The sequence below is a fragment of the Procambarus clarkii genome, chromosome 2, assembly GCF_040958095.1.
Source record: "Procambarus clarkii isolate CNS0578487 chromosome 2, FALCON_Pclarkii_2.0, whole genome shotgun sequence".
In the NCBI taxonomy this organism is placed as follows: domain Eukaryota; kingdom Metazoa; phylum Arthropoda; class Malacostraca; order Decapoda; family Cambaridae; genus Procambarus; species Procambarus clarkii.
The window spans coordinates 38,580,106-38,724,284 of NC_091151.1; the positions used below are offsets into that span (position 1 = coordinate 38,580,106).

General features: G+C 44.5%; 5 protein-coding genes across 8 annotated transcripts in view; 1 reads left to right on the top strand and 4 right to left on the bottom strand.

The window, feature by feature from the left end:
* The window catches only part of TTLL15 (tubulin tyrosine ligase-like 15), a 71,815-nt gene extending 43,250 nt beyond the window's left edge, over positions 1 to 28,565 (bottom strand). Inside the window, exons 1-2 of the mRNA XM_069324560.1 lie at positions 28,363 to 28,565; positions 9,899 to 10,063 (exon numbers count right to left, since the gene is read on the bottom strand). The gene's annotated coding sequence lies outside the window, so the exon portion shown is untranslated. The remainder of the gene's footprint in view (positions 1 to 9,898; positions 10,064 to 28,362) is intronic.
* Positions 28,566 to 47,976: 19,411 nt separating this feature from the next.
* Positions 47,977 to 105,511, top strand: LOC123762244 (transcription factor E2F5). Of its 2 annotated transcripts, none has more exons than XM_045748638.2 (12): positions 47,977 to 48,071; positions 62,931 to 62,996; positions 73,480 to 73,665; positions 75,813 to 75,957; positions 78,617 to 78,664; positions 78,905 to 79,026; positions 80,772 to 80,878; positions 82,639 to 82,730; positions 82,840 to 83,003; positions 86,400 to 86,633; positions 87,654 to 87,855; positions 103,116 to 105,511. In XM_045748638.2, the coding sequence occupies exons 3-12, from the start codon at positions 73,492 to 73,494 to the stop codon at positions 103,259 to 103,261; spliced, it is 1,434 nt and encodes a 477-aa protein (XP_045604594.1). In that variant the 5' UTR covers positions 47,977 to 48,071; positions 62,931 to 62,996; positions 73,480 to 73,491; the 3' UTR covers positions 103,262 to 105,511. The 2 variants fall into 2 exon arrangements, with proteins under 2 accessions (XP_045604594.1, XP_045604595.1); XM_045748639.2 differs by having other exon boundaries at positions 48,009 to 48,334.
* Positions 49,137 to 54,111, bottom strand: LOC123762398 (collagen alpha-1(III) chain-like). The gene is made up of 2 exons (XM_069327172.1): positions 53,380 to 54,111; positions 49,137 to 50,216 (listed from the first exon to the last, which is right to left on the bottom strand). The coding sequence occupies exons 1-2, from the start codon at positions 54,109 to 54,111 to the stop codon at positions 49,137 to 49,139; spliced, it is 1,812 nt and encodes a 603-aa protein (XP_069183273.1).
* Positions 58,048 to 59,112, bottom strand: LOC123762397 (S-antigen protein-like). Its single transcript, XM_045748910.2, has one exon. The coding sequence runs from the start codon at positions 59,110 to 59,112 to the stop codon at positions 58,048 to 58,050; it is 1,065 nt and encodes a 354-aa protein (XP_045604866.2).
* Positions 105,512 to 107,059: 1,548 nt separating the features above from the next.
* Positions 107,060 to 143,267, bottom strand: LOC123762242 (uncharacterized). 3 transcript variants are annotated; one of them, XM_045748636.2, is made up of 8 exons: positions 143,107 to 143,267; positions 123,299 to 123,429; positions 122,501 to 123,000; positions 122,121 to 122,280; positions 121,715 to 121,987; positions 119,622 to 119,734; positions 108,930 to 112,320; positions 107,060 to 108,550 (listed from the first exon to the last, which is right to left on the bottom strand). In XM_045748636.2, the coding sequence occupies exons 2-7, from the start codon at positions 123,417 to 123,419 to the stop codon at positions 111,610 to 111,612; spliced, it is 1,878 nt and encodes a 625-aa protein (XP_045604592.2). In that variant the 5' UTR covers positions 123,420 to 123,429; positions 143,107 to 143,267; the 3' UTR covers positions 107,060 to 108,550; positions 108,930 to 111,609. The 3 variants fall into 3 exon arrangements, with proteins under 3 accessions (XP_045604592.2, XP_045604590.2, XP_045604591.2); XM_045748634.2 differs by having other exon boundaries at positions 121,709 to 121,987; XM_045748635.2 differs by lacking the exon at positions 143,107 to 143,267 and adding an exon at positions 132,172 to 132,334 and having other exon boundaries at positions 121,709 to 121,987.
* Positions 143,268 to 144,179: the final 912 nt, after the last annotated feature.

The following is a 144,179-nucleotide window of genomic DNA, read 5'->3' on the forward strand; positions in this document are numbered from 1 at the left end:
GGGGATTCGTGTGTAGTTCACAGCGGCCCCAGGAGGCAGGTGGCCTCCACATGTACACATGTACAAGTCCATATAATTGTCTTCGGCACCCCTAGCGTTGGTGCTAACATGTATGTTCTCTCGTTACCTTAAAATATATAAACATCCTGTCTCTATAATCTTCGATACCCTTGTGTATGTTGTATGTGTCTTCCTTCTCCCCTTCTATTTTTTTCCTTTCTTCCGGTGCCATTAGATTCAGGTCTCCCCAAGTATATCACCGTTGCTCAGTCACTAAATTTGGGGACTAATCTTTTAAGAAACCCCTAACCTCCTTGAATCATTGTTTTGTGCTTTTTGAGGCGAGGCTCTATACTGGTAGGAGCGTTGATCGGACAGGTATTGTACACAGCGTTTTAAAATCATCCATGTTTTGGTGCATCAAGGCTGTCCTGCCGTTGTCCAGCTTAGTTATGTTGCTAATGTAATTCTACTGTTGTTGTTGTTGAAGATTAAGCCACCAGAGCCGGTCGGCCGAGCGGACAGCACGCTGGACTTGTGATCCTGTGGTCCTGGGTTCGATCCCAGGCGCCGGCGAGAAACAATGAGCAGAGTTTCTTTCACCCTATGCCCCTGTTACCTAGCAGTAAAATAGGTACCTGGGTGTTAGTCAGCTGTCACGGGCTGCTTCCTGGGGGTGGAGGCCTGGTCGAGGACCGGGCCGCGGGGACACTAAAAGCCCCGAAATCATCTCAAGAAGATAACCACAAGAGGTAGCACGGACATGAATATCCCGTAAGTGGTAGATGTTTAGAGTGAATGTGATCTTTGGTGGTGTAACATCTTGAAGTGTGTCTGGGTGTCAGTAATTCTACTAAAGTATGCCTCCGGAAATAGGTTGAGTGCTGTCAGCCCCCAGACCGTTCTCCCTCACTGACCGTCTTAAGTTTCTCCCCTTCATTAGGTACTGTTCCTGTGGCCTCAATACACCTGCTCTCGTCCCCATGACCCTGCACTTGTCTCCATTGACGTCCCAGAGGTTAGCATATCGAGCTGGAACACTGAACACCCAGAGTTAAAAAATCAATTTTTTTTATATAGGTGGGTACGAGAATGGACGTTTCTGACCCTTGTTAGCAGGCTTACAGCTTTCTCAATCCATAGCTCATGGTAAGCCTTACACGCTACAAGATAATCCCTAGAACACGACCCGGTTAACAATGAGGTCCCCAACTAATGAAGTAGTCTAGATTAAAATTCCCAATCAGCTTGTCACAAATCCAACTAGTTCACAGAAATTCAAATACAAAATATTTATATTTTCACTACTGGCAAATACGTTGGACATTTGAGTTACAAGTGAATACCTTGCCTCTCTCTGGGGCTCAGGCACAACGCAGGTCCAGCTAAGCCCAAACACAGGCTGAAACACTTCCAAAGGCACAAAAACAACTTACTATATGAGTGACCGAACATTCCAAAAATAAACATTGAATGTATATGTAAACATGAGGATTTTGACAAAATACTAACACCACAATTATCGTCTTCGTTACCACGTTCTTAACTTCCAGGCAGCAGGAAGGTGAAGGCTCAGGTGCGTTCCACCACCACCCTCTATAGATTTAGGAAAGACTTGGGTAAATACTGGTTCGGTAACAGGGTTGTTGATTTGTGGAACCAATTACCGCGTAACGTGGTGGAGGTGGGGTCCCTTGATTGTTTCAAACGTGGTTTGGACATGTATATGAGTGGGATTGGGTGGTTATAAATAGGAGCTGCCTCGTATGGGCCAACATGCCTTCTGCAGTTACCTTTGTTCTTATGGTCTTAAGATGAAGAGACGACGACGTTTCGGTCCGTCCTGGACCATTATCAAGTCGATCAAGACAATCGACTTAATTGTCTTGATCGACAAGACTTTCTGTACTATTAATTTTATAGTCCGGAAAAAATAAAGCTGAAAACCGAACTAAAATATTCTTAGGCCCAGTATAGGACATATAAGTAATATATTACGTCTAAGATAGTGTATATTAGGCCTGGGATTGCTAGAAGAGGTTAGATCTCATTTATGTTCCTGTTAAAAAAAATAAAAAGTTTCTAGTTTGTCCAAATGCGCTATAATACAAAAGTCAACTTTCTAGTGGTCCATCACTACATACCGTCAACAAAACAGTTACAACAAGTACTTTCGTTTTAGGAGGATGTCTGTCAAGCCCGGGGGTTGTACCGCCCCGTCCACCCCACCTCCCTCTTCTGCACATTCTCCGGCCATTTAAACTCATCAACAGCTTCCTGCACTCACGGGAGACATATCCCGTCACGCAGGGTGCAGTCGCACCTCCACAGTTCTCCAGTATCATCTATTGATACTGGAAATGGCTCAAAAGGGCCACCACTTATGGGCTATTCATGCCCAAGCCACCTTTTGGGTGGCTTAATCTTCTCTCTTCTTTCTTTCTTTCTTTCTTTCTTTCTTTCTTTCTTTCTTTCTCTCTTTCTCTCTTTCTCTCTTTCTCTCTTTCTCTCTTTCTCTCTTTCTCTCTTTCTCTCTTTCTCTCTTTCTCTCTTTCTCTCTTTCTCTCTTTCTCTCTTTCTCTCTTTCTCTCTTTCTCTCTTTCTCTCTTTCTCTCTTTCTCTCTCTCTCTCTTTCTCTCTCTCTCTCTCTCTCTCTCTCTCTCTCTCTCTCTCTCTCTCTCTCTCTCTCTCTCTCTCTCTCTCTCTCTCTCTCTCTCTTCCTGCACTCTGCCACTCGCCCGCAGTTCATCCACACATCATAACATTCTCATCTCCCCGCTGCTGCTCTACTTTCACCTGTCTTCACAAGGTTTCCTCTACAACATACAGCTGTATACCCACTGTGTGAGACGGTCTACATACACCGCTCCAGTGCCAGTAAGTCCACTACGGGCTCACCATAGCCCGTGCTACTTGCCCCGCTCCTGTGCCAGGTAAGTTACGGGCTCACCATAGCCCGTGCTACTTGGAACTTGTTCCGAGTAACTTAATCTATAACAACAACGGTCTACATACGTTATTACAGCCGCGCTCCTGTGCCAGTAAGTCCACTACGGGCTCACCATAGCCCGTGCTACTTGCCCCGCTCCTGTGCCAGGTAAGTTACGGGCTCACCATAGCCCGTGCTACTTGGAACTTGTTCCGAGTAACTTAATCTATAACAACAACGGTCTACATACGTTATTACAGCCGCGCTCCTGTGCCAGTAAGTCCACTACGGGCTCACCATAGCCCGTGCTACTTGCCCCGCTCCTGTGCCAGGTAAGTTACGGGCTCACCATAGCCCGTGCTACTTGGAACTTGTTCCGAGTAACTTAATCTATAACAACAACGGTCTACATACGTTATTACAGCCGCGCTCCTGTGCCAGGTAAGTCCACTACGGGCTCACCATAACCCGTGCTACTTGCCCCGCTCCTGTGCCAGGTAAGTCCACTACGGGCTCACCATAACCCGTGCTACTTGCCCCGCTCCTGTGCCAGGTAAGTCCACTACGGGCTCACCATAACCCGTGCTACTTGGAACTTTTTGTTCCCAGTAGCTGAATCTTAACCACCAACAACAAACGGGCTACAACATACACCTGTATAACCACACTACAAGACGGGCGCCATCATCTCCATACATCAAATGAGATCAACTTTAATACATTTGCGTACGCAGAGTTCAATTTTATTTTTTTTTACCTTGCTGCCTCATAACCTTTGTTTAGATAAATGTTGGGTTAGGTTAGATTATTATGGTTATATTTGTAGACATTGATGGAGAAGGAGCGACTTGATGTGAAACCCCAATTGAACAGCCACACCCTTGGCGCACTCTTGCAATAATACCAAACCTGTCACTGACCTGTTCAGTTTGCCTCATGGAACTGTTCCAGCTCCTCCGCTGTGGTACAAGCGAAAATGTCAAAACGGTCATCACAAATAAAACGCAATCAAATCACGCAATACAAAACCTATATAAAAGATTTCAACGCTTTGCGTAATAGTGGCTTCATATATTGTGTAACTCCTGCCCCTACAATTTGTTCATTACTCTTTGATCTTTGTACACACACACACATGCTTTTGAATAAAGCTGTATTTTATTATATTTAGGGGTAATCATGTCGGAAGACCTTACTTTTTTTACTTACTTTACTTACTTAAGACCTTACTACTTTTATAGATCACAATAAAGTAGCTCTCACACCTGCAAGAGGAACCTTACACACATGAGATGCCAGACCAATAATGATATTTTTGTAAGACGCTAGTGCTCTTTAGGGTGTAATATTGGCTCACACTAACAGCCCAATTCAGAGCTTGATAAACTTCTAACCTGGTGAACGTGTAAAGATATTTTACTGCCAGAATCCACTCAATAAGACACCTAAATTATTGGTACTGCTTAATTTTTAAAAAACTGTATTCCCTAGAACAGAGGTGAAGAGATACATAATAATTTACACTGGGAAAATATAAGGAGGAACTGGTTCCAAATTGGCACCTAGAAATAACACCACATGAGACCAAGAGGCATGGCAAGAAGTGCAGAATACCCCCGTTGAAAAGAAGAGGTGCAATAGGTACTCAGAGAGAACTCTCAACATCAGAGGCCCGAGACTGTTCAACACGCTTCTACTACACATACGGGGCATAACTGGCCGACCCCTCACGGTGTTCAAGAGAACTAGATAAGCACCTCCAAAGGATACCAACAGGAGGCCTGGTCAGAGACCGGACCGCAGGGGCATTGACATCCGGAATCAATGCAAGGTAGGCAAGGGGGTGTCCAATAGTCAACATTTCACATAATTATAATCTACGTGCGTTAGATTATACTATGTGCACTATCATTTGTTTTAAGTACGATCATCTGATCATGTAAATATTCAATTACATGTACACATGCACACCTGTTAAGCTAGTGCGCGAGCCCGTACTTAACACCTGTGTACATGTATTAAAGCGAGCGAGCAAGCGAGCACACACACACACACACACACACACACACACACACACACACACACACACACACACACACACACACACACACACAGGCCTCGTAGCCTGGTGGATAAAGGGGCCTCGTAGCCTGGTGGATAAAGGGGCCTCGTAGCCTGGTGGATAGCGCGCAGGATTCGTAATTCTGTGGCGCGGGTTCGATTCCCGCACGAGGCAAAAACAAATGGGCAAAGTTTCTTTCACCCTGAATGCCCCTGTTACCTAGCAGTAAATAGGTACCTGGGAGTTAGTCAGCTGTCACGGGCTGCTTCCTTGGGTGTGTGTGTGTGTGTGTGTGTGTGTGTGGTGTGGAAAAAAAAAAAAAAAAAAAAAAAAAAAAAAAAAAAAAAAAAGTAGTTAGTAAACAGTTGATTGACAGTTGAGAGGCGGGCCGAAAGAGCAAAGCTCAACCCCCGTAAAAACACAATTAGTAAACACACACACACACAGTGTCCCGTCTGCTGGGAAGACGGGACACCACGAGCACAGCGCTCATCCTTCAACTACACCCAGGTAATTACACACATATCTGGGAGTAGACATAACCCTAAATCTGATGCCAGAATTACACGACCTGATAATGGTCCAGGACGGACCGAAACGCCGTTGGTTTTTCATTTTCAGATGTGTAGGTTGGGTATTAATTAATATAACTGATGCCAGAAGCCCACTGTAGCCTAATGGCCGACGCCCATGTATCCTTCAATAACTTGGAAAAGGGGCCCTATATACCTTTACCTGAAAAAGAACTAGGATAAAGGTCCAAAGATATACAACGAGACTCGTTCCTGGGCTGAAGGGATTGAGCTATGAGGAAAGACCCAGAGAACTGGAGGAAAGAAGAGATAGGAGGGACATCATGATAACATACAAGATTCTAAGGGAAATTGACAGAGACAACAGAATTGCCTAGAGCTAGGAACAGCAAACAGGGGGTCATATGGATGGAAACTAGACACAAATGAGTCACAAGAGACAGCAGAAAATAAAATTCAGTGTTAGAGCTGTCAATAAGTTGAATAGATTAGACGTTGAAGTCGACGAATCTAATCCAATTCACAATTTTAAATGTAAATATGAAAAAAGTGATAAATGAGTCATTTGTCTAAGTCTAAGACCTACAGAAGGTGGGTCTAGGAGCTTAGCTCGATCCTGCAAGCATATCTAGACGCAGGCACGAATAGACGAGTACGTACACATACACACACACATTCTCACTCACTACTCACATTGTCTCACCCATTCACAGTCATCGATATAGGCACTGGGTAGAGCAGGCAGGAAAAGGAAGGAGCCTTGCCGTCGATTAGACCATTATCAAGCATTCAACCCTAATCCACAATCCACACACCAACGACGTGGAATCACTTGATTGAGAGCTAGTTAGACATACATATGAATAAGTTTGGTTGAATATAAATAGGAACTGCCACATAGGCCAATAGGCCTTCTGCAGTTTCCTTAATTCTTGTGTTATTTTCTAATGAGCCTCATTAATGCTGCTTATCAACTTTCAATTCAGCCCCCCCCCCCCCCAAAAAAAGGCCTCCCCTACCCTTTCTCCTGTCATTGCAACCTGGCCTACAAAAATGCGTCGCTTTTCGCTCGTATGCGTTCCATAAAGCCAAAAAATTGTACTAGAAAATTGAAGCGGCTGGCGAAAGTGACGTATTGTCCCGTTTACTGTTTTGGGTTCTCTGGCAGGTTAGGAGAGGGCACTTTAAATTGACCGTTTTCTTGACGCTGGGAAACCTTAGGAGGACGGACTAGTCTAGTTACTGGCCACAACACATTCTTGTACACCCGCCCACAACTCACTTGTACACCCGCCCACAACTCACTTGTACACCCGCCCACAACTCACTTGTACACCCGCCCACAACTCACTTGTACACCCGCCCACAACTCACTTGTACACCCGCCCACAACTCACTTGTACACCCGCCCACAACTCACTTGTACACCCGCCCACAACTCACTTGTACACCCGCCCACAACTCACTTGTACACCCGCCCACAACTCACTTGTACACCCGCCCACAACTCGCTTATACACCCGCCCAGAACTCGCTTTACACCCGCCCACAACTCGCTTTACACCCGCCCACAACTCGCTTTACACCCGCCCACAACTCGCTTATACACCCGCCCACAACTCACTTGTACACCCGCCCACAACTCACTTATACACCCGCCCACAACTCGCTTATACACCCGCCCACAACTCACGTACACCCCACACTAGCGAGACGGCCCCAACACCTCTCCACCTTTACCGTTCCAGGTGTCCTACCTGTAAAAGGATGAGGACGCGGCCTCGACCATATCCACCAACCAGTCATTCTAGCTTCACCTTGCTGCTCTCCCCCCCCCTCCCCCCACACACACACACCTGGCGCCCGCCTGCCTCCCTGCCTCATACTCTCTCTTTTATACAGGTGAGTACACGAGTAAACGACTCATTAGGTGGCTGAGCAGCCCGTCCTCCTAAGGTTTTCCAGCGTCAATAAAACAACCAGTGTAAAGTGTCCTCTCCTAACCTACCAGAGGACCTAAAACAGAAAACGGGACAGTACGTCACTTCGGCGAGCGGCTTCCGTTTTCAATTACAACAATTTTTGGCCTTAGTATGTTGTTGTTTTCAGATTTAACTACTCAGAACGAAGTGTCCATGTAGCACGGGCTATGGTGAGCCCGTAATTGAATTCGGTTATTCGCGATAACCTTGTTTCTGTGATATAAGTGTGGCCTTAGTAACGCATACGAACGAAATGCGACGTTCTTTGAAAGAGGACAGGTTGGGCTGAGAGCTTTCCCTTCCCATAGCCCATGTTAAGCCTCACCCTACTAGTTTTCCCTGGAATACGACCCGCTAATTGGTTTTACTACCAGGTAACCAATTACTTCTGCGTGAATATGGGCGAAGAGTTATGGAATGGTTCCCAGTCAATCCTCCCCCGGTTTTGTAACGGGGCGAGTGTGAGTATCATGTGTTCGGTGTGTAGTGTGTTATCTAATTACCATTAGTGTAGTTACAGCACGAGACTTACGCTCGTGTACTCACCTACTTGTGCTTGCGGGGGTTGAGCTCTGGCTCTTTGGTCATATGTGTGTGTGTGGGTGTGTGGGTGTGTGTGTGTGTGTGTGTGTGTGTGTGTGTGTGTGTGTGTGTGTGTGTGTGTTCACCAAGTTGTGCTTGCGGGGGATGAGCTCTGCTCTTTCGGCCCGCCTCTCAACTGTTTCTACTACTACTATTTTTTTTCCCACACCACACACACCCCAGGAAGCAGCCTGTGACAGCTGACTAACTCCCAGATACCTATTTACTGCTAGGTAACAGGGGCATCGGGTGAAAGAAACTCTGCCCATCGTTTCTCGCCGGCGCCCGGAATCGAACCCGGGACCACAGGATCCCGTGCCAGTGTGCTGTCCGCTCGGCCACCGGCTCCCTGAGGTGTGTGTGTGAGTGAGTGAGTTTCAGCTTATAATAATAAAACATACTGACATGTACAACGCATGGTATAGGGGCAGATTTTTATTCAGGAGGTTCTCAACACTTTATTGGTCCAAGCTTTTGGGCTCGACATACTAATTTCCTTCTCTTCAAAACTCTCCAACGCTAACACGTCTATTGTGCTATTCATTGGCTTCCAGGAAATATTCGTTAAGGAAGTCGAAGTTCTATATATTGCTGTGTGGCGACAACAGGACGAAGGTAACCGAAAATAAATGGTTACAAAATGAGGCAACAGGAGGATTCGAAGTTACGCGCTGAGTACTCTCAAACACACGCCTTAAGACCACGTTAGTGTGATTTCTTTGTGCATTTGAAGAGCAGCGTTGGAGGTGGAACTCGATCCTGAACCACAGCTAAAGTGCATGGAGGGGGCAATGTGTGAAACCCAGACTGGGCTTTAGTGGAAGCTTCAGGCTTCTTAAGAGGATTCAATTGAATCCCAAGTTGCATTGCTATTGACCATGTGATGAAGTGGTCCTAGACGTGTGCTTGGCAGTGCCTAGTGTTCGAATCCTCCGACTGACTGGTAACTGCCGTCCAATTTCAATAGTATTTCTGCTTTAAGAGCGTATGTAACTACTTTTTACGATTCTAAACAATGACAAAATAACGTGTCAAGAGAGGGCCTATTGTCTGGGAACGATGTTGCCGAAGAACAGGACAAAACCTCGAGGTGTTCTCCCAGGTCGATGGGAATCATTGCCAGTTCGACATGAACTAATTGGGTGCAAATCCTTACCAGGTCGATGGGAGTTATTACCAGATCTGCGTGAATCACTATAGGTCGGTGAGAATCATTGTGAGGTTACTGCGTCGTTATCAGGTCATTACCAGGTCACTGCATCGTTAACAGGTCATTACCAGGTCACTGCATCGTTAACAGTTCGCTAATTGCGTCGTTAACAAGACCTGGCAGTGACCAGGTCACTGCGTCATAGCCAGATTCCTGGCCGGAGTGCATGTTTCAAGCAACTTGAGCCGGGCGGGAAAGCTCTGACCGGAGTCAATTGGAAACTGCAGGACCGCACACGGCATAAAACGACGCCCCTTGCCGGTGGTGTTGTAAACACGACGCCCCTTGCCGGTGGTGTTGTAAACACGACGCCCCTTGCCGGTGGTGTTGTAAACACGACGCCCCTTGCCGGTGGTGTTGTAAAGACGCCGCCTCTTGCCGGTGGTGTTGTAAACACGCCGCCCCTTGCCGGTGGTGTTGTAAACATGCCGCCCCTTGCCGGTGGTGTTGTAAACACGCCGCCCCTTGCCGGTGTGTTGTAAACACGCCGCCCCTTATCCAGGTGTTCCCATAGGCTGTTAGAGGGCACAAGCACGACAAACTATCTTCACAAGCTCCACACGCTAGTCCACGGAGGACAAAATCGCTGTGGACAATTACCTTATGGTTAGTCCAGTCACTGCCACGGGACTAGGCTGGTCCCTTGGGCGACGCCTGATGCTGTGGTGTGGATGGAAGTGGCTGGCGTGGATAGAGGTGGATGCTGGTGGCTGGTGTGGAGGGCCGGGGTGGAGAGGAGACACATCTGGCCGCAGGTACTAGGCCCTGGAGAGAAAGAGAGAGAGAACAAAAGGAGTATTCGCAATATAATAAAAATACATATTCATATATGGTAAATAGTTTTACATAATCTATTTTGGCAACAAGTAATTAAGTTAATTTATTTAAAGCTGTATTCCAAAAACATGTTACATGCGATGCCATGTACACATGTGGTGCAGGTGTCGGAAAATCCGACACCATTTAATATTACATACAGGCAGATAATATTGCTGCCATTGTATACACAAGTTAACCCATAGACAATGTAGCTTGTAGGTGGAATTTACCGTCTATAGAAAACGGGATATCATTACCACATACTATTATAATTCACCACCTATTATGATGGGAATTATTCTTAAATACATTAGTCTTTGGACTTTACCATCATAAAAACATCTCATATAAATTAACTTAATTATCAATATTAAAGTAGAGTAAATGTGACCCTTCTATCACTTTCTGTCATCTGGACAATGTAAGCCAGGCGTCAGGGTGAGGGAGGGGCGGCCATTGTTTATATTAGACCAGAGGCACACGGGAGCAAATACGGCTCCTGTTAATTTTACTTGGACGAAGTGTTATGGAAACCAAAGGTGTACCATTATCACACGCTGTCAACAAATTCAAGTTAAGTGTTCTTTCCGAAACCCGTTTATCTTTCATTTATGGCCATTAATGTCATTATATAGGATGACCCGGTTAGAGCACGATATAGCCTCAAACTAAAGGTAATTAGCCCAGGTCTTCATTGTTCCATGTACAGTGTTTCTCTGATATACTTGTCATATATAGGATTCTGGCTTCACAGTTAGCGCCCTTTTGACAGGTCAAGACGAGGAAGCATGCTTTGTGCATCAGTTACCAGGGTGATGGAAGCTACCTCAAAGAGGGAAAATGTGGTGTCTACACCCTAGTTATACCTGGTGGACTAAAGCCTGCTGTACTATAAGATAAGGAACCTCTTCAATGTTTAATTATGTGTAGTTAATACTGTAGTTTGATTGGCTGCATATATATTCAATTAATATAAACCCCCCCTAATGTGTAGAGGATCGATTTGTGAGATTATGAGATTATTGCAGAAATACAGTCCACTTATCATTATACAAATTGCTATCGAAGTATATAAATTAATGTAAATATAAATTCTATATATATTCATATAAATTAAATAAATATAAATCTCACAGGTCGGTTCCCACAGCAGGAGTACATGGGAACTATAAGTACAGGAGTACAAGGGACTCAATAGGTAAAGGAAGTTCAATAAGTACAGGGGTTACATGACACAGGAGGTCCAATGGGTACGTCGGGTGCGGTGCGACTAGTGAGTACTGGGTACTTAACGAACACAAAGTACTTCGTGGGTACAAGAGTGTTGTGTAATGAGTACACGGTGTTTAGCCTATTGCGCCTTAGTGCTTATTACCACTCTTAAAGTCGAACTAACAGCTCTTGTAACATCTAGAACAATATCCTGTAGGATTGACACTTTTATTAGCTTAGAATTAGGATGGTTTAGGGGCTTATGTGCAAGAGCCAATCAGAGAGGAGCCAGCAATTCACCCCGGGAGCTGGGATTGGCTCACGTGGACAAAGGGATTCAATCTATAGAGCTCCAGGAATCTTTGCGGACAATTGTGCCGACTGTCACTGCAAAGTGGAGGAATCCTTTTCGCATTGTGTAAGTCATTGAAAACTGCGTTATCATATAATCTCATTTTGTTTCATCTTTCTTTTTGTAATATTTATTTCATTCCATTCTTTATTTAGGCTCCGTCTCACGTATATCTAACACATCAACCTTAAAATCTTTCACCAGTTCCAGCATTTATTTACCTAACTTTCCACTCAGTCATACGAGCTGGCCTTTGTTTTGGGGAGTCTGGCCAGGCGTGAGCCACTGATCTGAGACCAGGCTTGTCTTTGTGGCAGGGGCTGTGTGCCTCATTGTTCCACCTGGCGGTGTGGCCGCCTCATTGTTCCACCTGGCGGTGTGGCCGCCTCATTGTTCCACCTGGCGGTGTGGCCGCCTCATTGTTCCACCTGGCGGTGTGGCCGCCACATTGTTCCACCTGGCGGTGTGGCCGCCACATTGTTCCACCTGGCGGTGTGGCCGCCTCATTGTTCCACCTGGTGGTGTGGCCGACACATTGTTCCACCTGGCGGTGTGGCCGACACATTGTTCCACCTGGCGGTGTGGCCGACACATTGTTCCACCTGGCGGTGTGGCCGACACATTGTTCCACCTGGCGGTGTGGCCGCCACATTGTTCCACCTGGCGGTGTGGCCGCCACATTGTTCCACCTGGCGGTGTGGCCGCCACATTGTTCCACCTGGCGGTGTGGCCGCCTCATTGTTCCACCTGGCGGTGTGGCCGCCTCATTGTTCCACCTGGCGGTGTGGCCGCCTCATTGTTCCACCTGGCGGTGTGGCCGCCTCATTGTTCCACCTGGTGGTGTGGCCGCCACATTGTTCCACGTGAAGGTTCTATCGACACATCCATACGCCAAACAGATCAAGGAGTGGAACATGCACAAGGGGTCGTAATGATAACAGAATATCATAAGAAAAATTTGACGTAATCAGTATAGGAGTGTAATGAGTACAGAGGGTGCATATTAATGTATATTGTGTTGTAATAAATAATTTAACACGTACGTTGGTTGTAATGAGCATAAGGAATGTGATGAAATCGTGGAATTCAGAGACAGCACTATCAATGGAGTCCAAGAAATGTGTAAGTACTTCATTCATAATGATGTACTGCCAGGAATCTTTACCAAGTATCCAAGATTTGTATACTGTAGGTGCAGCCTGCACATGACTGTAAAGCTGCCGCCCAGTTGGGTGGGTGTGGAGCACATGACTGTAAAGCTGCCGCCCAGTTGGGTGGGTGTGGAGCAAGACTAGTAACTGTTTGACTCATCATACATGTAAAGTGCCTTGTATAGTGACTGTTGTGAGCCTCTTGTTGAATGAATCACTTGTGATATAAAAAGATTATTGATATGTATATGTATTTGTGTCTATGGATATATATATATATATATATATATATATATATATATATATATATATATATATATATATATATATATATATATATATATTAGTCATGTGGCACCAACAGCCACATAGCTGGCTTTCAAACATGGCTAGGCCATAATAGACAAAGCACCATCTAGCTGCGTGTGCCCCCCCCCCCCCCCCCGGAGTCACAACACCAAGGGCCAGTGAGCGCCACGGTAATACATGGGAAGGAGGAAGTGTCCCGCGTCTTGAGAGAGAGAGAGTGGACAATGGAACAACAAAACACAACAAATAGCGAGACAAATCACGGAGACGATAAAAACCTACAACTGCGGAAAATGCAGTGCACAAATAGAGCAGTAAAATGAAAGCAGAATAGAATTAACTCAAGTCCCGGATGTAGTGAAAGTTAATTATGAAAATAGCGGGTAAGTACATGGAATAAAAGGAAAATAAAAAAATAAACAATGAAAATAGTTTTGTTTTTTTTTAGCTTTTCTAGCTACTTTAACTGTGATAATGAGAGAAAGGTCGAACGCGCGCGCATGTGCGTCACATTTTGACGTATATTCTAAGACCAAAAACTATCGTACCAGAGAATGGCAGCGGCTCGCGAAATGGACATAATGAAAGTGAAGGAAAGACCCCAATGTATGTATAAAAGATCTCTGAGCGCTATCCACTCAGCAATGAACCCTTATCCCTCTGTGTGTGGGGGTTGAGCTTCGGCTCTTTGGTCCCGCCTCTCAACCGTCAATCTACTGGTGTACAGATTCCTGAACTTGTCGAGCTCAATCATATCTACGTTTGAAACTGTGTATGGAGTCAGCCTCCACTACATCACTGCCTAATGCATTCCATTTACTACGTATATTATATATATATATATATATATATATATATATATATATATATATATATATATATATATATATATATATATATGTGTGTGTGTGTGTGTGTGTGTGTGTATTCATCTAGTTATGCTTGCGGGGGTTGAGCTCTGCTCTTTCGGCCCGCCTCTCAACTGTTACCAACTACCTCCCCCCCCCCCCATACACACACACACAGGAAGCAGCTCCGTAACAGCTGACTAACTCCCAGGTACCTATTTACTGCTAGGTACCAGGGGCATCAGGGTGAGGGAAACTTTGCCCATTTGTTTCTGCCTGGTCCGGGAATCGAACCCGGGCCACAGAATTACGAGCTGTCCACTCAGCTACCAGACCATTGATGATATATATATATATCATCAATGGCAGTTATAAATGTACAACAATTTATGGATGCAGACTACTTAGTAAATTAAACAGCGGAAGCTGAGTCAGGTTACAGTTTTACAGGAAGTTATGACTGAGCACAAGAGGAGTCAATGTCCTCGCAACAACAGTTACACCACGAGAAAACTTAGGTAAATAAAAAAACACCCACAAAATATCTGACCATTACAAAGACTTGCACTCCGGTAAACATATGCGACAGTTAACACACACGACGGTACAAACAACGGTAAAATCACCTAGTAAATCATAAAATCACGTACACATAATTTCATCCAAATTACATTTGAGAAAGTAGAGCGTATTAGCAGTTGTTGTGAGTGAGCATATGGTTGTACACTACTCGTACAGAATATCTACTACATAACTTTCTCCTCCCTACGGGTACGTCAAGTCTCCTCACTCGTACGATGCTTCCTGCCGTTCCCTCCCCATTACAAGAGAACTTGGATCAAGTCAAATCAAGACCTCCAGTCGCAATGGAATTTTTATTTGTATTATTTTTTTGTAATTATAGCAAAGATTAAACCAAATTCTCTTTTACCAGAGAAGGTGGCCTGACAGCTGAGTGAACAGCGCTTCGGATTCGTAGTCCTGAGGTTCCGGGTTCGATCCCCGGTGGAGCCGGAAACAAATGGGAGAGTTTCTTTCACCCTGATGCCTCTGTTACCTAGCAGTAATGAGGTAAATGGGAGTTAGACAGCTGCTACGGGCTGCTTCCAGATGTGTAAGGCCTCTCAACAGAGGCCTGGTCGAGAACTGGGCCGCGGTGACGCTAAGCCCCGAAATCATCTCAAGATATACCAGCTCCTGTTTCTTAACGATTCATCAATCAGCCGGTGGAAAGACTCTAGGCTATATATACATGCCACATTATATATATATATATATTATATATATATATATATATATATATATATATATATATATATATATATATATATATACATATATAATGATTATATATATATATATCATTATATATAATGTCATACACATTTGAAGGTGTTGGTGGTCCCGCTAGCTCTTCTCGGCGCCCATCACACTTGAGACATTCCATCGTGTATTGCTCTGGCAGTATTCCAGTGTTGCCCGAAGGTGCGGCAAACACTGGTTTTTGTACAGTGACACAAGCCACCTGCACTCAAATGTTACTTCCAGGCAACCACTTGGGCTGGACGGTAGAGCGACGGTCTAGCTTTATGCAGGTCGGCGTTTAATCCCCCGACCATCCAAGTGGTTGGGCGCCATTCCTTCCCCCACCGTCCCATCCCCAAATACTTATACTGTATATACTGTATATACTAATACTATATACAGAGACGTTAGAAAGAATTTTTTCAGCGTCAGAGTAGTTAATAAATGGAATGCACTAGGAAGTGATGTGGTGGAGGCTGACTCCATACACAGTTTCAAATGTAGATATGATAGAGCCCAGTAGGCTCAGGAATCTGTACACCAGTTGATTGACAGTTGAGAGGCGGGACCAAAGAGCCAAAGCTCAACCCCCGCAAGCACAATTAGGTGAGTACAATTAGGTGAGTACTGGCCCCTTCCCAGCGCTACATAGTCGTAATGGCTTGGCGCTTTCTCCTAATGGTCCCCCCTGCCCCCTTCCAGCCTTATTCCCACGCAATAAAATCGATATAACAGCGTTAGACACCGCAACAACTATCAAACAACCAGCAATCACATCGTAAACTAACCGCAGCGCGCCACCACCTGCGGAGGTGGTTACAAGGGCCAGCTGCTGGACCCCCGCGAGCAGCACTCTTGACACCTCGCGCCCGTTAATGGGGTCATTAACACACACTACCGTAACCCCCATACACCATCTCCCTGATAACACACCAACACACATAAACGTAAATATTCTGTAATGTAAATAACGTTATTAAATTACGCCTCTTAACGTCAATATGGTTTTGCTGGATACATGTTTGTCGTGAAAAGATTCGGCAATCGTAAGCCTAGCGTGAGTGATACGCCAGACTGGATTATTTCAAGCCGAAGTTTGACGTGCGTGACAAACATCACGCTGATGGCATATGCACTGTTGCAAATACCCATACTAGACTGCAAGCTCTACTGGCTTCACTCGTTGCTAAAATCATTGAATGTGCGCTTGTTGTCTCTATAACTAAATCCAGTTATCCTAAATCCTAACATAACTTCTGGTGTTGCTCTATGTATGCGCGCGCGTGTATATTATTATTATTATTATTATTATAATATATATATATATATATTATATATATATATATATATATATATATATATATATATATATATATATATATATATATATATATATATATATATAATGTCGTACCTAGTAGCCAGAACGCACTTCTCAGCCTGCTATTCAAGGCCCGATTTGCCTAATAAGCCAAGTTTTCATGAATTAATTGTTTTTCGACAACCTAACCTACCTAACCTAACCTAACCTACCTTTTTCGGATACCTAACCTAACCTATAAAGATAGGTTAGGTTAGGTAGTGTTGGTTAGGTTCGGTCATATATCTACGTTAATTTTAACTCCAATAAAAAAAAAATAGCATCATACATAATGAAATGGGTAGCTTTATCATTTCATAAGAAAAAAATTAGAGAAAATATATTAATTCAGGAAAACTTGGGTTATTAGGCAAATCGGGCCTTGCATAGTAGGCCGAGAAGTGTGTTCTGGCTACTAGGTACGACATATATATATATATATATATATATATATATATATATATATATATATATATATATATTCATCCAACGACTGTGTACTGCGTTATAAATGTATAATATATATATATATATATATATATATATATATATATATATATATATATATATATATATATATATATATATATACAGTATATATACACACTGCATGAGGTAAAATGCTGAGTTTAGTAGCCCATAATAGTCATTCTTTGGCCGGTCTTTAAACACAAGCACCAGCTAGCTCAGGATGCTTGAGAGAAGTGAAAGCAGAAATTGTCTAAGACCCGCGTCTCAGGAGACACCTGTTGGACCAGGTGCCCCCCGCCGCCACCCCCCCCCCCCCTCCCCGCCACCTTCACCCGACTTGGACTGACTTTGCAACACTGTAAAACTCACACCAACATTTTCTGACCCATTGTTATTATATGTCATGTGTTTTTAAATAAATGAGTAAATAAATAAGTAAATATAATTCATACGGCCGCCACCACTCGTGTCTCGACTCAAAAGTTATCGTACACCCAGGCCGCCGACACTCGCACAAAACGAGAACTCCTCACAAGCAACGATATGGCTCCATAGTTCAATGAATTGGTGGCGTGAAAGGCTCCTTTGTAGGTGTTTGAAGGCGGGTTGGTTATGCCCCAAGAGCTCTTTTCAAGCCTCGGACGACAACCGAGCCGGCCGACCACACGCCTCCACGTTCCTAAAAGCACTTGGCATCTAAGCTCATAACGGAAATTTAACGATTTTTTCCCCCATTTAAAACTACCATACAATCCACGGAATACCAATATACTAAAAAGGAAATCTGGCCATGTCTGTTCGGAAGTGCCTGTAAATGATTCTAAAATGCCAATAATAATAATAAAGACATCACGTTAATGTGATTTCTCTGTGCAATAATAATAATAATTAATAAATCATTGAGGCAGGCCACCCGGACGCTGTCAACACCAAGGCTTGTCGGGACCGGCTAGTGACTCCCTTCTCCAATAGAACGTCGCATTTTGACGTATAAACCTCCCTAGGGCCAAAAACAGATGTACTAAAAATCATAACAGCTCGCGAAAATTGCCGTGGGCTGACAGAGGGGGGGGAGGGAATTAACAGAGGAAAGCGCCATGCCATTACGACTATATAGCACTTGGAAGGGACCGGGATAAGGATTTGAGATGAGACGGGGGGGGGGGGAAGGAATGGTACCCAACCACTTGGACGGTCGGAGATTGAACGCCGACCTGCATGAAGGGAGACCGTCGCTCTACCGTCCTGTAAAAGTGGCGTGGGCTGACAGACTGAACTACTGCAGGCCGGCAGACTCTGAGCTAATGCACTCTGGGCTCTGAGACTGAGCTACGAGGGGGCCTCGTAGCCTGGTGGATAGCGCGCAGGACTCGTAATTCTGTGGCGCGGGTTCGATTCCCGCACGAGGCAGAAACAAATGGTCAAAGTTTCTTTCACCCTGAATGCCCCTGTTACCTAGCAGTAAATAGGTACCTGGGAGTTAGTCAGCTGTCACGGGCTGCTTCCTGGGGGTGGAGGCCTGGTCGAGGACCGGGCCGCGGGGACACTAAAGCCCCGAAATCATCTCAAGATAACCTCAAGATGCAGACTAGCGGAAGCTACCGCTCACCAGCGGTGATTATCGTACACAGTACCTGTATAACACCCCCCCCCCCCCTCAGTTACGTAACAGTAAATGGCGTTTTTAAATTTCAAAATGTTTAGAAATCATTAAGTTGTGTTCGGATTCCTTATACAAATATCTTCGTGCTATCGTTTTACATATATCAGCTATACTAAATAACATTTGTATAAAGATAATTCGATCCCCCCCCCCTTAATATTTACCAAAAATCCTTTGTGAACATTAATACACATTTACAAAATAAATACACATTTATGTGTATATATATTATTATACACATTTACGAAAAAAAAGACTGAACGGAAAAAATAGAGTGAATCGGCATTTTTTTTTTTTAATGGAGAATACACTCACCGTGCTTGGTGGGTCATTACTGGGGTATTTAGGTGGCGTGACGAGAGACATGATGACCCAACCTGGGCTCCCGGGTCAATACTGGGGCGGGGGAGGCGGGCCACTATAGCTGACACGCACTAAACACTCATTTACACGCGTCCCACTCTGACAATTTGGCCGGTGAGTGGCAGCTCACCGTGTACCGCCTCGCCCGCACCGGACCGCACCACAATGGTCCGCATTGTACCTCGGTGCACAGTATCGCATTGCATAATATTGCACAGCGCTGCACGTCACAATATTACATTGTACCAAAGGGCATTACACCACACGGTACCACGCTCAGGTACACTGTACCACAACACTGCACCACACGGTACCACGCTCAGGTACACTGTACCACAACACTGCACCACACGGTACCACGCTCAGGTACACTGTACCACAACACTGCACCACACGGTACCACGCTCAGGTACACTGTACCACAACACTGCACCACACGGTACCACGCTCAGGTACACTGTACCACAACACTGCACCACACGGTACCACGCTCAGGTACACTGTACCACAACACTGCACCACACGGTACCACGCTCAGGTACACTGTACCACAACACTGCACCACACGGCAACAAATTGCAGCACGCCACACCGCCCTAAACTGCGCCACACTCCGCCTCCCCATAACGGACATCACTGCCGCAAAATCCTGCATGTTGTTGTTGTTATAGATTCAGCTACTCGGAACAAGTTCCAAGTAGCACTGGCTATGGTGAGCCCGTAACTTACCCCCTGCCACAGGAGCGGGGCAAGTAGCATGGGCTATGGTGAGCCAGTAGTGGACTTACCTGGCACAGGAGCGGTGCTCCACTATGGTCTCGAAATCTTGTACGCACTGTTTAAATAACTATTCCTACTGTTAGCTAATACCCCCTTCCCCCCGTTCCATCCCAAATCCTTATCCTGACCCCTTCCAAGTGCTATATAGTCGAATTGACTTGGCGCTTTCCCTTGATATTCCCTCCCTCCCTCCCTAGACAAAATTAAATCGTTCTAAAATTAGAAGCAGGTAATTTGAATAAAAAATTTATGTAAAAATAAGAAATCATTCATATTGCCTCTACAAACAGTTTATTTTGAATTACGACTAAATCAAATGTTATTTACATCATGCTGGATAACCTTATATAACAAGCATACTAAGAACAGTGAGCGTACAGAACGACAAACTGTGAGAGATCCGTAAGAGCCTCTCAGCTCAAGGATCTGACCTTGAGCGGCCAAGCGATGACTGTAGCCTAGCTCAGTGGTGCTAGGATCTCCTGCCCAAGAATATTATGTTACATTGTCACTAGGTTCAGGCTAGTTCTTGTCACAATATGTAACTGTACACACACACACACACACACACACACACACACACACACACACACACACACACACACACACACACACACACACACACACACACACACACCTGTTGATTGACGGTTGAGAGGCGGGACCAAAGAGGGAAGGAATCATCAGGGGAAAGCGCTAAGCCAGTACGACTATATAGCACTGGGAAGGGGTCCGGATAAAGATTTGGGATGGGACGGGGGGAAAGAATGGTGCTCAACCACTTGGACGGTCGGGGATCGAACGCCAAAGAGCCGAAGCTCAACCCCCATAAGCACAACTAGGTGTGGAGGAGTATCCGGCGGTGCCCGGGACAGTCTGTCTCTCCCCCCCACCCCTAATATAGGTTATATTAGGCCTAATATAACCTATAATATAGGTTATATTAGGCCTATGTTCAGGATTGTGTCCTCACTGTTTCCACGGAGAGACATTTTTAGGCTTAACTTGACAAGAGAAAACAATCGGTGTAGGATAACATGAGAGTTTTACTGTCAGTGTTACTTAACATGAATCTTGGTTCCCTTTTGTCTTTATTTTAAACATCTATATATTTTTTATTTTAGATTTCTAATAATTATGACTCCAAGATTCTTTTAACATTTTTAATTTTAATTAATAGTAAAGTACTAGAATAGTTAAAACAATGTTTAAAACAAAGAAAACAAAGGGTGGCTCTAATGGGTGTGACTGGGGGAACGTGGTGAGTGGGGTACTTCAAGGCGCCATCATGGAGCCAACCATTTTGTCATATACATCAATGACATAGATGACAAAATTATAAACCACATTATCAAAGTTCCAGATGACACTAAGATCTATGGTAAAGTAGGAAGAGATCTACATGAACAAATCCACAAGGGCCGTGACGAGGATCCTAGTCACGGCTCTTGTGGATTTGTTCATTTGATGCATCACGTTAGTGTGCTCTCTGTGTGTGTGATCTACATGAACTCCACATATGGTCGCAAGACAGGTAAAGCCTTTTTAATACTGACAAATGCAAGACAGTGCATAACTACCCATTCAACACGACCATGTAGCAGACCCATAAAGAAAAGGGTCCTACGACCAGAAGCCACCAAGGAAAGGAGGAAAATGTATATGTTTATCTCTCAGAATGTTCGGTAATACGTTTATTGCTTGTGATGTGTGTCTATGTATGTATTAACACGATGTACTGAACGGGTTGAGAATAGCTTGAGCTACCGCATCCCTTTGTGTGTATTTTACCTCAATAAACTTATTTCAATTTCAATTTCAGAAGCCACCAGGACAGACTTGGGGAGTCCAACTCCCTGAGTCTGCTCAAACAGGTAAGCCACTGAAAGTTGCACAAGTGGGAGCTGCAGTAACAACAAAAAAAAGGTCAACCAAACCCTAGGAATAGTCAAACGAACCTCTGACTTCAAGAAAAAGAAAGTGGTTATTCAACTGGAGAAATCTCTGGGCCCCCATTTGGACTGGTTGATACCTGGTTGATACCTGGTTGATGGGGTTCTGGGAGTTCTTCTACTCCCCAAGCCCGGCCCGAGGCCAGGCTCGACTTGTGAGTTAGTATCTGTATCCAAGCATGGAGACCTCGTCCTTAGAAAGAGACATCTGCTTTGGAGAAAGTACAATGCAATAATTCCCCCCAATAACAAGTTGACTGTCATGCAGCAACGGTTGGGGGCCACAGGAATAACATTATAAACCAGACATGACAGGGCGGATCTGGTAGCAACTTTTAACATACTGAACAAGTTGGAGGATATTAACCCAGACCCCCTACTTTAAAAGGTCACATGTAACACAAACAAGGAGCAACAGCTTCAAGCTCAACAAGCCACAACGTAGGATAGAAAATAGGAGATAGGTTTTTCACCCATGGGATTGTAAAGCTATTGTAAACAAAATTCTCAGGTAAAAATGGAGGCACGTTTGACAAGCCGCTAGCTTCCTGTCCCTGTCGTGGTCACTACAAAAATGGTGGCTCTCAGATAAATGTGGTTATTTAGGGCATATCTGCTCAGTCTCTCTTCGTTTCCCTCAGCTTAGATCTTACCAAGAGCTAAGATACACTTGGCTACTGTATCTGCCAAGTTGCAATATATTTTTAATTTACGTCATCCCTGCAGTGTTGGTGTATGTGTCAACCCGTCACCCGTCCTGTTACTGTCATCGGTGAATTTACTAATTACTCTTCATCTGTGTCCACTGTCCATGTGGTTTGGCACCATTCCTTACCCCCGTCCCATCCCTAATTCATATGGTGATCCCTTCCAAATGCTAAATAGTCCTAATGGCTTGGCGCTTCCCCTGATAAGTCCCTCCCTCCCTCCCTCCTCTCTTCGTCTATGTGAATAAATTATATTTTTAGGTATATAGTGAAGAGAGGCTCTAGGACGGAGCCAGGAAACACTCCACATCCAACTATTGAATGTGAATGGTCTTGACCGTAGGTATGGGAAGGGGTCCGGGCAGGTGGGCCACCAGGAATAAAGGTTGGACATGGGACAGAGAGAGGGACGGGGGTAAAGGTGGGACGGGTGAAGGTGGGAGGGGGGGATGGGAAGCGGGGGATAAAACGAAAGCGGCTTGACCACTTTGGGTTTGTAGCATTTTTTGGTTGCATCGAAATTGTGTTAGTCATTTACTCTGACTTTCCTCCATTTATGCTAATCATGTGTCTCTTGTATTTACGGTATATGTAGCCATGACGTGTGAGAGTTTACCAGTGTAATTACCTAAGTGTAGTTACAGGATGAGAGCTACGCTCGTGGTGTCCCGTCTTCCCAGCACTCTTTGTCATATATCGCTTTGAAACTACTGACGGTCTTGGCCTCCACCACCTTCTCACCTAACTTGTTCCAACCGTCTGTGTGTACACTTCACAGTGTTCCTGGACATCCTGGGATAAGTACTCCCTCTAGTGCCCGTAATAACGAGGTCCGTACAACCGCACTAACCCACCATTCAGCTGACCTTTAGCTCGTCAAGCCCACCAATTTCCAACGGGCTCCTGCACGGGGAGAGTCGAACCCAGAGGAAGAAGGCTCGGTCGCCCATCAGGACCAGATGGCCGCATCTCTAGGGATGAGACACTGTTGGTCTGCCTGGCGGACCTGGACGAAGGGTTCCCGCGCGCCATATTCACCCGCCCTTCGCGGTTGCTGAGGCATGCAACACCTCTCCAGGAAGGGACAACACCTGATTTCATGGTGCCTTCAGCGGGTTGTTGCTCAACTGTCAGCTGTTGCACTGCAATCAGGTGTAGTTTGTGTGTTGCCAACACCTGTGTTTTGGATTTCCAAGGCTTTCATTTTCTAAATTTTCATAGGCAGTTCCAAAGGTTGTCAGCAGGTCCTCCAGACTTTAACACCAGGAAGTGAGTAATTCCAGCCAGCGAGCGCCGCCATCTTCAACACCAGCGGCCTCGTGGTGTTAAGACTCGGGCCTGGTGTTAGGGGGGGTGTCTGGGCCTGGTGTTAGGAGGGGGTGGTGTCTGGGCCTGGTGTTAGGAGGGGGTGGTGTCTGGGCCTGGTGTTAGGAGGGGGTGGTGTCTGGGCCTGGTGTTAGGAGGGGGTGGTGTCTGGGCCTGGTGTTAGGAGGGGGTGGTGTCTGGGCCTGGTGTTAGGAGGGGGTGGTGTCTGGGCCTGGTAGGGAGTGTCAGGACCCGGTAGGGAGTGTCAGGACCCGGTAGGGGGGTGTCAGGACCCGGTAGGGGGGTGTCAGGACCCGGTAGGGGGGTGTCAGGACCCGGTAGGGGGGTGTCAGGACCCGGTAGGGGGGTGTCAGGACCCGGTAGGGGGGTGTCAGGACCCGGTAGGGGGGTGTCAGGACCCGGTAGGGGGGTGTCAGGACCCGGTAGGGGGGTGTCAGGACCCGGTAGGGGGGTGTCAGGACCCGGTAGGGGGGTGTCAGGACCCGGTAGGGGGGTGGCAGGGTGCCGGTAGGGGGGTGTCAGGGTGCCGGTAGGGGGGTGTCAGGGTGCCGGTAGGGGGGTGTCAGGGTGCCGGTAGGGGGGTGTCAGGGTGCCGGTAGGGGGGTGTCAGGGTGCCGGTAGGGGGGTGTCAGGGTGCCGGTAGGGGGGTGTCAGGGTGCCGGTAGGGGGTGTCAGGGTGCCGGTAGGGGGGTGTCAGGGTGCCGGTAGGGGGGTGTCAGGGTGCCGGTAGGGGGGTGTCAGGGTGCCGGTAGGGGGGTGTCAGGGTGCCGGTAGGGGGGTGTCAGGGTGCCGGTAGGGGGTGTCAGGGTGCCGGTAGGGGGGTGTCAGGGTGCCGGTAGGGGGGTGTCAGGGTGCCGGTAGGGGGGTGTCAGGGTGCCGGTAGGGGGGTGTCAGGGTGCCGGTAGGGGGGTGTCAGGGTGCCGGTAGGGGGGTGTCAGGGTGCCGGTAGGGGGGTGTCAGGGTGCCGGTAGGGGGGTGTCAGGGTGCCGGTAGGGGGGTGTCAGGGTGCCGGTAGGGGGGTGTCAGGGTGCCGGTAGGGGGGTGTCAGGGTGCCGGTAGGGGGGTGTCAGGGTGCCGGTAGGGGGGTGTCAGGGTGCCGGTAGGGGGGTGTCAGGGTGCCGGTAGGGGGGTGTCAGGGTGCCGGTAGGGGGGTGTCAGGGTGCCGGTAGGGGGGTGTCAGGGTGCCGGTAGGGGGGTGTCAGGGTGCCGGTAGGGGGGTGTCAGGGTGCCGGTAGGGGGGTGTCAGGGTGCCGGTAGGGGGGTGTCAGGGTGCCGGTAGGCGGGTGTCAGGGTGCCGGTAGGCGGGTGTCAGGGTGCCGGTAGGCGGGTGTCAGGGTGCCGGTAGGCGGGTGTCAGGGTGCCGGTAGGCGGGTGTCAGGGTGCCGGTAGGCGGGTGTCAGGGTGCCGGTAGGCGGGTGTCAGGGTGCCGGTAGGCGGGTGTCAGGGTGCCGGTAGGCGGGTGTCAGGGTGCCGGTAGGGGGGTGTCAGGGTGCCGGTAGGGGGGTGTCAGGGTGCCGGTAGGGGGGTGTCAGGGTGCCGGTAGGGGGGTGTCAGGGTGCCGGTAGGGGGGTGTCAGGGTGCCGGTAGGGGGGTGTCAGGGTGCCGGTAGGGGGGTGTCAGGACCCGGTAGGGGGGTGTCAGGACCCGGTAGGGGGGTGTCAGGACCCGGTAGGGGGGTGTCAGGACCCGCTAGGGGGGTGTCAGGACCCGCTAGGGGGGTGTCAGGGTGCCGGTAGGGGGGTGTCAGGGTGCCGGTAGGGGGGTGTCAGGACCCGCTAGGGGGGGGTGTCAGGACCCGCTAGGGGGGGTGTCAGGACCCGCTAGGGGGGGTGTCAGGACCCGCTAGGGGGGTGTCAGGACCCGCTAGGGGGGTGTCAGGACCCGCTAGGGGGGTGTCAGGACCCGCTAGGGGGGTGTCAGGACCCGCTAGGGGGGTGTCAGGACCCGCTAGGGGGGTGTCAGGACCCGCTAGGGGGGTGTCAGGACCCGCTAGGGGGGTGTCAGGACCCGCTAGGGGGGTGTCAGGACCCGCTAGGGGGGTGTCAGGACCCGCTAGGGGGGTGTCAGGACCCGCTAGGGGGGTGTCAGGACCCGCTAGGGGGGTGTCAGGACCCGCTAGGGGGGTGTCAGGACCCGCTAGGGGGGTGTCAGGACCCGCTAGGGGGGTGTCAGGACCCGCTAGGGGGGTGTCAGGACCCGCTAGGGGGGGTGTCAGGACCCGCTAGGGGGGGTGTCAGGACCCGCTAGGGGGGTGTCAGGACCCGCTAGGGGGGTGTCAGGACCCGCTAGGGGGGTGTCAGGACCCGCTAGGGGGGTGTCAGGACCCGCTAGGGGGGTGTCAGGACCCGCTAGGGGGGTGTCAGGACCCGCTAGGGGGGTGTCAGGACCCGCTAGGGGGGTGTCAGGACCCGCTAGGGGGGTGTCAGGACCCGCTAGGGGGGTGTCAGGACCCGCTAGGGGGGTGTCAGGACCCGCTAGGGGGGTGTCAGGACCCGCTAGGGGGGTGTCAGGACCCGCTAGGGGGGTGTCAGGACCCGCTAGGGGGGTGTCAGGACCCGCTAGGGGGGTGTCAGGACCCGCTAGGGGGGTGTCAGGACCCGCTAGGGGGGTGTCAGGACCCGCTAGGGGGGTGTCAGGACCCGCTAGGGGGGTGTCAGGACCCGCTAGGGGGGTGTCAGGACCCGCTAGGGGGGTGTCAGGACCCGCTAGGGGGGTGTCAGGACCCGCTAGGGGGGTGTCAGGACCCGCTAGGGGGGTGTCAGGACCCGCTAGGGGGGTGTCAGGACCCGCTAGGGGGGGTGTCAGGACCCGCTAGGGGGGGTGTCAGGACCCGCTAGGGGGGGTGTCAGGACCCGCTAGGGGGGGTGTCAGGACCCGCTAGGGGGGTGTCAGGACCCGCTAGGGGGGTGTCAGGACCCGCTAGGGGGGTGTCAGGACCCGCTAGGGGGGTGTCAGGACCCGCTAGGGGGGTGTCAGGACCCGCTAGGGGGGTGTCAGGACCCGCTAGGGGGGTGTCAGGACCCGCTAGGGGGGTGTCAGGACCCGCTAGGGGGGTGTCAGGACCCGCTAGGGGGGTGTCAGGACCCGCTAGGGGGGTGTCAGGACCCGCTAGGGGGGTGTCAGGACCCGCTAGGGGGGTGTCAGGACCCGCTAGGGGGGTGTCAGGACCCGCTAGGGGGGTGTCAGGACCCGCTAGGGGGGTGTCAGGACCCGCTAGGGGGGTGTCAGGACCCGCTAGGGGGGTGTCAGGACCCGCTAGGGGGGTGTCAGGACCCGCTAGGGGGGTGTCAGGACCCGCTAGGGGGGTGTCAGGACCCGCTAGGGGGGTGTCAGGACCCGCTAGGGGGGTGTCAGGACCCGCTAGGGGGGTGTCAGGACCCGCTAGGGGGGTGTCAGGACCCGCTAGGGGGGTGTCAGGACCCGCTAGGGGGGTGTCAGGACCCGCTAGGGGGGTGTCAGGACCCGCTAGGGGGGTGTCAGGACCCGCTAGGGGGGTGTCAGGACCCGCTAGGGGGGTGTCAGGACCCGCTAGGGGGGTGTCAGGACCCGCTAGGGGGGTGTCAGGACCCGCTAGGGGGGTGTCAGGACCCGCTAGGGGGGTGTCAGGACCCGCTAGGGGGGTGTCAGGACCCGCTAGGGGGGTGTCAGGACCCGCTAGGGGGGTGTCAGGACCCGCTAGGGGGGTGTCAGGACCCGCTAGGGGGGTGTCAGGACCCGCTAGGGGGGTGTCAGGACCCGCTAGGGGGGTGTCAGGACCCGCTAGGGGGGTGTCAGGACCCGCTAGGGGGGTGTCAGGACCCGCTAGGGGGGTGTCAGGACCCGCTAGGGGGGTGTCAGGACCCGCTAGGGGGGTGTCAGGACCCGCTAGGGGGGTGTCAGGACCCGCTAGGGGGGTGTCAGGACCCGCTAGGGGGGTGTCAGGACCCGCTAGGGGGGTGTCAGGACCCGCTAGGGGGGTGTCAGGACCCGCTAGGGGGGTGTCAGGACCCGGTAGGGGGGTGTCAGGACCCGGTAGGGGGGTGTCAGGACCCGGTAGGGGGTGTCAGGACCCGCTAGGGGGGTGTCAGGACCCGGTAGGGGGTGTCAGGACCCGCTAGGGGGGTGTCAGGACCCGGTAGGGGGGTGTCAGGACCCGGTAGGGGGTGTCAGGACCCGCTAGGGGGGGTGTCAGGACCCGGTAGGGGGGAGGAGGGTGGTGGAGCCCAGAGAGACACAAGGCTGTCTAACCAGTTTGCTGGGAACCACATTCTTTGCCCTATATTCACTAAAACCTACCCTCCCCCCACTTGGTATTTAAATATACCTCGTATAAACTCCGCCATTATTGTCGCCATCTTTAAAATACCTCATGTTGTCACGCCATTTAAAAAAAAGCGTTCGCTAAAAATGAAGCATATAAATTATACAAAGGAAATGTTGTTCCCCATCAATATTGATTTCACTCACCTCGGGGGTATGAAGGGCTGGTGTAGCAAGGATCCTTAGCAACATCTACGGTCACATGTTGCAGGATTTGGGGAATATACGAACAATGCGAGCTGGTTATCACATGAGGGAAACGAATTGAGGGGCCGACACCCGCCAGAGACACTCACACGACCGTCACTCGCATGGCGCTGCCGCCTCCTCCCACCCACAACACTGCACTTGTCGTACCGCACAACAATTCTTCGCTGCGTTCGTAACTGGAGAAAGTCGAAAGTGATTCATAACAAAAAAAAATCAAGAAACATCAAACTATATCATCTTATGTACGCTAATTTTATAATCATTAAGTACTAATAACTTCTTAAATCGTTATATAAAAACTAATGAGGCTTGTCTTACGGCTGGACGTGGAGAAATATCAACACCGTGAGCATTAATGAGGAAGAAAAAATGCCAGGGTAAAAAAAGCCTTAAAGCACATTGTTGTAAAGGTTGTTCTAGTGACGCAGCGCGGGACTAGGAGCAGCGGCCAGCCAGGTACTGCAGGGATAATGAATGAATACACGGCCCACATTCCCTTAATGGGGAGAGAATTGTTATTAATGAGGTTACTGGTGACGATACTATTACACACACACACATTATATATATATATATATATATATATATATATATATATATATATATATATATATATATATATATATATATATATATATATATATATATATATATATATATATATATATATATATATATATATATATATATATATATTATTAAATATGACCGAAAAAACGAATTTTTCGGTCATATTTAATAATATATGTCTACAGGAAAGACTGCTACCAAAATATACTAATATATATATATATATATATATATATATATATATATATATATATATATATATATATATATATATATATATATAATTTTCTCAAACACTGAATTTACCTTAGGGGCTACTCATGCCCGTGCCACCCCCTTCAGAAATCAATCTCGAAAATCTTCGAGCTTGATTTTAAAATTTGAGAGTTTTTGGCATTTACTGCTTCGGCGGGTAGGCGGTTCCTGCGGGTGAAAAGGCATCTGTTTCAGTCCCACATTGTGGATTGTTGAACTTAAAGCCGTTGCTCCTTGTTTGTGTTACAGCTGACCTTTTGGAGACATTGTCTGGATCAGCATCCTCCAGAGTGTTCAGTATGTGACAATTTTCGATGATTTTTGATTGTTGCCGCCACAAGCGGCTAGTTTATTGTGCACCCCATACTTATCCTGTGAGCGGTAGCGCAAAAAGCATTGCAGAGGGGCACAAAAGGTCTTTATCAGACCTCATGTTTCGATGAGATCCGCTCTGTTCTGTCTGGCTTGCAGCGTTGTTAGCCCTGTGGCCCTCAACCGTTCCTGGTATGACAATCGTCTTAGTTGTCGAATGATTTCTGGTGTCCAGTGTTGATCTTTCTCCAGAGCAGCTATGGCTTCCTCAAGATGTGGTCTCCATCACTATAAACAATAACCCAAGCGTGGGCGCACCGGAGAATTATACAGTTTGATATTACTGTATTTCAAGTAATCCGTGCACCAATGATAACAAAATCTTATGCATTTCATTTGCAAATAAAGACCTAGACGTAAGTTTTTTTGTTATATCAAACGATACAAAGGGTTAAAGATACTTAAGCTTACCATCATGTATTGACCACTGACATTACAACGTTTTCTGTCAACAGTGACTAGTACTGATGGGAAATATATGAATAAATAAACGTAAATACTTTAAGACATGGTAACATAGCACCCATGAGGGTGAGAGTTAACACCTGCACAATGTTATTGTTTGGTTCAAGATTAGTGCTTTCTGCTGATAATTATCTTATCTGGTGGCATAATGGCTCACTGAGACGTCGCAGAGAAACGCGAAAGTGCTGTGTGCAGTACTTTATGTGTAGATAAAGACTGTGTATGATACCTTATGTGTAGATAAAGACTGTGTATGATACCTTATGTGTAGATAAAGACTGTGTACGATACTTTATGTGTTGATAAAAACTGAGTACGGTACTTTATGTGTAGATAAAGATTGTACGATACTTTATGTGTAGATAAAGACTGTACGATACTTTATGTGTAGATAAAGACTGTGTACGATACTTTATGTGTAGATAAAGATTGTGTACGATACTTTATGTGTAGATAAAGATTGTGTACGATACTTTATGTGTAGATAAAGATTGTGTACGATACTTTATGTGTAGATAAAGACTGTGTACAGTACTTTATGTGTAGATAAAGACTGTGTACAGCACTTTATGTGTAGATAAAGATTGTGTACGATACTTTATGTGTAGATAAAGACTGTGTACAGTACTTTATGTGTAGATAAAGACTGTGTACGATACTTTATGTGTAGATAAAGACTGTGTACGATACTTTATGTGTAGATAAAGATTGTGTACGATACTTTATGTGTAGATAAAGACTGTGTACAGTACTTTATGTGTAGATAAAGACTGTGTACGATACTTTATGTGTAGATAAAGACTGTGTACGATACTTTATGTGTAGATAAAGATTGTGTACGATACTTTATGTGTAGATAAAGACTGTGTACAGTACTTTATGTGTAGATAAAGACTGTGTACGATACTTTATGTGTAGATAAAGACTGTGTACGATACTTTATGTGTAGATAAAGATTGTGTACGATACTTTATGTGTAGATAAAGATTGTGTAATGGGCTCACCGGATAACCCGTCCTCACGAATTGCGTCTTAACGCATAACTCCCCAAAGGTCAAAAAAGTTATGAACTAAATAGCATAACGGCTCGCGAAATTGATGTGACGTCCCGTTTTCTATTCGCGGGTCGTCGGTTAGGTTAGGTTAGGTTCGGACAATTTAGTACATCAGTTTAGTGACGTTGTGAATGTTGGAGAGGACGGGTTGTAAACAAGCGTTAGAGAGAGAAAAATGGCAGGGCGGAGAGTCCTAGCAAGCGCTGGCATGAACCCAAGTCGGCCCCACCGTCACAAGATTTCCTTGCACCTCATGCATGTTTTGTTCAACTCGCGGTAAATAAATACCCAGGAGTTAGGCAAATGCAAAAAGTTATAACTCCGCTCCAGTGCCAGGTAAGTCCACTACGGGCTCGCCATAGCCCGTGCTACTTGCCGCTTCTGTGCTAGGTAAGTCCACTACGGGCTCGCCATAGCCTGTGATACTTGCCGCTCCTGTGCCAGGTAAGTCTCACCATAGCTACTTGCCGCTTCTGTGCCAGGTAAGTCCACTACGGGCTCACCATAGCCTGTGCTACTTGCCGCTTCTGTGCCAGGTAAGTCCACTACGGGCTCACCATAGCCTGTGCTACTTGCCGCTTCTGTGCTAGGTAAGTTCACTACGGGCTCACCATAGCCTGTGATACTTGCCGCTCCTGTGCCAGGTAAGTTCACTACGGGCTCGCCATAGCCTGTGATACTTGCCGCTCCTGTGCCAGGTAAGTCCACTACGGGCTCACCATAGCCTGTGCTACTTGCCGCTTCTGTGCCAGGTAAGTCCACTACGGGCTCACCATAGCCCGTGCTACTTGCCGCTCCAGTGCCAGGTAAGTCCACTATGGGCTCGCCATAGCCTGTGCTACTTGCCGCTCCTGTGCCAGGTAAGTTCACTACGGGCTCGCCATAGCCCGTGATACTTGCCGCTCCTGTGCCAGGTAAGTCCACTACGGGCTCGCCATAGCCCGTGATACTTGCCGCTCCTGTGCCAGGTAAGTCCACTACGGACTCACCATAGCCCGTGCTACTTGCCGCTTCTGTGCCAGGTAAGTCCACTACGGGCTCGCCATGGCCCGTGCTACTTGCCGCTCCTGTGCTAGGTAAGTCCACTACGGGCTCACCATAGCCTGTGCTACTTGCCGCTCCTGTGCCAGGTAAGTCCACTACGGGCTCGCCATAGCCCGTGCTACTTGCCGCTCCTGTGCCAGGTACGTTCACTACGGACTCGCCATAGCCCGTGATACTTGCCGCTCCTGTGCCAGGTAAGTCCACTACGGGCTCGCCATAGCCCGTGCTACTTGCCGCTCCTGTGCCAGGTACGTTCACTACGGACTCGCCATAGCCCGTGATACTTGCCGCTCCTGTGCCAGGTAAGTCCACTACGGGCTCGCCATAGCCCGTGCTACTTGCCGCTCCTGTGCCAGGTACGTTCACTACGGACTCGCCATAGCCCGTGATACTTGCCGCTCCTGTGCCAGGTAAGTCCACTACGGGCTCGCCATAGCCTGTGCTACTTGAAACTTTCTGTTCCGAGTAGCTGAATCTTAATCAAGTCCTTGCGACTATATTGCACTGGGAAGGGGTCAGGATAAGGATTTTGGGATGAGACGGTGGGGCAAGGAATGGCGTCCAACTATTTGGACGGTCGGGAATTGAACACCGACCTGCATGAAGCGAGACCGTCGCTCTACCGTCCAGCCCAAGGGGGGAAACAATTTTTATTTAATGAAATTCATTTTTGAAGAATATAGGTTAGGTAATTCATCTGCCAAAAATGATAGGACCTATAACTGCTATGGAAGAATTATACATGGACTATTATAACAAAAAAATAGTATTGAATATAGAAATAGTATTCACGTTTTAGTATTGAATTGTATAGAACATAGCAAAAAGTGAACCAAGACTAACCATAAACTTTATCTAGGCCTAAACAATCAACCCAAGGCCTAACATAGTCAATCTCAGGCCCTATTTTAATAATTAATGCATATTTATGCACTCTACTAGGCCTAAGGGAAGTTACTTTGGTTGCTGGCTTCTTTCCCACTCCCTCTGTAACAATAATAGTACAAAACGTGTATATATATTGTCAAAAATACTTAATTTGTACTACCATCCAAAGTAATAGTTTTACCTTACTCATCCCTTCCTCACACACTCACTACCCGCTCCCTCACACACTCACTACCCCCTCCCTCACACACTCACTACCCGCTCCCTCACACACTCACTACCCCCACCCTCACACACTCACTACCCGCTCCCTCACACACTCACTACCCGCTCCCTCACACACTCACTACCCCCTCCCTCACACACTCACTGCCCGCTCCCTCACACACTCACTGCCCGCTCCCTCACACACTCACTACCCGCTCCCTCACACACTCACTGCCCGCTCCCTCACACTCACTGCCCGCTCCCTCACACACTCACTGCCCGCTCCCTCACACACTCACTACCCGCTCCCTCACACACTCACTACCCGCTCCCTCACACACTCACTGCCCCCTCCCTCACACAATCACTGCCCGCTCCCTCACACACTCACTGCCCGCTCCCTCACACACTCACTACCCCCTCCCTCACACACTCACTGCCCCCTCCCTCACACACTCACTGCCCCCTCCCTCACACACTCACTACCCGCTCCCTCACACACTCACTACCCCCTCCCTCACACACTCACTGCCCGCTCCCTCACACACTCACTGCCCGCTCCCTCACACACTCACTACCCGCTCCCTCACACACTCACTACCCGCTCCCTCACACACTCACTGCCCGCTCCCTCACACACTCACTACCCCCTCCCTCACACACTCACTGCCCGCTCCCTCACACACTCACTGCCCGCTCCCTCACACACTCACTGCCCGCTCCCTCACACACTCACTGCCCGCTCCCTCACACACTCACTGCCCGCTCCCTCACACACTCACTGCCCGCTCCCTCACACACTCACTGCCCGCTCCCTCACACACTCACTGCCCGCTCCCTCACACACTCACTGCCCGCTCCCTCACACACTCACTACCCGCTCCCTCACACACTCACTACCCGCTCCCTCACACACTCACTGCCCGCTGCCTCACACACTCACTGCCCGCTCCCTCACACACTCACTGCCCGCTCCCTCACACACTCACTGCCCGCTCCCTCACACACTACCCACTCCCTCACACACTGCCCGCTCCCTCACACACACACTACCCGCTCCCTCACACACTCACTGCCCGCTCCCTCACACACTCACTGCCCGCTCCCTCACACACTCACTACCCGCTCCCTCACACACTCACTACCCGCTCCCTCACACACTCACTACCCGCTCCCTCACACACTCACTGTCCCCTCCTTCACACACTCACTGCCCGCTCCCTCACACACTCACTACCCCCTCCCTCACACACTCACTGCCCCCTCCTTCACACACTCACTGCCCGCTCCCTCACACACTCACTACCCCCTCCCTCACACACTCACTGCCCGCTCCCTCACACACTCACTACCCGCTCCCTCACACACTCACTACCCGCTCCCTCACACACTCACTACCCGCTCCCTCACACACTCACTACCCGCTCCCTCACACACTACCCGCTCCCTCACACACTCACTACCCCCTCCCTCACACACTCACTACCCCCTCCCTCACACACTCACTGCCCGCTCCCTCACACACTACCCCCTCCCTCACACACTCACTATCCCCTCCCTCACACACTCACTACCCCCTCCCTCACACACTCACTGCCCCCTCCCTCACACACTCACTGCCCCCTCCCTCACACACACACTACCCGCTCCCTCACACACTCACTACCCCCTCCCTCACACACTCACTGCCCGCTCCCTCACACACTGACAAAGGGTGTCTACCATAACCAACATTCGTCCAACATGGCCAGACGTCCCAGTACTTCTCCCCTCAATCAAGGCGTTTATTGACGTTTGTTCTCGACATGTCACTATGACATTTAGTGAGCCAGCCAGAGGCTCGGGGCCCGCGCAGGACTATCCCTGCCTAAATATCCACAAGTGGCGTTGGTTCGACGTTGAATTACCGCCGTTGACGTTGGTTCGACGTTGAATTACCGTCGTTGACGTTGGTTCGACGTTGAATTACCGCCGTTGACGTTGGTTCGACGTTGAATTACCGCCGTTGACGTTGAATTACCGCCGTTGACGTTGAATTACCGCCGTTGACGTTGAATTACCGCCGTTGACGTTGGTTCGACGTTGAATTACCGCCGTTGACGTTAGTTCGACGTTGAATTACCGTCGTTGACGTTGGTTCGACGTTGAATTACCGCCGTTGACGTTGGTTCGACGTTGAATTACCGTCGTTGACGTTGGTTCGACGTTGAATTACCGCCGTTGACGTTGGTTCGACGTTGAATTACCGTCGTTGACGTTGGTTCGACGTTGAATTACCGCCGTTGACGTTGACTCGACGTTGAATTACCGTCGTTGACGTTGGTTCGACGTTGAATTACCGCCGTTGACGTTGGTTCGACGTTGAATTACCGCCGTTGACGTTGGTTCGACGTTGAATGGGCGTTGCTCCTGGCTAGTGTTCCCCGCGGAGGTCTCAACTTCAATTGCCAAATTTCTCTTCCCACAACAGCCTTGAGAGACTACCGGGCGGTGGCTGGTGTAGTGTCCAAGAGCCTTGTACAGTGGCGCGCTGCTCACTTAATGACCTTTTCATGTGCTTCAGAGCCTTTAGGGATACAGTATACATGTGATGAGGTATACATGTGATGTTATATATATATATATATCATAGAAAATAACATTTCATTCACTTGGACCATCGGGGCCTTGAACCACAGACAACGCAGGAAGCTTTACACTTCGCGGTTCGAAGTGTCGAACAGAAGCAGTTCGCAGTGTCTCCGAAATCCTTCCTTATTGTGGGGGTGCTGTTGACTCAGTGGGTAGAAAGCTGTGGGGCTGCTGTTTGTCGTCTGGTCTGGGGTTCAAGGCTCCGATGGTCTGGTGGGCGCTTATAACAGGATATCAGCTGGCAACAGGACGCCATCGTTGGTTGTCATGGTGACTATGACTCAATTCCAGGAAGAATATGCACACACGGTGAAATGTATTTTCCTTGACAATGTGATGGTCCGCTTAACAGTTCGTAGCTCTTGTAGTTCATGCCAAGATGCCTCAGCTTACACTAAAATGGCGGTGATCTCCATTTTATACACAAGACGTAAACGCTATAAAGCTTTTAGAATTAATGAACTCAAATAAACTATTTAAATTTTAAATCTTCTGCATAAATATAGTGTGTATATATATATATATATATATATATATATATATATATATATATATATATATATATATATATATATATATATATATATATATGTATATAATTTATTGCTAGGTGAAAAGAGGCATTAGTTAAATGCAAACGCGCCCAACCATTTCTGTCTCGGCCGGAAATCGAACCCGGGATTTCCGATTGTGAGTCGAGAACGAAGTCAACTATACCAAGAGACCCTACCCTACATGTTGTTAGTTGTTCATCACACTTCGTCTCTAAGAAACAAACATTCCTCAATTATTCTTTCTTTAATATGGACCAGCAAATTTTGGATAAAGGTAGGATGTCTCCCAACATGAGAGATTCAACGGAATAGTTACATTGTTGATTGAACAATAGGGTCTAAAATCTTTTACAGTGTACAGTTTACAGTTTCACATTCAAGAGTGTAGTGTTCATGTGAATACTACAACCCTGTAAACACGGTTTGTCACGGTGTTTACAGGGGAAAAGTGAAAAAAAAAATTATTTTTAAGCTACATCTCTTAAGAATCCACCCCTGCCCTATGTGGTAGTGAACAGTAGAAAGTTGCACTTACAAATCCGTAAATTTAACATGTGTAATATCATGATACAGTAGGTTGCAACCTCCTGAAATATGCTGAAATTGCAATTTTGACCCAGTGAATATAAACAGCATTCCCACAGTAATAAATCCCAATTGAATTCGACTAGGCAAAAATTACCAATTAATTTTGCCAATGAGGATGTTAACAATAACAAACATCACGACAGAACACAGGAATAACAACCTTCCCTCCTCCTCGCACGTTAGCAAGGCAACAAGGCATGAATCGTGTGAAATAAACGACTCCGATCTCTGTAATTATGTCATTAAAGGTGTACTAAGCGTTGCCCAAACACCATTATTACACAGGAGGTACACTCTGCACACAGTACACTGCTGCAGGCTGGTGAGGTACTGCGTACCAATACCCCCGTCAACTCCACACCTTCGCCCTTCCCGTAAATAATAATAATAATAATTAAATAACCATGACAATAAATATCATAACTACGATTATCTGACTTTTTAACGGTGTGGATAACGCCTCCCGGTATCCTCTGTCTATCTGTTTCCTCTGCTAATATTCTCATTTGTGGCGACACACAGACAGGTGGCGGCGCCCAGTACCTAACCTAACCTGCTTGTACAACGGTACTTCGCACCAAATAGTTATTATAAGTACCATCATTTCAGGAGGCCGGGTTGCAGGCTGCCAACATAGGCCCTATTATCCTGTGTCGCAGCCTGACCCAGCATTTATGTAGCAGTTATTTGGGCTAACTTACAAACTTACATTTTTAAACTTAAGTTAGACTAACTTACTAACTTAATACTTACAAACCTCTACATCTTTTCTCGGCTTTGTTTGCATTTATTTAACAGTTTAAGAGCACCCAAACTTTCCAATGAAATAATTGTATTGTTGTTTTAGACAGCCTCCCGGTGCTTCAGAGCCTATAAACTCTTTAATAAATGTAACTAAAGCCTCCAAGGTCTGAGAAAAGATGTAGAGGTTTGTAAGTAATTGCGTAGCTGCTTGATAAATCCTTGCGCAGGTTGCGACACAGAGGCGAATAGGGTCCCTGACGACCCAAGTTCAAGTTCAAGTATGTTTATTGAGACAAGGAAAAATACATTCCAAAGTGATAGAGTAGCTTAGGCTATTTCTACCCCCCCCCCCTCCTTTACTTCAAGTCCCTCAAGAGGCGTACAAATTCAATGAGTACAAGTACGCAGATCACAATACAAGAATCCCATTTAACATTGCAGGTTAATATAGTGAGCACCGTATATAAGTGTTACACTCTTGGGGCAAAATTCTTGTAGCTCCTAAGTATACTGTCTATCATACCATTATCACACATCCAAACAATTTGATGTGGTACACTACTTATTTCCTTATTTCTACAGTTATCTATAAGTTGACACTCTAATACATAATGGTCTAAGGTGTGGGCGTGCGGCATGTTACATAATTTACACTCCTTATATTTTTCACTGACATCAACACCGTATTGCCAGATATATTTGTATCCTAATCTTAATCTCATGTAAATTGAATCCTTCCAAGTAGACTTTCCTCTACCATAGGTGAAGGACGAATTTGTATTTATTATTGAAAAATTCTTAAGTGTGTTACTACTATCCACCATTGCCATTCTCTTTACCATTTCTTCACCCTCTTGGATCATCTTGATTCTTGTTTTTATTTGTTTCAAGGTTATCTGACATACAACATCAATAAGAGTTTTTTTCCGTGGCTCTCTTCACTATCTCATTGACTACCTCATTCAATAGTATTCCCACATGTGAAGGGATCCACATGAATTTTACTTTATACCCATTTGACGACCCAATATTAGTAGCCTACAACCCCGGCCTTCTGAAATGATGGTACTTATAATACCTATTTGGTCTGAGGTAACAATATGTAGTGATGGACCACCAGTCAACCACTCTGTGTACTATTCATTTTATTAGGTCTGGAAAAAATAAAGCTGAAAATTACTTAAACATTCCTAGGCCTAGTATAGCACTGTATTAGGCTAAAGATAGCATGTATTAGGCTCAGAATTGCTAGGAGAGGTTACGTTAGGTTTGGTCCCATATTGGTACTTTTTATCAAGTAGTTACACTAAGTACTTTAATTTTAAGAGGATGGGGGTGTGGTACTCTCTACACCTCATAATAATCACATAATACAACATATTATTAAGTACCACATAATAACGGAATCAGTATTCCTACCCTCCATATAATACATTCTTCTGTATTGTGGGTCCACAATACACAAGTATTGTGTACTGATTGTGTACAGTATTGTGTACTGATTGTTAGTTTTAACTAGAAATGGTGTTTCTTGAATATTTTTGTTGGAATTATGAGCTGAGCTGGCGATGGAGAACATGGATAGAGTCTTCCGGGTTCTCCTAAACTCATTCACGTACAAGTACATTTATTGAGACAATAAAATACATCTCAAAGGGATAGAGTAGCTTTGGTGCTATGCGCCGCCAGCAGTGCGCAGTGGCCTTCTCTGCCTCGTGCATACTTATGATAAGTGTTCTCTCTCTCTCTCTCTCTGAATACTGAGAGAGAAAAAAATGAATGAAAAGTACTACACATACAGTATGTATCTTGACGTTATCTTGAGATGATTTCGGGGCTTTAGTGTCCCCGCGGCCCGGTCCTCGACCAGGCCTCCACCCCCAGGAAGCAGCCCGTGACAGCTGACTAACACCCAGGTACCTATTTTACTTTTTTTTAGGATTATAAGTCCAGTGTGCTGTCCGCTCGGCCGACCGGCTCCCATCGAGTTCAATGAACAAATCGAGTTCATAAGACAAAACAAGAAGAGAGAGAGAGAGAGAGAGAGAGAGAGAGAGAGAGAGAGAGAGAGAGAGAGAGAGAGAGAGAGAGAGAGAGAGAGAGAGAGAGAGAGAGGGGGGGAGAGGGAGAGAAAGAGAGAGCGGGAGAGAGAGAGAGAGTGAGAGAGAGAGAGAGAGAGAGAGAGAGAGAGAGAGAGAGAGAGAGAGAGAGAGAGAGAGAGAGAGAGAGAGAGAGAGAGAGAGAGAGAGAGAGAGAGAGAGAGAGAGGGGGAGGGGAGCAGGTAGCCATGCTAGGAAGTGTCAACAAGATCGATCCTCCACTTCTCTGCACTAGATCCCCATCACTTATTGATGAGTGTACCATGATGGTAGTGGTGATGGTAGTGATGGTGGTGGAGATGATAGTGGTGGTGATGGTGGTGGAGATGATAGTGGCAGTGATGGTGGTGGAGATGATAGTGGCAGTGATGGTGATGGTAGTGATGATTCTGGAGGTGATAGTGGTGGTGATGGTAGTGATGGTGCTGGAGATGATAGTGGTGGTGATGGTAGGTGATGGTGGTGGGGATGGTAGTAATGCTGATGGTGTTGGAGATGGTGAAGATGATGATGGAGTGATTGTTAGTGTGAGGTCATTGTTAGTGTGGAGGCATTATTAGTGTGGAATGATCATTAAAGTGACTGTTAGTGTGGGGGTGATTGTGTGGAATGATCATTAAAGTGACTGTTAGTGTGGGGGTGATTGTGTGGAATGAGTCTCGGGTGTATAATGATGGTTCACGAGGAATGAATGAATGTATGTATAGTGATTTTTACTGAGTGTGAATTAAATGTACTGATACACTGTTAGTGGGGTGTACAGTACTTTAGTCCGAGTGTGGAGTGACTGTGAGTGTGGAGTGACTGTGAGTGTGGAGTGACTGTGAGTGTGGAGTGACTGTGAGTGTGAAGTGACTGTTGGTGTGGAGTGACTGTGAGTGTGGAGTGACTGTGAGTGTGGAGTGACTGTGAGTGTGGAGTGACTGTGAGTGTGGAGTGACTGTGAGTGTGAAGTGACTGTTGGTGTGGAGTGACTGTGAGTGTGGAGTGACTGTGAGTGTGGAGTGACTGTGAGTGTGGAGTGACTGTGAGTGTGGAGTGACTGTGAGTGTGAAGTGACTGTTGGTGTGGAGTGACTGTGAGTGTGAAGTGACTGTGAGTGTAAAGTGACTGTGAGTATGGAGTGACTGTGAGTGTGGAGTGACTGTGAGTGTGGAGTGACTGTGAGTGTGGAGTGACTGTGAGTGTGAAGTGACTGTTGGTGTGGAGTGACTGTGAGTGTGGAGTGACTGTGAGTGTGAAGTGACTGTTGGTGTGGGGTGTGGAATGACCATAGACTGTTCTCTACCACGGACCTGACCTGATGACTGAGAACAAGAGAGGCTTTTTCACCCACAGGGTTATAAACCCGAGGAACCGCCTACCCGCCGAAGGCGTAAATGCCAAAACTCTGTTAGGGCTTAAAATACAGCTGGAAAAGATCATCAGGGGCAAATTGGGGGGGGGGGACCTTTGACAATCCGCCGGCTTCCTGTCCTCATCGAGGCCACTAGTATTAGGGCCTATTAGAATGCACCTAGGTGAATAGGTGCATCAGGCGATAGGAAACTTGCCCAACCATTTCTGCTCCGTTCGGGATTCGAACCAGGAATTCTCATTTATCTGAACCCAGAGGGTAAGAATTCAGAGTGCGACACATGGTGTATCCGACACACTGTGTATCCGACACATTGTGTATCCGGCACATGGTGTATCCGACACATGGTGTATCCGACACATGGTGTATCCGACACATGGTGTATCCGACACATTGTGTATCCGACACATGGTGTATCCGACACATGGTGTATCCGACACATTGTGTATCCGACACATGGTGTATCCGACACATTGTGTATCCGACACATGGTGTATCCGACACATGGTGTATCCGACACATTGTTTATCCGACACATTGTGTATCCGACACATGGTGTATCCGACACATGCTGTATCCGACACATGCTGTATCCGACACATGCTGTATCCGACACATGGTGTATCCGACACATGCTGTATCCGACACATGCTGTATCCGACACATTGTGTATCCGACACATGCTGTATCCGACACATGCTGTATCCGACACATGCTGTATCCGACACATGCTGTATCCGACACATGCTGTATCCGACACATGCTGTATCCGACACATGCTGTATCCGACACATTGTGTATCCGACACATGCTGTATCCGACATGAAAGTTTTGGGAACGCTGCCAGACACGTCTGTGTCCCAGGCGTGCGTGTGTGTGTGTGTGTGTGTGTGTGTGTGTGTGTGTGTGTGTGTGTGTGTGTGTGTGTGTGTGTGTGTGTGTGTGTGTGTGTGTGTGTGTGTGTGTGTGTTCTCACCTATTTGTGCTTGAGCTCTGGCTCTTTGGTCCTGCCTCTCAACTGTCAATCAACTGGTGTACAGATTCCTGAGCCTATTGGGCTCTATCATATCTACATTTGAAACTGTGTATGGAGTCAGCCTCCACCACATCACTTCCAAGTGCATTCCATTTATTAACTACTCTGACACTGAAAAAAATCTTTCTAACGTCTCTGTGGCTCATCTGGGTACTAAGTTTCCACCTGTGTCCCCTTGTTCGTGTTCCACCCGTGCTGAAGAGTTTGTCTTTGTCCACCCTGTCAATTCCTCTGAGAATTTTGTAGGTGGTTATCATGTCTCCGCTTACTCTTCTGTTTTCCAGGGACGTGAGGTTCAGCTCCTTTAGTCTTTCCTCGTATCTCATTCCTCTCAGTTCCGGGACGAGTCTGGTAGCATACCGCTGAATCTTCTCTAACTTTGTCTTGTGTAAGGTATGGTACTCCATAGTAACTAGGTAACTAGGTATGGACTCCAGGCTGGAGCTGCATATCCCAGGATTAGTCTTACATAAATAGTATACAGGGTCCTGAACGATTCCTTACACAAGTTTCTAAAGGCAGTTCTTATGTTGGCCAGTATAGCATATGCCGCTGATGCTATCCTTGTGATGTGGGCCTCTGGGGACAGGTTCGGTGTGATATCAACCCCCAGATCTTTCCTTCTATTTGACTCTTGTAGGATTTCACCTCCCAGATGGTACCTTGTGTTCAGCCTCCTGCTCTCTTCGCCTAATTTCATTACCTTACACTTTCCTGAGTTGAACTTTAGCAGCCATTTTCTAGACCACTCCTCCAGTTTGTCCAGGTCATCCTGTAGTCTCTGTCTATCTTCATCTGTCTTGATTCTTCTCATAATTTTTGCATCATCAGCAAACATTGAGAGGAACGAGTCTATGCCCTCCGGAAGATCGTTTACATATATTAGAAACAGGATGGGTCCAAGTACTGAGCCCTGTAGGACTACGCTGGTGACATCTCGCCATTCTGATGTCTCCCCCCTCACCGTTATTCGCTGTTTCCTGTTGCTTAAGTACTCCCTTATCCACTGGAGCATCTTCCCTTTTACTCCTGCCTGTTGCTCCAACTTTTTTAACAGCATTTTATGGGGTACTGTGTCAAAGGCTTTCTGGCAGTCCAGGAAAATGCAGTCGGCCCTCCCTTCTCTTTCCTGCCTAATTTGTGTTGCCTGGTCATAGAATTCTATTAAACCTGTGAGGCACGATTTACCATCTCTGAACCCATGCTGGTGGTGTGTTATAAAGTTATTTCCCTCCAGATGCTCTACGAACCTTTTCCTCACGATCTTCTCCATCACCTTGCATAGTATACAAGTTAGGGAAACTGGCCTGTAGTGCAGTGCCTCTTGCCTGTCACCCTTCTTGTATATTGTGACTACGTTAGCTGTCTTCCAACTTTCTGGTAAGTCTCCTGTTTCCAGTGACCTGTTATACACCATAGAGAGTGGCACACTTAGTGCTTCTGCACCTTCCTTGAGTATCCATGGTGACATTCTGTCAAGCCCAACAGCCTTTGTCACATCCAGCTCCAGCAAACACCTTTTGACCTCATCACTGGTGAGGTCAAATTCCTCCAAGGCTGCTTGGTTTGCCGCCTCCTCATTTAGTGCAGGGGCCTCTCCTTGTTCTATTGTGAAGATCTCCTGGAATATCTTGTTGAGTTCTTCACACTCCTCCTTGTCATTCTCTGTGTATCTGTTCTTCCATTTTTTTCAATTTCATCACTTGTTCCTTCACTGCTGTTTTCCTCCTGATGTGGCTGTGGAGCAGCTTTGGGTGGGTCTTGGCTTTTCTCACTGTCATTTTCATACTGTCTCTCTGCTTCCCTCCTCACTCTGAGGTACTCATTTCTGGCCCTCTGGTATCTCTCCCGGCTCTCTGGTGTTCTGTTATTTCTGTAGTTTCTCCATGTTCTTTTACTCAGTTGCTTCGCTACCTTACATTCCTGGTTGAACCATGGGAGCCGGTCGGCCGAGCGGACAGCACGCTGGACTTGTGATCCTGTGGTCCTGGGTTCGATCCCAGGCGCCGGCGAGAAACAATGGGCAGAGTTTCTTTCACCCTATGTCCCTGTTACCTAGCAGTAAAATAGGTACCTGGGTGTTAGTCAGCTGTCACGGGATGCTTCCTGGGGGTGGAGGCCTGGTCGAGGACCGGGCCGCGGGGACACTAAAAAAGCCCCGAAATCATCTCAAGATAACCTCAAGATGGGTTTTTCTGTTGTTTTTCGTTTTTCTCCTTTTGGACGGGGATAAACCTATCTGCAGCTTCCTGGCACTTCTGGGTGACAAAATCCATCATGACCTGCACATTCTTGTCTCGAAGTTCTGTTTCCCATGGTATTTCCCTGAGGAAGTTCCTCATCTCGTCATATTTTCCTCTTCGGTAATTTAGTCTTTTCCCTCCGATCCCATTCTTGGATAGGTTATCCTTACCTCCACCAAGTATTCAAAAGTCAGTACACTGTGGTCACTCATTCCTATGGGGACTTCAACTTTGACTTCCCTTATTTCTGACTCATTCAGGGTGAATATCAAGTCGAGTCTAGATGGTTCATCATTGCCTCTCACTCTTATGGGTTCCTTGACATGCTGGCATGCTGACATGTAGAGTGATCATGTTGGTGTGGAGTGATCATGCAGGTGTGGAGTGATCATGCAGGTGTGGAGTGATCATGCAGGTGTGGAGTGATCCTGTTAGTGTGGAGTGATCATGCAGGTGTGGAGTGATCCTGCAGGTGTGGAGTGATCCTGCAGGTGTGGAGTGATCATGCAGGTGTGGAGTGATCCTGTTGGTGTGGAGTGATCATGCAGGTGTGGAGTGATCATGCAGGTATGGAGTGATCCTGCAGGTGTAGAGTGATCATGCAGGTGTGGAGTGATCATGCAGGTGTGGAGTGATCCTGTTGGTGAGGAGTGATCATGCAGGTGTGGAGTGATCCTGTTGGTGTGGAGTGATCATATTGGTGTGGAGTGATAATGCAGGTGTGGAGTGATCCTGTTGGTGTGGAGTGATCATGCAGGTGTGGAGTGATCATGCATGTGTGGAGAGATCCTGTTTGTGTGGAGTGATCATGCAGGTGTGGAGTGATCCTGCAGGTGCGGAGTGATCCTGCAGGTGTGGAGTGATCCTGCAAGTGTGGTGTGATCTTTCAGGTGTGGAGGGATCATGCATGTGTGGAGGGATCCTGTTGGTGTGGAGTGATCATGCAGGTGTGGAGTGATCCTGTTGGTGTGGAGTGATCATGCAGGTGTGGAGTGATCCTGTTGGTGTCGAGTGATCAAGCAGGTGAGGAGTGATCCTGATGGTATGGAGTGATCATGCAGGTGTGGAGTGATCATGCAGGTGTGGAGTGATCCTGCTGGTGTGGAGTGATCATGCAGGTGTGGAGTGATCATGCAGGTGTGGAGTGATCATGCAGGTGTGGAGTGATCATGCAGGTGTGGAGTGATCATGCAGGTGTGGGTTGATCATGCAGGTGTGGAGTGATCCTGTTGGTGTGGAGTGATCATGCAGGTGTGGAGTGATCATGCAGGTGTGGAGAGATCCTGTTTGTGTGGAGTGATCATGCAGGTGTGGAGTGATCCTGCAGGTGCGGAGTGATCCTGCAGGTGTGGAGTGATCCTGCAAGTGTGGTGTGATCTTTCAGGTGTGGAGGGATCATGCATGTGTGGAGGGATCCTGTTGGTGTGGAGTGATCATGCAGGTGTGGAGTGATCATGCAGGTGTGGAGTGATCCTGTTGGTGTGGAGTGATCATGCAGATGTGGAGTGATCATGCAGGAGTGGAGTGATCCTGCAAGTGTGGAGTGATCATGCAGGTGTGGAGTGATCATGCAGGTGTGGAGTGATCCTGTTGGTGTGGAGTGATCATGCAGGTGTGGAGTGATCATGCAGGTGTGGAGTGATCATGCAGGCGTGGAGTGATCATGCAGGTATGGAGTGATCATGCAGGTGTGGACGTTTCTTGTACGACTCGGGCGTTGTGGCAGTGTTGATATTATAGCTGATAGTGAAATGTGGCCTTGATTCACAGGCAGCTCTGGTGGGCTAATACGCCACGTTCCCAGAGGAGTGAGAAGTGGCAGCATAAGTGCACTCACTCTGGCTTGCTGGAGGAGAGTTGCCCCGAGTGGTGTCCCTACTGGTCGATATATAGGCTATGTGTACCTTATGGGTCAAGCCTGAAGCCATACAGAGATGAACGGGTGCTCCATCCCGCCTGAAATAGTGTGCTAGCTAGCCATAGTGGTGTGGAGTGGCCCACCCATGATCTTTTCCGTTCGAATCTATTTGAAACTAGGATATTAGAGGTAGGGAACGGACGGCTAGATTCAGTTATGGCGATGCTCCTCTCCCTCCCTCGGTTCCTCTCCCTTCCCCCTCCCACGGTTCCTCTCACTCCCCCTCCCACCCTTCCTCTCCCTCCCCCTCCCTTCTCCAACCACGTGTCTCCGCCCTCTCTTATCTAACAGCTGATCAATGCCGCATATCCTGTCTGCCGATGTACTCTTTAAAGCATACAAAAAATTTAAAGGTACAATACTGCACCAGCCTTTAAGTGCATTGCAGTTCAATGAAATTATGCTCCAGGACTACCACCTAACATGCTTAGGCCTATCCCATCCAGGCCCCGGGAAAGACCACATTCCTCAGGACGGCATTATATTTTGCCCTTTGTTTTCGCCAAAGGCCAAAGTAGAACGCTTCCTCCCGGGCTCGTAGGCTGCTTAATAAATACTTAAGGTAGTTCCGCCATGGAAGCTAGCACAAGCTAAAGTGCCTGAACGTCATGTACTAACTTTGAAACTTGGGAACTTTCCTCTCAGAAAATTCTGACGAAACATGTTACAGAGAGCAATAGAATATCATTTTGATTTTTTTTAACAAAACCCTGATCGGAGTTTAGTTCTAAGTTACTTAATGTATATCAGATTGCATAATATAAGGGCAGTAGTACCGCCTGAACCGTTACCAGGGTGGACGTTGATGGTGGTAACATCCAGGTTATCATCTTTGTCGCCATTATGCCGTAGGAAAAGCTGCCATAACCAACTACCTTAGCCGGCTGGTTAACTGGTGGCCAGGTGGTGGGCCCATGGAGGCCCACGGGGGCCCAGTGGGACTGTGAAATACATGTGGGTTGCCGTTGACCCACGGCTCAGGGGTGGCAGAAGGATGGTCGGGACTGGGCCTGGCAAATCCCCCCACCAGCTGGGCCATTTAACTCTACACACTTCGACCTTATGGCACTCCAGCCCCGAAAGAAGCATAATGATAAAAACTCTCCTTTAATAAACACAAACATAATTTAAAAACGCTATAATAATATCAAAGAATTACTAATTATATCCTCATAGTGTTACGTTTAAAAACTCGAAGGAATACGTTAATTCACACTAAAATATAAGCCAAACAAATGTCATTACGCTCTGCAAAGGATCCTCTCTTTGTTTACCAAAATACCGTGGCTTTAAATCGACGCTGAGGGCATCTGGCGGCAGCTAGTTTAAAATTTGGACTTTTTGTTTATATACATATTTTAATAAACCCGTGTATGTCAATACAACAAATTAACTCAAGACGTGAAGCGTCAGAATATATTTCACAAAAGACTGCCTTAGGTAAAGAGAAGATGCCGTAGGAGAAGAGTTATTAGAAGATAAGAGTGTAAACGCTCGCTGAGTGGGACTGGCGGGAAATTCGTATGGCATCGGGATTGGAGTTTGGCGCCAGTTATTGTTCACTGGCGGACTGGTGGTCGGCGGGGAGAGTGGCGCTGCGTATTTCGCCTCTCGAGTGGAGTAAGTGTCCTTTTGTCGGGTTCTGGGCTGGTGTATGAGCTGGTAGGATGTGGATGTGTGTTGCGTGAGGCGGTGAAGGGTGTGGGTGGCGAGATGAAGGGAGGGCGAGGTGCGGAAGTGGTGGAAACAGTTTTGGCGGGCTGGCGGCCATCACAGCGCCAGCATGGGTGACGCGCGGGAGTTTGGCCCCTCGGTTCATCCTGATTTTCTTCCCTCTGGGCAAGCTTCTGGCGGTGTTTGGGTAGTGGGCGAGAAGATAAGAGGTAAGTGAAGGTGAATATCGCAGTAGTGGTTGGGAAAGTGGATGCTGGGGTGGCGAAAGTGGACACAGCGTTGCCGCCTCTAGGTCGTAGTGGTGGTGGTAGCAGTGAAGTTTGTGTTACGGGGGGTTGACCTGACCCCTAGCCCCACATGCCTTGCTCTGAGGTCACCACCTCGCCCATGCCCCCCCACCTGCGCTGCCTGGCCCCGGGGGCACCAGGGGACCATACATTTGGCCGGTTTGGCCGAGGTAGGGAGTGGCGGGGAGGGTTATTGAGGTGGTCCCCCTCGTGGCCAAGTGTGGTGGTGGTGGTGGGTTGTGGCCGCGGGAAGGCCGTCTGCCTCGCCCTCGTACACATGTAAACCATCTTTGGACCACAACCTGACCTGAGCTGAGCGCCTACAGCCACCAGTACCATCTGAACACCAGCAACGGGCGGTGGAAATACCCTGAAGATAAAGACGAATATTCATTTGGGGGGGTTAGTGCACCTTAGATTATGGGGAGGGGGAGGGGGGTGACAGGTTGTTTTTTTTAGGGGGTAAGAAGAGGGCAAGGTAATGTAACTTGTGTATCGATTACAAAGCATGCTTGTAATATTTTAAACATTTGAGGCACTTATCAGTAATGGGGTCGATGTGTAAATGTGGGTTTGGAGGCATCGACATAACTGCTACAATAGATGGGGGGGTTGTGGTGTTGACCACAACACACTGAAGATCCTGTATGCTAACCTCTTGAAGGACTCGTTTACCTGCAGGTTCCCTTAGGTGTAGTCATTTAAAGAGTTAAGCTTCCTTAAGTCATCTCTCTTTATCCAGGCACACTTTTGCTCTATTTGGCTTATTGTCCCATTTGGCTGTAGGTTCACTTGACCCATTTGTTTCTGGGTTCTGCCCTTGACCCATTTGTTTCTGGGTTCTGCCCTTGACCCATTTGTTTCTGGGTTCTGCCCTTGACCCATTTGTTTCTGGGTTCTGCCCTTGACCCATTTGTTTCTGGGTTCTGCCCTTGACCCATTTGTTTCTGGGTTCTGCCCTTGACCCATTTGTTTCTGGGTTCTGCCCTTGACCCATTTGTTTCTGGGTTCTGCCCTTGACCCATTTGTTTCTGGGTTCTGCCCTTGACCCATTTGTTTCTGGGTTCTGCCCTTGACCCATTTGTTTCTGGGTTCTGCCCTTGACCCATTTGTTTCTGGGTTCTGCCCTTGACCCATTTGCTTCTGGGTTCTGCCCTTGACCCATTTGCTTCTGGGTTCTGCCCTTGACCCATTTGCTTCTGGGTTCTGCCCTTGACCCATTTGCTTCTGGGTTCTGCCCTTGACCCATTTGCTTCTGGGTTCTGCCCTTGACCCATTTGCTTCTGGGTTCTGCCCTTGACCCATTTGCTTCTGGGTTCTGCCCTTGACCCCATTTGCTTCTGGGTTCTGCCATTGACCCCATTTGCTTCTGGGTTCTGCCCTTGACCCATTTGTTTCTGGGTTCTGCCATTTGACCCCATTTGTTTCTGGGTTCTGCCATTGACCCCATTTGTTTCTGGGTTCTGCCATTGGCCCATTTGTTTCTGGGTTCTGCCATTGGCCCATTTGTTTCTGGGTTCTGCCATTGGCCCATTTGTTTCTGGGTTCTGCTATTGGCCCATTTGTTTCTGGGTTCTGCCATTGGCTCATTTGTTTCTGGTTTCTGCCATTGGCCCATTTGTTTCTGGGTTCTGCCATTGGCCCATTTGTTTCTGGGTTTTTCCCTTGACCCCATTTGTTTCTGGGTTTTTCCCTTGACCCCATTTGTTTCTGGGTTCTTCCCTTGACCCCATTTGTTTTTGGGTTCTTCCCTTGACCCCATTTGTTTCTGGGTTCTGCCATTAACCCCATTTGTTTCTGGGTTCTGCCATTAACCCCATTTGTTTCTGGGTTCTGCCATTAACCCCATTTGTTTCTGGGTTCTGCCATTAACCCCATTTGTTTCTGGGTTCTGCCATTAACCCCATTTGTTTCTGGGTTCTGCCATTGACCCATTTGTTTCTGGGTTCTTCCCTTGACCCCATTTGTTTCTGGGTTCTGCCATAGACCCCATTTGTTACTGGGTTCTTCCCTTGACCCCATTTGTTTCTGGGTTCTTCCCTTGACCCCATTTGTTTCTGGGTTCTTCCCTTGACCCCATTTGTTTCTGGGTTCTTCCCTTGACCCCATTTGTTTCTGGGTTCTTCCCTTGACCCCATTTGTTTCTGGGTTCTTCCCTTGACCCCATTTGTTTCTGGGTTCTTCCCTTGACCCTATTTGTTTCTGGGTTCTTCCCTTGACCCTATTTGTTTCTGGGTTCTTCCCTTGACCCCATTTGTTTCTGGGTTCTTCCCTTGACCCTATTTGTTTCTGGGTTCTTCCCTTGACCCCATTTGTTTCTGGGTTCTTCCCTTGACCCCATTTGTTTCTGGGTTCTGCCATTGACCCATTTGTTTCTGGGTTCTGCCATTGACCCATTTGTTTCTGGGTTCTGCTCTTGACCCATTTGATTTGGGTTCTGCCATTGACCCATTTACCTCTGGGTACTTATCCCCCTTGACCCATTTGCCTCTGGTCACTGCCCCCTTGTCCCATTCACCTCTGGTCACTGCCCCCTTGGTCCATTTGCCTCTGGGTACTTTCCCCCTTGGTCCATTTGCCTCTGGGTACTTTCCCCCTTGGTCCATTTGCCTCTGGGTACTTTCCCCCTTGGTCCATTTGCCTCTGGGTACTTTCCCCCTTCGTCCATTTGCCTCTGGGTACTTTCCCCCTTGGTCCATTTGCCTCTGGGTACTTTCCCGCTTGGTCCATTTGCCTCTGGGTACTTTCCCCCTTGGTCCATTTGCCTCTGGGTACTTTCCCCCTTGGTCCATTTGCCTCTGGGTACTTTCCCCCTTGGTCCATTTGCCTCTGGGTACTTTCCCCCTTGGTCCGTTTGCCTCTGGGTACTTTCCCCCTTGGCCCGTTTGCCTCTGGGTACTTTCCCCCTTGGCCCGTTTGCCTCTGGGTACTTTCCCCCTTGGCCCGTTTGCCTCTGGGTACTTCCCCCCTTGGCCCGTTTGCCTCTGGGTACTTTCCCCCTTGGCCCGTTTGCCTCTGGGTACTTTCCCCCTTGGCCCGTTTGCCTCTGGGTACTTTCCCCCTTGGCCCGTTTGCATCTGGGTACTTACCCCTTGGCCCGTTTGCCTCTGGGTACATACCCCTTGGCCCATTTGCCTCTGGTGACTGCCCCCTTGGCCCATTTGCCTCTGGTGACTGCCCCCTTGGCCCATTTGCCTCTGGTGACTGCCCCCCTCGGCCCATTTGCCTCTGGTGACTGCCCCCCTCGGCCCATTTGCCTCTGGTGACTGCCCCCTTGGCCCATTTGCCTCTGGTGACTGCCCCCTTGGCCCATTTGCCTCTGGTGACTGCCCCCTTGGCCCATTTGCCTCTGGTGACTGCCCCCTTGGCCCATTTGCCTCTGGTGACTGCCCCCTTGGCCCATTTGCCTCTGGTGACTGCCCCCTTGGCCCATTTGCCTCTGGTGACTGCCCCCTTGGCCCATTTGCCTCTGGTGACTGCCCCCTTGGCCCATTTGCCTCTGGTGACTGCCCCCTTGGCCCATTTGCCTCTGGTGACTGCCCCCTTGGCCCATTTGCCTCTGGTGACTGCCCCCTTGGCCCATTTGCCTCTGGTGACTGCCCCCTTGGCCCATTTGCCTCTGGTGACTGCCCCCTTGGCCCATTTGCCTCTGGTGACTGCCCCCTTGGCCCATTTGCCTCTGGTGACTGCCCCCTCGGCCCATTTGCCTCTGGTGACTGCCCCCTCGGCCCATTTGCCTCTGGTGACTGCCCCCTCGGCCCATTTGCCTCTGGTGACTGCCCCCTCGGCCCATTTGCCTCTGGTGACTGCCCCCTCGGCCCATTTGCCTCTGGTGACTGCCCCCTCGGCCCATTTGCCTCTGGTGACTGCCCCCTGGGCCCATTTGCCTCTGGTGACTGCCCCCTGGGCCCATTTGCCTCTGGTGACTGCCCCCTCGGCCCATTTGCCTCTGGTGACTGCGCCCCTCGGCCCATTTGCCTCTGGTGACTGCGCCCCTCGGCCCATTTGCCTCTGACTGCGCCCCTCGGCCCATTTGCCTCTGGTGACTGCGCCCCTCGGCCCATTTGCCTCTGGTGACTGCGCCCCTCGGCCCATTTGCCTCTGGTGACTGCGCCCCTCGGCCCATTTGCCTCTGGTGACTGCCCCCCTCGGCCCATTTGCCTCTGGTGACTGCCCCCCTCGGCCCATTTGCCTCTGGTGACTGCCCCCCTCGGCCCATTTGCGTCTGGTGACTGCCCCCCTCGGCCCATTTGCCTCTGGTGACTGCGCCCCTCGGCCCATTTGCCTCTGGTGACTGCGCCCCTCGGCCCATTTGCCTCTGGTGACTGCCCCCCTCGGCCCATTTGCCTCTGGTGACTGCCCCCCTCGGCCCATTTGCCTCTGGTGACTGCCCCCCTCGGCCCATTTGCCTCTGGTGACTGCCCCCCTCGGCCCATTTGCGTCTGGTGACTGCCCCCCTCGGCCCATTTGCCTCTGGTGACTGCCCCCCTCGGCCCATTTGCCTCTGGTGACTGCCCCCCTCGGCCCATTTGCCTCTGGTGACTGCCCCCCTCGGCCCATTTGCCTCTGGTGACTGCCCCCCTCGGCCCATTTGCCTCTGGTGACTGCCCCCCTCGGCCCATTTGCCTCTGGTGACTGCCCCCCTCGGCCCATTTGCCTCTGGTGACTGCCCCCCTCGGCCCATTTGCCTCTGGTGACTGCCCCCCTCGGCCCATTTGCCTCTGGTGACTGCCCCCCTCGGCCCATTTGCCTCTGGTGACTGCCCCCCTCGGCCCATTTGCCTCTGGTGACTGCCCCCCTCGGCCCATTTGCCTCTGGTGACTGCCCCCCTCGGCCCATTTGCCTCTGGTGACTGCCCCCCTCGGCCCATTTGCCTCTGGTGACTGCCCCCCTCGGCCCATTTGCCTCTGGTGACTGCCCCCCTCGGCCCATTTGCCTCTGGTGACTGCCCCCCTCGCCCCATTTGCCTCTGGTGACTGCCCCCCTCGGCCCATTTGCCTCTGGTGACTGCCCCCCTCGGCCCATTTGCCTCTGGTGACTGCCCCCTCGGCCCATTTGGCCCTGGGCGCTGCCGCCCCCTTTGACCCGTTTGGCCCTGGGCGCTGCCGCCCCCTTTGACCCTGGGCGCTGCCGCCCCCTTTGACCCTGGGCGCTGCCGCCCCCTTTGACCCGTTTGGCCCTGGGCGCTGCCGCCCCCTTTGACCCTGGGCGCTGCCGCCCCCTTTGACCCTGGGCGCTGCCGCCCCCTTTGACCCTGGGCGCTGCCGCCCCCTTTGACCCTGGGCGCTGCCGCCCCCTTTGACCCTGGGCGCTGCCGCCCCCTTTGACCCTGGGCGCTGCCGCCCCCTTTGACCCTGGGCGCTGCCGCCCCCTTTGACCCTGGGCGCTGCCGCCCCCTTTGACCCTGGGCGCTGCCGCCCCCTTTGACCCTGGGCGCTGCCGCCCCCTTTGACCCTGGGCGCTGCCCCCCCCTTTGGCTCTGGGCGCTGCCGCCCCTTTGACCCTGGGCGCTGCCGCCCCCTTTGGCCCTGGGCGCTGCCGCCCCCTTTGGCCCTGGGCGCTGCCGCCCCCTTTGGCCCTGGGCGCTGCCGCCCCCTTTGGCCCTGGGCGCTGCCGCCCCCTTTGGCCCTGGGCGCTGCCGCCCCCTTTGACCCCTTTGACCCCTTTGGCCCTGGGCGCTGCCGCCCCCTTTGACCCATTTGGCCCTGGGCACTGCCCCTTTGGCCTTGTTTACTCGGGTACTCCCATCTGACTGGTATGACCCCCTTTGACCCTATTGGCTGGAGAACTCAAGCGTGACCCATGTGGATGTGGGTACTCTGTACTCTTGACCCATTTGGCTCTGGGTGCTCTGTACCCTGGACCCATTTGGTCCTTGGCCCCATTTAACCCTGGGTGATCTGTACTTTGGACAGGTCTAATTTGGCCCTGGGCTGTTTTTCTCCTCTAGACCCATTTGACCCTTTGGCTTTTATTCCTGTACCCATTTAGGTTCCTTCTTGAGGTGATCTTGATGATTTCGGGGCCTAGCGTCCCCGCGGCCCGGTCCTCGACCAGGCCTCCTTTTTTTTTTTTTTTACATCCCCCCAGGAAGCAGCCAGTAGCAGCAGTCTTAACTCCCAGGTACCTATTTACTGCTACCTTGAGGTGATTTTGGGGCTCTGTGACCCCACTACCCGGTTGTCGACCAGGCCTCCTCGTTGCTGGACTGGTCAACCAGGCTGTTGGACGCGGCTGCTCGCAGCCTGGCATTCAAGGTACAGCGTGGTTGATCAGGTATCCTTTGGAGGCGCTTATCCAGTTCTCTCTTGAACACTGTGAGAGGTCGGCCAGTTATGCCCCTTACGTGCAGGGGAAGCGTGTTGAACAGTCTTGGGCCTCTGATGTTGATAGTTCTCTTGAGTCCCTGTTGCACCTCTGCTCTTCAATGGGGTATTCTGCACATCCTGCCATGCCTTCTGGTCTCATGTGGTGCTGTGTTGTCTCAGGTGTTGTGCTAGTTAACAGGGACATCAGGGTGAAAGACACTGCCCAATTTTGTTTCCGCCTCCACTGGAATCAAACTCGAACCCTCAGGACTACGAATCCAAAGCACTGTCCACTCAACTGTCAGGCCCCAAGAGGGTCCCCTTCTTCCCTTAAGACCCTCTTGGGTCCCCTAGGGGTCCTTTCTTCCCTGTGGATCCTCTAGGGGTCCCCTGGGAGGTCTTCTTCCCCGTGGATCCTCTAGGGTCCCCTGGGAGGTCTTCTTCCCTATGGATCCTCTTGGGTCCCCAGGGAGGACCTTTCTAACCTGTAGACCCTCTAGGGTCCTCTAGGAGGTTCTTTCTTCCCTGTGGATCCTCGAGGGTCCCCTGGGAGGACCTTTCTAACCTGTAGACCCTCTAGGGTTCCATGGGAGGACCTTTCTTCCCTTAAGATCCTCTTGGGTCCCCTGGCAGGTCCTTCTCTGTGGATCCTCTTGGGTCCCCTGGAGGGGGGTTCGTTTCTTCCTTCTGGGTCTCCTGTGGGTCCTTTGTTCCCTCTGGACACATTTAGCCCCAGCACCCTCCCACATTCCCATTAGGATCTAAAGACTTATCTGTACAGTACCTTATTCATCAAGGCCTAGACGTCTGCCAGGAAGGGCCTTTAACTTCTGACTCCTAGATGGCTCATTTTACTCTGGGCTTTTTTTTTATCCCTTCCTAGGCCTCCTTGATCCCCCCCTAGGCCTCCTTGATCCCCCTAGGCCTCCTTGATCCCCACCTAGGCCTCCTTGATCCCCACCTAGGCCTCCTTGATCTCCACCTAGGCCTCCTTGATCCCCACCTAGGCCTCCTTGATCCCCCCTAGGCCTCCTTGATCCCCACCTAGGCCTCCTTGATCCCCACCTAGGCCTCCTTGATCCCCCCTAGGCCTCCTTGATCCCCCCCTAGGCCTCCTTGATCCCCCCCTAGGCCTCCTTGATCCCCCCCTAGGCCTCCTTGATCCCCCCCTAGGCCTCCTTGATCCCCCCCTAGGCCTCCTTGATCCCCCCCTAGGCCTCCTTGATCCCCCCTAGGCCTCCTTGATCCCCCCCTAGGCCTCCTTGATCCCCCCCTAGGCCTCCTTGATCCCCCCCTAGGCCTCCTTGATCCCCCCTAGGCCTCCTTGATCCCCCCCTAGGCCTCCTTGATCCCCCCTAGGCCTCCTTGATCCCCCCCTAGGCCTCCTTGATCCCCCCTAGGCCTCCTTGATCCCCCCCTAGGCCTCCTTGATCCCCCCTAGGCCTCCTTGATCCCCCCCTAGGCCTCCTTGATCCCCCCCTAGGCCTCCTTGATCCCCCCCTAGGCCTCCTTGATTCCCCCCTAGGCCTCCTTGATTCCCCCCTAGGCCTCCTTGATTCCCCCCTAGGCCTCCTTGATCCCCCCCTAGGCCTCCTTGATCCCCCCCTAGGCCTCCTTGATCCCCCCTAGGCCTCCTTGATCCCCCCTAGGCCTCCTTGATCCCCCTAGGCCTCCTTGATCCCCCTAGGCCTCCTTGATCCCCTTAGGCCTCCTTGATCCCCCCCTAGGCCGCCTTGATCCCCCCCTAGGCCGCCTTGATCCCCCCCTAGGCCGCCTTGATCCCCCCCTAGGCCGCCTTGATCCCCCCCTGGGCCGCCTTGATCCTCCCCTAGGCCGCCTTGATCCCCCCCTAGGCCTCCTTGATCCCCCCCTAGGCCTCCTTGATCCCCCCCTAGGCCTCCTTGATCCCCCCTAGGCCTCCTTGATCCCCCCTAGGCCTCCTTGATCCCCCCTAGGCCTCCTTGATCCCCCCTTAGGCCTCCTTGATCCCCCCTTAGGCCTCCTTGATCCCCCCCTAGGCCTCCTTGATCCCCCCCTAGGCCTTCCTCGATCCCCCCTAGGCCTTCCTCGATCCCCCCTAGGCCTTCCTCGATCCCCCCTAGGCCTCCTCGATCCCTCCCTACCTAGACCTCCTCGATCCCCCCACTTAGGCCTCCTGGATTGCCCCCCCTCCACCTAGGCCTCCTGGATCTCCTCCCCCCCCCACCTAGGCCTCCTGGATCTCCTCCCCCCACCTAGGCCTCCTGGATCTCCTCCCCACCCACCTAGGCTCCTGGATCTCTCCCCCCACACCTAGGCCTCCCGGATCTCTCTCCCCCACCCACTCCTAGGCCTCACGGATCTCTCCCCCCCCCCAACCCACACCTAGGCCTCCTGGATCTCTCCCCCCCCCCACCCACACCTAGGCCTCCTGGATCTCTCCCCCCCCCCACCCACACCTAGGCCTCCTGGATCTCTCCCCCCCCACCCACACCTAGGCCTCCTGGATCTCTCCCCCCCCCACCCACACCTAGGCCTCCTGGATCTCTCCCCCCCCCCACCCACACCTAGGCCTCCTGGATCTCTCCCCCCCCACCCACACCTAGGCCTCCTGGATCTCTCCCCCCCACCCACACCTAGGCCTCCTGGATCTCTCCCCACCTAGGCCTCCTGGATCTCCCCCCACCTAGGCCTCCTGGATCTCCCCCCCCCCCACCTAGGCCTCCTGGATCTCCCCCCCCCCACCTAGGCCTCCTGGATCTCCCCCCCCCCACCTAGGCCTCCTGGATCTCCCCCCCACCTAGGCCTCCTAGATCTCCCCCCCCCACCTAGGCCTCCTGGATTTCCCCCCCCCCCACCTAGGCCTCCTGGATCTCCCCCCCACCTAGGCCTTCTGGATTTCCCCCCCCCCCCACCTAGGCCTCTTTGATCCCCCACCTAGGCTTCCATGACCCCCCCTAGGCTTCCTTGCTACCCTAGCACCATATTTATGCCCGAAATGCTTTGCGTAATAGTGGCTTTAGGCATTGTATGTACTGGCTCTACCTATAAGTCAACCAATCTTTGTAAAAATTTCTTGTATGTATGTACCTTACCTAAATAAACATTTTATTTTTTTTATTTTTTATTATTTCCTTGACTAGACCCCAGTAATAATGTGTGTAGTCAGCCTTTGGACCCTGGGGTACCCGTCACATGGAATGAGAGCAGACAACTTGAAACGCGAACTCATTTATCTTTGATTCCCTGTACAGGGTATAACTACTGGACCCCTTTGATTCAGTAGTCTCTTGTACCCTTGAACCACTACCTTGATCAATATCTTGACCCCTCCCCTGGCCCTAGCCATTAATTAATGGGACCTAATATATAGTGGATAAATGGCGTATCTGTATCCACTAGATCCTTAGTGCCATTGTGATATACCTTAGAGCCCCTGGATTCCCTGGCCCTCTGGGCCCCCTGGATTCCCTGGCCCTCTGGGCCCCCTGGGTTCCCTGGCCCTCTGGGCCCCCTGGATTCCCTGGCCCTCTGGGCCCCCTGGATTCCCTGGCCCTCTGGGCCCCTTGGATTCCCTGACCCTCTGGGCCCCCTGGATTCCCTGGCCCTCTGGGCCCCCTGGATTCCCTGGCCCTCTGGGCCCCCTGGATTCCCTGGCCCTCTGGGCCCCCTGGATTCCCTGGCCCTCTGGGCCCCCTGGATTCCCTGGCCCTCTGGGCCCCCTGGATTCCCTGGCCCTCTGGGCCCCCTGGATTCCCTGGCCCTCTGGGCCCCCTGGATTCCCTGGCCCTCTGGGCCCCCTGGATTCCCTGGCCCTCTGGGCCCCCTGGATTCCCTGGCCCTCTGGGCCCCCTGGATTCCCTGGCCCTCTGGGCCCCCTGGATTCCCTGGCCCTCTGGGCCCCCTGGATTCCCTGGCCCTCTGGGCCCCCTGGATTCCCTGGCCCTCTGGGCCCCCTGGATTCCCTGGCCCTCTGGGCCCCCTGGATTTCCTGGCCCTCTGGGCCCTCTGGGCCCCCTGGATTCCCTGGCCCTCTGGGCCCCCTGGATTTCCTGGCCCTCTGGGCCCCCTGGATTCCCTGACCCTCTGGGCCCCCTGGATTCCCTGGCCCTCTGGGCCCCCTGGATTCCCTGGCCCTCTGGACCCCCTGGATTTCCTGGCCCTCTGGGCCCCCTGGATTCCCTGGCCCTCTGGGCCCCCTGGATTCCCTGGCCCTCTGGGCCCCCTGGATTTCCTGGCCCTCTGGGCCCCCTGGATTCCCTGGCCCTCTGGGCCCCCTGGATTCCCTGGCCCTCTGGGCCCCCTGGATTTCCTGGCCCTCTGGGCCCCCTGGATTTCCTGGCCCTCTGGGCCCCCTGGATTTCCTGGCCCTCTGGGCCCCCTGGATTCCCTGACCCTCTCTGAGTCCTCCATGGGTCTGCTGGTTCTCGCCCCCCCCCCCCTGTGTTTGCTGGCTCTCTGCCCCCCCCCCCCCCTTTTGTCTGCTGGCACCTTACTGGGTCTCCTGGGTCCAGTGGCCCTCTAAGCCCATTGGGTCCACTGGCTCTCTGGGCCCCCTGAGTCAGCTGGCCAGAAAGAGCATCGTCATGTTAACTCAAACACCCAACGTGTGGATGGAATTCAATCCCAAGTCGTAAATGAAATGACAGATGCACTATGCCTACCACTGAAACACCTTTTCAGAAAATCTCGAGAGCAAGTGATAATTCCCCTGGATTGGAAATGTCCAAATGTTGAAATATCTAAATCACGTCACACAGCACCGCTCCTGTGCCAGATAAGTCCACTACGGGCTCACCATAGCCCGTGCTACTTGCCCTGCTCCAGTGCAGGTAAGCTACGGGCTCACCATAGCCTGTGCTACTTGGAACTTGTTCCAAGTAGCACAAGTAACTTGGAACACAAGTAGTTCTTGGAACACAAGTACAAGTTCCAAGTAACTTGGAACTTGTTCCAAGTAGCTGAATCGATAACAACCACCACCACCAAATGGTGCCCCCCTATCTTCAAAAAAAAGGCAGAGAGCTCAACATATAACTACTGTCCTATCAGCTTGACTTCATACATCTGCTAGCTCACGGAGAGAATCCCATGGGAGGGAATAATTTACCGTCTCGGTGAATAAACTATACAATCAATTCCTATAGGTTTGTTAAATAGATCCTGCTTTGCAAAGTTGCTTATGCTTTTGGAAACTAACCAGCTATTCAAATGACTTCCAATAGATGTATATACTGTACTGTACATGGACTTTGCTAAAACTTTTGATGCAGTACCCAATGAGACTAACATTGGATATTATAGGCACATGGAATAAATGGTGGAATACTAGAATGAATAAAACATTGGTTAAAACAAAGAAAGCAAAGGGGGTGTCCTAAACAAATGTATCCCACTTGAGAAATGTGATGAGTGGGGTACAAGGGTCCATTTTGGGATGTCAAGTGAAAATGAGATCGAGGCCTTAAAAAAATCTACATAAACTCCTTGAAAGGTCAGAAGACTGGCAAATGCTTTTTAATATCAGAAAATGCAAGAAATTGCATGTGGGATAAATTTAACATCACCTTGCAGCAGTGATGAAGAAAATGTCCTTGGAATCAGAATCTATCACAATGGAAGTTGTACAAGAAGTGGAAGCTGCAGGAAAATTTGCAAACCTAACCCTAGGAATAATAAAGCAAAACATTTGACTGAAAAGAAGGCAGTTATTCATCTCTATAAATCTCTGGTGCTTCACTTCAATTATTGTAGTGAAAAATCTCACTTCAATTGTATCCAAGCAAGAGACCTTGCCTTTGAAAAGACGTGGCTGCACCAGAGAAAGTTCAACACTGGGCAACGAAATTCATTCAAGAACTAAATCACTCATAGCAGGAATGGTTAAAGGTCACAGGGGTTAATGGTCACTGCAAACAGGACGTGACAGAGCTGATCTCATCAAATCTTTTGGAGGATACTGAACAATTTGGAGGGTACTGACCCAGACAGCTTCAAAAGGCCAGATGTAACAAACGAGGAGTAATGGTTTTAAGTGCAACAAGCCACAATGTAGGACAAAAAACAAGTGACTTTTATCCATAGGGTTATAAACCTATTGAACTGCGTACCAGCCATAGTTGTAAATGCCAAAATACAGCTGAATTTTAAAATTCAGCTCGATGAAATCATCAGGACAAATGGGGGGGGGGGGACCTCTGACAAGCTTTCGGCTAACTTTCCTCATACAGGCCTCAGGAAAATTCAGAAACTTGCACGAAATGCTTTAATATCACTGGTTTGTACTCGCCTATTTGGGCTTGCAGGGTTTGAGTTTTGGCTCCTTGGGTCCTGCCTTTCAGTCAATCAACTGATGTTCAGGCTCCTGAGCCTATTGGGTTCTTATGATATCTACATTTGAAACTTTGTATGGAGTCTTCCTCCACTAGATCAATGCCTACTACATTCCATTTAACTACTGACATGATAAATGTTCTGACTCATTTGGATACTCGGTTCCCACATGTGTATATATCACGTGTTAAATAGTGTCCCCTTTTAAATATTGGGAGTCCAGTACATTTGTTCCTCATGTAAATTCAGAATCTTGCATGGAATGCATGTTATTGTGTCTGGTCTTTAGCTTTGTGCTTCATGTCCTCTTAAAAAAAAATTTAAAAATTTAAAAATTAAAAATTGTCCTTCCCAGATCACTTGTAGCTATCCAGTCTCTAATTTAATGTTGAACACTATCGTTAATAGGTAACACAAGATCTCTGCAGCGTCCGTCAGTAACCATGGTGATGCATGGGTCTGCTTGTACTGCCTTTGCTATGTCCAGTTCCTACAGGTGTCCTTTTACGTCCTGTACAGTAATGTCAATTCTATCTAGTTTCTGGTAATTTATTTTCCAATTTGGGTATCAATCTGGTTCCAGTTTGGAACCACTCGTCAAGTTCTTTACACAGTTCAGTTGTCTTTCTCCAAGCGTGTTCCTTCCTATTCCCGCAACCTGATCACATGGTCTCAGACAATTGTTTTCTCCATGTATGGCTGTGCAATACTGTACACTGAAGGAAGAAATTTGTCACCTTCATTTACAACTTCAGTGGAAATAACAGATCCTTGTGGCCACCACCACCACCCCCTACAATACCACTTACGACACCAGTATATCAATGGGCCTCGTAGCCTGGTGGATAGCGCGCAGGACTCGTAATTCTGTGGCGCGGGTTCGATTCCCTCACGAGGCAGAAACAAATGGGCAAAGTTTCTTTCACCCTGAATGCCCCTGTTACCTAGCAGTAAATAGGTACCTGGGAGTTAGTCAGCTGTCACGGGCTGCTTCCTGGGGGTGGAGGCCTGGTCGAGGACCGGGCCGCAGGGACACTAAAAAGCCCCGAAATCATCTCAAGATAACCTCAAGATAAGATGGCCTTATTTTGTTGCAAGATGGCATTTGATTCTTGATAATCAAAGTACACATAGTTGGATACTACCTTTTCCGTACCTATATGACTGTTTATTCTTATAGCACTTCAAAGTGCCATAGACCTGTAATCATATTCATTTAGTGCTCTGTAGTGGTTGTGAAAGTACACTCCTTGTCCTCCCTCGTTATTGGTCTGGATCTGGAGAGGATTTCAGGAGTTGTACTCCTTCAGCCTGACCTGGGGGCCAGGCTTGTCTTGTGATAACTTGGTCCCACGGGCACAAAAGATGAGGGAGGGAGGGGGGGAACCTGCTTGGAGCAGCCCGAAGGTCCACATATCCACTACAACCCGGTTAGTCCAGGACTGCAGAAACATACCTAATTGCTTCTTGAAGTTCACCTCTGTTTACAATTGCTCATTTGTAGCATTTGCTGTAGTAGTAAGTACATGTATCGGTAAAGTTGTGAATTAGCTCATGGCTTTACTTTGAAGTGGCAAGAAGTAAAGAATGTTTGTTACTGATGTAGTTTATATAAGAACAGTTACAGCAAAAATTTTAATAACAGTAAGGCAAGTGACCAAGAGGCAAGGATATTGGCTAGCAAGAAAAATTAATAATAGTCGGTGTTGGGGAGGACAGGCAGCCAGCTAACATGCATCCATGTTAGTTATATCGAGGTTCCCCTCAGGGGGAAATTACTGACCCTCCCCAAGATGCAACCCCCACAAAAAGCTAATTGCTGACTAACTTAATACAAATTATTCTTAGTTTATGGCATGCAAGAAAACTGTATTAACGTGTTTTTCTTGTCTTTTCAGTGTGAGGGACATTTGTGGTGCTAAAGTTGCCCAGGAGTGGGCAGTAGTTCACCTATTTAAAAATAGGTAAGTTTACAAGTGTGTGTAATTACAGGACAAGTTATGCTCATGGCATCCCATTTTACCATTCATTGACTTCTCACTCGTATTGTTCAGACTTGTTCCAACTGTTTGGACTTGATCCAACTGCAACTGCTTGCAAAATAGAATATTATATTGATGACCTTGTGTCTCTGAAGTTGTAAGTTAAAAAAAATCTTGTTTATTTTGTTGAGTGATGTTACTATTTTGTATTATTTTGCATGCACTGGTTGCACCATTGTCTTGATTGTTGCTGTTTTTTGTATACAATTTTCTTCAGACAATTAATTACATTACCCCTCTAAATTTAGATTCTTGGTAAATACAGTATGCAATATTAGTAATATCTGGAGACTACCAACTCCTCCTCCTTGTCCTTTTCCTCACCCCTTCCTCCTCGTCCTTTTCCTTGGCCCCCCCCCCCTCCACCTCCTTGCATTTTTCCTCATCTCCTTGTTTCCTCATTCCCCCCCCCCCCCCTTTGTCTTTTCCTCACCCTCCTGTCTTCTCCCTTTTATTCGTTTTCTCTTCATATCTTCTCAATTTACTCCCTCCTTTTCATCCCCTCCCTCTGTTTTAAGTGACTGATATTGGCATGTTTGCAAAACAATGGTGGTGTTATCAGCAATAGTTACATAACAGGAACATAGGAATTTTTTTTTTATTAAACCAAATTGTGGTTGCAGTGGAAGGGATCCATTGGTCCTGAAAGTATGCTTGATTGTACATCCAGTTGTAATTTGTTGAATGGTTTAAGAATATTTTCTGAAGTTAGCGATGCTTTGAGAAGCCCTTGCCTGGAATTGCATTTCCGGCATGTCTGCCATGCTTAGGAAATTATATCGAAGGTGCTTCTCTGATCTTGGGAATTCCCCTTAGTGTTTTGCCCCCTGACCAACCAGCAGACAGTCCTATCTAATCTGGTATCCTGTTCTCTACCCATTGGACTACTACTCTACCACAGACCTATTTTGAATAATTCACAAAGCACATATTTAATACCTTACTGGCATCCTATGTAAGGAGTACAGTATTAGAAATTACTGTATATTGAACAGATTAATGTGTGTAATCACACATTACTGCAATCTCAGAAATATGGATGGATGGATGGATGTTGAAACCTGGAAACAGTTACCTAAACAAATTAAAAGGGAATAGTAATTTGTTGGACAAAATTTGTCAAACTGAATAAAATTAGAATCATTTTAGCAAAATCATTTGGATTAAGGTAAATAAAGCTACTGAAACCCTCATAATAGGAATTTTATATAGGCCACCTAACTGGGATTAAAGTGTAAGATAGGTATATCTTGGTGGAATTCTTTTAGAGCAACTAGGTTTGATGTTTATGCTGTATGGGGTTTAAATTTGAGATAAACTGGACAAATCAGATAGGAAATGCTTATCCAGGTGAGATTTTATGAAGTTTAAACCTTGTTTCTTGATTTGGTCCAAATAGGAAAAATAATGTATTATACAGTAGTTTTGCAAACAGATGGTAATAAATATTAAAATTAGAGAGCACGCTCTAGAAAATTGTCATTAAGAAATACTGTATGGTTTAACAGGGTAAGTGCACGTAAGTCATACTCTGACTCAGAGTAAATACTCATACTCTGCCAAAGTAAAACAGAAACGAGTAACACTTAGTGGGCCAGCCAGAGGCTTTGTGGCCCGTGCAGGAATATCCCTGCAAAGATAAGAAAAACCCACATGGAGGAATTGTACACAGGAAAACTGTTATGGCCCTAAAGACTTTTTGCTGAGCTAGTTGCAACAAATTAAAATTGTTAGAAACAGGCTGTTTATGTAAAGGTTAAAGTATGAACAAAAAGACCCCGAAGAGGCCTGACAGCCGAGTGGACAGCTCTTTGCATTCGTAGTCCTGATGTTCCAGGTTCGATCCCTGGTGGAGGTGGAAACAAATGGGCAGTTTCTCTTTCACCCTGATGCCCCCTGTTACCTAGCAGTAAATAGTTACCTGGGAGTTAGACAGCTGCTATGGGCTGCTTCCTAGGGGGTGTAATTACCTAAGTGTAGGTACAGGATGAGAGCTACGCTCGTGGTGTCCCGTTTACCCAGCACTCTCATATGACGCTTTGAAGCTACTGACGGTTTTGGCCTCCCACCTTCTCACTTAACTTGTTTCAACCGTCGACCACTCAGTTTACAAAAAAAAAAGGCCATACTTGGATCATGGGTGGAACTCTGGACTGCGAGGCCATGGAGGACGCTCTAAAAAAACATTTATTACTTGAACAGTCAAAAAAGCTGACTGTGGGCTGTGGTTGGAACTCCAGTCTGTGAGGCTGCTGAGGACGCTCCCACAGCCAGGCTACGATGGCTTCTTGATGCTCATGTAACAAATGCTCATATGTAACAAAAAGGAGGCCTGGTAGAGGACCGGGCCACGGGGACGCTATGCCCTGAAATCATCTCAAGATAACCTCAAGACGAGAGATTTTAATAGATCTACTGTACTTAGATATATTTTTAATTATATAGAGCTGCTGTTCTGCTCTCATTTCCAGTATGTCACATAATAACCTTTTTCACAAGCTTAATGCCTGATTAAAGAAGAAATATTTTGCTTTGTTTATAAAGTTTTCTTAAATGTAAAACTTTCATATTTTGCTTTTGCAATGTTTGAAATATTTTTCAATGCAAAGTTTGTCACTGCCTTTGATATAATGATTGTGATCATACTACAGCTGTTGATTAATAAGCACACACAAGATGGTGAGAATCCAGGAAATTTAACACAATGAAGACAGGATTGCCACTCTTCAACCTATAGTGCAGTTCATGTACCCTATGTATGGTAGAAGGGAGAGGGAGGTATGATTGCCTTTAAACTAAATCACTATTCTACAGTTTAGTCCTATTTTATTCATGTACAAATTCATACAAATGCGCATCTGATTTATTATAAATCATAATGTGCAGACAATGAGACAATGTGGCTCAAGATATGATCAATTTACACATCAGAAATTGAAGAAATGGCAATGTTTCAGTCCGCCCTGGACTATTATCAAGCCGTGTGAAAAATGTAAGAGGAAAGAAAAGGACTGGCAAATAAAATGTATGAGAGTGAGGTGAGGAGCAGGTAAAGAGAGAGAGAATCTTTCACATGGTTTGATAATGGTCCAGGCTGTACCGAAATGTTGTCATTTCTTCACTTTGATGGGCGGTTTGGTCATCATTAAATCATAATGTGTTTTTCACAGTTTAAGAGAGTTTCAAACTTGGAACATGTAGGTTGAAGTATATCTTAAAGTAAATATGAAGTATATCATATATCTGCTTTAACCATTAAAGTCAGTGGGGAAGTGATTTTTGTTTTCCAAAATATTTAATTACTGAACTCTCTTTGATGAATGCTTCTCAATAATTATATTTTGTCTATGCCTCTCGAAACCCTCCCCAGGTATGTGTATTCATTTTAATCTGAGTTTTGATCATGGAGCTACGTTTTTGAAAAAAAAAATGGTTTAAGGGTAATGTTTTCTTGCATACTGTACTGTTTTTATTAGCTGGAGTATGGGCTTTGTTATTTGTTAATATTTTAATTTTAACCTTTAGGATAATCAGGTAGGAAAAATGCAAGATATTAAGAGCAACATTTTACTGTAAATGTGCTCAATCAATGGACAACAGATCATATCCGCAAGCGAGGACAGGTGCCAAATACTGTAAACAGTCCAGTGCAATCGTACTATATTGTAAATCTTTTAAATTTGATTTAAACCTGATATACTATGTCCATTTTCACCTCAAATGGAAAAAGGCAAAGCCTGCATTTTAAGTGCATTTTTTTTTGTGCGTGAAATTGAAATGAACCCTAAAGTGTTTTTTAAAATGCCCAATAGCTTTTCCAAAGCACCAACTGTTTCTCAATGTTTTCATCTACAAAAATCTTTAAAAATGCAGTCATCCATATTAATACCCAAAATGCAGCTGTTAAAAAAAAATCGCCTTGTCTGTTTGAGGGGGGGGGGTGGGGAAAATAAGGAAAATATGAAACATTACACGATTATCTAGGTCAGGTGATCGTATGGTGTGAGGAAGGCAGGTGGTAGGGTCATCAATGGATGTCACGGTGAGATCGCCAACTTCAATTTGGGATGGATTTTTGTTCCTTGCTTCACTTGTTAGCGTACACAAGGCAATGTTTGTCTAATAAAATTTATATGCATATAGGCCCTCAGTTTTGTTGAAGACAGAAAGCCTGTGTGTGTAATTATACAAGTGTAATTACAGGATGAGAACTACACTCGTGGTGCCCCATCTTCCCAGTACTGTCATTTAACACTGAAGCTGCTGACAGTTCTGGCCTTCACCCCTTCTCAATCTCTCGTTTAACTTGTTCCAACTGTCTACCACTGTTTTCAAGTTGTAATTTTTACAATTTTACAATTTTTTAAATTGTTGTAATTTTTACTGTGTAAATTTGGGACCTGGCCCTCCAGTATTATCCATGTACACTATATTATTTGATACCCCTTTCGTCTCCTTTCTAAAGAGTGTTATGTTTAGAGCTTTGAGACGATTCCTCACCTCGCTGGTAATGGACTGGAAAATCTCGTAATCATCATACCATATCCTGGATCATTCTAGAGGAGAGTTCAGCAAATTAAATTTTAATAATAAACAGATTAAATGGGAACTAATAAGCAAAGACCACACAAATAAGCTAGGAAGAGCAGCTAAATGATGCAAACTTAAATCAATGCTTCAAAAAAGGCTTAAAATAGTTTGTATGTAGCTCTGGAAATATACTAAAGACATACCAATAAGAAAAGTATTCAAATTTAAATGAGAATAAAGTGGAATAACTAGAATGTCCATCCCTATACCAAGAACAAAAAGGAAGGGCATGTTGACCAAACCACACTAGAAAGTGAAGGGACGACGACGTTTCGGTCCATCCTGGACCATTCTCAAGTCGATTGTGGGGAAAATATGGAAAAGAAATATTTCTTTTATATATATAAAAAAAAAAGAAATAAATGGAGTCACGTTATTGTGACTCTACGTGTGCAGGAGGGGTATATAGAGAAATAAAAACGATTGTGCTAAAGCTATGCGACTCATTAAAGGTAGGAGAGGCAAAGAAAGCAAAAGGCAATCAGTGAAATAGAGGAATCCAAAATACTTTTTCTTCTATGCAAAATCTAGAACAAAAACTGTCTAGCATTGGGCTCACTAAGATGATGTAACTTCAGTTATAAAAAAAAAAAGTGAAACATTGAGGATACAGTACAATTGTTTTCAGTGAACCCCTAAACACATTGAAGATCGATAACCTAAACAAATTCTTCATGAATGTGATAACATTAAACCAAATAACTGTATATCGCATGTCACTAACCCCACCAGACTTTGAAGTGGCCATAGACGACATGCACTCTGCACCAGGCTCCGAATCCTGGAATTCCATATTCGTCAAGAATTGTAAAAATCCGTCACCTGGCTTTAACTTTATTTGGAAATGAAGCCTAAATACTGGTTTTATCCCTAATGCACTTAAAATAGCAGCGATAGCAACATTCCATAAAGGAGGAAATAAAATAGCCCTCCAGACAACAGCCTGTTGGACCAAAGTATCACAAGTCGAGTCTGGCCTCAGGCTAAGCTCAGCGAGTAGAACTCCTCCCGAAACCCTCTCCAGGTATGCTCTAGGCAAGCCAAAATTATAGACCCATAGCACAAACATCACACGTAAAATTCTTTTAAGAGTGCTGAGAAGCAAGATCACAAAACATGTGGAACCAGTGTGTACTAATCGTGAACAACACTGGTTTAAAACAGGGTGCTCCTTCCTCTCACAATTGCTAGATCACTATGTTATGGCCATAACTGCCATGGAAGACACAAAATGCTGACACACATTTTCTGAAAAGCTTTTGAAAAGTCTGACCATAGTGTTACTGCATACTGTGCTCAAAAGGATTCATTGGCAAAGTAGGATGATGGATCTTTACAATGGGCCAAATGCTTTCACAGTTATTGATGGCACGTGATGAAGCAGTGCCACCTGATATACTATGTCCATTGCCAATACCATCAAAACATTGCTATTATCAGAATCAAGGTCACTAAACCCTGAATATGAATACAAAAGAATGTGAAAAATAATTTTTCACATGTTCATTTTCTAAAAAGACATCAGTGTGTAGATGTACCAAACTGCGGCTGTCGTGCACTCCATCAAACTCGCTGATATTTGAACCTTAGACAGTCATCATTGCTGTTTGTGGTATTGTCACCCATATTGAAAAATAATTGCATTTGTTTTTCTGTTGTACCCTTTGCTCAGAAGTGGTTCCTAGTAGGTTGAATTTTTGTACCCTCCTGCAGATCCTTATGTTGCAGCAACAGCATAATGATCAGTGTATGATGATCTTTGCATTGTACTGTTATTTTACTACATTGGACTGGTATAATAGTGTCTACATTTCCCCTCTTGTAAGCTTTGCAGCTTCATTTGCAATGTCATTTCCCCTGGTATTCCTACATGACTTGGCACTCAGTTGATAAAGCATTCAATGACCATGGCATTTGAGTGTATTAATACTCTCAACATGTGTGGTCTGTATTAATGCTTTAACATTTGAAGTCAGATGAATGTTGCACACGTGTTCTTGTTACAAGGTTGCTATGCCAGTTCTTGAATCCATATGTATAATGTGTGTGTTCAGCAAGAGCATGTTCAAAGTCTTGAATGGGAAGCATCTGTAAAATTGAGGGGGTCTGTAGTACAGTTTGGTTTGTTCTCGACTCTTGATCGGGAATCTCGAGTTTGAATCCTAGGCTGTACTGTATAGAAATTGTTTGGCATATTTCTTATTTAATGCAACTGTTCACCTATAAGTAAATAGTTACTTAGGAGTTCATCAACTGATGTGGGGGTTGCATCCTTGGGAGGGTCAAGTATTCCACTTTGGGGAATCTTAAGGCGAGTGTTTTAGCACTGCACCACGGGGACTGCTAAAAGGAGTCCCCGTGACTCCAGGATATACTGGAGCGATGATGCTTAATTCCAGTCAAGATGGCACCTAGAGTTTACATCTCCCAGGTAAAAAATTCCAAAAATTCTTAATTCAACCGTTGTTGTCGAGGACTTGTCCTGACTTGAGTGTAGGTGTCCAGACACAGGCACCACCTGGCTCACCTGTCAACAGGTCCTCACCTACGACAACTAGCCTTCCTCTTACATCCAGGAGGTGGAGGCTAAAACTGTCTATAGTTTCAAAGTATTATATGACAGTGCTGGGAAGACAGAACACCATGAACATAACTCCCATTCTGTAACTACACTTGGGTAATTACCACAGTAATTAACCACAGTAACAGTACCCATCCCTTGGGGATGGTTACCACAGTAACCATCCCTTGGCTTCAGACCGCCCTTCAGGTTCCACAAGTCAGGACGAATGCCACAGTCATCCTCTTCTTGCTTACAGCACTTGACTCGGTCACAGTTCACTCCTGTTTTTTCAACAATACACTAGAAATGTACTCTCCTAAGCAGCAGTGAATTGTTCACTCTCCCTGACCCCACACAGACAAGTATGACCTGACAGCTGAGTGGGTAGCGCTTCGGATTCATAGTCCTGATGTTCCGGTTTCGATCCCCGGTGGAAGCGGAAACAAATGAGGAGTTTCTTTCACTCTGATGCCCTTGTTCGCCTAGCAGTAAATAGGTACCTGAGAGTTAGACAGCTGCTACAGGCTGCTTCCTGGTGGGGAAGGGGGGGGGGGACAAAAAGGAGGCTTGGTCGAGGACCTGGACGCGGGGATGCTATCTTGAGGTTATCTTGAGATGATTTCGGGGGCTTTTTAGTGTCCCCGCGGCCCGGTCCTCGACCAGGCCTCCACCCCCAGGAAGCAGCCCGTGACAGCTGACTAACACCCAGGTACTGTACCTATTTTACTGCTAGGTAACAGGGGCATAGGGTGAAAGAAACTCTGCCCATTGTTTCTCGCCGGCGCCTGGGATCGAACCCAGGACCACAGGATCACAAGTCCAGCGTGCTGTCCGCTCGGCCGACCGGCTCCCCCCTAAGTTTCAAAATTGTCTCAAGATAACCTCAAGTGACATCACAAACCCTTTGCACATGACACATTACTCCCTTGCTCGTTCTTCATTTGCTAGTGATGAAATAGTTTTTCTTCCTTGAGAAATCCCCACGTACTGTCGTCCTTCGCTTCGGATTCGCCCTCCACGCCTGTTCCTCCGAAGTTGCTCAGTGACACCTTAATGCCTCCACAATGCCTCTTCTGTATCACCCAACAGTGGTTTACTCTGCAAACTATACTAAAACCTTTACCTTGATCCTGTGTAGGACTGAGTTAGGAATAACTCATTTTGGGGCAGAACCAAAGTCATGAGGTCACAATACAGTTACTTTTAGTAATTTTGCTATACAGTTAGCAGTACCTCCAGCTCTGGTGAAGCCAAAATTTTGGTTATGCAGGTCTCCAGTCTTCCACAGTAGCCTATTTATGACCATCTTTTAGCAGTTTTACTAATGCATGATAGTGAAATGGGTCTGTAATTGTCAGGTTCCTTTGGCTTACGAATCTGAATTATCTGCTTTTTTAAGAGGTAGATAGTTTACTAGTTCCCAAGATGCATTGATAACATCCAATATCCCTTATTCTCCAGCAGGACCTGCAATTTTATGTAATTTTATCAGTGCCTGGTGCAATTCCCCCCCCCCCCCCCCCCCTCTGATTCAACAGGGACAGTAACACTTGTCATATGTGGCTATGCTCTTGTGAATGGCTGTTAATGTTTTAATTGTGATTGCTGGCTTTTGACCATTACAAGAAGTTCATATGACTGCTCTTTCTGCAAATTTGTTAGCAAGTGTCTTGGCCACCTGCAATGGTTGGAGTACAAGCCTATGGTAAGGCTACTGGAAACAAAAAGCCGTATAAAATACTTGGGAGTAATCATGCCATAAGATCTTGTTTTTAAAGAATACAATAAAGCAGCGTCACAAAGAAAAGTGGCAAGGTGGATAGCAAGAGCCGTTTAAGCAAGAGTCAAACCAATGACACTTCTTAAAACTGTAGTAGTGTTTAGGGTGGAATATTGCTGCACACTAAGTGCTCCACTCAATGCTGGAGAAATTGCTGCCCTGGAGAATATGTAGAGGTCTTTTACTGCCTAAATCCATTCAATAAAACATCTAAATCATTGAGACAGCTTAACTTTTAAATCTGCATTCTAGAGTGCAGGAAAGAATAATTTAAAAATTGGAAAATATTTGAGGGACTGGTTCCAAATCTGCACACGGAAATAACTCCACGTAAGACTAGGAGGCATGGCAGGAAGTGCAAGTCCCCATTGAAAAGCGTAGTTTTAATAGGCACACTTATGAAATTAAATCAACACACAAAGGGGCCCCAAGACTTGATAACTTTTCCTCTATACATAAGGGACATTACTAGTGGCCTCTCATGGCATTCGAAAACTTGATAAATACTGGGTTGACCAGACGGCCTGGCCAGGGACTGGGCTGTAGGGACATTGAGCCCCCGGAACCAACAGGTAGACAAAGGTAAATAGTCAATGCCCATGACATGTGCCAGTAACTGATTTAATTTATGGGCCCCCAATAGGTACTCATCCAAATGATACCATGGAATTTACACAAACAGCATCATTCAGCTTCTCATATATAAATAGCTTTAAGTTTTTCTCACTAGTATCCACTGCTCGTACTATTTAACTCCATTATTTTTTCATATTGTAAGCCATAATAGTGCCAATGCTATCCTCTGCCAGTTACCAGTCTGCCACCCTCACCATTTAACGTCTTAAATAATACAACCTGTGATGCTACTTAAAAAATGCCAAACATTTGTTCTATGTAATTGAAACTGTTCTTGTTCCTTAGCAATTCTTCTGTACAGTTCAAATGTACAGTTCCCTGCTTCCTCATTCACTTGTCATGTCTGTTCATTATCATGGCTTTCCACTTTTCATACCATCAAATTAACCAGAATTCTCATAAACCGTCTTAATGAACTCCTCAGTCTCAAAATTTATCATGGCTTGTACTGCACATCATTCTGGGGCATTTGTATTTTTTTTAAATGTTTTCTTCTAGTTCTGAATGTGTATTGGGTTGTTAATTTCAACAGCTACTGTAGTTTTATTTTTCTGCACTCCTACCACACACTATTTTGCACTCCTTCAGAAGGGAGCTCACTCGTTCATGGAGCCCTCTACATGCATCGGTTTTATTCTTTCATAGATTTGTTAATATTAGTTTTTTATCCTATTAACATAATTGCCGTAGATTTGTAGCAGCTTGTTTTTATGACGTAATTTTAAAAATGTAACTTTAAACCTGGAAGTTTAATTGTATTTATGGACTTCATAAAACAATTATCTTTATTATACATGTTCATTTGAATTGACTTTTGAAGCAAAAGTGCTTTGCAGGTGCAATAAGTGATGGAGAGTGTGGGGACGCCTTCCTCCGGGGGGTTGTCGGTGGTGGGTGGGACAGTCCTCAGTGTGTGTGATGGCATGACCTACACGCAACTGCTGGATCATGGCTATGGCCTGACCCCTATCACACCCAGCAACTCTCAAGAATCTCCTACCGTCACACCAGGACGTACACAGGTGATTTTCCGTTGGGTTTTATTTGTTGTATTATTCTAGTAGAGATACTTGCCTGGAAAGAATGTCTAGATTACCTACCTACCTTGCGAAGGTTTTGGTAAATATGGTCTTGTGGCCTAGTCTCCAGCCAGACCTCGGAGAGTAAGAAACAGTTATTTTGCAGATATAAAAGGGCCGGAAAAAAACAACTTACCCACACACAATTGACAATTAAGCCACCAGCACCCCGAGTAGGGGCGCTGGTGGCTGAGTGGACAACACGCTGGATACATAATCTTGTGGTCCTGGGTTCGATTCCCGGTGCCGGTGTAAACAGAAATGGGCAGTTTCTTTCACCCTGATGCCCTTATTATCTAGCAGTAAATAATAAATATCTGGGAGTTAGACAGCTGTTACGGGCTGCTTCTTGGGTGTGTGTGTTATAAAATTAGTGGTAGTTAGTAACAATTGACAGTTCAAAGGCGGGCCAAAAGAGCAGAGCTTAACCCCTGCAAGCACAGGGGTGCTTGCAGGGGTTAAGCTCTGCTGAATACAAAAGGTGAATACAAAATGAAATTAGATGCGACTTAAGTTTTGGTTGTCACTTGTTTCATTTGGTGGCTGGAAATCAAATTTTATATTTTTAGACCATCATGGTCTAAACATATTAAAATGGTCCTCCGATCCTCAGCAGAAGCGGAAACAAATGGGCAGTTTCTTTCACCCTGGTGCATCTGTTCACCTAGCAGTATAGATAGGTACCTGGGAGTTACAGCTGCTATGGGCTGCTTCCTGGGATATGTAACAAAAAGGAGGCTTGGTCGAGGACTAGGCTACAGGGATGCTAAGCCCCGAAATCATCTCAAGATAATAAAGAAGCCCCGTATAGGCATTTTTTTTTTCTTTTTTTTTTAGGTTGGGGGGGGGGAAGCTGTATCTATCTATCTATCTAATCTATCATATATCTCTCCATCCCATTTACTTGTATGTTTAATTTGGTATATCCTCTTCCTTCTTATTCCTTTCTTTCCATTCTTCTTGTTCTAATTCTATGTACCTTGTACGTAACTTAAAGGTTCTGGTTTGTCAAAGAACATCATACAGTGTATGTCACAACCATTGAATGCTCATATTTACTCCAGCCATTTATTCACTGCTCCAATGGTTTAATGTTGAGTTGGTGGCACTGATGCTAATTACAGCTTACCAAAGGCAGTGATTATTTTTTGTATTTTATAAATCTCTGCTACTTACACACTTTTAAGGTTCAGTCCCTTTATAGTAAATTCTTTAAATGGCTTTACTGGGGTAGTGGAGAGGGTACCTGATTTTGCATAATTATCCAATCTCACTTTTGAGTTAGATCAGTACCTCACATTAGGTCACTTTCTAACAAAAACATGAATAGGTTTTTCAACTTTTTTTTTTCCTTGGCTTCGTTTCACACAAATCAAACAAATTTTTCAGACGTGGCATGATTGTCCTCAAATGTAATCACAATTTCATATATGGAGCTGCCTCCAGCCTCAACCTGCCCAGTAGTAGTGATGACGGGGCGTCTTGTTGTGGATACAGTTCTTGTAGCAAGTTGTCCTCGAGACACTAGCAAACTTGTCCGAAATCATTACATACACATTTTTTTTAAATTACTGTTGGAGTAACAATTGTTGAATAACCAATGTACCAATTTTGTTGCTTGCTTTTGTTTACATGGTTATGGTTTTATGGCAATTGTATTTTTCTCATTTTAGAATGTTTCATAGTTTCTGGGCACAGTTACACCTAAAGGGTTGGCTTGAAATGTTCTTTAGTAAGTTTTTTTCATAAGATGGAATTCCTCATCTTAGTACTGTAGTGAAGAAAGATTTAAGAATGAGCTCTCGATGAGAGATTGTAAAAAATTTGGCACCTAAAATATCCCGCAATACTATTCCTCAAGACCATACTTTATGCACATTACATACTCCATATAAAACTGGAATTTCCAGTAATTAATCCTTTAATTAAACAAATTAAAATAGATGGGTATATTAGTGTCTTGTGCAGCTTTTTTTTTCGAGTAGTTGTGTGCTAATGATTTAGTAATACGTTATTAGCATGTCTTTCCCATTGATTATACAAATTATACACTTAACTTGATGTGTGTGTGTGATGTCACTGTCTTTCAGAGTGTGAAGCGGCGGCTGGTGCTGGAAGAAGGTGGGGTTGATGGGGAGGGCTTCAGAACGCCAGTCAAGACCCCGAGACGGGCAAGGCAAAAATCGGTCTCGTCCACACACTACACTCCTTCACCGTCCAAGGGAAAAGCCCCAGGTAGATTTTCTTTGTGTAATTTGTCTCCTGGAAAAAATAAATTAATTGTATGCATGTTGCCTAAATCTTTTGAATTAGTATTCCCAAATGTATAGATTTTCTATACTTTTGTATTACTTTAATATTATTGCTGCATTTGTTAGGTTGATCTGTCGTGTTAGCTTTGTAATTTTGCACATTCTTGTCTCCCTGATAAAATGCTTTCATTGTATAATAATTTACAGTGATTTGTAATTTTCAGTGTATAGTTATTTACATAATTAAAAAGCTGTCCAACCTTCCCCTTTTTCAAAAGTAATGCCAAAAAGTACTAACTTTCATTCTCATAGTTTTCTACCTAATGCTTTACATTCGCACTGTATTATTTGCTACCCCAAAATGTGTGCCTAAGCCATACAAATTCACCGTTGTAATCACTGCCATCATCTTGTATCATGGTTATGTTGAATGAAAATTTTACACCAATGTACCTAGAAATACCTCGCCTCAGATTGTACGTCATATTATGCTACACTGTACCTGTCAATATCCTCATTTTACTAAAATGTACCTGCTAATTTTCTTCAAATTTTCTTACAATGTACCTTTCAATTTTGCTCCAAATTACCTACTTAAAATTGTTAGATTAAGGACCTGCCCAAAAACGCTATGCGTGTTAGTGGCTTTACAAGAAAGTGAAAACATCTATGCTATGTACTCTCATAAACCCATTAGTATTACATTTATTGTGTATAAATATAAAGATATATTATAATATATAATATAAATACAGAGATGTAAAGTAATATACAAGGGACTCTTGAAAATGTTATATATTTAGGAAAGGTGTTAATGCTTTTTATCCAGACGACTAAATTACGTGCTGGCAAATATTGCCCTGCAGGTGCCGCGTGTCTGGTACAGCAATGGAGAACAACTGAGATTGATAAGCTCTTATTTGGCTTATTAATTGTTGTTATTCTACATATTTTTACATGTCCATTTCTTGTATATACTGTATATAAATAAATGAATAAAATTTATTTTAAGGGATGGGCAGCCTGTTTACACATTAAGTGAATGTTTGGCTTATATATATGGCCCTGCCCCCCACATCTTGAGGTGAATTACTGACCCTCCCCAGAATGAAACCTCACAATAAGCTGACATCCTGGGTACTTGCTTATTGCTAGGTGGATGGGTGTTAGGGAAGGAGGAAGCACACCAAACCATTTCTGTCCCACCTGGGATTTGAACCCAGAATTCTCAATTGAAAGTCTTGAATGAACCTGACTACTACAAGGGTCCCTTGTACAAGAGACTCTTGTATGTAAATATTCAGTCTCCTTTTAGCATCACTAACATTACCTTCACCTAACAGCTTTCTTAGTCAGATTCACCTATATATGTATGCATCTGTATGTATGAGTATATGTATATCTGTCTGTTGTTCTCGTTCATTCTGTCATACTAACAAATAGTCCAATAATGTTCTTGTATCATAATTCCAAATATACTATTAAAAGCCTAATTTTTGCTGGCTTTTCCTATAAAACTGGATTCTTAACTAACTTACAATAACAAGTTTCATTATTTACCCCTGTGCATTTCATATTTTATAGTCTATTTGAGGGCATCTCCAAGTCTTGTTTTTCTAATAGGTCCTACTCACACCTGACCACTTTGTACCATTCTTGGGGAAACTCTTCAAAGTATTCAAACTCAATATTGTGTACATACATATGTCCTGTCGGCCAGGCATGTCAAACTGAGGTTCCCCGAGAGTGGCCATATGGGTCACATTTGTGTTGTCATAAGGGCCACACACGACAACTAATTGAAGTCGTTTAATAAAAATTATTGCAGAATATAGTATCTTTTGTATTGCATAGTAATATAGTATTACATTGTTTTGTGCGGGGCCACGGGTGTGCTTGCAAAGGGCTGCATATTTGACATGCCTGCTGAAGGCTATTGCAAATGTAGCATTACTTTTCTCATTAGTGTGTAAACGATAATCTGTCTATCACCACCCAAAGCTCAATATTTTGTCTGTCAGCAAATGGTGTCCAAATGCCAGAAATAATGAAATTCATCTTGATTTGTCATGGCTATGCTAATTGATTATTGAATGATGCTCTCGTATGCATAGTATTTACCAGAAATAAAATCCTTCGATATTATGGAACACCATATATAAATTATGTATTTCTTTTAATGTGTGTGTATTGATAAAGCTTTAAACCTAGAACTTTGGGGGTGGAATCTGCAATGTTACTATAATCAGACATGAAAGTTTGCTTAAATTGTGCAAGTGATATAACTGCTGTCTCAAGGAATGTCTAGAATTGGTATTGCGGTGAAATATTTTCTTTCAATTTACTCTCATTAAAGTAATTATTACTTTCTCCATTGCCAGAAATCTCCAGAGTTTGAAAAGTAACTTAAGATTTTAGTCAGCATACTGGCAGCAAACTAAAGCTTTAATTGGTGACTTTCCTTTCATAATGTAAAGATCTTACTTAGGTTTAATATCCTCCAATTAATCAAATTTAAGTTTCTAAGGGTATACTGTAGTATTAAAATACAAATGGAGGAAAATGGAATGCATGATCGATGGTTTTCTCTTTTTCATGGTTGGACTCGATAACGAATCATGTACTTTAAACGTTCTACAAAGCCTGCCGTGAAGTCAACCTTAACAGCAAATTCTCCAAAGTTGGTGCTGGTGAGTTTGAAGTGTATTCATAGACTTTTATGTGGCTGCAAAATACTTTTCATCAATACACTTTAGTTTAATGGCTTATATCTGTACATAATATATCTGTACTTAACGCAGACGTGAATTTTAGTGCTACAAAACTTTCCTGGATTTTTTTTTTTTTTTTTTTTTTTTAATTGACTCAGAATTCCATGAATGAATTCTGATTGAAATTATTGTAAAATTGACAGAGAATTTCTGTTTCAGCAATTCCTCCAGCACCTTCTCCCAGTAAGACTTCTCGTTATGATACATCGCTGGGACTTCTCACAAAGCGCTTTGTTGACCTGCTCCAGACGGCTCCAGATGGTACAGTCGATTTAAATAAGGTAATATTGTTTATGCTTTGAAAGAACTTTATTCATGAACATTACACCATTTTGTCAGCTGCATGGGACAAGATGATGTACATAGCTCGAAGTGGCATTGATAAAATGCTTGTCTGGTGCTGTACAAGTTTTGATTTCAGATTGAACAATTGTGAAGTTTTTATTTATTTTATCAGCAAGCACTGTTAAAATTTTCCACATTCCTGTGTGTCTAATTTCAAAATGACAATGTAAATGTTAGTTGTCATATGTTGGTGCATGGTATTGTAAATCATTGCATTGCTTAAGATTCGGCCGGCAGTAATTCCATGGAATATGCAAGCTTCAAATTTTACTTTCTGCTTGTCTTGTGGGGGAATTCACTCTAACATAATAAGATTCAAAGGATTGGAGAACCATAAAATTAGTATGGGCTCGGAGAACCCATGATCTATGGCTCTCAAGAATAAATTCAATAATAGATTTAAAATGAATTTAGAGAAGTGGACTGGAAAACTATTAAATTTAGAGCTAATCCCTTACACATCTTTTTTTTTGGGGGGGGGGGGGGGGGTGTATTAAATTCTATAATGTTAGTATATCTATAATATTGAAATAACATGTTAATAATTCATTAGAAATCAATAAAGCATTAATTAAATTTCTAACTACAATATGGAACAGATAACGGTTTAGCTGCCAAAGTTGAACGTAGAATGCGTCCGGCAACTATGACCCGTTTAATCCTGCCAGTTGATATCTCTTGCGACATCTGGGAATTATGTCTCTTGAAGTTAGCTCCACGCTGAAAGAGGAATCATGTGTAATTTCCACTTCAGAGTACTGTATATATTAATACATTTACTCACGTAATCTGAGTGGATTGGGGGTAAAATTTACTCACGTGGGTTATTAAATTTCCATGATGTATAACGACAGGCACCAACATAAACAAAAAAAATGGCCAAATTAGTATGAATGTGATACTCGGTCTTGCTGGACGCGGTGTCCATAATATTATGGAAGCTGTCGAATCGATCCGAAGCTCGTTACTCCTCGATTTGGTCGATAATAAGGATCAGCTCTAGGACACTAGATTGTAATGGTGTCTATCTCTGCCGTCTCCTCGCTAGTGACTCATGCGACACCTAGCGTCGAATATTGGAACTTCAGAATTAATTTGTGATATTTTATTCATGGTTCCTAATGGACGGGGACATTACTGACGTTAATTTACGTCATAATAATGTGCTTTATATATAACAGATCGTTTCTCGCTATGCAAATCCTTTAATCTAAGTGACAATAGAGGGACGAGAAATATTCATAATGGAAATTCAGTTCATTTTGTTTATTGGATCAGCTGATTGCAGCTGTATAAATCTAATTCCCATGACCAATTATATAATTCATTAACTAAGAATGAATCTATTAATAATCTATATTCCTTAATAAATAATACAATGTTTGACTGGATTTAATTGGAATCATGAATGTGTGGAAATTATTCTTCCTGGCTGGGTAGCTGACGCAACTGTTGCTATAATTTTTAGGAAGAATCTGGTGCTTCTACGCCTCGGTTTAATAAATGTAATATTGCTACAGTACGAGTTAGTATTATTAGTAAATTATATGCCCGAGTACAATAAATTTATAATACTGCACCCAGGGTTGGTATTTGGGTGTTAGAAATTTCCAACATGTCTGGCAGCCTTATTTTACTCAGCTGATATTATTCCAAATTTTAATTTGTATTTTGTTTTCAGGCTTCAGATACGCTAGCAGTCCAGAAAAGAAGAATATATGATATTACAAATGTATTGGAGGGAATTGGTCTAGTCAATAAGAAATCCAAAAATAATGTTCAGTGGCTGTGAGTATTTTCTCATTCATTTCCTCTAGGTTTCCTTTTTATCTTTCCATAAAAGATAAATGTGGTTATTAATAAGAAAAATTGTAGGCAAATATTTTGTGTAAAGCTCCCCCCCCCCCCCCCCCCACCACCACCACCTCCACAGTAGTGTGAAGTGTTCCGAATGTTACCATCTTGCTTGCATGTGCTGGTCGAGCGGGAGAATTCTTTTACTTGTCTCTTCACTCTTATTAATGTGTGTTCTATTCATTAGTGATGTTGTATTTACTTTTTGAAGCTGGTTCATCTACATTTTAATAAAGCTCATTCAAGGTATTTTCTACTTGTTCACTTTATTCTTATGGTTAATTTGCTTCCGGTCTGTTCCCTTTTTCTCTCAAATCTGCTTCTCATCTGGCACACTGTCATTACCTATTTTCTGCATGGGATCATATCTTCTCTGGCTGTACTACTTTCAAGTATTTATAGGTTTCATATTTTGTTTGATTCTGAAGCTTGTCTGTAGTTTCGATAACATGTCAGATTACACACTGAAATTCTTTGCGCGTTCTTGTTGCCCTAGGGATTAGTTGCATGGCAGTACTATACTCCAGGCATAGTCTTAAATTGTCACTTTTTTGGTACATTTTAATTAAAAAACTTGATGGCCCCTTCAAATATAGAGGAAAATATTGGATAACAAGTATGCATTAATGTCCATGGTATGTCAGAAAATTCAGTTGATAGTATGGTTGTGATGAGTAAATAGCAGATTGTTATGAGTATACCTTTTTGTTTCTAGTTTTAAAAGAAATTTTTAGAGACCATATCTGCCAGTGGAAGTGTGTGAAACAAAAAGGATCAAACTGGTAAAATTCAAACAACTTTTTGGTTATTTGAGCAGGAGACATGATGGGAATTGAAACATTTTCAATGCCAAGTTACTTTAGGCTTGTGGTATATTGAATTTTATTGCTAATAGAAAAAGGTAAAAAAAAAATACTTTGGTGAATAAATTAAACAACTGTTCTAAGCAATTAGAGTAGAACTGTACTATTCTCTTTATAGTCAGTAAAGAACGAATCTAAACACTTTAATATTCCTAGTATAGCACACACATGTACAATATTAGGCCTCATATAATGTGTAATAGGCCTAGGAAGGTTAAGTTTGTCTTTGCAACATAAGTAGAAAATAGTTTTCCAGTTTGTCAAACTCGATAGCACCGTTTTCTACTTTCTGATTTTGTCTTATGTTGGCATGTATACTATGGTCCTCATCGTTACTATAAGTACTACCAAAACAGGAGGAGGGGCTGGAATTACATCTAGTGAGGCACAGTAAGAGTATTTGTTCATTCTGAAATTGGTTAGGGTATGCTGGAGTTTCCAGCTAAAATGTTTGACTTTGAAATGTTCTTGTTCATTGCTAGTCACTATACATAGTAATGTGGAGACAAAAGATCAGTTTTAATCTTGGATCTTGGAAATTATATAGGAAGAAAAGGTGTTGATACCCTTTATCCAGACGACTAAATTACGTGCTGGCAAATATTGCCCTGCAGGTGCCGCGTGTCTGGTACAGCAATGGAGAACAACTGATACTGATAAGCTCTTATTTGGCTTATTAATTGTTGTTCTTCTACATATAAAAAATTAAGATTAATTGCTTATGGAATGCTAATTTTATTCTGTATTAAGATGTTTTAATTTGAACACTTGATTTTCATTTCCAAATTTAAAAATAATTGTATTTTCATAGTAACGTAATTTATATTTCAGAGCTTCGAGAGTAAGCAGTGAGGACTTGGAGGGTGAGCTTGAGGATTTGGAGGCGAAGGAGAATGAGCTTGATGACCTTATAGAACAAGCAGGTAATTCTTGACCTGTATGAGGAACTGTTAAACAAAACAAATATCAAGCTTGCTTTTGGTAAAAATGTATTTAAAGTTTTGTGCAGTGAATGTCTACTTTTTCTCCTAGAGCGAGATCTCCTGCAAATGAGTCAAGACAAAAGGTCTGCATATATCACTTACCACGATCTACACACCATTCGGTATTATCAAGACAAGACAGTGTTTGCAATCAAAGCTCCACCTGGAACACAGTTACAAGTCCCAATCCAAGATAGCATGTCAAAAGAAGAGGTAAGATTGTTCCTGGGTAAATTGTGAAGTTCTTGCATTAGATGAAATTAGAATGTAGTCGTGATAAAGTACTGGTATATTCAGGGAATATGCAGTACGACAAGTGGATTCCGAAGACAGCATCTTTAGATTGTGCAAATTTGCCTCTACACCAATTTAACTAAAATTACAGATCAGCATGCGAACGAGTTGGCACAAGGGTTGTTAAGTGGTTTGGTGCACAATGCCCAAGCTAGCACCACAGCTCTCTTGATTCCTCCTAGACATCTTGAATTTTATAGGTCATATTATTGTTTCATGGTGCCTCCCAAATATTCTGCATGTCATTAGGTATCACCAATAGGAATATTCAAACCAGGATGTCTTGTGTTTTTCCCCAAATTCAGTGTCTGCGATATGTAGTAAACACCTGCACATATTGGGTCAATTTTTGTAATGGTTTTGGTTACACACAGAAGGTCGCTATCGGGAGATGTATCCAGCTGCACCACAATACGCATTCCCTGATGTCAGCGGATACTTCATTAAACTGTTACAAACTATACCCTGAAAAGTTTTAAGAACCAACCAGCATTCAAGAAATTAAATATTAATAGAATTTTAATTATTAACCCTTGGGCTTTGAGCAAGGAAACAGTGCTTTTGCTGTTAGTGCACTACATATACACTTAATATATTACTATCAACATTTTGTGCACCACGCTGAAACAATATGCTGGTCTGATTGGTCCACACACGGCACTGCATCAACACGCTAGTCAGCTGACGGTGATGCCTGACTTGACATAATGCCTCAAATATAACACACCAACCTCTAACTCTAGGCACAGTGTTGCTATTGTCATCAACAATCTGGTCAGTAAATCCTGAATATGAATAGTTGTTGCACAAGTTTATTTTCTAGACGAGGATGAGGTAGTTTCACAACACACAGCTGCATCAAAGGCGGCAGAGTGCATTTAGTCAACTGTGAACATCATAGTGTTCACTGATGTCTGAATATTGTACAAAGTGTTTATTACAGTCAGGATCTTCTATCACAACATAATAGCAGTTGTATGTTTTGTTGTGGCAACATCATCACTTAAATACAAACTGAGCAGCAGTGCTGTTAGCTCATGCTGCATGCACCTTGGTTCCTCACTTGGTACCGAGGCCTTCACACCCAGGAACAGTGTCCATGATTTTATTTATTTTTCCTTCCCAAAATGACCTGTTTACTGGAGGCCTGAGTTGTGTCAATGCGATACCCATGTACCCGCAGAATGTCTAAAATCTTGCGACATACTCTAATACTTCACCTGATGAGATGTTAATATTCTGGGCATAATTAGCCACCCCATCACCTGATGGGGTGAGAAGCTGAAGGGTTAAGAATTTTTTTTTGTTATAACTTTACATAAAATTTTACATGAATGTAGCACTTACTATAATTTTGTTGAGGCATTGGTCTACTGAGTAGGAAACCTTTATATAGATCCATAGTGATTGGAATAACACAGAAGTTAACATTAGAATTTAGTTTGTGATGGACAAGGTGGGTTTCCTGATGGTAGCAGTTGTTATATATACAGTATTAGATATTCACCAAGACAATTAGCAGTAGAGAACACGTGTGAAAAAGATTGAGGTATATATAGCATTTATGGACTTACAGAAAGCATTAAATTGTGAAAAGATAAGGCCTCTGCAGAGTTAAGTTTTCATGAATTGTGTGGAATGTTATTGAATGGTGTGAGGAGCCATTATGTAGGAAGCATGGCGTGAGATGGTTAACTGTGCAAGAGTGACCGATTTTATATCAACTCCTGCATGGCGCTCCTGCTTATAGCTAACAACCCTGTGGTGGTGACAAAAATTCAGAATTTTGTTCTTTTGGCATTAATTAGCACGTGGTTAGTTGGTTTTTGTTTGAGATTCTGCTACTCTTAACAAAAGTTCCCAGTAGCACGTGCTATGGCGAGCCCGTAGTGGACTTGCCTATCACAGGACTGCGACTGTATGTGGTGTGTAGGTTAGCAGCTAGGAAGCAGAAAAATCTGAGTAAAAAAGGCATGACTTGTGGTTTAGCTGAAGTGATGCAGAGATTTTTTTTCCAGGAATGAGGGAAAATGCTGCATGGGAATAACTTTGATTTATTTTTATCATTTCTCAGTTTCGATTTATTTAGTTTTTTCATGCTAATAGGTTGTATGGTTGTATTATATGTTGTTGGGTTTTATATCTTAAACAGTACACACAGAAATCATAATAGCATGATACATCAAATGAACAAATCCACAAGGGCCGTGATGACGTAGGTTCGAACCCTCATCGTGGCCCTTGTAGATTTGTTCATCTTGAACAGTTTTAGAAAACATATTCTTGCACAGTGGAAGTGTTAACGTAGGCATGTGCCAGGTGTGGTGATGTTTATGTTCAACATTGTCACAACCTCTTAAAGATCATAGAGGAATAGGATCTTTAGGTGAGGTTGAGAATACCAGGAGAGTGAAATTAGGGAAGACATGAATAATACAGTTTAGTTAAATCTGATATTTGCTGAGAATGCTGTTCTTCAATATTTAAAATAGGTAGTTTTTGGCATTTGTAAAAGATTGCTAGAAGTGTGTGGACAAAAGTGAAGGACAATAATAATGTTTGGGAGAGTAGGAAATTGCAAGGAATACTGAAGAGGATATCTTAGATATGAAATGAATAGAGGGAAGGTAGAATGATGGAGTATTGTTGAAACTAGACGTGTTTTATAGAAATAGTGCAATAACCAGTGTTCAGTATGGGTGATTAACTGGTGGAATGGATTTGAAGCAACCATGGAAGCTACATTAGTTCATGACAAATATTTTTTTGCATTGGTGTGTAGCTCATGTCTTGTTACAAGCTAACTAATGAACTAATCAGAAAGTCTGAGAATGAGAGAGATAAAGGGTTCTATTCCTGGTCTATTCTGGATTCCTTGTCTGTGGGAATGGTGATAGTTTATATAGAAGTCACTTACAAAACACTCGGGTTACCTGCTTCCAGCTGAGCCAAATGGTGCTTTCCTGAATGTGGTATTGTCCTATTGGTGGTAAATTGCAAATAATGAAGAGTGTTTTGTTTCTAATGAGTAGGATATACTTTCTAAAATGTTTTATTGAAATTAGTTTGCAAATAAAACCGTTTCATGTTTTGTCCCGTTTTTCAGTTAGTGTCGTCATTGTGTATCATTGTCATGTTTTTGTCGTCCCCCATATATCACATTTCCCCATCTCTATTTGCCTCCTGGTCCCTCCATCTCCTTGTTATAGCACCTAACCATTAGTGGTTTGGTTATGAAGGCATTTGAAGTTATTGATATTGAAACATTTTTCCCCAAGTTTATTCCACAATTAATACGTTAATTTTGCTTTGCAGGGCTGTAAAATCCATTTAAAGAGTGACAATGGCCCAATAGAAGTATATCTGTCCGAATCTACTGTCGGTGATAGTCCCATCAAACAGAGCCCCATCAAACATAGTCCTATTAAATCTGAGACAGTCAGACAACAGTTAGCAAATACCTCTAGGACTAAACTAAGACCCACGCGGACAAGAACTAATAAGGCGTTACTGCAAACTCGGAAACCTGTCTTAAGAACACCAAAGAAGGTAACAATATAATTTCTTTTATCTTGTACATTTGCTAATAAGTGTGGGATGGGAGTGGAAAAAAGAGCCAATGAGGAGGCCCAAACTACTTAGACAATAAAATGTTAAATATTATGCAATGCAAGAAATATGCATGTTACCTATTGTTTGTATTGTAATTAGTTCATTTTGAAAAGCACATAAGTATTATAATGTAAACATTGCAATTGTAGCTGAAATTTGAAAATAACAAATTGAATAATAAATGTGGGGTGGAGGCAGAATATTTTTTGAAATTAAATACTTTATGGTAGTGGTGCTTTTATTAAACCAAATTCATGCCTTATCCTTCTCTTCACTATGTAATGGAGACTGGATGGAATTTCCTGAAAGGGCACTTTTCTCAATTATTATTAGCAGTAACATTACTTTGCTTGGAATGTCTCATTCTATCACTATAAAATTGTCCCATTCTCGTACTATATACCACAGTATATGTAAATTTTCATTATAACCCTAATGGTATTAAACAAGTCAGAAATGTAAGGAAAGATGTGCATAAAGAGTGGCCAAGATGTGAAGTGGAAGTAGCATATTATTCAGTTTCAAGGAAAGTACAGCAGAGTACTGGAACATTGAGTTACAAATCCACAAAATAAGAGCTAGATTGAGGCTCTTCAATGTAACGAGGCAAGAACACTACCTCCTCCCACCTCCCTGTACACACACTACATTCCCCATACTAAATGTAGCTCATTTTGAATACCTTGTAATCATTGTACACTAATGGCATGGAGATGCCATGCTATATCTAAAATCAAAAGAACAATTTTGAGAAATTATATTAACATTTGTTAACATGCTTAAAACATTTTGTAAGGGTTTCTACTTATGAATTAATGTCTTGAGAAAGCTTGGACACAAGTTAGCCTTCCCTGCAGTCTTCAAGAATATTAATTATCCTTGGGAAGGTTATTTATTTAATTGTGGTAGCTTAAGTTGTATTTTTTGTGTCATTGATAAGATTAATTTTTTGTTTAGGAACCGACTTCACCTCTCCTCACAAACATTAAAACCGAGCTACCTGACCCTGTAGAAGATGTCAAGAGTGAAAGTCTTCTAGGCTCCTCATCAAGTTTAGGCTTGGATGATGACAGCCTTCGTAAGGCTCTCATTCTTGGCTCAGAAGATCTGGGACCTGTAGGGGGAAAGCTTCAGTTACAAATGGACGACCAGAGTGAAGGTTAGATTGCCTTGTGTACATTCTTTTTCAACTTGTAAAATTATTTGTTACACAGTTATGATGGTTCCAGGAGTTATCAAACCCAGTGCCTGGTGCATACAGTGTGACTATTTGTCCAGAGGCATTGCTCAACTCTTACTTTTGTCAAAATAAAAACATTGTTTACACCAGGAAGTGGTGTGCTAGGGCCCCACCTCCCAGCTCTTGTACCTAGTGTCTTAACACTCGATATTCTAAGTGAGGGATCATGGTAGCTTCCATGGCTCCTGGTGTAAGTATTGTACTTGCTTAACACATGCACTGTATACAATTATTTCCTTCAGCTCCTCAACTGTTTCCAGTTGTTCCCTCTTCTGCCTTAGTTCATCTGGAAATTATAATTTATCCACTTCAGTTATTTCTCCATGTTGTTGGAATCATAACAATTTGATCCTTTTTTTCCCCAATGTATTGGATTCTCTTAATCTATCTTCAAACTAAACTTTAACCTTGGTATTACTCTTGTAGCAAATCTGACACCTCTATTTTCTTGTGTTTTACACAGTGAGAATTCCATGCTGTCATTGAATATTCCAAGACTGCCTGATGTAAGTTGGATGTGTAATGTTCTGAATAATTAATTAGGTTTGCACATTTTGTATATGCTGCTGTTACTCTGTAAGGACCTTTGATGTAATGCTGCCATTTTGTCCTCTCCCAGGTTCTTCCGACTTGCCGCAGCCTTCTTCTTGTGTGTTGTCAGTCTGGGCTATTCCGATATTCGAGCAGCAGCATTTTGAATCCCAAGAGCCATTTATTTGCCTAAGCTTGTAGTTTGTTTCAATCGTTTTTTTTTTTTATCTTTTGGTTGTCACTCTTATCAGTGCTGCACCTAACCACTTGGACTGGTCAGTACAGAGACTACCTTGCTTCTTTAAGGTCTGTGATTGAACCCTAATGGTCCAAGTGGTTGGACATTGTTCCTTGTCCCGTCCTCCCGTAGATTTTTCATCCTTGGATGCTTCCAAGTACTATGTAGTCATATTGGCTTTGTTTTTTCTCCTGATAATTACATTACAGATGCAACACTGATAATGTAAACTGTAAAATCTTGCCATCTCAGATGAGTTATTGACCCATCCCTGATAACCCTAGTGGGTTATCATGGGATGATTATCAGGGATCCTGATAACCCATCAGGGTTATCAGGAGCAGCAGGGGTCATCAGACCAAGCTTTAGGATCCTGCTTGCCATTTCTTTCCACCCTGACATTTCCTTAAATGTTTCTGATGGCCTGTCAGATACTTTCCCAGTTACTGCAGCCTGGTTTTGGAAGATGGAAATGCTGCAGTTACCCAGCCATCTTTTTCTTAGGTAATTTTGGTGGTGGTTGTTGAACTTCATGAGGTTTGTCAAGCACATCTTCTTGACTCTTGATTAAGTTTTCTTTTTCTCCAGATATTTCCTTAATTTGTAAATGTTTACATGCGATGTATGTAGTGACACATGATACCGAAGTCACGAATAACTTGCGGGATTTGGGTTGTTGAAAGTTATGATGCTGGTCAGCGAGTTGCCAGGTCTGTATTTGATACTGTTGACTGATTATATCATTCTTGCTGGCCATTCATGGGTGGATTTACTGACTTATTTGCTATTTCTCTGATTAGCTGGCTGGCAGAGCTAATGTGACCATTTGTATGCAACTGACTTGGCAACTACCTGCCTATGTATGCCTCGACTCAAGTGTCAGACTCGCCAAATGTAAACCTTCACTGCTGTTTAACTGTTCAGATTGCATTGAATGTGTTTATTCATTTAACCTATCCATACTTTACTATAAAGTAAAGAATACAACAAACATAATTTTTTAATGCTAGGAGCTACAAATAACATAGGATAAGTCATGTATAGCAAGTCAGATTTTCATAGTTCATAGCATTTGCTAATGATGTCTAACTCTGCATCCACTGTCATTGTGGATAGTAAGATGTGATAATTCACATTTTTCAATCAAGAGGTGAATCCATCACCTGCTGGGATACAAGTGCGTGTGAGACACACTTATCTGTGCATGGGCTCTACTCTGGTTTGGTCTGGAAGACTTCTTGGAAGCTCTTTGAACCTTCTGCTCAACACCTCGTAGACTTGTTACTCTGCGAGCGCATCCTTTACCAGTGTTTGATCTTTGGCTGTGCAGTAGCTTGTGTTTCTTAGCTTGTGCAGCTACTTCTTTCTGAAAGTCTCTCTCTCTCCTGACCATAATAATAATTGTTTTTAGGCCAAAGTACCTTCCTGTTTGCCTCGGTACTCAGCTGCTGGACCTTTTGTTTTTTGTTCTTGGCTTTTTATTGGTTTCTTTCTCTTGAATACATCATCAAAGTGGTACCAGGTATATTATCTATAGCCACAGTATTTCTAAACAGCATGCTCCAATATCATTTGCTGCCTTTTGCTCAAATTCATTCTCCAACATTGTTGCCTGAAGGAATTCATTTGCATCTGTCTAATTTCCTCCTGTACAGTATCTACTTTCCAACCTGTTCACTTCATTTGGCTCCATGATGTCAAATACTATGTTGCAGTGGTCTTTGGTTCTCAGTGGCACCTCTTATGTTCCTTAGCTGCTTCACTCTGGGTAAAGACCAGGTCTAGCATTGCTGGTTTGTCTGGCAGCTTTTATCACTGTGCATTTTGTGCTATTGAATGGAAATCTCTAGGATGTAAAAAGTTTTGTTCTCAATGTTAGGATTTGTAGGGGTTTGACACAATTTGAATAATTATATATCATTGGTCCCTACAAATTGCAGAAAAACCTAGATATGATAGAATGCTCGAAGTGGATTGTACAACCGCAAGATGAACTGTCCAAGCTCAGTGGCTGCAGGAACTACCACTGTGGTATGCCTTAAGTGGCAGTTATTAACATATCACAGTGTTAGTTACCTCCAGGTTCTGTGCTGGGTGCTGCTGGTAAACTTTTCTCCAAAGATGTCCATTTTTGCCGCAGTGTGCTGCTGATGTGTTGGGATCAAGTTTTACTAATATCTGATACATGTCAAGGAAATGTGATGCAATTATGAAGAATATAGGTTTGAAATTTAATTTTTAACAGTACTTGATTATGCAACTAAATTAACACAGTTAATATGTTTGTAAATGCACATATAAACATAAACAAAAATGCACATAAAGTATAAACAGATTAACTTGTAAATCTTGATGTAGAATAGTAATTGACATATTTCTTCAAAACTGTGTTTTGTACAACCTTCAAGGTGAATGTCTAAATTTTTACACCACTTCATCTGGTAACCAGGTCCAGAACATTAATAATGTAAACTTTCTATTATGAAGTGGCTGTAGAACATTAGTTTGATACTTTGTGTGAATAATTTTTAGGAGAGGGCTGCATTTACTATTATTTTACTTCTCCATTTTGAATAGTAAGAAGTGTCGTTGTCTGTGGGGCTTGTACCAAAACGGGTGTAAATATATTTCCGAGGGCTGTTGCAAAAAATCCAATATTGTTTAGATAAAAGTTTGAGGCATTGCATATCATTTTTTTGCATGCGAGTCCTCCTATGAGCAACATGCTTAGTTATTTCAGGCTGGTTTGTTTGTGTTGTCATTGCAAATTATTTTTTTTAGGAGCAATTTCTTAATTTGTTTTGAAAGAATAACTTAATTTTGTTGACAATTTAATCACTAACAGTTTAGATTTGTAGGCAATTAAATTATGACAAACAGAAAGGAAAAGGATATTTTACTTGGGCCAATCCTCATGTACTGTACATGCTTTAACTTCTCAAGTGGCTACTGTATAAAATTGGTGCAAATGAGAAATTTCCAATAAGGCAAAATATGCACAAGTCATGCGCTGCATTTTGATGATGCATGTTTAACACTTGGATTGTCCAAACGTTACATTAACCATTATCCGCTTCCCAGATAAACAGCGTGAACAGCAAAAAAAAAAAAAAGAATACACATTTGTTTTGCTATTATGCTACATGCCCTGTGATTGTCAGTTATGAAGATGGCAGGTGTTCGCTGCAGGCCTTGTATGCAGGCTGGGAACCTGTGCAAACTGCAGGAGTTTAATGTTTCTAAAGTTCTTTTATTGTCTTGGGATATGTACACCAAAGGTTGAACACCTGAAGCGGCTAAACGTTAAACGTGTACATTTTTTTACCTGTGAAATTTTAGATCTTCATATTATGGAACTTCAAATTCTGTGCCTCATAATTAGATCTGGCTTAGATCATGTGTATGTTGAATCTGCCATACTTGCAAGGCACTTGCAGGTACCCCGTAAGACTCGTTTTTAACACACAACTGTCTGCACCTTCTCATAGGTTCGTAGTAATTTATTTCGGAACCTAGTTGTATTTTGTAAATAACTTGATAAATATTGTATATAACTCCATTATAATGCAGAAAAGTAAGTTGTAAAGTTAGTTACATATTGCAGGATTCTCTGTAAAAAAATCGTTAGTATAATTTTTTAAGAGGCAATTTAGCAAATATTTAAAAAAAAATGAATAGTGTGGTTGTGGAATTTTGCTTTTTATTGACATGGTTGCATGTATTGTCATCATTTTGTAATGGCTGACGGTTGTAATAAATGCCAATCGGTCTAGCATTTACAAGAGCAAGTGTATAGGTCTAGGATGCACTTGGGTAGAGTACATCTCTTTTGGGGTTGTCCTTATTGACTGGCTTCATCAGGTCCCAGTTCAACTTGGTCGTAACAACTTAAATGCAACACTAGATCTAAAGGACTAGTCAATGGGTCATCAAAAGTTTTAATTTATTAGATGCTTAATGATCTGGAGAAAATTCCCTGCTGAAGGCACCTGAGCGAGTGGCAGTACTTGGAGGGTTTTATGCAAACACAATGTTTTCTGTGGGGAGCCCCTACGGCTCCCTGGAGCTTATCGGGCTAATGTATGTTATGTTAGACCGGGACATTAGCTAAGGAGTTCAGACCTATCAGGGACCAGCGCCAGAACCTGGCCCCTTCAGAGAGGTTTCAGGGAGCAATGGCCCTGGAAAACCCCATATGGTTGGGGGTTTTCCTTATCTGCCATCGACCGGGGTTAGGCACCCAGAAAGGTAGGCGTAACAAAACAAACCCCACATGGTAAGAAACTACAACAAAAACCGAACAGAGAGGTAGAAAACTCCCTACAATCCCAAGGAAACAAGCAAACAAGCAAACATCACACTTTACTGCCGCGCCGATCGTCCGCGCAGCCCTCCCCACCCCGGGAGGGGGAGGGGGGAGCCCCGGACCTACCGCGCCGGCTGCCAAGCTCCAGTTCGTTCGCTAATGTCAACCGGGATTGACGCTTCTCTGGCCTCAGTTTCCTAGGCGGTGTTTGCCTTGTGTGGCGTTCACTGCCGTGTGTTGTGGTGTGCGGTGGCCAGGAGTACTTCATCAGTGCCGGGGCTGCATGTGCTTAGTGGCTGACTTCCCTAAGCGCCCTGTGAGTACTGCCCTTGCGTAACAGGGTTATCTTCCCTGGGGCGTTCGGGAACCATTCCCGTAGAGGTTCTTGCTGCTCGGCATTTGCCTCGCCCTTGGGGCCAGCTGGGGCTTGGGGCCCTTGTTTGGCCCTGGGTAGGGATTGGTATTGTGCTGGTTAGGGCGTCAAGGTGTTGCGCAGCCTGCCACCTATGCGGCGGCCGGTTTCTGTTGCCTCTGGAGACGGTGTACTTTTGCGGGGTTTTTCTTTTGTTTTTCATTTTCTTGCCTGGTGGGGGTCTGCCTAAGGTGGTTATAGTTCCACTGGTAGTGTTTGGCGGCCCTCTGCTAGGCCCCCGTGCTTGTACACGTCTCAGGGGTTTTCAGTGCTATAATCTACCCTCTTATGTTTGGGTTTCTTAACCGGTTAGCAACACCTTGCCCGGGCTTCCCGTAGTTGTTACCCTACGGGCCCTGGAAACCCCTGTCTGGGCTCGGGGGACCATTGAATGTGTCTTCCGGGTTCCAACCCGTCTTGAACGGGATCGTTGGTTGCTGTTCCCTTGTCTCCGGGTGACAGTAACCATTTTTTACCTCCGTCATGCTGCCTGTTGGGTCACTGACACCTTGACCCGGAGTCTTGCGAGTGATTCTCTGCTTGTTCTCCAGTGCTCTCCTGATATTACTGTTCAGAGTACAGGCGGCATCCATGTTGCAAGCTAGGTTAGGTTGCTGCAACATGCTAGGTTGGTTTCCCACTCGAATGCCCCGTGGCCGCCCCGTTTGGTTAGGTGCTGCTCGCCCCTTTTTCTCCATGTTCCCGGCTCCGGACCGTCTGCGGGTTTCGGGGTCGGGGCGGGGTTCAGTTGCGGCAGAGACTCGGGCGGTTTTCGGGGGATGCCCCGTTCGGGTTGGGGACGGAGGTTTGAGCCTGTGCCTCCTGCCAAGGCTTCTGGGTCTTACCAGCGGCCCTTTCTTGTTGCCTTTCCCATGGGCTCTTGCTTTTCTTTACGGGCGGAGGGCTTGGAGGACGGCTCTGCCCCGGGGCCTCTGTTGTTGGTTCCCGGGGCTGTGGGGGTTGCCTGCTAGCAGTTCTGGGGCGGTTTTGCCCCTTCAGGGGTTTTTCTGCTGTTGGGCGTCGTTTTTCGCCCTTCCAGTCTGCTAGCTTCCCACATTTGCTGGCGTGTTTTTGTGTATTAAGCGTCAGTCACAGCCCCTGCTGGCGGCCATTTTTGTCTGCCGGTTTCCCGGCGTGGCCACCAGGGCGGCGTTGCGGTTTGTTTACATGCGTCTGGGTGTGCGAGCGAGCGTCTCTGGTGAGTTTTCAAAAAATTTGCAGGGTTTTTGTTCTCCTGTTGTCGTTTCTTTGTTTTTCTGGTGTTTTCTTGCCGTTGCCTGTTCCTCTGGGAACGTTTGGGTGTTGATTTTGGGTCTGAGCCTCTGGGTTTAGGCTCAGTGCCCCTGGCTGGTATGCTTGCTCCCACACCTTGCCCCTCGGTTTTCGGTCTGTTGGGACCGTTTTCCCAGGGCGTTCTGCTGGGGTCTGTGCTTTGCCTTTTAGTGGTGTTCTCCGCCGGCAAATGTGGTGGTTTGGGCTCCCCCTGGTTCGATTCTGGGTTCCTTTGGGTTCCTTGGTTTCGTTCTGGAGGTTTCTTCCTCTTGGGCCCCCTTTTGTGGGTTCAGGGGACTTTGTTTCCTCGTGTGACCCGGTTCTGCCTTTTGGGGTTCCGGGGTCTTCCTGGCTTGCAGACTGAGCTTTTTGGGTCTTGGCACATGTTGTGGTTGTGCTGGGACTTTGTGGTTTTGCTGTCGAGGTGGGCCTTTAGATGCAGTTTTGTGCCTTCTTTGCCTGGCCGGCGTAGTGCTCTTTGCCACTAGTCGGCGGCTTGTGCTTTTACATTATATGTCCTCACCTAGTTGTGCTTGTGGGGGTTGAGCTCTGGCTCCTTGGTCCTGCCTCTCAACCGTCCGTCAACAGGTGTATCGGTTCCTGTGCCTCTTGGGCTCTGTCATGTCTACATGTGACATTGTATGGGGGTCAGCCTCGTTACTTGTGTGAGGAGTCGCCACATTACTTCTTCGTGCTTTCCCGTTCCCATTCTGACAAAAAAAAAAAAAAAAAAAAAAAAACTTTAATTCTATCTGTGGCTCTTTTGGGTACTCAGTTTCCACCTGTGTCCCCTAGTGCGTGTGCCCCTTGTGTTACATAGCCTGTCCTTCTCAAACCTGTCGATTCCCTTGGGTATCTTGTATGTGGTGATCAGGTCTCCCCTCACTTCCTCTTCCAGCGAAGTGTGGTTTCATTCCCGTAGTCTCTCCTCATGACTTCGGTAGTGTATTTTTTCTTTCTGAAGGGGTTCTGTTCCCTTCTCTGTTGACTGGGCGCTGGGGGAGCAGCTTGCTCTGTTGCCTCTCGCTTGGTCCCGCTGTTGGTGGGCGCTTTGGGTTGTCTTCCGGCCTCTGCTGGCGTCGGAGGACGGCTTCTCCCCCTTGGGGGGGGTTCAGAGCTGGCGGGGTGGGCTTCTTCCCTGCGCTTTCCTCTTCGTGGGTGCGTGGGGCGTGGTCGATCCGCCCCATCCTTCTGGGCTTCCCGTCTGCTCTTTGCAGTCATGGGCTTTTCCTGTCTGCTCGTTGCAGTCATGAGCTTTTCCAGTCTGCAGTTCTTCTGGACTACTTCCGTCTGCGCCCTGGATCCTCTGCCCTGCTCGGAGGACTGTTGTCTCCTGTTCGGATTCTGTTAGGGCCGGGTGCATGGATGGTGGCCCTGGACCTCCAGGTCTCTTCTTGGCACGTTCCTCTCCTGTTTTTCTGGGGCTAGCACGGTTGTTAATTACCTATGTGTACTTACCTAAGTGTCGTTACAGGATGAGAGCTACTCTCGTGGTGTCCTTTCTTCCCAGCACTTTGTCATATAATGCTTTGATTATAATTGTCATATTGTCATATAATGATTGTCATATGTCATAATGTCTTAATATGATTGTCATACAATGCTTTGGTGGTGGGGCTTCAGGTTTGCTGTTTTTATTGCATTCCCTATTTTGTGAAGGGCACTTTGTATACTCTTTGCATCTTTACCGGATCTTAGTGCCCTGTCTGCGTCTGAGATTCGGTGTCTGGCCTACCTCGACGACTGGCTGGAGTGGGCTCCCAGTCAGTCCGCTTGTCTGCTCGCCAGGGGTTGGTTCTTTCCAGATCGCTGGGTTTGGTTTCCTGGTGATCTGGAGGTTTTACCTTCTGTTTCCGTCCCGGGTTCGGACCTGGGCCTTGTTTCAGGCTCTTGGGCCCCTCATTGTCTTCCCTCCAGAAGTGTTACTGTGGCTGTGGTCCCGCCTTTGGCTGTTCAGGCTCACAGCCCGGTTCAGGTGTTCCTGGCTGTCTGGTTTGCGCTTCGGAGGGTTTGGGTCACTAGGTACTCTACCATTCAGCTCTGTTTGGACTGTTCTCTGGTGGTTCTTGCCGGAACCACAGGGGGTTTGGTTAACCGTGTGGTTCGTGTCCGGGGTGTGTCCTGCGTCCTGGTGGACAGCTGTCTCGGTTCATTCCTCTTCGTGGGTTGGCCAGTCGTCGCCGATTCGTTTTGTTGGCTCTGTTGGGCTTATGGACTCCTGGCCATGGACGTCTTCGGGTCGGCGTGGTCTAGGCGTCGTCCGTTTTGTGGCGCCCTTCCCACCTGCGAGGACTTCCCGGTGGAGGCTTTCGGCAGGCCTGGTCGAGGTGGGGGGTACCTGTACCTCTTCTCCCGGTCCAGCTGTTGCTTCGGGTTCTGGCTCGGTTGCAGCCCATTCCCACGAGAACAGTCCTTATGGTTCCACGGTGGCCGACCCGGCCTTCTTTTCAGACGCTGCTTGATAAGTGTCCGTACCCGGGGCGTTTTTCCTGAGGCTTCGCCTCTTTCAGCAGGCCGAATCGGTCCTGTCCGTGACTGGTTCGGCCCTCTTTGGCTCTTCGCGTCTGGTATTTTGACGCAGGTATCGCCATCTCTATGGTGTTCAGGTGGCTTTGTTGACGGTGTCCCACCTGCGAGCTTCGTCTTGGAGACTGTATGACGTTTATTACGTTTTCTCGCGTTTTGTTTCCCCTCCGGCCTGCTCATGAGTCGCCTGAGCCATCCTGGTCCTTGTTCAGGGTGCCTTCTCTTCCCCTCAGTTTGTGGTAGCCCCTTCGGTTTCAGTTTCCTCCTCTTTGGTACTGGTGGTAGCTTTATTGGTGTGCAGCCTTTCTCTGTCCTGGCGACGGTCGAGACGGCTGCTTTCCGGAGGGGTTCTTGGGGTATTGGTACTTGTTTGGTTTGGCCGGGGGGTGCGTCCTGTGTTGTCCAGTTGTGCTTTTTGCTGTTGCCAGCGTACCGTGCCTGGGGATGCGCTGTGGTTGATCCGGTTCCTTCGTTCCCTGTTTTCAGGGATCGGGTCTCCCGGGTCGTCCGCAGTGTTTTCCTTCTTCCTGCGGTCTGTCTTTGCGCCCGTGCTGTTCAGACGTTTGCAGCAATTGCTGCTGTGTTGGTGACGTCTCGGGCTCATTTCGGGCGCAGGGAATTGTGGGTCGCACAGGTTTTTGGCCGCCCATCCATATGTGCGTCTGTTCTTGGGCGTTCTTGTTGCCTTGGGTCACAGGTTTGCGACCGGTTGTCTTGGCTTTGCGTTGCAGAGTTTGTGGCGGCCGCCTCCCGGGTTAGCCCTTTCTTTTCCTTCTCTTTGGGTATGAAGCTCCAGGGAGCCGTAGGGGCTCCCCACAGAAAACCAGCGTTGAATGTAATGAAACGCCATTTTCTGGGTGAGCCCCGGAGGCTCCCTGGAAACCCTCCCTCCCACCGGTCGGCGGTTTTTTCGCGTTGGTTGAAGCTTAGCTTCCGAACTGGAGCTTGGCAGCCGGCGCGGTAGGTCCGGGGCTCCCCCCTCCCCCTCCCGGGGTGGGGAGGGCTGCGCGGACGATCGGCGCGGCAGTAAAGTGTGATGTTTGCTTGTTTGCTTGTTTCCTTGGGATTGTAGGGAGTTTTCTACCTCTCTGTTCGGTTTTTGTTGTAGTTTCTTACCATGTGGGGTTTGTTTTGTTACGCCTACCTTTCTGGGTGCCTAACCCCGGTCGATGGCAGATAAGGAAAACCCCCAACCATATGGGGTTTTCCAGGGCCATTGCTCCCTGAAACCTCTCTGAAGGGGCCAGGTTCTGGCGCTGGTCCCTGATAGGTCTGAACTCCTTAGCTAATGTCCCGGTCTAACATAACATACATTAGCCCGATAAGCTCCAGGGAGCCTCCGGGGCTCACCCAGAAAATGGCGTTTCATTACATTCAACGCTGGTTTTTTCATAAAAGTTACTTGCTAATACATAGGTCGGAGCTAATACATAGGGAGCCGGTCGGCCGAGCGGACAGCACGCTGGACTTGTGATCCTGTGGTCCTGGGTTCGATCCCAGGCGCTGGCGAGAAACAATGGGCAGAGTTTCTTTCACCCTATGCCCCTGTTACCTAGCAGTAAAATAGGTACCTGGGTGTTAGTCAGCTGTCACGGGCTGCTTCCTGGGGGTGGAGGCCTGGTCGAGGACCGGGCCGCGGGGACACTAAAAAAAGCCCCGAAATCATCTCAAGATAACCTCAAGATAGGGTGCTTATGATGTAGCTTGGTGTCATCAGAGCTAATATCACATGCATCAGAGAGACTGGGATGCCTCAGCTGATCTATCACATGGTTCACTCGTTTACTATCCTGTCCTAACACTTAATGACTTAAGAGGTTCACACAATGTTCACCAAACACTTCTGTATCTCAACTACACAGGTGACTTTGATACAACACTAGATCACATTGGCTTGCACACACATTGTCCTCTTGCTTTTGGACTTGCCTTATGGCATCTTTTACAGTCCATTCACTTCATTAATACACACACTCAAATTCTGGCAAGGAGAATTTGCTGTCATCACGGCAAGGAGTTCCCATGGTGTAGTGGTAAGACACTCGCCTGGCGTTTCGCGAGCGCTTTGTCCTGGGTTCGTATTCTGGCCGGGGAGGATTTACTGGGCGTCAGTCCTTAACTGTAGCCTCTGTTTACCTAACGGTAAAATGGGTACTTGGTTGTTAAACAATTTGGTGGGATTGTATTCCGGGATACATAAGATTAAGGACATGACCGAAATGCTATGCGTGCTGGTGGCTGTACAAGAATGCAAGAACTCTTGTATATATAAATAAATAAATAAAAATAAGCATGACAAATAAGGACACTAGTTGAACTTGATGGGCCAAGGACTTTTTCTATTTAGTGACTATTCAAGTTCATGTACATTTATTGAGACAATAAAATGCATCTCAAAGGGATAGGGTAGCTTCGGCTATTTCTGCACCCCCCCTCCCCTAGTGACTATTAACAGAAAGAGCACACATCTTACATGTCTTGTGTCCTAGGCTGAAGTACAGCAGCTGCCTTGGTGCAGCATGCACACTTAAGTCAGCTCCAGTTTTCATATGTGGGATTGGTCAATCAGTGATTGGTGATTCTGCAGGTGTCTGATTGTAGTGGGTTGCTATTATCCCATCCCAGGTGACGTGGGTTGTAATGTAATCGATTTTGGAATGACGGTTGAAGATGATCTGACCTCTCCATTGCCTGAGGTAGGATGTTCCTTCCCGTGGTTTTTTCAAGATAGCAGATACCTAGCCTTGGCTTGTAATAATGGAAATGCTGTGCTCGCTTGTGGCATCATTGTGCATTTAGACCTGGCATCTCAAGAGTACCAAATAAGCTAGGTTTCACCTCAGTACTAAGTTTGTGTACAAAGTCTTATCCCCCCTTGTGCACTGCAGGGTGCACATGGGGGTAGCTTTTCTGACTTTGTGTATTTGCAGTTGCTCTAGAATGTGCCACTTAGTCAGTTGTGGAAAACGGACCATTTTCTCATAATGGTGAAATTGTTACAAATTGGAAGCTTATTATTGGGGTGTAGTACTTGGCTGATCTGTTCAGCCTGGCTCGCTTCAGTTGTTACCTTGTGGTTCTGAGAATCAATGTACCTATAAGCTGGTTGGTGGTCTGTCCAACCGGACTGTTGGTTGTGGCTGCTTAATGCCTGATGCATGAATCGCAGCCTAGTTGATCAGCTATTTTTTGGGGGTGTTTTATCAAACAACCAACCAGACCCCTATAACTCAAAATGTAAATTTTTAAGTATTATTTTTGGGGTGCCTTCAAAAGTATTAATAGGCTAAGGTAACCCTTCAATTGTGCATCGCATCATATGATGCTTTGGCCGACTTGCAGTAAATTGCGCATCGCATCATATGATGCTTTGGAGTACTACGCAAGATTTAAACGGCCCGCGGATACACGGGGTTCACCACACCTTCATCAGGGCTTTTGTAAACAGACACCATTTTTAAAAAAAATCGTGGGCCAAACTCCCGGGTGTTAGGGGCCTCAGTATTGAGTCAGCTACCAAGCCTGACGCACGCAGCATGAGCTCACAGCACTGCTATTCAGCTTGTGACCACAGCATCGCCTAAAAATGCCATAATATACTTGTTCATGCTATTATGTAGCGATGATATTATTACAGAAGACCCCTGACTGTGATAAAACTGACCAGGGTTCTAATAATAGCAGGATTGTGGTGATATTTGGCGCTGTGCGCCATGGAGGGAGGAGTAATGCTGTGGGAGGGAGGATGGTGGCGTTGTCTTTTGAATGTGTGTGGCCACCTTTTATTGACTGCACTCACCATACCAGCTTAGTGGTTTGCTATGGTGAACACAAATGTAGATACTTATATATAACGTGTGTATAGTGTGAGATAACAGTGAGAGTAGGAGGTTGGGAGCTGCCATTTTGGTGAGGGTGGAGCGTCGTCTGCAGGACTTATCATGTTGTTTACTGATGACCACGATGGTCTTTGAGCACCATACCAGTTTACTTGTACAAGTATGGTGAATAAAAAGTATGGTGAATAAAACAGGTAGATATTTATATATAATGTGTGTATATAGCGTAATAACACCACAAACAGTATTGTTGTAGGAGAAATATTAGTGCGTCTGGCCTTGAGGGCGGCCACCACCAGCTGACTGTGTGAGTAGCTTCGTCTCTGTGCCTTTACTCACCATACAAGCTTAGATGTACAGTTATGGTGAACAAAACATGTAAATACTTATATATAATGACTTTTTTTTTAAATAAAAAACAGTATGGTGGGTGGAGAATGGTGGCAAGTCAGGTGAGGCGATGAGAGGGAGGGAGTGGCAGCCAGTCACTGCCTGCCACTGCCGCTCAGCATACCAACTTGGTGGTTTGTCATGGTGAACAAAACGTGCAGATACTTATATATAACCTGTGTATATAGTGTAATAAACGACAAAGTATTTGTTCACTGTTTGATAAACATAATTGAATCAACAATATGCACACCATATTTTTGAGTACAGCGATGATTCACTCATTTTATTATATAAATATATCACACTACACACTATTGAATAATATTACAGCAAAAAAACTACGAAAAATCAATCGGAGACATTGAAATAATTAGGTAATTATCTCTTTGTGGAAACTCTGGCCTGACAGCTGGCGATCAACAGACCGCCTGGGATGCACGCTCAGTCAGCGCCTGATTTTTGCCACACTTCCCCGCCCTATAGTGGGCAATATATGCCACTTACGATTTTTTTATTATTTTTCCCGTGATCAGTGAACACAAATTAACAGGTTAGGAAGAATTTTTTTTTTTTTTTTTTTTTTTTTTTTTTTTTTTTTTTTTTTGTATGCGCCTGTGGGTGTCAAATGGTATATAGCTATGCGCCATTTAAGGGTTAATCTATATGCAAATAGTTCCCCCCTTCCTCCCCATTGGTATGTAGTTGTAACCAAATAACCCAGTGCCCCCATCACCCATGGGCCTGTATCCTGGTCAATCTAAAGGGACTTGAATTAATTTAAAGTTTAGAAGTAAAGTGTAGTGCAGGTCATTGAAATGAAATGACAAACTACTCATCACCAAGAAAGAGTTCTAGCTTTTGTTGGATCTCCTGGTCCTGTGTTTGTATCTTATCATAGCACCAGTGGATTCAGCATGATCTGGAACTCGTCCGCTTCAGACTCGTCACCGTAGTCAGATCACATCACCAGGGGTTTTATTAATTCAGGTCTAAGCTTGTTAAAAAGGCTAGAATGTAAGCTGCTGTGAAAACCAATAAAATAATTTTGTAGAATTAAAAAAATATTAATGAACAAAGGTAGTTCAATTAACTTGGACATAAGTTAATTGAAGTAGTAGGCATGATTATTTCTAAGTATTCATTCTAAGTAGTAATCATTCATTTCTGGTGTCTTTGATGGTAGAGCAGTGGTCTCACTTGTGGAAAGGTGTTCACTCCCTGACCATCCAAATGGTTCAGCACCATTCCTTTCCTCTGTCCTATTCCAACTCCTACCAAGTGCTATATAGTCACAATGGCTTAATGCTTTCTGATAATGGTTACCTATCAGCTCTAATGTATTTGTAACCCTTTGCCAGTTCTTTAATTTGTACTTTTGAAAAACTGTCTATGCCTTGAGCAAAGACCTACATCAATTGATTTACAGTGCTAACTTTAAAATAAAAACTCTTTAATCTACAGGTTTGTAGAATAGTACATACAGAGGGCATAGGGGTTGGGGGGGGGGGGGTCACCCACCTGAAAAGCGGGTAAATATAAATTTTGGAATGTATCTTTAATTGGGGTTGAAAGATTTTTTTTTTAAAGAAGCTATTGAAAGCCTTACTTTTGCAGGTGGTGGTTGGCCTGGTGCCTTCTTTTGATTAGTATTTACTTTTGCAGGTGGTTCTGAAGATTTGATGTTAAGCTGTTCATCTGGTTCACCTCTGCCATTCCTCACCCTGGAGCCCCCAATCTCTGACACTGACTACACCTTTTCGTTGGATCCCACAGAGGGCCTCAGCGATTTCTTTGATTTTAATTTCTGACCATGCGGTGTTTAGTCCCGGGAGTGTTTTTGTAAAGGCTTGCGAGATCTCGTTTATGCATTTTTATTTCTGCTAATTTTTATTATATTTGCATAGTTTTGTTTAAATTTGCATCTGCATGAATGACTAATGAGGTTTGGCAGAGCTTTCCCATTCTTATATGGCACCTTTTATAGACCAAAGCTTGGTTTTTATGTAATGCTAGAATCCCTATATTTTTCACCATTTTATATGGTTTCTATAGTCTATGGAAATTATTTCCAGGAATGAAGATATTTATATGTAGCGAAGAGAGTTGGTCAGAAACTGGTAGTCGAGACCAGTTTAGAATATTTATGCAAAGGAATTGTGTTTCTGGGCACATCTCAATTTGGGATTTAATGTAATAATGTATAGAGTATGTGGTACTCTAATAAAATAAGAGTTTGCCCATAATGTTTTAGGCAAGCATTCTTTTAACTGTAAGATAGCATCAGTGGTAGGTAGAGATGTTGCCACAAGTCCACAGTTCTTGGTCAGATGCTTTGTTCAATGTCATCTTCCTGCCCTCTGCATTTCCTCGGTCACGTAAACGGGCCGCTTTCTTAATCATCAGTGATGTAAACAATTCGTTTCGATACAGTTCGTTTTGCATTCCGCATGGGTAAGTGTTCCCAAAGCTATGACCTTCGATAATTTCACTGGATACAGTGGTACATATTTTCCTATTCACTGCAAGTAGTGTATTGTAAATTATGTGGTCCACAGGCATGCGCTTTGATTGCTTAATGCAATCACTTCCATCCTTCCATATTTTCACAGTGGACTCTTAATGATGAAATTATACTCGCTTTAAACAATAGATAATTTATTTTTGTGCCAAGGGAGTTTTAACTGTCAAATTGGCAGTTGAGCAATGAATTTAAGTTTCATCAATTCGTCCAAAAAGTGATCAGAAAACCGGTTTCAACCACTTTTGCCAGTTCAGATGCCTTATTACTTGAACATCAGCTGTAATGCATATTCAGTGACAATTAGATCCTGTCTGGTCTACAGTTGTTTGTTTAATTTTGAATTGGCTTGTGGTCATGGTGATGCTAGTGTGTGTGTGTTAGATGAATCAATTGGTGAAAGTGGTTGTTACAGACATTTGCATTTAGTCAATGAAAAGGAACGTGTTTCCTTTTAAACCTGTTAATAAGGCTATACCAAACAAATTAGCCTGAAGATTGATATTCGATATTCGAGTACCAGTGATCCCAAAGCATCTCGCTAGTGTGGGAGCCTATGTTAGTAAACAAAATATTTGTGTGTGCACAAATTAAATACGATCTGGCAGAGCTTGGGATAGAGAATTTTAATTCCTGTACAGTGTCCTACAAAGTATACTTACCTGCTGAAGCTTTTAAAGACAATTTTTGTGCATGTTTGCCAATGAACTTATTTTGCACCCAGTTTCACTGCCAAGCGAAGCGTGATGTTAAAATCACGTAGAAGTAGTGCTCTCTCCGCCCCTGACCCAGTGGACCTGACCGTCAATGCACCAAATGAAGCAGTGCCAGTGATGGTTTAATATAATAAATTTTATAGTTAATTTGTTCTAAATTTGACTAACATGCATAATTCAATTGATAAATTTTCCATTAATTTTTTATTTTGCGGAACCTTAGATTCTGTGATGTGGAAAATATCGGTGATTAGCCATATGTAATATTATATTGTTATTAGATGTCCTTATTTTCTTTTAAAAGTAAGGAGATACAAAAGGTATACTTTCCTTGTCTTAAGTAGGTGTGTCCCCAGACAATGGGCCTCTTCATGGAATTTATTTTGGGAACAGATATCAAGTGAGTGCATCAACAGTTGTGACGGGGGACTCTTACGTTCATGTGGAGAAGGAAACTAAACCTTAAACTTTCTAAAAGCTTGTGATCACTGGTAATGTTACCAAAACATTGGCGCTCCATTTTCATACAAGTTAGATTGCTCATGCCTAAGGTAACATCACAAAGATGTTTGTAGTTCATTTTTTGTAAATTCATGGTTTTAAGTACAAATTATATTCATTCACCGACACGGCTGTGAGGAGACAACCCAACATGATGGTTGGTTCTTGAAAAGTGAATTTTGATTGCTGCCTTTTTACCAAATATGATTTGGGTGTAATGTTTATGCTGTAAAACAGATTTCCACAATCCTAGACTTTTCACAGCAGTGTCTGATGACACATTTGTTATAAAGATGGAAATAAAAAGATATATATGGATATAAGAGCTTTAATTTTTCCTGTGGCATTAATGGCTGTATATTTTATGGTATTCACTTATCTTTATTAGGTGTCCCCAGTAGGGTTACATCAGTTATACAATGTGATTTAACTGATGATCTTGTAAAAAACACCTTAATGCCTTCAGTGGTTAATTGCTTAATAACACTGATTCTGTAGCAGCTTTCCTACCCTTGTCAAAGGAAGAGACAAACATAATGTGTATACATGGTATGTGTATATATACAGGGTATACACATTATAGTTATATATACATGTGTGTGTCACCCACAATACAGTGGAACGCCTTTTCCTTGAGCACTTTTCTTCTCACTCCCGCTCTGTTTCTGTCTTCACCGATGGGTCTAAGTCTGCGGACGGTGTTGGCTACTCTGTTGTTTTTCCTGATCGCACTTATATGTGTCACTTACCTCTGGAGACTAGATTCTTTACAGCGGAGCTTTATGCTATGCTCTTCGTCTCCTGCTTTCTCATTGTCAGTCTTCCTTTGTAGTCTTTGTAGTTATTGTTGGCTCTCGGGTCCTTTAATCCGGTTCATCCAATAGTTGTCGAGATCCAGCATTGGCTGTTTCTTGTTCACGGTAAATTTAAGTCGGTTGAGTTTTGTTGGGTTCCCAGCCATATTGGCGTGTCTTTAAATGAGCGTGCGGATGCTGCCGCCAAGGAAGCTGTCCGATCTTGTCCCATCTCTTGTAAAGGTATTCCATATTCAGACTTTTACTCGGTTATCCATTCCTCCATCCTTACCCGTTGGCAGGCTTCTTGGTCGTCTGTTACTGGTAACAGACGACCAAGTACTCTTAAATGTTGTGTTTCCTCGTGGCCGTCCTCCTACCACCGTAACCGGCGATGGGAAACAGCTCTGGTGAGGTTGCGTATTGGCCGTACTCGCTTGACCCATGGTCACTTGATGGAGCGCCGCCCTGCTCCTTATTGTCCTAATTGCATTGTCCCTCTTACGGTCATGCATGTCCTTCTTGAATGTCCTGACTTCCAGGACGAGCGTGTCTTGCTTTCCGACCGCCCCTCGCGGTCACCTTTCCCTCGATAGAATTCTTGGTGACTCGGATAATTTTGATATCGTTTGCCTTATGCGTTTTTGTTCTCGTATTGGCATCCTTGGTGTTATTTAGCGCCCTCTGATTATTCCGCACATTTGATGGTGCTACATAGCCTTCCCGGTTTGGTGCTTTCTTTTGATAATTACTTACTTAAGAAAAACAACCCTCTGGGATATTGGAGTACCAAAATCTGTAGAAAAATTAAAACTTCTGAAGGGGAGGCAGGTCAAAAATCCTCCCAAGACCCCTAGTAGTAGTCTATGCCATGAATCATATTTAGTGAATGTAACCTTTGCAGGTCTTTCCTTATGTGTAATATATCCTTATATCCTTATTTTATATGGCAATATTACATTAAAGAATTCAAATCATCATTTAACTAAGTTGTTTTATTAGGTTTGCTGTCAAGTAAACTTGTACGCAGGAAAAATATATCAAAGTGGGGGGAGGGGTAGTTATATAAATACTATGTATGGTAAAATTTTAATGTTCAAATACTGTACATCATTTACAGTAAGTTATTGATAAGCAATACTGGTACTTAAAATGTTTTTGTTAAAATTGTTATTCACAAATAAGGCATTTCAAACAATTAATTTTGTCTATTTCACTTTAAATACATCTAACCAATTAAGCATATAAAAAATTGTCTTCAGTGCATCCAGAATTTATTTTAAAGAGGGTATTACAGAGCATTAACTAAACACCTACCTCAAGATTCTTGTAACTAATATACTTTTGGGAGCAAGAGCCTCATCTCTAATGCCGCATATAATTCGGTATACCAAGGCATTCCAGCCCAGTATGCCACAGTGAAGTCTAGATAATTATAGTGCAATGTGTTAACACCGAGCATATCCCTACATAAAGTACAAATTTGTAACAAGTACTGTATTAACATCCATAAAAAGGCTGACAATTAACAATGGAAAGAATGCAAAATTATACTATATACAATATAGTTAATTCGACAAATTAATACCTGGATAAATTTACAGTAATCTTAATGTTTTACGAACAATATATTGTTGAAACATAAATGTCAAATGTGCAAAGTAATGAACCAGCTTCTTCTGCTTTCAAACAAAAACGTACTATCAAGAAAAGCTTTCCTGAGCTAAAAGGGTTATTTAAAAAAAAACGTGGTTTATCTTTGACCCAATGATGATGTAACAATATATTAAATTTTGTAACTAGCTTGCATGGTCCCTACAACACCCTCACTCTTGCTAATGCCTTTCTCTGACCTTTACCCCAACTTGCTTAGCTAAATGAATTTTGGGGTTCAATCCCTGAGCCCATTACCCTTTCCACCACTGCCTGCAGGATGGATGTGTGGTGCATAATAAATTATAACAATTATAACAATTTTGAAAGCTCCATGAAGTTCTGTCGCTCATCATGTGTATTCGAATTGGGCTTGGCAGAATCCCTAATTGTTTAACGTGTTACAGTGAATAAAAGTAGGAAGTTTGTACAAGTGTGGTGATAGCATAAGCAATCCCATGTGAAAAAGTGCAGACATGAGTAACAGACTGTTGTACCATTGTAAATGAGTGGAATCCAAAGTCCAAAGGCAAGTCGCATAAATGCTTAGCTTAACCTCATGTGTCATGTGAAGAGATAAGAAGATATTTTAAATATATTAGAAATTAGGACACTTTAACTGTTGCTCAATTGTGAAGTGCTAACTATCTACGTGACTATTGCTACACGTGTGTAACAGCTGTCAGTAATTGGGCCATTGACTTCCAAAGGCCTTATATCCAGGGTGTATTGTAATAAATTCAAAGTAGGCAGCACCAACTGACAGTGGTATCTGTATGATGAACCCAATGCCTGGAACTCAATGGACATCATCCGATCATCATTGTCTCAGTTAACGGTGTGAATGGAGTGCGAGTGGGGAGCTAGCCAATTACTGGTGTTATACAGTATTATCACTTATTCTAGTTACTGTACCTCAACCCGTTCTCACAAATTCGTAAAGTCAATATTGACTTATTAACTACGTGCATAGGTGATATACTAAACATAATAGATACCCTTAAAAAGATTCATAGAAAACACCGACCTTACCTAACCTTGTTAGTATCTTAAGATAAGCATCTTATTGCTTCGTAATTACAATTATTACTTAACCTATACCTATTATAGGTTAGGTAATAATTGTAATTACGAAGCAATAAGATGCTTATCTTAAGATACTAACAAGGTTAGGTAAGGTCGGTGTTTTCTATGAATCTTTTTAAGGGTATCTATTATGTTAAGTATGTCACCTATGCACATATTTAATAAGTCAATATTGACTTTTTAAATTTGCGAGAACGGGTTGCTGTACCTAGTGACTGATTCCAAGGAATTGAGCGGATGCCTAAGTGAGACTTCATTAGTGTCTGCTATGGACAGGAGTCTGTTGGCCGAGATAACATGCTAGCCTTGGCCCGCTGACATCCCGTGTGGTGACAATGCAGCAAGTGATTGCGTATTCATGGGATCACGCATTTAGTCATTTGTGACCACGGTGTTGTCATTATTATCCGTGATTTTAATTACTTCATATTAAAAGGAGCCTGAATGTGATTTCATTTGTACTAAGTACTGTAGTTAATTTACTGCTGCAGGGTAGACTTATTTTAGACAGGGTAGTATTTATTACATACTATGTGGTCAGTGAGCCAGTTGTATAACAGTAATTACATTGTGACATGTTATTGTTCTAACTCTTACAGGAATTGTGATTATTGATATATTATTGTGTACTGTACAGTACTTTGATCTTTTACAATTCTGTGTACATACTGTGCATCACTCGCATCTGCACCTGGCACTAATTGTAAGTGCCAAGAGAGTAATCACTTGTGTATTCAGTTACTCATTCTATTGCTTATTACAAGTGGCAGAGACAAAGTTCTTATTATGAACTAGAGCCCCATTGGACTGCGTCCTGCTGTTCCTTTTTTTTTTTCTTTTAGCTTTTGTAGCAATGATACTCTTAATATAAAGGAAAAGTGTGTTAAATAACTTAAATACACTATTCTTTAATTTTGCTTTAAATAAAAATCCTTTTCCTATACTACTCTTCCCACATGACATCCTTACTCAGTGATTCTTGATACCTTCTTAGGGGTAGAGCTGCTTCACAGTTTTACAACAATCAAATAAATTGATGTATGACCCATTAGTGTTCTAAACCCTCTAGTGAGTTGTTTGGGCAAGATAACTACTTGTGGTGTGGTGGGTGGAGAGGGGGGGGGTGTGGTGGGTGGAGAAGGGATGTGTTGGAGAGAGGGGGGGTGTGGTGGGTGGAGAAGGGATGTGTTGGGGAGAGGGGGGTGTGGTGGGTGAAGAAGGGATGTGTTGGGGAGAGGGGGGTGTGGTGAGTGGAGAAGGAATGTAGTGGGGTTGTGGTTGGGAATATCACGGTGAAAGAGACTATTAGTGTACTTTGTATTATCTCAGCCACTGGTATATTGTTATCACTGAGACCAGAAGACATGGCAGGATGTGCAGAATACCCCTGTTGAAAAGCAGAGGTGCAACAGGTACTCTGAGAGAGAAATCTATCAACATCAGAGGCCCGAGACTGTTCAACACGCTTCCACTACACATAAGGGGCATAACTGGCCGACCCCTCACAGTGTTCAAGAGAGAACTGGATAAGCACCTCCAAAGGATATCTGATCAACCAGGCTGTGACTCATACGTCAGGCTGCGAGCAGCCGCGTCTAACAGCCTGGTTGATCAGCCCAGCAACAAGGAGGCCTGGTCGACGACCAGGCCGCGGGGACGCTAAGCCCCGGAAGCACCTCAAGGTAAGGTTATCTTGTTCTTTGCTCTTTAGGTATTTCAACATGGGCTAATGCAAGTGCAAGGTGCAATTGCAGGTTTTCTGTGAGAGTTCAGTCATTACAAGATGTCATAAAATCCTTAGCTTAACTTTAATTACATTCTTAAGGAGAGTAATAAACAATTCATGTTGATGTGTAAATTTTGTTTTAGATGTGGCAGACTTGTTATTGTAACAATTGTAACATCAGAACTTTTATCCAAGTAAAATATAATTTTTTGTAATTTAAAAGTGCAAAAATTTAAAAATTTTAAAAATTTTGCATAACTCAATAAGCCTAACCAATTTTGCAAATCACCAGAAACATCATTTACAAACAAAAAAATGTTAATTAGGTGCTTAAGAAAAATTGTATTTAACAGTTAATTGGCATTGGAACAATATAACATACCATACAACAAATGTTCTAGGTGAAGTGAATAAAGTATAAAATTGCTGTGGCAATAATTTTTTAATTTATTTCACTACAAATTTCATATTAACCAGCAAAAAAATGCACTGTATTTTTAATTACTTGGCCTAGTTATTTTTCACAGCTCCAATACAATTCAAGTAAGTAAATCTCAAAAGAAAGCACAAAGCTGGGAAATCTATGTAACACCATCCAATACAAATGAGAAAAACATTTTTTAATGGAAAATCAAGATATTGTATATAAATTAAAAAGGATGGCCCCTCCTTGGTGGGGGAGGGGCCATCTTCGTCAGCCGAGCAGCTGGTTAGGAAGGCTCGTGCTGCACACCAAATCATGCATAGAACATTGATAAATAGTTTGTTGTCAATTAATCAAGTGTGATTTTACATTGTCATGATTTTCAATGGTAATTAATTCCCCCCCCCTCATTAACCAATTCTCATTTACAAGTGTCAATTATTCCATTATAATTGATTCTTCATTGACTATTAATTGCCATTAAGTTACACATGTACTATTATGTTGGCACATTTAACTTCTATTTGTTATTGTACAATTTGCTAATTTACTTAAATTTTAAGTTATAAATTTATTTCTCATTCTAAGCAAGTTTTGCTTGACCCAAACATATTGTACTATCCAAGCTGCTCAATAAATAACCTTTCAGCATGAGAGCTGACAGTATACATACATACCACTGTATATAAAATTCACGTCAGCATTTCATACCACACTGTTGGAATTGATGTGTTCAGTCTAAAGACTGACCACAAAGTCACCTTCCTCACGAGGAAATTTTTCGACATTCAGAATATCTTTGCCCAGGTAGAACTTAAGGTTCTCTCTGATTTTACGCTCTTTCTTTCCTGATGACTCATAGGTATCTTTAGATTTAAGGGTTACACTAGGGTTATCTGGATTGGGATTTATAGCAATTTGAATTACATCAAATTTATCAACATTATCAACAAATTTATTAAATTTATCACACACATATTTTTCAGTGTGGTCCCCCGCTACCTTCTCACACCCCTCTCCCTCATCTTCCTCATACTCGTCCCCTTCATACTTGTCCCCTTTATACTCGTCCCCTTCATACTCGTCCCCTTCATACTCGTCCTCTCCATACTCGTCCCCTCCATACTCGTCCCCTCCATACTCGTCCCCTCCATACTCGTCCCCTTCATACTCGTCCTCTCCATACTCGTCCCCTCCATACTCGTCCCCTTCATACTCCTCTCCCTCATACTCCTCCTTTGTGTCATTGACATCCACATACACATCCAGTTTCTGCTTCTTATCACTGGCAACTTGAGGCTTCGTATATGTACCTTGGGCGATGACCAGGAGAAAGGTGGGTTGTTTCCTATTCTTTTGTTGTTGTGACACGAAGACTGCCAGAGGAATAAACACCACTGGGATGGCTATGACCACATGTGCTATGGTGCACACCAAGTTGGTCCAGTGCTGGGGAAAATTGAAAATTAAAGTAGACAATTAAAAGGCAAAAATTGAACCAAATCAAGCATGTATATATAAAGTATTTCCTAAAAAGGCTGTATAATCAATGAGTCGATCAATTTAGTGTTAAAATAAAGTACAAAATATGCACGTTTTGTCAAACTAGTTATTTTTTTTTTTATTTTATTTCTGCTTATGATTCAGAAAACATATAAAGTACTGTAATTCAAATTTGCTAGGGTAGTATGTAATGTAATATTTGTGAAGCCTCAAAATTAATTTAACAAAATGCATTACAAGGAAAATACCATACAAATAAACCTACAAAGAGGCAACCTCGCAAAAACAAATCACTTCATGAAGGGGATACAGCAGCCAAGCCAACACCATTTATATTGTTTCAGCCTTGCCAAGAGTAATTTTGGTCTAAATCTGCAACCATATTCTTTATAGTGTGGTGAATAAATAAACATAATAATATACTGTGATACTAATAATAATAATTGTATTTACAAGAAGGTACAATGGGTTTGTGATTACATAAGATTGGTATTCAACCTGTCCTCTTAAAAAGAACGTCGCTTTTGGCCGTTTGCCCGTATGGCCGAATTTGGACGTAATTTGAAAATAAAAAAAAATATGAAAATAAATTTGGGATTTTTTTTTCAACAACAGTAAGTTAAGGGTCCTCTGATAGGTTAGGTGGGCAGGAAATTCTCATAAAGTTTCAAAACGTTATGAAAAACGTTAATTTAAAGTGTCCTCTTATAACCTCTGCGCGTACGCCGGACGACTCAAACAGAAAACGGAACAGAACGTCACTTTTGTGAGTCGATTTCATTTCAAATTACGTCCAAATTTGGCCATAGTGCGCATACGAGCGAAAAGTGACGTTATTTTTAAGAGGACGGGTTGTGGTATTATTACATTACATGGTACACTAACATGCATAGCATTTGGGCAAACAGTCTTGAAACAAATGATGCCATTTTTCTGACTAATGTAACTACTTACATATATAACACTTAGGACAAACTGGAGACAAACATATTAACTAAGTGTTATAGATGTAAGTACAGTAGTTACATTAGTCAGAAAAATGGCATCATTTGTTTTCAAGACTGTTTGCCCAAATGCTATGCATGTTATTGTACCATGTAATGTAATAATACCAATCTTATGTAATCTCACAAACCCATTGTACCTTCTTGTAAATAAAATTATTATTAGTATTACAGTATAATATTTATTTATTCACCACACTATAGAGAATACTGTATGGTTGCAGATTTAGACCAAAATTACTCGTGTCAAGGCTGAAACAATATAAATGGTGTTGGCTTGGCTGCTATATCCTCTTCATGAAGTTGGTGGATATGAAATGTGCCACCCAAAAGTCCATAGAGTTCAGTATTCGTTTAACCGTTGAACTGCACAAATTGTATATATATATATACAATTTGAGTAAATGTCGCTGAACTGCACACATCGTATACTGTATACACAATTGAGGGTGCCGTGAACGATTTAAATGTCCCTCGGCTACACAGGCTTCACATTAGCTTCCTCAGAGCTCTAGTAAACAGATGCCATTTAAAAAAAAATCATGGGTAACATTCCCAGGTGTGAAGGCCCTCAGTACTGAGTGAGCAACTAAGGCTGTTGCACACAGCATGAGCTAACAGCACTGCTGTTCAGCTTGTGACCACAGCATCCCAAAAAATATCAAAATATATACCTGTATGTAACTGCTATTATTTAGCGATTAAAATGACCAGGATTCTGATAATAGTAAGATTGGTGATAATTAACGATGTGCATAGTAGGGTGGGAGAAGTAAGCTTGGTGAGAGAGGGAGGCATCGTCTGCTTACTCTGTGGCAACCTGTTATTGTATGCACTCACCATATCAGCTTAGTGGTTCGCTATGGTAAACACGAATGTACATACTGTACTTATATGTAACGTGTGTGTATATAGTGTATATAGTGTAATAACAGCAAAAGGAGTATGTTAGGAGGATCCATTTTGGAGAGGGAGGTGGCATCATCTGCTGACTGGTGTCTGACATGTCATGCTGTGTAGCTGTGTAGGGTGGCCACTATGATGTTTGAACACCATACCAGCTTAGTTGTACAGTTATAGTGAACAAAACATGTAGCTACATATATAATGTGTGTGTATATAGTGTAATAACAGCACAAAGAGTATGGAGGGAGGTGAAATGTTGGTGAGGGAGGGAGGGAGCGTCAGCAGACTGTGTGGCGACCTTTGTTATTGTCTGAACTCACCATCCAAAATTAGTGGTTCGTTATGGTGAACTAAACATGCAGATACTCATATATATAAAGTACGTATGTAGTATAATAATGGCAAAACTATTTGTTTATTGTTTTATGAACATAATAATTGAATCAATCAGAGACAGTGAAATAATAAGGTAATAATATCTTTGTGGTAACTCCCGCCTGACAGCGCGGGTGGAGCTGACCGCCTCTACGGTTATTGTCATTGCCTCAATTTTGCCAGACTTCCTTGCCCTATTGTGTCCAATATATATATCACCCACAATTTTTTTTTATTTCCCGTGGTCAGGAAACACAAATGAACACTTATGAGATGAAAAATTGTTTGAATTTTTATATTTTTTGTGCATGGCGGTGTTGAAGGCTATTTATAGATGAGCAGCAAGGGGGATAAAATCAAGTGCATGCAGATATTGACTTGCAAACTTAAGTATAGACAACAGATTTGCATTCAAATCTTACTTAAATCTTTGAATATGTTAGATATTAAGTCACTGCACATCCTCTCAAGTGTACTCTTATATATTTAAAACCCTGAACTGTAATGCCAATCCTGACCTTAAATGCTTCCTAAAAGGTTGTAACAAAACCCATCGGCATCACACCAGAAACAAATACCTAGTTGATATTCCAAGAGTGCAACTTAACTAAACTAGAAATGCTCTACAAATCAAGGGACCCAGAATGTGGAATGACCTTCCCAATCATGTCAAAAGGCTGTACCTCTCTCAACCAGTATAAGAGAAAAACTAAGTACAGTATTGTACAACCTAATAAACTCCGTAACCTACCTTACCCCCTAAATGTCAATCCACGTCTTTCTATTTTTTAAACAATACTGTTTGTTGACAAACTTGTAAAACTGCTGATTTCCACCATGTTTCCCCCCCCCCCCTTCCTCTTTTTTTTCCTCTTTTCAACTCAAAATTATACTTTGATCTCAATTAGTATTAAGTTTTAGTGTAAGTGTTCTTTTTTTCCCACACCTTGCCCAAAATGCTGTGCATATTACCTGTAGTGGCTTTAGGCATTGTATGTACTAACTCTCTCTATAAATCCAACATTACGTTTGTACCTCATCTTGTATGTATATACTTTTACCTGAATAAACATTTTAATTTGAATTCAAGATACAAAGTTTTGGTTAGTGAGGGAAGGGGACAGGAAGGGTTGTGTGTGTGTAATTACCTATTACAGTTACATTACCTATATAATTACTGTACACTGTAATTATTAATGTAATTAATAAGTATAGTTTCAGGATGAGAGCTACACTAGTTGTGTCCCATCTTCCCAGCACACTGTCATATAACACTTTAAAAATACAGGTACAGAACTGACTTTTGGCCTCCACCATTTTCTTACTTGTTCCTACTGTCCTACTGTTTGCACAAGTGAACTTTCTTGTATTTCTTTGGCAGCTTTGTTTAGTTGGCTTAAATTTATTACCTTTTATTCTTGCAAGTTCCAGGTCTCAGGATTCTTCATACATTTTCTCAATTCCTGTTACTATTTTGTACGTAGTGATTATATCACCTCTTTCTTGTATCTTTTTGTTTCGGCGTGTTTAATGCCTCTAACCTCTCCTCATAGCTCTTTTCTCTCAGTTCCAGGAGACATTTAGTTGCATTGCTTTGCACCTTTTTCAGTTTGTTAATGTGCTTCTTAAGATATGGAGAAAGTAAAACTGCTGCATATTTCAGCTTTGGTATTTCTTTAGTATTTCACCATACATGTATTTAAAAGCAATTCTGAAATTGGAAAGTAAGTAATTATCAAAAGAAGGCCCCAAACCGGGAAGGCTATGTAGCACCATCAAATGCACAAAATATTCAGGAGCGCTACATATCACTAAGGATGCCAATACGAGAACAAACGCATAAGGCGAACGATATAAAAAGTATCCGATTCACCAAGAATTCTATCGAGGAACAAGTGACCATGAGGGACGGTCAGAAAATAAGACACATGCTCATATTGGAAGTCAGGACATTCAACAAGGATATACACGACTGTAAGGACAATGCAATTTGGACAATAAGGAGCAGGGCAGCACTCCATTAAGTGACTGAGTTAAGCAAGTATGGCCAATGCGCAACCTTGCTAGAGCAGTTTCCCATCGCTGGTTACGGTTGCACGAGGAAGGCCACAGTGACACGCTACGCTTAAGAGTACGCATCTTGTTACCAACTACAGAAGACCAACAACCCTGCCGATGGGCAAGGATGGAGGAATGAATAACCGGGTAAAAGTCGGAATATGGAATACCTTTACGAGAGATGGGACAAGAGTGGACAGCTTCCTTGGCGGCAGCATCCGCACGCTCATTTAAAGACACACCAATATGGCTGGGAACTCTGCAAAACTCCACGGATTTAAATTTACTAGAGATAAGAAACAGCCAATGTTCAATCTCAACGACCACCGGATGGACAGGATTAAAGGACCCTAGAGCCATGAGGGCAATACAAGTCAACGACAGCCACGAAGGAGGATTGACAACGAGAAAGCAAGAGATGGAGAGCATAGAGAAAAGCATAAAGTTCCGCTGTGAAGATGCTAGTCTCCGAAGGGAGGCGACACATAAGTGCGGTCAGGAAAAACAACAGAGTAGCCTACAGCGTTCACAGAATTAAGACCCATCGGTGAAGATGGAAACAGAACGGGAGTGCAAGAAAAAGTGCTCAAGGAAAAGGCGTTTCAGAACCGTAGGAGGGGTAAAAGCTTTAGTGATGCAGATCAAGGATGTACAAAACTTTGAAAGGGGGACTCCACGGGAGCAAGGAAGGAACAATACGAGGAGAAACATTAGAAATACGAATTGAAAGAGAATCCTGTAAGTGAGATAGCCGGACAGAAAGAAGGAGGTGGCGAAGAGGAACAGGAACTACAGGCGGGGTAAAAGACAAAGCACGACAGAGGCGAGAGGAAGGGTGTTATAAGGACCGCGCAAAATAGCGAAGACAGTAGCGGTCACGGCGGTCCTGGAGAGATAGGAAGCCATTGTCAACATACAAGCTGAGGGTGGGAGTCAAACAAAAGGCACCAGAGCTGAGGCGCAACCCAGTATGGTGCAAAGCATCAAGACGGGGAAGAGTGGAAGGAGAAGCAGACGAGTAAACAGGGCATCCATAATAGAGTTTAGACAGGACGAGAAAGGATGTAAAGAGAGGAGTGAGCGCCTGTCTGCTCCCAAAGAAGTATGGGACAAAACCTTAAGGAGAGTAAGAGCCTTAGAGCATTCAGCTCAGAGGTAAGAGATATGCGGTGACCAAGACAAACGAGTGTCAAAGATTAACCTCAAAAGCTTAGCGGAATCCCCGTACAAAAGGGGATGACCATAAAGTGACAAAGAGGGACGAAGAACGACATGCTTCCGAGTAAAAGTCATAGTACAAGTCTTAGACGTAGAGAACTTGAAGCCATGATCGGTGGCCCAAGACGACACAGCATCAATCGCAAGTTGAAGCCGCTGTTGAAGGAGAGGCCAATCATCACCCTGACAGCAAAGGGTAAGATCGTCAACATAGAGAGCGGAGAAGACACCTGAAGGAAGGGAGGAAAGAAGACCATTGAGAGTACTGCTCAGAACACTACCTTGGGGGCACACCCTCATATTGTCTAAAAGGGGCAGAGAGAGAGTGGTATCAAGCCTCACTCGAAAGGAAACTTTGGAGAATGAGAGGGAGATTACCACGCTGAAATTGGAAAGCGTAGCATAGGCTCCTCACACTATGTTCATTATGTGGTTCTCAGGTCATAGTTTTCAATCTAGAACCACCCTAGAACCAAGGGAGCCGGTTGGCCAAGCGGACAGCACACTGGACTTGTGATCCTGTGGTCCCGGGTTCAATCCCGGGCGCCGGCGAGAAACAATGGGCAGAGTTTCTTTCAACCTATGCCCCTGTTACCTAGCAGTAAAATAGGTACCTGGGTGTTAGTCAGCTGTCACGGGCTGCTTCCTGGGGGTGGAGGCCTGGTCGAGGACTGGGCCGCGGGGAAGCCCCGAAATCATCTCAAGATAACCTTAGTTCATTTATTTACAAGAATTTTGTTAAGCCTTTTCACATAATTTGTAGGTTGTATGTGGTCTATTTTCTATTCCACATTCCATAACATGGCATTTGTTCACATTAAATTCCATTTGCCAAGTGGTGATCCATACACTTATTTTGTCCAGGTCTTATACCGTACTTGCTACAACCCTCTTACCAGGAGGGATATACTTTGACTTCATATACAGCAATTCACAGTCTCCGTGGTGTAGTGGTAAGACACTTGCCTGGCGTTCCGCGAGCGCTTTGTCATAGTTTTGTATCCTGGCCGGGGAGGATTTACTGGGTGCAAATCCTTAACTGTAGCCTCTGTTTAACTCAACAGCAAAATGGGTACTTGGTTGTAAAACCGATTCTTCGCAGCGGAGATCGTATTCCAGGGACCTGCAGCAGGGCAGCAGCTAGTGGCTGTACAAGAATGTACAGCTAGTGGCTGTACATGTTCATGTACAGCTAGTGGCTGTACAAGACTGTATATGTACAGCTAGTGGCTGTACAAGAATGTAACAACTCTTGTATATATCTCAACAACAAAAAAATTACATCAATGCAATGTGGCAGCCACCTTTAAACTTTGCACTCATAACCCATGGCAATAAAATATATTTTGCTCATTGTCTTGCCATTAACTTGTTTTTCAGATATGTATGCTAATGATAGGTTTTTGTTTATAGAATTTAAACATGCTTACCAGTATACACATTTGGTAAATGACGACAGTTATGTTATTTACTACTGCCAATTTAAAACAATTAATCCAATTTGTGGGACCTTTGATATTTCAACATAAATATAATGCATGCCTTAAAAATACTGTACAATGTCAGTTTAGTGCAAACTGAAATACTGTATGTACATGTTATAAAACCTGGAATTCTACATGTTAATTGTACATACCAAAACAGTTTATGAACTAGCATTATAAGGGTAAAAAAAAACTGGCTTACCTGTCCATACTGGCAGTAGAGGATGAGTGCGAGAAGAGGTTTCACAGGCCACGCCCAACACGTACCCAGTATCAGCACGAAGTCGCAAGCCAACATATCCACACTATTGCAGTCTGTATGGAAGGGGAGGGTGCTTTACATATGGTACATTGGTAATTTGTGCATGCATGCAAGAATATGCATATATTCATCGGCTTTTATCTATTTGTGGTTTACAAGGGTGTGCTCGGAATAATACCCAAAACTACTAAAAGAAATAAAGTTCATAGTGGTACTGTACTTCCCACATTGACAGAAGGCTGCAAAAATGTTGCCAGTTTTTAAGAAATTAGATAGGTCTCTTGTGTCAAACTATTGCCAATTGATTTAATCTATCATGGCTAAGCCATTTGTATACTTTGTGAATTGTTTAACAATTTGTTTTCCCAATGTTTACTAATGGCCAATATTGTTAATCTTTCCAGCAGTTTATAGTATAAAAGGTTCACACAGTATATATTGGGCTTTAGCAAAGTCTGTCACTGCCTTGTGAAAGACACAGCAAGTTAAATGCACATGGTTCTATAGTAGCTGGAGGTCATTGTAAGTTGTATTAGGGAATGATTTTTTAAAAGAAAACAGGGTTATAACAAATCGAGTAGAGTCCAAAGATGAAACTGTATCCCAGGAATCTGTCCTGGGACTTCTCATTTACCAAATATGAACAGTTTAGAAATTATTGAAGAGCAACATTTGCTGATACAAAAATAGTGGGAAATACTGTATACAGTACTGTATTCAGAAGACACTAAATTACTACAAGACTACCTAGATAGGTAGGCATTTAAAATAAACTAAAAACTAGCAGACAGTTTAAAGCTAAAAAAATTTGAGTTTTGGACCTAGGAAATGATAAGTTAGTAGATATCAAATGGACAATGTTGAAATTGCAAAAATCTAAATGGAAGAGATCTGGGAATAGTTATTTGTAGTTTTGCATAAAATAACAGGATACAGTGTATTTATAGAAGCAGTCAATAAAATCTAATTTTATTCTTCAGTTTTGTCTTTTTGTTGTTGTAGAGTCCATTGTAATTCAGCTTTGGTCACAGACAAGACAAATATACTTTTTTATACTGTATATACTAGAGTCCTTACATTCTTATAAAGCCACTAGCACGCATAACATTTCAGGCAGGTCCTTAATCCTAATTTTCCAAGGAATACGACCCCCTAAATCCTTTAACAACCAGGTACCCATTCATTGATGGGTGAACAGAGGCTACAGTTAAGGACTGACATCTGGTCAATCCTCCTCGGCCAGAATACGAAACCAGGATATGAATGATGATTGATTTTCTCATTGACATTATGTGATTTCTTTGTGCATCTGAAGCTGTTAAAAGTATAAAGTAGTTCAGTTGATGAACCATTTTATGTACACCAGAGTGCATGGGGAAGTCATGTGTAAAACTTGGACTGGCTTCAGTAAAAGCCTCCAGATTCCCTCAGGATTCAGTGGAATCCCAGGTTGTACCTGGGATTATTTACCTTTTACAATGTTGTGCTACACAGGTAAGGTATGCAGCTGGGAGTACAGTACCTTGATTGCTGTTTTGAGTCACCTCATGCTCCAATTGTTTTTCTCAAAAGGCGTATAGTATTAACAATTAATATTTAACTCAAAATTAGCCTTCCTAATTGGTACAGTGATGTCCACTTTTCTTTTATAGTCACTGGTTCCCCAGCTCCTTGTGCTCCTATCCCTCCAACCACTTGGGCAGGACGGAATAGAGTTGGTTTTGCTTCATGGAGGTTGGCTTTCAGTCCCCGACCGTCCAAGTGGTTGGGCACCATTCCTTTCCCCCGTCCCATCCCAAATCCTTATCCTGACCCCTACCAAGTGCTATACAGTAGACGTAATGGCATAGTGCATTTCCCTGATAATTCCCTCCCTCCAAGCACTACAACCTTTCACTTTGCCATTGCCAAAGAACATTTCTGTGACCAAAGAATAATGATTTAATGCTTTATATTTATCAACCTCTAAATAGAAAAGACAAATTTACTCTCAAATTAAAAATGTTAATGTAAGGAAGCTGACTTACTGATACCCTTCTCGTAGAAGTCTTTGCTGTCAGTCTTTGATGGCTTGAGTGTAGAGCTCCCCTTCTCGTAGTCTTTGCTGTCAGTCACACAGCTGTCAATCTTTGATGGCTTGAGTGTATAGCTCCCCTTCTCGTAGAAGTCTTTGCTGTCAGTCTTTGATGGCTTGAGTGTAGAGCTTAGAGCCACCACAACAATGGCTATAGTGAATACTGCTGCCCACTCCAGAAAGAGGCTCAACACATATGCCTCTGTTATGTGGACGTCGCAGATAATATTGCCTAATTAAGAGAAGCAAGCATTTAGTTTTATACAAATTATAATTTTATAAGCTAACATTAAATTTTAGGAGAGCATTATAACAGATTTTTCACTATTCGAATGTTTGCTAAAAAATTAAATTTGAATCCTTACGTATAGTTAAACCTGCACTGGTCATTTCCGGCTTGTGTGGTGCTAAATGAGGCACCGAGTTTCCAATGAACCTGATAAGTCCAGTAGTGAAAGCAGGTATCACCACTAGTAGAAAAGTTGCCATGGCAATGTAAATTGGGTGACTAGGACGTAATGCACTCTGTAAGAGATGGTAATATATTATAACAGAACTGTATTTGACACAAATGGATAACCAAGTGATTTATGAAATAATTTGTTGGCTAGACATGCTATAGACAGTGACATTCTTTCCTGGTAAAAATGATAAAGATCTTTATAAAAAGTATAAAGAATTACAACAAATATGAAAATGCCTTGTTTATACTAATTTTAGTAAATTAAAATGGCAAAATGCTTACCTTGCGTGCAAGTAATAACCTGAAAATGGCAGTAAGAGCAAGGCTATAAGCAAATGAAGACGTCTCTAGGTCCTGCACATCTGTATCCCAGCTGCCCGGTGAATTTTCTTCAGTGGTCAATTGTGACATGCTTTCTTTGAAGGGCTGAGAGGAATAATTGCCTACAGCATCTGTGAGGTTTGTGTCATCTGAGCTGGTCAAAAGATTAAAACTTCCTTCTCTCTCTTCTATTGCTCTGGCAAATCTAAGGTGTATTTGAATCTTCTCTGTAACTACCTCACCCTTATCCATATCAATATATTGAACTGCAAACTCTGGTACATTTTCCCCTATTACTAGTGCACTGCGCTGCATGTCATTAATTACAGCTGCATCATGATGCAAGTCCACAAAATCATGTCTGAAAGCTGAGAGAGTGAAGGGACCCCAAATGATGACTAAATAAATCATATTTAGGCATATTACTGTGTTGAGGAAGATTCGTTCATATGCTCGCAGTCCTGGAAAAAAAACAGTAAATTGATTAGTGATTTTTATTACAGTATTTATTTTTTGCATGCTATTTAACATTTCAAAAACAAGAAATACTGTATACTAATAAAAAGGACGAGACAACATTCACTTAGTAATTTTAATCTAACATTGTATCCCATTGTTTGGAAAACTTGGGTAATATGGCAGTACACATTCAAGGCCATATTACCCTCAAATTTTGATGTCTTCAACTCCTTTTACCTCCTTTTACATTGCAATGAACTAGTAAACCAAACTCACTTCCTCAAAGGTAACACCTCTTACCTTTCGTGTACTTGGGTCGAGTTGTAGTTTGCCAGAGCCCTGCCACATTGAACAGCAAAAGCGAGAGGATCAACACCAATCTCACTGAAGACGTCACAAGGGGAACCATCCACTTGCCCATCTTTAAACACCTGTAAGGCAAAGAATACTCATTTAGGTCATTATAGCAGCAGCAGCAATTAACAATAACAATTAAGAAATCATTTGTTAAACTAAAATTTATATTTATGGAATGATCAAAACAAGAACTGAAGTGTATATATTGCATTACTGTATCACAAATTTGAAATGTTTGGAGGATTACACACATGTAGGTTACACAGTAATCATTTACTTATTCAGTAACTTTGTAAAACGTTTGCTACTGTACCATTTTTTTAATAATTTAATTTACCCCAAAATTAGCCTAAACTAATTCTGCTTTCTGAAAGTACCTTACTACAGTAATTTATATTACAAAGTTTTTTGTGAAGATAATTATATATAGGAAAAACAAAAAAGTTCTTGATTTGTCATCTCCATTACCATAATTTCTTAATAATGCCAAGTGCCTAGCAGGAAAGTCAGTGTCATGGATGAAATAACATTAATGCTATACTAAATGTTTCCACTGTAACATCCCTTTAACTAATTGCCAAAATTAGGCTGGAATATTGCTACTTATGGAAGAAGACTCCAGGCAGGTAAACTTTCAACCCTTGGCACTTCAACCGTAAACTCGCCTCTGCGGCACTTCAACCGTAAACTCGCCTCTGCGGCACTTCAACCGTAAACTCGCCTCTGCGGCACTTCAACCGTAAACTCGCCTCTGCGGCACTTCAACCGTAAACTCGCCTCTGCGGCACTTCAACCGTAAACTCGCCTCTGCGGCACTTCAACCGTAAACTCGCCTCTGCGGCACTTCAACCGTAAACTCGCCTCTGCGGCACTTCAACCGTAAACTCGCCTCTGCGGCACTTCAACCGTAAACTCGCCTCTGCGGCACTTCAACCGTAAACTCGCCTCTGCGGCACTTCAACCGTAAACTCGCCTCTGCGGCACTTCAACCGTAAACTCGCCTCTGCGGCACTTCAACCGTAAACTCGCCTCTGCGGCACTTCAACCGTAAACTCGCCTCTGCGGCACTTCAACCGTAAACTCGCCTCTGCGGCACTTCAACCGTAAACTCGCCTCTGCGGCACTTCAACCGTAAACTCGCCTCTGCGGCACTTCAACCGTAAACTCGCCTCTGCGGCACTTCAGCCGTAAACTCGGCTCTGCGGCACTTCAGCCGTAAACTCGGCTCTGCGGCACTTCAACCGTAAACTCGCCTCTGCGGCACTTCAGCCGTAAACTCGGCTCTGCGGCACTTCAGCCGTAAACTCGGCTCTGCGGCACTTCAGCCGTAAACTCGGCTCTGCGGCACTTCAGCCGTAAACTCGGCTCTGCGGCACTTCAACCGTAAACTCGGCTCTGCGGCACTTCAGCCGTAAACTCGGCTCTGCGGCACTTCAGCCGTAAACTCGGCTCTGCGGCACTTCAACCGTAAACTCGGCTCTGCGGCACTTCAATCTATATCTATACAAGAAGGGGTTTCTGCTGCACACACAGGTCTCTTCTCCATCTCACTTTCCTAGTCCACTCCACTTTCCACCCTCTCCAACCCCCCTTCTCTCAGAAGGTATATTACTAAGCACTGAAAATGCTAAACTATGTGAACACAAACAATACTTCAGACTCTACTCCTTGAAAATCCCAGGGCCAGTCTCTGTAAATGCTAATATTTCTTATAGCAGTTAACTTGGATCGACCCTGACTAGCCTGTTAAGCTTCCCTACCTCACATGCTCCATGTGTGAAAATTGAGTGAGACTAGCCATAAGCCTATGGCCTCCAACCTTGAACAGACAGCCAAACACACATTTTATTTTATAGACTGTATAGATAAGTGAATGCTGTTGTCCAAGAATGTATGCCAGATGCTTGGGGCTAATCATCATAGAACTTTGCATGGAGTTTCTCAAAAGATTTTCAACTGTTCAGATCAGATTCAGATTCAGATGTTTATTCAGGTAAGGTATATACATACAAGTGATGTTACATTAATGGATTGATATATAGATAGAGCTAGTACATACAATGCCTAAAGCCACTATTACGCAATGCGTTTCGGGCAAGAAAAACATTAATATCTAGAACTTAATACTAATTGAGCATAAAGAATAAAAGATGTTGAGAACAAATACAAATAAAGATAAAAAAAAAAAGGGGGAACATGACTGAAAAAGCAGCACAAATACAATAGGTTGACAAACAGTGTTGATTAAAAAAAAAAGAAAAAAAAAAGAAAATAACAGACATGGGTTGACAATAGAGGAGTGAGGTAGATTACAGGGAATTTATTAGGTAGTGTTTAGTTTTTATCTTAAACTGGTTGAGAGAGGTACAGTCTTTAACATGGTTGGGAAGGTCATTCCACATTCTGGGCCCCTTGATTTGCAGAGCATTTCTAGTTTGATTAAGACGTACTCTAGGAATATCAAAACTGTATTTATTTCTGGTGTGGTGCTCATGGGTTCTGTTACAACCTTCTATGAAGCTTTTAAGATCAGGATTGGCATTATAGTTTAGCGTTTTATATATGTATAATACACATGAGAGAATGTGCAGTGACTTAATATCTAACATATTAAGAGATTTGAGTAGGGGTACCGAGTGATGTCTGGGGCCAGAGTTGGATATTGTTCTAATAGCGGCTTTGTGTTGGGTAATTAGAGGACGTAAGTGATTTTGGGTAGTAGAACCCCAAGCACAAATACCATAGTTGAGATAAGGATAGATAAGGGAGTAATAGAGAGTCACCAGAGCAGGGCGCGGTACATAATATCTGATCTTAGAAAGAATACCCACAGTTTTTGAAACTTTTTTTGATATATTTAGAATGTGTCCCTGGAAATTCAGCTTGTGGTCAATGAGAATGCCAAGGAATTTGCCATCTAATTTGTTACAAATTTGGGTATTGTTTATTTTGAGATTTATAAGACTAGAGGATTTATTGCCAAACAGAATATAGAAGGTTTTGTCAATGTTAAGGGTGAGTTTGTTGGCAGTTAGCCAAAGATGGACTTTATTTAGCTCAGTATTTACTGTGGCATTTAGAGCAAGAGGGTCAGGACTGGAGTAAATGAAGGTTGTGTCGTCAGCAAATAGAATTGGTTTGAGGTGTTGGGAGGCATTTGGAAGGTCATTAATGTAGATGAGAAAGAGGAGAGGGCCAAGTATGCTGCCCTGAGGAACACCAATGTTGATGGGTAGGGTGGGAGAAATTTTATTATTCACAGAAACATATTGGAGCCTGTCAGTAAGGTAGGACTCGAGGTATTGTAGGGAGTGTCCTCTGACTCCATAATGATGTAATTTAAGAAGAAGGTTATGGTGGTTGACAGTATCAAAAGCTTTACGCAGGTCCACAAATAACCCAACAGGGAGCTCCTTTTTATCAAGAGCTGTATGAATCGAGTTAAGCATACTAATAAGTGCATCGTTAGTGCTTTTTTTGGGTCTGAAGCCATATTGGCAAGGGCTAAGTATATTGAGTTTGGCTAGATATGAGTAAAGCTGCTTGTATATAAGTTTTTCAAAAATTTTTGACAAGTTTGGCAGAATTGATATAGGTCTGTAGTTGTTAACATCTGTGGGGTCACCACATTTGTGGACAGGCGTTACTCTCGCTTTTTTTAGAATATCTGGAAAGGTTTGGAGTTCAAGTGACTTGTTGAAGAGCAAAGCAATAGCAGGGGCTAAAGCAACCCGTTCTCGCAAATTCGTAAAGTCAATATTGACTTATTAACTACGTGCATAGGTGATATACTAAACATAATAGATACCCTTAAAAAGATTCATAGAAAACACCGACCTTACCTAACCTTGTTAGTATCTTAAGATAAGCATCTTATTGCTTCGTAATTACAATTATTACTTAACCTATACCTATTATAGGTTAGGTAATAATTGTAATTACGAAGCAATAAAATGCTTATCTTAAGATACTAACAAGGTTAGGTAAGGTCGGTGTTTTCTATGAATCTTTTTAAGGGTATCTATTATGTTAAGTATGTCCCCTATGCACATATTTAATAAGTCAATATTGACTTATTAAATTTGCGAGAACGGGTTGGCTAAAGATCTGGAGGCTTTTTTGTAAATTAAAGTTGGTATCTCCTCAAGGGCACCAGACTTGGTTTTAAGGGAAAGGATTATCTCATTGACGTCAGTGGAGTTAATAGGCTTTAGGTACAGAGACTGTGGATAGTTACCTGTAAGATAGTCCTTAATGTCAGTACTGGAAGATGGAATATCATTTGCAAGGGATGAACCAATGGAAGAGAAGAACCTATTGAACTCAATAGCAGAATCAGAGGCTGAAAGCTGACCATCGTTATTAGACAGGAGAGTCGGTTTGTTATTTAAAGATTTCTTTGATCCCAATATTTGTGAAATTGTGCTCCAAGTTTGTTTAATGTTGCTCTTTATTTGAGTAAATTTATCTTCGTAGTAATTAGTTTTGGCTCGTCTAATTATCTTAGTTAGCAATAATGAGTAATTCTTTGAGAATTCTTTGGAGACAATTCCTAACCTATACTTCTTCTCAAGGTCGTGTTTTTTGTTAATGGATTTCAGTATTCCCTTTGTAAGCCAAGGATTGTTAAGCCTTTTGCTTGTGACTTGTTTTGTAAGCCTAGGACAGTGGGTGTTATAAAGGCTAAGAGTTGTTTGTAGAAAAGATTGCACTGCTAGGTTGATGTCCCCTATGTTACCTAACTCGGTTCATGATATCCCAACTTATAGCAGCCATAGTTTTTTTTTAACAATGTTGTTACAACATTATTTCAAAGCAACAGTTGTAAAAAAATAATTGCTGTGGCTAGGTTGTGTTTGCTGGGACTTCATGTTGTGAAGAAGGGTGGGGGAAGGGATGAGGGTAAGAGGGGGGGAGAGTGAAATGGGGGGAGGAGGAAGACTGGTTGAAATGGGGGGGGGAGAGGAGGAACTGGTTGAAATAGGGGGGGGGGAGAGGAGGAAGACTGGTTGAAATGGGGGGGGGGAGAGGAGGAAGACTGATTGAAATGGGGGAGAGGAGGAAGACTGGTTGAAATGGGGGGTAAGGAGGAAGACTGGGTGAAGTGGGGGGTGTAAGGAGGAAGACTGGGTGAAGTGGGGGGGTAAGGAGGAAGACTGTGGGTGAAGTGTGGGGGGGGGGGTAAGGAGGAAGACTGTGGGTGAAGTGGGGGGGGGTAAGGAGGAAGACTGTGGGTGAAGTGGAGGGGGTAAGGAGGAAGACTGGGTGAAGTGGGGGGGGTAAGGAGGAAGACTGGGTGAAGTGGGGGGGTAAGGAGGAAGACTGGGTGAAGTGGGAGGGTAAGGAGGAAGATTGGGTGAAGTGGGGGGGGTGTAAGGAGGAAGACTGGGTGAAGTGGGGGGGTAAGGAGGAAGACTGGGTGAAGTGGGGGGGTAAGGAAAAAGACTGGGTGAAGTGGGGGGGTGTAAGGAGGAAGACTGGGTGAAGTGGGGGGGTAAGGAGGAAGACTGGGTGAAGTGGGGGGTGTAAGGAGGAAGACTGGGTGAAGTGGGGGGGGGGTAAGGAGGAAGACTGGGTGAAGTGAGGGGGGGTAAGGAGGAAGACTGGGTGAAGTGGGGGGGGGGTAAGGAGGAAGACTGGGTGAAGTGGGGGGTAAGGAGGAAGACTGGGTGAAGTGAGGGGGGTAAGGAGGAAGACTGGGTGAAGTGGGGGGGGTAAGGAGGAAGACTGGGTGAAGTGGGGGGTAAGGAGGAAGACTGGGTGAAGTGGGGGGGCTGTAAGGAGGAAGACTGGGTGAAGTGGGGGGTGTAAGGAGGAAGACTGGGTGAAGTGGGGGGGGGGGCTGTAAGGAGGAAGACTGGGTGAAGTGGGGGAAGGCGGAAGACTGGGTGAAGTGGGGGGGTAAGGAGGAAGACTGGGTGAAGTGGGGGTGTAAGGAGGAAGACTGGGTGAAGTGGGGGGGGGGGTAAGGAGGAAGACTGGGTGAAGTGGGGGAAGGCGGAAGACTGGGTGAAGTGGGGGGGTAAGGAGGAAGACTGGGTGAAGTGGGGGTGTAAGGAGGAAGACTGGGTGAAGTGGGGGGGGGTAAGGAGGAAGACTGGGTGAAGTGGGAGGGTAAGGAGGAAGACTGGGTGAAGTGGGGGGGTAAGGAGGAAGACTGGGTGAAGTGGGGGTGTAAGGAGGAAGACTGGGTGAAGTGGGGGGGTAAGGAGGAAGACTGGGTGAAGTGGGGGTGTAAGGAGGAAGACTGGGTGAAGTGGGGGGGGGGTGTAAGGAGGAAGACTGGGTGAAGTGAGGGGGGGTGTAAGGAGGAAGACTGGGTGAAGTGGGGGGTGTAAGGAGGAAGACTGGGTGAAGTGGGGGGTAAGGGAGGGACTTATCAGGGGAAAGTGCCAAGCCATTAGGACTATATAGCAAGGGGTCAGGGGCAAGGATTTGTGATGGGAAGGACAGGGAGGGCAGGAAGCGCTGTTATTGCTCATCAGCCCGATGGCAGCACAATTCAAAGGAATGTAAGAATTAGTAACTGGGCATCCACAATGCAAGCTGAGTTGGTAGCAATACTGGTAGCACTCGAAATTATTGACAACACTGAAGTAGATAGCGTAATTATTTCTGACTCCCTTTCCTCACTACGAGCAATAAACAGTTTGCAATCAAGTAATAACGTGCTTGTCTTGGAAGCTAGACGTAGATATATAAGAATACTTAGCAAGAGGGTAAATATAAAAATGTTGTGGATACCTTCTCACATTGGCCTGCAGGAACATGACAAAGTTGACGCCCTTGCTAAGGCTGCAGTAAATAAAGACAGTATTGAACGGAATCTTGAGTTATCAAATACGTTCCTTAAAAGTGTCATTAGACGAGAACTCTTGGATGGATTTGAAGAAAGTAGAACAGTGCAAACTGGAACTAGCAGGTCCATTGTTTATCACAATGAAATGTGTGAAGTAAAACATGTGTATGGGGCAAGTAACAAAGTCAGTAGACTAACAGATGTTGTCACAGCTCGTACAAGACTTGGTTACAAGTATCTCTGGCAGTTCGGCTTGTATAGGGATCTAGATGAAATAAAGTGTAAAGTGTGTGGACAAAGACAGGGAAACACACTCGAACACTATATCTTGGTTTGTAGTAAAATTGAGCTATTTAGAGATAAATCTAAGCTCACTCTGTATGATATAGACCTCTGTCTTATTACCAAAGATAAAATACCTGAAATCCTTTCACTCTATCCATATTTCGCTTCCAGTAGATAAACGCCATATGAGATTAAGAAACAAGTACTAATAATAAACAGCAGCTCCCCAATGACTCTAATATCTCCATTGCTCAAACAATTATGTATTAGCGATAAGACCTACCATTCATGTAGAATGGCTTACTGTAAATATATAGCTCTTGAAATATAACTTTCTCTGTAACTAGCTGACATGTAACTATAAGGTGTGAAGGATAGATGAAAATGTTTATGTAATAATCTAAGATGAGGTCTGATAAAGACCTTTTGTGTTTTTAACCCTCTAATGCTTTTTGCGCTACCGCTCACAGGGTGAGTATTGGGTGCACAATGAACTAGTCGCCTTCGCCGGCAACAACAATCAAGGAATGGTGGCCAACCCTTTGGTCCGTCGGGAATTCTGTTTTGAAAAGGGGAGGGGTTAAGGAGGAGGACTAGGTGAAATGGAGGGAAGAGGAAGAGAAGGTATGGTGGGTGGGGGGAAAGGGATGGATAGGGGGCAAGAGAGAGAGAGACCAAGCTACCACTTGGTACCCCCTTCAAGTATTATGTTCATGAATGCCGTTATTCAATTTCACTCAAATTGCATGCGATTCCTGCAGGAGCGTTATGATTATTTTATACAAGGATGTTATAAGATATCCACAGCTTACCAACTGGTTATTCCCTGAATGACCAGCTCTTTGAGATGATTTAATGAAATCATCTTGAGATGATTTAATGATTCATACTGAGCAAATCATACCGATTTGATGGCCATATTGAGATGTCTAACATTAACATTTTATTTAGGCAGAAGCAAATATATGTGTACATACATACATACATACATACATACATACATACATACATACATACATACATTAGGATATATAGAGATTGTTAGATTCAGACAAAGGTAGGCAAGTACGTCGCCTAAAGCCACTAATAAGAGTTTTCGTTAGAAAAACCTCTAACCAAAAAAAAAAATTAAAAAAATCTACATTTGTCAGTTTAGGAGTTCAGTGTTATATGTTACACAGGAATTAGTGAGCAGGCAGTTATTTTGATGTGGCAGACGTCTGCTTTATAGTATTTTTATATATTATATAATATATATATATAATATATATATATATATATATATATATATATATATATATATATATATATATATATATATATATATATATATATATATATATATATAAGCACTATAAAGCAGACGTCTGTCACATCAAAATAACTGCCTGCTTACTAATTCCTGTGTAACATATACAGTAACACTGAACTCCTAAACTGACAAATATAGATTTTTTTGTATTTTTTTTTTTTGTTAATTGTCAAGGGAAAACGCCAAGCCATTACGACTTTATAGCACTGGGAAGGGGTCAAAATAAGGATCTGGAGGGAAGGAATGGTGCTCAACCACTTGGACGGTCGGGGATTGAACGCCGACCTGCATGAAGCGAGACCGTCGCTCTACCGTCCAGTCAAAGTTTTCTTTTTGGGGGGGGGGGGTGGAAAATATTAAGTTGAATGTTTTTGTATCTTTATATGAAAAATCGTGGTGGACGGGCTTGGTTAGTTTTACCCTTAAAGCAAACTTGCTGGAGGAGCCGGAGGCTGCATGTGGGGTACGCAAGCACAGCCCCACCAGGCGCCACTGATACCTCTCACTCCTGCAACCGCAAACACAACCCCCGCCCGTACAAGAACAGCAGCAGACCCAGGCCAACCGCACAGCAGCAAACCCAGGCCAACCGCACAGCAGCAAACCCAGGCCAGCCGCACAGCAGCAAACCCAGGCCAGCCGCACAGCAGCAAACCCCGGCCAACATAGTGACACGGGAGTGGGCCGCCCCACGTCACCACGATGACTGGAGGGTGGATGGTCCTGCACAGGAGAGCGTGGACGTGCATGTAACAATATGTTCACATTTTTCCTATATAAGCTTTTGCAAAAACAAATTCTACAATCGTTGGAATAGTCGCTATAAAAATGTTTTATTATATATAATATATATACATATAATATATAAATAAATAAATAAATATATATATATATAATATATATATATATTATTTATATTATATATATATATATATATATATATATATATATATATATATATATATATATATATATATATATATATGTATATATATATATATATATATATATATATTATGATAAAACTAAGTCATTCAACTGACCTAAAGACAGCAAGAAGAATAATTTGGTTAATGGGGGAAGATGAGTAATTAAATTGACTCCTAGAAAGATACACTGATCAAAATGATAACAAACAACTTTAATCCACTCATTCTCACTAGCCACATGCAGAGAACGTAACTAAGTTGCTATTGTTATGTGTACAGGTATTCGGTGCCTCCTCTAACACGCCTATTCTCCCTTTGCCTAACCATTAACGTGCAAACCAAAACAAACAACTTATTTAGGCTGAAGCACAGGCGTAGTCAACGTGATGTTAGAGGTCGACTTGACCTGACACGCACATTCTTCAAACGTGTATGTCGGCGTGGTTTACTATTCAGTTTTTCAGGTAAACTCAAATATTCACAATATATTTGACTACGATTTAATACTAAGTGAAAATAAGTACAATTCCTAACTGCTATGAATAGTACATAATTGCACTTAATTGTCTTCTTACATTTACCACCCCATTTTTGGAGGACGGGCTGCGGCGTTGTACACCCAGCCACGCTGCTGCCGTGGGGTTGCCAACTCACTACTGGCTGCTGACACGTGGCTGGCCTGGGTTTGTTGCTGTGCTTGTGTGGCTGGCCTGGGTTTGTTGCTGTTTGTGTGGCTGGCCTGGGTTTGTTGCTGTGCTTGTGTGACTGGCGTGGGTTTGTTGCTGTTGTGTGGCTGGCGTGGGTTTGTTGCTGTGCTTGTGTGACTGGCGTGGGTTTGTTGCTGTGTTTGTATGGCTGGTGTGGGTTTGCTGCTGTGCTTGTGTGGCTGGCGTGGGTTTCTTGCTGTGTTTGTATGGCTGGCGTGGGTTTGATGCTGTTGTGTGGCTGGCGTGGGTTTAATGCTGTTGTGTGGCTGGCGTGAGTTTACTGCTGTTGTGTGGCTGGCGTGGGTTTGATGCTGTTGTGTGGCTGGCGTGGGTTTGATGCTGTTGTGTGGCTGGCGTGGGTTTAATGCTGTTGTGTGGCTGGCGTGGGTTTGATGCTGTTGTGTGGCTGGCGTGGGTTTAATGCTGTTGTGTGGCTGGCGTGGGTTTACTGCTGTTGTGTGGCTGGCGTGGGTTTAATGCTGTTGTGTGGCTGGCGTGGGTTTGATGCTGTTGTGTGGCTGGCGTGGGTTTGATGCTGTTGTGTGGCTGGCGTGGGTTTACTGCTGTTGTGTGGCTGGCGTGGGTTTGATGCTGTTGTGTGGCTGGCGTGGGTTTAATGCTGTTATTTAAGAATAGATTTACCAATTTATTCAAGAAAATAATATATTTCAGTATTCCCATCACCGTCATTTTACGTCTTTAAGATGAATTAGCAGATCTTCTTGGGGTTATCTTGAGATGATTTCGGGGTTTAGTGTCCCCGTGGCCCGGTCCTCAACCAGGCCTCCTTTCTGTTAGACGGAAGCAGCCCGTAGCAGCTGTCTAACTCCCAAGTACCTATTTACTGCTAGATAACAGGGGCATCAGGGTGAAAGAAACTCTGCTCAATTTGTTTACGCCTCCATCAGGGGATCGAACCCGGAACCTCAAGCCTACGAATCCGAAGCGCTGTCCACTCAGCTGTTAGGCCCCGGATGTGTACAGGTGTACCCTCTTTATCGAAGAGTATACAGTTTACTTATGTTTAGGACTAAAGTACCCTACAACCTTGATAGTTGATACACACAGGCCGACTTGAGTCGTAATTGTCTTAAAATCTTAATTGTTAGTGAAAACTGAATTAAAATATATAAAGTATCACGTCACGTCCAAATTTTGGGTCATCTCAACTGTTATAAATGGGGAAAATGTATCACCCAAGTGTCTCAACAAACACCTTCCTTACCCTACCGTGTATCAGTCACCTTACACACGATGGGGCTGGTGAGAATCTTTTTGTTTTTGTCAAGACGTCGGTTGATAATTATCTTTGATATGAAGGTCATATCCACTCTTATGGTAAAATGACGCCCTCCAGAATGAGACTTGTGTCATGTTCAAGTACGTTTACTGAGACAATAAGATACATCTCAAAAGGATAGAGTAGCTTAGGCTATGCAGGCGATGAGTCACAATAACGTGGCTGAAGTATGTTGACCAGACCACACACTAGAAATTGAAGGGACGACGACGTTTCGGTCCGTCCTGGACCATTCTCAAGTCCAGGACGGCATTCTTCGACTTGAGAATGGTCCAGAACGGACCGAAACGTCGTCGTCCCTTCAATTTCTAGCTTAGGCTATTTCTACCCTTCTGATGTCATGGGAAATGACGAGCTCGTAGGATTCTGGGCCGGATGTAGTCCTTTCTCTCTTCCCTGACAGGATGCGCTTCTCTGTCCGGATTCCCGACTGCCAGAACATAATAAACGCTTTTATTTTTTAATCTATTGGAAACAAGACTGCTGTTCCTGGCCGTCTGGAGAGGTGGGTGGGTCCACACTGTGACACGACGCCATGATAGGCCTACCCGTACTGCTGACCACTTTAGGCCTACCCCTAATGCTGATCGCTACCAGATGGTACCGACTACTATAGGCGCACCCGTGTTGACCACCTCCACTGGCCACTAGTGGCCTTCCCTTAATGCTGATCGCTACCCAGTGTTACTGACTAGTATAGGCGTGTCCATGCTGACCACCCGGGGAGGGGGAGGGGGGAGGGGGAGGGGGGAGTAAAGGGGATGGAGAGGCACAGGTGAAGGGAAGATTGGAAATAGGAGATATCGTGCGAGTTATGATAGCAGGCGCTCCACCCCTATACTCGGGCGGGCGGGCAGGCAGGCGGGCGGCGGGGCGGTCAGGTCACACGGACCTGAAAGCGGTCGCCTTAGCCCTGCCACTACCTGACCACATACCCGCGCAGTTAATTAGATAACGAAGTTATGTCCCTGAGGGCCACTATCTTTCTAATGGCATTTCTAATTCAAGTACGTTTATTGTCAATAATATACATCGCAAAAATAGTAGCTTAGGCTATTTCTACCCTCCCCTAATGACATCACTGGGATAAGCAACCGGCGGCTTGTTAATTATCACCCTCTGATAACTCGACCTCACATGAGTCCTGTTAATGTCCCTGTTACTGTAGCGTCAGTAACAACCAGAAGATGTTACGTCTAATTTTCCATGTACAATGACATCCTGTGTTCCTAGCGGGTATCCATGTGGTTTTGTAGGTTTTGTTACATGGATTTTTCCCTTACCTAGTGTGGATACGTAGGCATACGGGCCGCTCCAAGCAACAGCCTGTTGGACCAAGGTCTCACAAGTCAAGCCTGGCCCTGGGCCGGGCTTGAGGGGTAAAAGAACTGCCAGAACCTGACTTAGGTACAACCCAGGCAATGTACCGTAAGCTCTTCGTACCATGCCTACTCATAGCGTACCGTAGTATTCGATAGATTATGCCAAAAAACAAAAATAAATAATAATAAAACCCAACCACACGGCAACCAAGCAACATAAATGGGCTTCAGGGTCAGGCCACCCAAACAGACGTACAACTGATAAACACCTCCCCCCCCCCTCCCGCATACAGCCGATGGCATATCAGAGTTGTACCTGGGAGGTGGGGCCGGCTGGGGATGTGAGGTCAGGTCACGGCCTAGGCGAGTCATCTGGTGGTCAGGTCACCACCTACGCAGCAGGACTCATCACCCTCGATACACTTTTATAATTCAAACTTCTCCATTAAAACGAGTAAATATATTATCGACCGTACATTTATTTCTTAAGCGTGTCAGATCCTAACAGTTCAAACACTGCATTTCCTCTTCCTTGTTTAACACCTTTGTTCATGGTCGATCATTTTACACTGAAGAATCACAAAATAAAAGCTAAATGGTCAGTAAACTTTCTCCCCTGACGAGCCAGAAGATTCAGACTGGGGACTTAACCCCTCCCTATCTTATCCCATCCACCCCCCACCTCCTTCCTCTACCTTCATACGTTCATATGCCTTACAGGGTTGTGCTTTAGCTCCTGTCCCCACCTTATCTACATTGGTGTCGGTCCAGTTTATTCCCATCAAGTTGATCCATCCCGTTTTATTAACATGTTTGTTGCGTCCACCTAAGCTTCTTAATAATAAAGAATAGAATACAACCCATTAGGCTAAGGAGTTTAGGGTTTAGCTAGCCTGAAGCTTTAAGAGTTTCCCCCGGAAATAACTGGCAACACTTCCCAACACGATACGGACTTAGTGGAAAACCAAAACGTATATCTCGGCTATACTGAGCCAGCGTCCGTTGACTAACACTTTGTGCCAGCGTTTTCCTGCACATGGCGGCCACTGTGGTCGCCAGTGTGGGCCTCACAGTGGTCGCTACAGTGGTCGCCACAGTGGTCCCGACATTGGGAAGCCGGGGGTGGGGGGGGTGGGGTGGAGATCGAGGTGTATGGTGTGAGGTGGGGTGGGGGGGGGGGGGTCGGGGAACACTGGAGTTCACAATAATAAACTTTTACTAATAACCTTGAAATATTGAAATAAGAATCTAGAGACCACCTATGGTGTGTGGTATATACCTAGACTGCCTCGAGCTAAAATTCAGATACGCATTTTCATTACAATTAAACATTTCACTAACAATGGTGGCAGATTCTTCTTGAGGTTATCTTGAGATGATTTCGGGGCTTTAGTGTCCCCGCGGCCCGGTCCTCGACCAGGCCTCCACCCCCAGGAAGCAGCCCGTGACAGCTGACTAACACCCAGGTACCTATTTTACTGCTAGGTAACAGGGGCATAGGGTGAAAGAAACTCTGCCCATTGTTTCTCGCCGGGCCTGGGATCGAACCCAGGACCATAGGATCACAAGTCCAGCGTGCTGTCCGCTCGGCCGACCGGCTCAGATGGTATAACAAGTTTTACATACAGGTTTGACAGACACGCGAGGTGAAGGTTGGCTCTAGAATAATAGTCAGACTGGGCACCGCTTACAATGCAGCTCAAATTTTCTCTCTATTCGACATTTGCCTAATCAGAAGCGAACTAACCCGAGCAACCTTCAGGGAGTATGTGCTTCATGATCGATGCATAGAAAACGTCAAATTTACCGTGTTTTTAATTCTTACTATTGCTGGGACCGACTACAACCCGTCCTCCTAATAGTACGTCGCAATTTTGACGTATACTTTACCTAAAGTAAAAAATTGTTGCACTAGAAAATGAAAGCGGCTTGCGAAAATGACAGTCTCGTTTTCTGTTTTGGGTCCTCTGGTAGGTTAGGCGAGGGCACTTTAGCATGACTGTTTCTTTACGTTTCTTTAAACATTAATGTTAAGCCAACACGGCATCAAGACTTACATTTAAGCTTTGGCAATAATACCTTCAAGTTACACACAGAAATCACAATAGCGTGATACAGTAAATGAAAAAATCCACAAGAGCCGTGATGAGGGTTCGAACTTACGTCCCAGAAGATCCCAGACGCACCTTAATCGACTGTGCCAGGGTTTGAACCTACGAACCCTTTTTGACAGTGTCGTGGCACAGTCGATTAAGGCGCATCTGGAATCCTCTCGGACGTAGGTTCGAACCCTCATCACGGCCCTTGTGGATATGATCATTTGATGCCTCTTGCTATTGTGATTTCTGTGTGTACTGAAGTAAGGGCGAAGAGGTAGAACAGCTTATTGACAGAGCCCGGGTGCATGGGGGGAGTTGTGCAAAACCCTGGTTTGTCTCGGAGAGACTGCAGAATCCGTGAGATGGCAGATGAACTCCCGGTTGCAATTCTTTCGACTTTGTCGTGGCACAGTGTGTGTGTGTGTATATGTGTGTGTGTGTGTGTGTGTGTGTGTGTGTGTGTGTGTGTGTGTGTGTGTGTGTGTGTGTGTGTGTGTGTGTGTGTGTGTGTGTGTGTGTGTATGTGTGTGTGTGTGTGTGTGTTTACTAGTTGTGTACTAGTTGTGTTTTTGCGGGGGTTGAGCTTTTGCTCTTTCGGCCCACCTCTCAACTGTCAATCAACTGTTTACTAACTACCTTTTTTTTTTTCTCCACACCACACACACACACACCAGGAAGCAGCCCGTGACAGCTGACTAACTCCCAGGTACCTATTTACTGCTAGGTAACAGGGGCACTTAGGGTGAAAGAAACTTTGCCCATTTGTTTCTGCCTCGTGCGGGAATCGAACCCGCGCCACAGAATTACGAGTCCTGCGCGCTATCCACCAGGCTACGAGGCCCCTCTACCTGTGTGTGTGTGTGTGTGTGTGTGTGTGTGTGTGTGAAAATCACGAAAATTAACACGGTGATGAAAAATGTGAGTGACAGACCACGAAGGAAGAATTGAAACAGGAATTTCCTTAAGTACTTTCATATATTATTACATCTTCAAAAGGAAACAAACACAGAAACCATCATTTCCTTCTGAAGATGTATTAATATACGAAAGTACTTAAGGAAATTCCTGTTTCAATTCTTTCTCCGTGGTCTGACACTCGTGTGTGTGTATATATATATATATATATATACACACATATATATATATATATATATATATATATATATATATATATATATACTAGTATATATATATATATATATATATATATATATATATACATATATATATATATATATATATATATATATATATACATATATATATATATGTCGTACCTAATAGCCAGAACGCACTTCTCAGCCTACTATTCAAGGCCCGATTTGCCTAATAAGCCAAGTTTTCATGAATTAATGTTTTTTCGTCTACCTAACCTACCTAACCTAACCTAACCTAGCTTTTTTTGGCTACCTAACCTAACCTTACTTATAAATATAGGTTAGGTTAGGTTAGGTAGGGTTGGTTAGGTTCGGTCATATATCTACGTTAATTTTAACTCCAATAAAAAAAAATTGACCTCATACATACAGAAAAGGGTTGCTTTATCATTTCATAAGAAAAAAATTATAGTAAATATATTAATTCAGGAAAACTTGGCTTATTAGGCAAATCGGGCCTTGAATAGTAGGCTGAGAAGTGAGTTCTGGCTACTAGGTACGACATATACATATATATATATACATATATATATATATATATATATATATATATATATATATATATATATATATATATATATATATATATATATATATATATATATATATATATTTACACATACACACACAAGAAGGTACACTGGGTTTATAAGCGTACATAGAATTGAGTACATACAGGTACATTGTAAGAAAATTTAAAGAAAGTTAATAGGTACGTTATGGTAAAATTTGAGGATTATCAACAGGTACATTGTAGCATTAAGTTGATGATTATTAATAGGTACATTGTAGTAAAATTTGCGTTCAACATAACAACCAAGATATAAGTTGATAGTGATTACAATGGTGACGTTGTATGGCTTAGCAACATATTGGAGGAGTGGGTAGCACAAGATACAGTGCGGGTTTGAAGCACTATGTAGGAAACAGAGTTGAAAATTGAAAAGCTGTCCAACTTTTGCCTTATTCAAAAATAAAACAAAAAAGTGCCTAATTTCATCTTCATTGTTTCCTACATAGTGCTTTAAAGTGCTTTAAACTCGCACTGTATCTAGTGTTACCCAATCCCCCAATATATGTACCTAAGCCATACACCTTTACCATTGTAATCATTGCTATCACCTTATATCATGGTTGTTATATTGAACGCATATTTTACTGCATTATAACTTTTAAATAATCCTCAAATTATGCTACAATGTATCAGTTGATAACCCTCAAATTTTATTTTAATGTTCAATGCGTGCAATGTACTTACTAATCTTAGTCAAATTTTCTTACAATGTACCTGTAATTTTTTTTAAATATTGCTAGAAATTACCTACTTAAAATTATCTGTTAGATTAAGTTCCTGCCCGAAACGTTATGCGTGCTAGTGGCTTTACAAGAATGTAACAACATCAATGCTATGTACTCTCATAAATCCAATGTACATTTTTGTATAAATAAATAAATTAGTAAATGAGGATATCTAACCCTGTCCATGAAGGACGGAAGAAAATGTATACATGATGGTTACAATTATAAGGTATAACCATGTCTGTGGTAGAAAAACAAACTACATTGCTGAAGGATACCCCTTAGGTAACGAAAGGAGGGTAATCTACTTGACCGAAGGATTTTGCCTAGTATAAAGATCACTGGTGTAGTTTCCTGAACCAAGTGACTATACTTTTTTTGCCACAGTCCAAGGATGGTTTACATAATAAAACAAAACCTTTGAACTTGTAAATAGGCTGTGATTTATACATCAGGCTGCGAGCAGTCGTGTTGATAAGTCCAGCAAGGAGGCGGTCTGGTCGAGGACATGCCCGTGGGGACGGAACGCCCCGGAATCATAAGATAGGCCCGCGAAAAATGTTGGCCAAATCATGTAGCCGTTACATGATTCGGATACTACACTATTTCAGCGTTGACACTCTCCCGACACCGAGTTACACCACCGACATCTTCTCCATGCAGAAGGATTCATGCACGCCTTTACCAACTAAGGGAAGAAGTAAAACATTTTGCAAGAGCCAAAATCTGACCTAGTAGATCCTTTATTGAATGAGCAATGGATGGCTTAAGTTTGCATATATGACGGACATTGTTAGCCTTCTTATCGAACTTAATATTTCTCTTCAGGGATCTTGTACAAATATTTTTACACATAAATAAAATGGATAAGTACAAAAAGCTAGCTAGCTCTTTGGTCGAGTCGCTTACAAGAGGAAGACAGAAATGTTTTAACTTTTGGGAGAATTTTTGATTGCTGATTATGTTAACCAGAAAGTCATATTGAGAATAATCAACATTCAATATTAAGGGGTCCCGGTAGTAGTCGGGTTCGTTTTCGACTCGCAATCGAGATTTCCGGGTTCGAACCCCGGTCGGATTCACGCCCAACCCCGAAATGGTTGGGCGCGTTTCCATCACCTAATGCGCCTGTTCACCTAACAGTAAGTAAGTTATTGTGGGTCAGCTGGTTGTGGGGTTGCATCCTGGGCTGGGTCAGTAATTTGACCTTGGTGGGGGGGGGACCTCGATATAAGCCTAACATGTATGAATATACTTTGGCTGCACAATGAATTATTAATTATAAGTCAGCATTTAAGGGCGTTAGCTGAAAACTTGAATAATACCACCCAGCTAATATCCTGTAACTATCATCACCTAGCCTCTGAATCTTACATTTGTGAGCATTCAATTACATCTGCCAATTTTTTTACCATTTCAAAATCGTCTTAGAATGACTTTGAGATTCTGAGTGAGTTTATTCCCCTCCCGATTTTCGTATCGTCAGCAAATTTGTAAACATTGCTGTTCAATACTGATTCTAAATCATGTATTTATATTATGAACAATAGAGGTCACAGGACAGCGCCTCGAAGCATCCTACTGACCACAGTTTCCCACTGACTTAACTCCATTTATGCTGCTTGTTTCCCTTTATATAAAATGCCCTAATCCATTTAGACTAGCACCTCAATTCCTTGAACCTGAATCTTTTGTTTTTTCTTTCGTGTGGCACAATCAAATGTTTTCGTAAAATTCGTTTTTAAATCTAGATTATACAATATATAATTATAGTGATTACATATGCTATGACTCTTGGGTAAATAATTTACTGCAAATATGTTGAAAACTAACTTAACAATAACAAACCCGGGTTGGACACATTTCCTCTCTTCTAATGCACCTGTTCACCTAGGAGTGAGTAGGTACCCCAGGGAGTTAGTTAGCTGCTGTGGGGGGGTTACATCCTGGGGAGGGTCAGTAGTTTGACCCTGGGGAGTGGGGGGGCGGGGAGACCTGAATATGAGCCCATTGAGGGACTTGAAGTAGAGGAAGTAGAAATAGCCTAAGCTCACTCGATCCCTTTGAGATGTATTTTATTAATCTCAATAAATTGTCTCAATCTCAATAAACGCCTCAAGTTTATTTCAAGTTCAAATTTCTCAAGTTCGTCTCGAGATGCCCGAAACGCTGTGCGTATTAGTGGCTTTAGGTATTGTATGTACTAGCGCTATCTATAAATCCAACATTATGTTTGTAACTCATATTCTGTGAATGTACTTTTACCTGAATAAACATTTTGAATTTGAATAAACGTATTTGAACTTGATATACTGTATGTATAAACTGGCTAAATGTCCCCCGACACAATGAATTATTATAAATGCAAAAACATTTGTATGAACGAAGTTTTTTTTAATTTGATATAGACAAACAGATATAGACATGTCGGAGAAGAATTTAATATCGTCCGTGCTTAACGTAATTGCTAACTACTTACTTCCCATTATTAATTGCAGAACACTAAACCCGCTCGAGTAACTACACACGATAAATAACTTACCTTGATTATGTTCCGGACACCAGTAAATAAGTAGCACTAGTAAACTGCAATTGCTTCCTCTTCTCATAAACACTTAAATAAAAAAATATTAAAACCAAGCAATGAGAGGAGGAGCAGCGGAAACGACCCGTACGCTATGAGGTCTGGAGACGAAGTGAAGCTTCGTTGACCCCGCTGACTCCCATCGTCTGGGAGCGATCTGCGGAAACTCTGTCTCTCAACATTTCGTTCACATTACACCAATTATAAATGCGCGAACATTCGTTTATTGTAAATCATATAGTGCGCAAAACACGTTTATAAGAGCTATGTCATATCATCAATATTATTTAATAAAGAAATGGTGCATAATTAAACTGTTCTTTTCATAATCCAAGGAACGAAACATTGTGAACTAAACTCATCAATAGCTAGAGACGTTCTGTTCTAGTAACGCCGGTGTTGCCATACGCCCAGCCCAAACTTTCACTCTGCCCTCCAAACTTGACGAACTTTCTGTTGGGAAACACTTAAAATAGAAAGCACAACCGTTATTGCCCCTTAGCCTCAGTTCATTATCAAAAATGAAGATTCCCTTGTCAGATATTATTATATATATATGGCAGATGTGTATTAGAGCATTATCTGCATCAGTGTCTATTTGAGTAGGACTTGATAGCCTTGTAATGCAAATTTATATAGACGAGTACAATGAAAATAATCTTAATGCGAAGCAAATCCATTACAGTTTTGCAAATCAGGAAAGACAAATTTAGTGATACAAATACTTTGACGTAAATAGGACCTGCTTGACCAGTATAGGCCTACTGCAGTATTTTATAGAACTGATTTATTTGATAATGTGTAAGATGCCAATGTATTTTTGTGTAATATATATATACATAACATTATGCAATAAAATTATTATTATTATAATTATTTAAATTATTAATATTCAAAACGTGAAAGTGTCACATAGGAAATACAATAAAGCGTTTATTATTCAACACATCAATAAATGTACTTTCAATAAAATTATAATCTCTAATGATGACCAAACCACACATTAGAAAATAAAGAGACGACGACGTTTC

Bases quoted from the DNA above. Each gene is read 5' to 3' on its own strand.
- LOC123762398 (XM_069327172.1), bottom strand. From the start codon at position 54,111: ATGGGTCAAAGGGGGCGGCAGCGCCCAGGGCCAAAGGGGTCAAAGGGG. The intron at 50,217-53,379 runs GCAAATGGGGCG...GGTTAATGGCAG, and splicing joins GAGGGGGGCAGTCACCAGAG to AACCCAGAAACAAATGGGGT.
- LOC123762397 (XM_045748910.2), bottom strand. From the start codon at position 59,112: ATGGAGGACTCAGAGAGGGTCAGGGAATCCAGGGGGCCCAGAGGGCCA.
- LOC123762244 (XM_045748638.2), top strand. From the start codon at position 73,492: ATGGAGAGTGTGGGGACGCCTTCCTCCGGGGGGTTGTCGGTGGTGGGT. The intron at 80,879-82,638 runs GTGAGTATTTTC...TTTATATTTCAG, and splicing joins AAAAATAATGTTCAGTGGCT to AGCTTCGAGAGTAAGCAGTG. The intron at 83,004-86,399 runs GTAAGATTGTTC...TTTGCTTTGCAG, and splicing joins ATAGCATGTCAAAAGAAGAG to GGCTGTAAAATCCATTTAAA.
- LOC123762242 (XM_045748634.2), bottom strand. From the start codon at position 123,419: ATGGGCAAGTGGATGGTTCCCCTTGTGACGTCTTCAGTGAGATTGGTG. The intron at 123,001-123,298 runs GTAAGAGGTGTT...TTTTTTTTCCAG, and splicing joins TCGACCCAAGTACACGAAAG to GACTGCGAGCATATGAACGA. The intron at 112,321-119,621 runs GTAAGCCAGTTT...AATTTTCCCCAG, and splicing joins TCTACTGCCAGTATGGACAG to CACTGGACCAACTTGGTGTG.